Source organism: Lepisma saccharinum, chromosome 23 (assembly GCF_977018435.1).
Source record: "Lepisma saccharinum chromosome 23, izLepSacc3.1, whole genome shotgun sequence".
Lineage (NCBI taxonomy): Eukaryota > Metazoa > Arthropoda > Insecta > Zygentoma > Lepismatidae > Lepisma > Lepisma saccharinum.
This window is the reverse complement of record NC_139251.1, coordinates 42,175,044-42,280,931: the sequence shown is the minus strand read 5'-3', so window position 1 is coordinate 42,280,931 and position 105,888 is coordinate 42,175,044. Positions and strand designations below refer to the sequence as shown.

The following is a 105,888-nucleotide window of genomic DNA, read 5'->3' as shown; positions in this document are numbered from 1 at the left end:
AAATTAGTTTGTGCCTGAGGTACTACAGGCACAATGAATTGTCATTTTCTTGAACCTATATTCATAGGGTGCCTGATAGCACCGACAATTTTCACAGTCTGTACAGGACATCAAGGCAAGAAAGTTTTCTCAGTCACTATTTGCTCGTCTAATTCTTCTTTCGATGTTACAAGGAATCGAAATATGGCATTTTCTGTCCTTAATGTATGCAATCCCATTGATAGCTTCGCAGTTGCAAATGTAATTTATTTTTACTGCCATTTAATTCTGAGAGCAATATATACGATGGAATGGAAATGATATCATGGAAACAGTCAGGGTTAAGACTTAACTTTTCCTTTATAAAATGGATATCATAACACACGTCTATGTCGCTTATGTTATTTGTGTATGCGAGCGAAGCGAGCAAGAAAATTTTACGAAATGTACTTTTATTTGCATAAAATTTGAAATCGAGGGGGCAATTGCTTCTCTGTGCACCCTGCAAGTGCCCTTAGCCATCTGGAAGAAAAATGCAAGAAACACTTGAAAACTAATTCCATCTTGAGTATCCATTTGTCCTGCTATTCTTAAGAGTCTTCTAGTCAGGTTTCTTTACTTCAATGTTTGCCCCCTCTAGATTGGACATCCTTCCAAGATTGGGGGGGGGGGGGACAATGCCCCTGCCCCCCTGTGGTTGCAGCACTGTTTGTGAGTGCCTCATCATAAATTTCACGTTAACACTCATTGTCACGTTTAGCTAGATGTGGCAGAAAATCAACGCTAAGTAAAAAAATCATATATGCACTCCCTCTCTCTATCACATGAATCGCTATTACCAAAAGGTAGACTTGGGAAACAAAAAATTATGCTGTTGAAACTTCATAGCAACACATCCAAATACATTAGGAACTTTTAATACAAGACTACTCAAAATGTCACAACTGTTCTAGAAAATTGAACTTTGAAAACTGCAAAATCATTTCACGAAGTCTGAATCTGGAAGGAAATTTTTCCCCAAATCCTGATACGACATTATATGGAATTCCACACACCTTCATAAATCACAAAATCAATAAATGTCTTTGTTATGTTGCTAGACTAATACAGGATATAATTGTAAAGATTAGTGAGAATTCCAGGTCGAAATGTGTTCTGTATTTTTCACAGGGGGGGGGGGGCAAAGCAGGCTCTCAGGGGGTCAGTTGCTCCCCCTGCCCCCCTCTAGCTACGGGCCTCCCTCCCCCTCTTGGAAAATCCTGGGCAGACCACTCGAATGTCTGCTATTTCCACTTGTTAAGAGGAAAAGCTCACATTCAACGATATGAATCTCCTTTTCATTATCAAAACAACAATTGGCGGCGAACCATAAAGGTAATTCTCGTCGTGTGGGATAGAATTATGTGTCTTTTGTAGTCGTAAGGTCTGTGGTATGAGCTTTTACATTGAATTGGAAGTGACCTTGACGTTTATCGCAGAGAAATATTGTCCCCCCCCCCCCCCTCCGTTGAAAGATCGACCCTGACGTTTGGCAAATCTTGCGATAACTACGTAAAAATTTCACGCTTCGCCATTGATACAAACTTAGAACTGGATACAATTCACCAATTGGAAATTGTCTTGATTTTCCAATTGGTTCCAGTTGAGATTCACATTGAAACCAATACATTCTGATAGAATCCGATTCGTTCCAATTGAAACCGATAGAGCCCAATTCATTCCAATTGACATTTCAATTGGAATCAATAGAAAATTCGTTGTTGGTATTTTTCAGTAGAGAGATTGATTTATCTTGAATATTCGTTCCAGTTAATATTTTTAGAATAGTATGGACGTGTTGGTCTTTCCTCAAGCAAACTTATCATTTTAGTTTTGGGGATTGAACCCGACCTCTAGATTGTCGATGGTGACCAAGCATCACAATGTCAATTGCAATCTGCTACGAAGAAATAACAACGGACTCCAGTCTTGAGAGATAGATAATATAACAGCGATGAGAGTTCATTCACTGAAAATTTGTCACTCAATGAGATGCCGATTGGAAGGACAGACCCCCCTCCCCAAGAAAAAAGGTTGTTGCCGAATGGGCACGGTGTTTAATTTTGATGTTAATGGACCTCAATATTATTATTCATAATTCTAACAATGACATTTCTTTTCGATAGACCACTCATATTTCTTTGACACGTTTTCATGAAACAAGAACCATTTTGTTAATAGATCATCATCAGTGCTTGAAGAGCGTGTGTAAAGGGGGGGGGGTGTAAGGGACGCAAGGGGGTGTTATCCCCAACCTCAGAAAAAAAATCATAAAGCATCCCCCTTAGCTAGGATAATTTTTATAAGCATCATCCTCCACCTTCTGCATTGTCTTCACATTGATCCATGTAAAGATTCTGCCTTCTATCCCCTAACTCGAACAAGCAAATTCGCATCTAGGAATTTTCACTTGGAGCAATGTATACGCTCCTGGGCTCCACCTCCTGAGTTTTTGGGCCCTTTCGAAGTAAAACATAAGTGGCATGGACAATGTGAGATATTTATCTCTGATCTTATTTCAATTTCATATTGAGACTACGTTTACGATAAACTGCGTAGCTATAAAGGTATGGGATGAAATAATTTACCTATCGATGGCCATCTGTGAGTAAGTTAATTCTGTACTTCGGAGGAGACCCATTATGTCAAGTTGCCCGGGCCCCTCTGGCTGAGACAATACGCCACTGCTTATTATAGCAGACGTCATATGGTATGTTACTGGGAACCAGATTTCTGTTTCGTAAATCCATTCTCTAAATAAGTGACACTATCTGTTGAATTTCTGGAATCATATAAAATTTCAGAAGTACAGAGACCGCGCTTTCCAGAATTCACCAGCGTGCATCAGACTGGTGCACCAAAAATGACGTCAAATTCGGTGAAATACGGAAAGCTTCATGCCGCAGTAAATGAAAGCTAGATTTGCAATGCGCGCGCATATTCACGTTTATTAGGAAAACATCACGGAGAGAGAACATTGCGTAGGTTGGTAGTAGGGATGGCCAAACGGATCCGGATCCGAAAGTTCCGGATCCGAGAGTTTCGTATCTCGTATCTTAAAAGGTATTATGATCTTCGATTACAAAGAAATTTTTCATTAGTTAGTCCTACAATAATTTTTTCAAGTGTTGTTCCTAAAATACTTTGCTACGCATCGGCTAACACACTCGTGCACAAAAATAATCTTACTTGTTTAACATAAAATGTCAGAGGTGATTTTGTAAATGCCATTGAAACGAATATGTATTCATTCGAATGTATTGGAAATGGAAACACACATAAATGTGAGACATTCCATTCCATTCCAGGAGGAAACCTTTAACACATAGAACAAGATAGAAATGTTATACAAAAATAATACAATTGTTCTACAGTTACAGTTACAGTTTTACAAATTAAAATAAAACATTAGAATATATGCAGTGTTATATAATTACAAAGTGTAAGACTAACAAGGTAGGTTATCTAAGTGTCCCCCTCCGATTTCCATGAAACTTGGCAGGTGTATAGTGGTGCCCAATGGAAGAAATGTGTTTTTTTGTTTCAGCTAAAAAACGGTTTTAGGGGGCAAGGCCCCCTCAAATGTCAAGATGAGGACAAATTTAAGTGAGGATCTGACCTCTGTTTCCCCCTCCGATTTCCATGATACTTGGCAGGTGTGTGTATAAACGGGCCCAAAGGAAGAAATACGTGTTTTTTTGTTTCGGCTAAAAACTGTTTTAGGGGGCAACCCCCTTCAAATGTCAATATGAGGACAAATTTAAGGGGGCATTTGACCCCTGTGTTCCCCTCCGATTTCCATGAAACTTGGCAGGTGTGTGTATAAACGGGCCCAAAGGAAGAAATACGTTTTTTTTTGCTTCGGCTAGAAAACTGTTTTAGGGGGCAAGAGCCCCCTCAAATGTCAAGATGAGGACAAATTTAAGTGGGCATTTCACCCCGATTTCCATGAAACTTGGCAAATTTATAGAGGGGCCCAAAGGAAGAAATACGTGTTTCGGCTAAAAATCTGTTCTAGGGGGCAACCTCCCCTCAAATGTCAAGATGAGGACAAATTGAAGTGGGGATCTGACCCCTGTGTTCCCTCCCGATTTCCATGAAACGTGGCAGGTGTATAGAGGGGCCCAAAGGAAGAAATACGTGTTTTTCTGTTTCAGCTAAAAACTGTTTTAGGGGGCAAAATCCCCTCAAATGTCAAGATGAGGACAAATTGAAGTAGGATCTGACCCCTGTGTCCCCCTCCTATTTTCATGAAACTTCGCAGGTGGATAGAGAGGCCCAAAGGGAGAAATACGTGTTTTTTTGTTTCGGCTAAAAAATGTTTTAGGGGACAAAACCCGCCTCAAATGTCAATATGAGGACAAATTGACGTGGGGATCATCTGACCCCTGTGTTCCCCTCCGATTTCCATGAAATTTGGCAGGTGTATAGAGAGACCCTATGCCCCCTGTTTCTTCCTATGCCATATTTACGTGGTTTCGGGGTCGGATCCCCACTTCAATTTATCCTCATCTTGACATTTCCGGGGGGGGGGGGGGTCCCCCTAAAACCGTTTTTTAGCTGAAACACAAAAACACGTATTTCTTCCTTTGGGCCCCTCCATGCACCTGCCAAGTTTCATGGAAATCGGAGGGGGAGACTTAGACCTCCCTTGTAAGTGTATTAATTAATTACAAATCGCGCACGCGCGCCCACACACTATAATATATGTGTGTATGTATGTATTAGCAGGTAACAATATGTTATAAACACATTCTTACTTTCCAAAGAAGCGCATGTGGGATGGCAAAACGGATCCGGATCCGGATCTGAAAGTACTGGATCCGGATCCGAAAGTACCAGATCTGAAAATTCCGGATCCGAAGAATTTTAGGATCCTGATTTCGGATCCGCTGGGGTCGTTTTCACGTTCAGAAGACACAACGGCGCTTATGGAGAAACCGTACAGTGTTGCCAATACAGCGCTAGCTCATGTAATGGGAAATGATGAGCTTCCTTCACAATGTAGGTGTTACATATTTTATATATATAATGATAGTTATATGTAATTATTAATATTAATATTATACTGTGAACATTACAGTTCATTACATTTCCCATTAGATTTAATTTAATACACAGGCACATTTAATATTCATTCGCCTTTCTCTGTAATTATTTCATAGAATAACATTGAGATATGGTAATGTGTTACATATATATATATATATATATAAATTCATTATTTTCTATGAATTTATGTGTACGTTGGAAACTGAAAGGTGATCTTCATTTTAGTATTAATGTCGACAGTAATGTAAACAAAAACAACGTGTATTTGCGACAGCACAATGTTGCTCACAACAGCAGCATTGGAAATAATTGTCAATTATTAAATTAAAGTAACTGCAATTCTATTATAACAAACTGAATGAAGTTAATATTTTTACTGAATGGAAATAAAATAACAACTCGAAAACTTGGTGGTGATTAGCCGGAATGCTGCGGTGAGTCGGCTCAAGATGGCCAGACAACGTCCCCTTACTTACTTTAATTTATATAAAAATATGTAAACAAGTTACCACTTTTTTGTGCTCACCATCGTATTCTCTACAAAATTTCCTGCAAAACTGGAGGTACCGATTTTACGTAAGCTAAATTTGTAAATCGAGAAATTTCACAACAGCGCGCTCGTATTTCCCATAAGAAAAGCATTGTCCATAAGAGCCCATTGTGTCTTCTGAAGGTGAAAACGACTATAGTTGGGAGGCGCATTTTCTTTTACCAGTCAATTTGTGAATGCGGTTTCATTTCTTGCTCTCTGATTGGCTGTTGGAAAGTTACGGTGCTATGATTGTGAGAATATCTTGTTTGCGCTGTACATTAGGTTAGGTTAGGTAAGGTTAGATTAGAAAGCAGCAAATTTGCGCTAAAATTAGGAAATAAGACATTCTCACAATCACAGCACCGTAACTTTCCAACAGCCAATCAAAGAGCAAGAAATGAAACCGCATTCACAAGTTGTCTGGAAATAGAAAATTCGCTTGCGGGAGCAGCCGCTATGGCACTGTTGCCAGTCCACTACATGCCCAGCCTATGTGGAGTAAATGACCCAAGATTGTTCAAGGTTGAAATTCCTAGTTGGAGAGGGGCACTTGCAGTGGCGTGCCCAGCATTTTCGAAAGGAAGGGTTTGGTTTGAGTTGGTGTTTTAAGTCCACTTTATGCACAGTAAGGCTAATCGGGACTGGACCTACAGTTTAAAGTGGAATCCGAACCACTTGTGCCTCCACCGGGTATCGAACCCGGGACCCCTTGATTACAAGGCGAGGACGCTACCACTGCGCCATCGGGGAGGCCCTCGAAAGGAAGGGGTTTTGTATTCCTTTTCTTAGTAGTCAGCCCTCATTTTGTCATATTTTCCTACCTTTGACGTTCTTCTCTTAGGAATACTGGGCCAAAGGGGGGGATATAACCCCCACCAACCCCCCTTGGGCACGCCCTGGGCAGTTGGGTACAGTTTTGGGATCGGAGAGGAATGCTTGTGTTGAAATTATACAGTAGGTGGGGGGGATGCTTGTGCAAATTACCTTAGCTGGGTGACTGTTTTTCGAAAATTTTCAAAACTGGGGATAATCCCCTCGTCTCCCACCCCCCCCCCACTTCGACCACTGCTGCTGAAATGTGTTATATCATGTAGGGATTTCTTAAAATGTAACCAACACTGCGTGATCCATGTTTGGTGACCCAATTAAGACCAAAACTATTTATTTACGAAAACGTTTATAATAGCGTAAATTTCTAGTGTGGGCAAAAAAAATAATAAACATTATCGGGAGATTAACTTTTAGTGGACGGCGGCCAGGGCCGGTGGCAATGCTACCATATTCGATGATACTACCGTGACCAGTAATGCGATTAGGGGTGGGCGTGGGGGCATTTGCCTTAACTTTTTGCTACTTTTGCCCGTATAAAAGGATAGTGAACTGTCCGTAACCCCCCTGAGTTTTGGCATCGTGTCCCCGCAGTTTTGCGTGAATCGCACTTGACTACATCTTTGACTAGAAAATTCGATTACGTAGTAATTTTCGTGAATCACCCTGCTGGTCATCAGAGAAATTACCAGATCAGAAATCATGTTGACCAAGGATCTGGCAATAGTGTCACCGAAAGGATAGTAACATTTTATTTTATCAACAGATAACGCCACAATCTCTAAAGAAGTCGGAATTTGTGATTGTGTGTGTAAATTGTTGTGTGTAGTTAATGCCTAAAATTTGTGTGAATAGATGTAAGCGTCTACACTAGCATCAGTGGCATTTGAGATTGTTAATGGTGAACTAACTACGTTACTCATACGAAAAGGATTTAAGTGGGGTTAGTGAAGGTAAGACCTGGGAGTCTTGCAATTCATATACACAGTTTTCTAAAATACTTTAACTTTAGCTTCGGAATGTGCTAAGAAATGACAGTTCAAGATATATAACGTGTAAGGCCAGTTATCTGTGTATCAAATTACGTGTAAGGCGTGAATTGTGTTCAGTACCACTCTTGCCAACGCCTACATACATGAATATAGCCAAAGTATTGTGCCAATTCGTGGAATTGGCTAATCGAAAGTTAACATCCAATATATTTCGTTGCTACTGTAACTAAGTTAATTATATATAATCGTCTTAATGGTTACGTTGTAGTGCAATTAAATGTGCATATATTCGGAAGAATTCACTTTTTTCAACTTTAATACTAAGACACATTCCTGTTTCCCTATATAGGCCTATACTTAAATGGAATGAGGCCGAATTTTTAGCTGAGGTAGATACTGTAGTAGAGTAAATGCAGTATATTATATCATCTCAATGTAGCACTAAAAAAAACCAAACGGTAAGAAATTTTCGGTAACACTTTACTATACCTGAGACGGATTCCTTCAAATTTACAGGAGAAAGTACTTACGGAATTCATTTTCTGGAGTGTTGTTGATGTTCAGGAATGTAGTTTTGGTCCATTTTAATGCTAATCCATGTGGTTTTATACGAAAATCTCTCTCCAACGTGCTATTTCTGCTCCCGCCATTTGCTTTTTACGAGAGCGCGATATTGCTGCTGCTACAAGCCGATGTTGTCCGTATATGCTAAATTGAACGAAAGGAGTGCTAATGGAACCTAACCTAACAGGCCTAACCTAACCTAGTAGGCATACCTCGTAAGTAAAAAAGTCAATTTAAAATTCCTAAAGTGTTTTTAATGTTAAAAAAATTATTTCCGACGCGCTATTGCGATCAACGGTAAGCTACCGCCATGTTGTGTGTGGAAATAAACAAGAACAGTAAGTACTCGTAAATGTAAGAAATATACATTATTTTCGTTACGAATTCCATTATTTCACCTAAATAATTGTTCCGGAATGCAGTATAGTACGTTAGCAATGTCAAAAAGTGCGAAAGGAATCATTTCCAGGTGTCTCAGGTATAGTAAAGTAGTACCAAATTTTCAATCATTCTATTAGTTCAATGAAAGCATCATTTACATACCAGTACATACATACAGAAGGAATACATTTCAGGATTACCACATTATCCAATAAAATCGTCTGCAAAAGGCTGTATATTCAACTGATGATATGGGACACTTCTTCCAGAATTGAATTATTTGTTTTCTGCTCACTTTATGTGCAAGTGTGTTTATTGGACTGGACATACAGTTCAAAGTGAAATCTGAACCAATGAAATTTACCGCTATTGTCAAACTATAGGATAGAGAATTTTATGTCATTCTTTTAACTGAAGTTACTTGTTTAAATTGTAGGATAAGCGAATGCTATTCACACTAAAAAATATGAGTGAACCATAAATGAGAACATCATGCTGTAGCCAGTGTGCTATGAAATTTCATCATAACATGAATTCCAATTTGCAGTAGGTTAATTTTTAAGGAAGTTTAATTTTTTCTTTGGGTAACAAAACTATATTCACTATTAAATAACATTTTCATGTGTAAATGTGGTTGTCTGTGTAGATCTCACTGTGAGGTCAGACTCCATTGTAGATTAGTCTGATGAAATGTCTCACATTTTAGAGGTGCAAACACTTACTTCCTCTTCCAGATTTTCACATCCACACCCAAACATTGTTGCACAATTTGTTGCCATACTCTCTTTAGTGAAACAAAATGCAATAAATTTATAATTTTATTCTGGAAAGTACAATTGCAGTGGCTCCTGAAGCCAGAAAGGAGGGAGCCTTGAGCCCCCTCAGAAAAAAATCAGTTTTTAATGCTTCCAATGTTTGAGTGAATAATTTATTGTTCTAATTTGTCATGTCATTGAGCAGGTGCTGATTCACTGTTGTTTGCTTTCCTACATTTCATTATTGCATCAAAGCACAGTTGTATCTTAAAAGTAACAAGTAGGAAATAAGTGCAGATTTTTTCAAGTAATGGATTTTTATTTCCATTAATATTCATATACTGAAGCATATATATGTATATTTCATGGTGCATGTTTACAAGTATCTTTTTTCACATGGGGATCAAATGTGGGCCTTGACGTGCCCTCCACACATCACCCAATGGAAAATCCACTTGGCAGGCCCTGGTTTTGTGGCTTGAAGTTTAGTTTAGTTCATTACAATTTCTCTTTTTAGTTCATTTTAAAGTATAAGCGCAAGTCAAATGAAAGTTAGTCAAGCTGATGTTTTATGTGGGAAACAAGTATATTTATTCTTATACAGAAAGAGAACCATGGTCATTCCATGTCAAATGAACCAATTTTAAAATAATTGATTGCATGACCATTTTAGAAAAAAAACATTTTTAGTACATTAGTTTGTACATGTTTCTAGATATCAAAACCAATCACCAGTTAAAGATCTCACCACACCTTCATTGTGCAATGGGCTGATGTTTAACATTCACTAACTCCAATGTCATTTTTCAAATTTAAAATAGTAACGTAGATATTTCCATGTCCTGAAATTGGAGAAGAGTTACCCATTGCAATTGTACATATGCAACTTAGGTGCTGCCATCTGCATTAGCTTTGCCTGAGCAGCCTCATTCCACATTACTGTGATCAATTTGTGTTACTGTAAGAATTATTTGTGTACCAAAACAGGTACTAATTTACTATTCTTCGGACAGATTTCTTCATTTTTACAGAAGAAATTACTTACCGTAATAAGTTCCTGTAGCATTGTCTAACATCGGGAAGGTGTTTTGTGTGATGTGGGAATGTATGATAGGGGAAATTCATGTTCTTTGTTGAAAATTAATTTTCCGACTGAGAATAGCCTTTGGCACGTACACCTTTGTACATCATCACGCATCGTGATTGTGTTTTGTTCATGTTCATTGGGTATCCAGTGTTTCAAACCGTCTGTGTTTGCAATGAAAGTTAGAAACATTATATTTTTTTACTTTAAATTTCCCACCGATTCTGGGACGGATAGCCCCAAAAACCATTCATGGATAGCCCTACGAACCATTAAAATTTTCTTCGTAAAACAATGTGAAAAAGTTTTTTTTAAAAAAAAATAGATCACATCAGCTATGTTCACGGGCATTTCTTGGGTTCCGAATGTTGAAACACTGCATAACAAATGAAAATCGACAAAACACAAGCACAGCGTGCGATTATGTAGGAAGGTGTACGCGCCATATTGTGTCTGAGGCAAGCGAAAAGACTACGAGAAAGAAGTACTTGTAATGTGAAAAATTGCAATTACTTTGATCAAAAAAACGTGAATACACCTTAAGGAATGTTCCGCGAAGCAAATAGTTCAGTACAAATGTCAAAAATTGATGAAACAAAGAAGTCATAGGTGTCCGACGAATAGTAAATTTTTACCATGTATTTATGTATGTTTTTTTCTGGAATTCTATGCAAAGCTTATACATAATGTAGGAAATAAATGTATTTTGTGCACAATGTATTGTTGAAAAATATGATTTTGTTCCTTTACTTCACAGGTTACCAAAGCAGATAAAATGATTGATATAACTGTGAAAACTTTAGATTCCCAGAATCACAACTTCTCTGTGCCAGATGATGTAAGTATTTTATAGAGAGCTTGTAAAGCTGTAATTTATCTTTCTTTAGCTGTAATCGTTGCAGATGCTCTCTTTGTTTATTGAAAAGTTAATGTACAATAAAGTATAATCTGTTTTGTTTTGATTTAAGTGTTGTTGAGGCATTGCATCTACTACAATTCAGTGTTTAAACGGATGTGATTAATGATATATCTGTCCAACCTAGATTTTCATGAAATTTCACAATTTTAGTATTAAGAAATGGGTCTCAAACTTTTCAGAATCCAGGCAAGAGATTCTTAGCCCCCTACATGTATAGAGACAGTGAATGTAGAATGAGCTGAACAGCAAGTAAGAAGGAAATAGAAAACACTGAACATGCATTGCATAAACTTTAGATTTATATGGCCATGAGCTGCATTTTGAGATGTAGACAAAAATGTAGTGGAAACGGAAGTGAGTGTTCAACGTGCAAAGTTGCCAGATCAAGATGAAGTTACAGTTGCATCTCTCGCCAAACTGTTACTGTGAATTGTTGGGTGGGTGGTGTGTGTGTACGGTGGAGGGGGGTTATAATGCGAGGAGGGGAATTTACTGAATGGGCTTGTTCTGGTCAGGGGTTGTGGCTGATATGCAGGTCCTCTTCCATCGTTCCATTACAAAGTTTTTGGTGTATACCCGGAAGCAATGCTGGCCAGATGTATCAGTTTGATTTTACTTACTGGCACCGTTTCGTACTTTTCAGGCATTTAGTCTTTCCCGGGGTCTGCATAAATACCAGACACCACTTTCACAGTGTCTAATTACCCTGGAAATTATGCAACATTCAAATTTTCAATTTATTTTTCACCAGTATTATATGAAAAACTATTTTGTAATTACACAACAGATATTTTCATATTCTGATGTAATTGTTTGTTTGATTGATTGGTAAAAGGTAAAGTGCTCCCCTGTGCTATGCACCATGCCATGAAGGCATATAGGGGGTGTGGAGTTGAGGCCCCATACTGTCTTGATCACGGCCGAATGTGGGGGTGATGTGATCAGCACCATGCCCCTGGCCACCTTTACCCCCCAGAGTTTCCTCCAGGTACCCGCTGGGTGGATACCGGAGCTGCTTGAACAGGTGGAAAAAATTCCGGTTTTCCCCTGCCAGGGATCGAACCTGGGCCTCTCGCATGGTAGTCAGATGCCGTAACGACTGGACTACTGCGGCTGTTGTTTGATTGAGTGATTGATTTACTTTATTTTACTTTGCTTTTTGTCCCACTTGTATCTAATTTGCGAAGATGGGGATGAGTGATGACATGATGAAATTGACGAATGGACACTCACAAACATCCAGGCTGAGATTCAAACCCGGGACCTGGCACTGTAGGGTGATGTGCTAAGCACTCCGTCACGGGGGCCTGACTGATTTAATTCTTGAATATTTTAAAGAATATTGATGCTTAATGTTTCGAACAGTTTTCAAGGACTGGTATCTGTGATAATTAGTAAGCATATCTGCATTTTTTTAAAGTTGTTAAAGCCCAGCATATATGCACCATTTCTTTGTGCTTGATGGTTGTCATCCTAAGCAGCCATGTTTTGTTTTCATGTCAAAATACTGTTATGCTGATTCTTTTTCAGTCACAGTGTCTGAGAAAACATTTCACTACTTTTCTTCTTCATTGGAAACCACAGCCATAAATCTTAGGGTTTCTCAACAAACAAAAAAGAAGTTCCCCTTCCTAGTAGCCGAGCCTCTTTTGTTTCATAGAATAGACAGGTGAACACCTGGTATATAATTTGCTAAGTGGCAGGAGGGAAAAGGGGTCAAAATTATAGTTTTAACTAATATTGGAAAAATGGGGACAAGACCTGACAACATTTTTCAACTTTATGCCTCAAAAAATTCATTGGAAGCATGGAACACTATCTCACTTGAATGCTTGCAGACTAGAAATGAAGTAGCATAGTGTGATGTGAGAAACAGAATAGTTCTTTTGAAGAATTCTACTATGCAGTGCCAGTAGCGGAATGGCAAGTATCAATACCATTGGCTTGCTGTTGCAAAAGTTCACTTGCTTGTCTCCGTGGTGGAGTGGTTAGCACAGCACATTAGGATGCCAGGGGTTTCAGTTTCAAATCCCACTCTGGGCATGGGTGTTCTTTGTGAGTGTGTCTTCATCAATTGCATCACTCATTATCTTGTTTGTGGGTCCTCCCCGATGCCGCAATGGTTGTAATCAAGGAGTCCTGGGTTCGATATCCGGTGGAGGCATAGTGTTACAGATCCAATTCTAAACTATAGGTCCACTGTGCATGAAGTGGACTTAAACACCATTGTCATCTTCGTGATTAATCAAAAATGGCAGAAAAGCAAAGTAAATTTTACCAAATCAATCAATAAAATAAAGCTTCAGTTTCTTTTGCGTGTTCCTGTCTGGGAAATATTTCTTGTTCAAAAGAGATAGTTATTTTTTGGAAACAATTTTCATTGTTAGGACTTTTTTTTATTGATAATGATACCTTCATTATTTTCCCACAGTTTACAGTGAAGCAATTCAAGGAAAAAATAGCGGAATCAATCAACCTACCGGCGGAATCCCAGAGACTAATCTACTGTGGACGTGTGCTGCAAGATGATAAGAATTTAAGTGAATATGGTTCGTATTCAATTTTTGCTTCTTGCTTATGACCAACATTTTAGTTTGAGTAATATATTTGAATTTTTCATTTAAACATATTGAGAATAATTTAAGACACGTGTTTGTGGCAATTAAAAATTTTGATGCAGGTCTTTTAAATTTTATATATAGAATTACATTTTGGTGTCACTGGGCTGACTAATATTGCAGATTTTACTTGGGAAATGGAAATTTTCATTGTTATGTCCATGTTCATAATCTTTCACTTGTGTGCGTGTGATGCTATTATGGTGGAACCCTGGTTTTGTATTGACGGATTTTACATTTTCTCACATTATATTTGGTATGTTCAATAAATAACTGGATTAATGCCGTGAAGAAGCGAAATAAAGTGACAGAGCGATGAAACTTGCAGGATATGTTGGCCAGGCTGGGGTACGCCACATGTCTGTAAGACGAGTTCCAGATTATGTCGCTAGGTGGCAGCACTGGGAGGAAAGGGAGGTTGTGTATTTGCAATTTGCCTCCAAGGAGCCAGTCAATCATTCAGTGAGGTGAGTCATGCCTTTCACAGTGTCAGGTGCCTCAACAACACAGGGGAGTATGCCATTACGGATGAGTCCATTTCTGCCGTTGATGATCTCATATGGGAGTGTCAGTGGAATAGTCCGAACCAGATTGCAACCGAAATCTGCATTAGTCATGGTACAACATACACTATTGTTCATGAACACCTTCACTATGGTGTTGCCTTCTGCCGTCAAAAACTGATCGCTGAATCTCCTTTGCACCTGACCCTGTGAAGGCGATGACTCACCTCACTGAATGACTGACTGGCACCTTGGAGGCAAATTGCACATACACAACATCCCTTCCCTGCCAGTGCTGCCACCTAGCGATGCAGTCTGGAACTCGTCTCTTGCACATGTGGCTTACCTCAACCTGGCCTACATATCCCGTAAGTTTCATCGCTCTGTCACTTTATTTCACTTTTTCATGGCATTAATCCAGTTATTTATTGACCCTACCAAATACATTCAATCTCGATGGTCCTAACATAGCAAAACGTTATAGAATTTTCCTCAATTGTACATGTTCCCGCAGCTTGTTCCCCTGAAAAGCGTAATATCAAGGTTCAGAATGATCCCACACCAGAAAACATTGTCAAAAATAAACTGCAAATTTTGTGTTAGAGTTCATTTCAGTATGGCAGCACAACTTTTGTGTTTGTTTTTGCATTAATCTGGTGTTTTTTGGTGTAATAGTGTCCTGTCTTAATAAAAACATTTGTTTTTGTTCATTATAAACTGTGTGATGACCTACATGCCGGATAGTTTTTAAAATGTGAAATCGTATATTCCGTTTTAAAATTCTATTTTTGTGGGCAGGTTTTAATGAAATTGGTGATTTACATACTATTTTTTCCCCATGAGTAGTTTCAGCCCTGTGAATGTAAAGGCTTGGTACCTCATGTGGTCAGCAAAATGCAGTGGCACATCTGTGTAGTTTAAATATTCTGGAAACTTTGAAAAAGGCACAATTGTCATCAATTTTGCACAAGTTCATGTATTTTAGTGCAGTGGAACCTCGATTTCAAGTTGAGAGATTTTACATTTTCCTTCATTATAAGTTTTCATCTTGATCCACTGAAGAATGTAAATTCGAGTTTTTACTCTATTCTGATATCTTGTGCACCTAAGTATATTTTAAATCCAAACTCTGGTAGATATACAGGGTGTTCGAAAGTTCACTCAACCGAGATTTTGAACGTACACAATTTTTGAACAAAATGTAGGCAGGTGAGGTTTTTGTGTGATAAATTTCCAATCTTTTATTTCATCTGGTCACTGATTGAATATCATAACCAGATGTTGAGCACACCTGGTACTGCCCTCTGACCAATGTTGCCAGTACACATCATATTTTGGTAGAAAATATATTTTTATGAATATGCCATAATTTACCCCATAAATTGCCAGTAATGTGTAAAAAGAATATTGTTCTTTTTTAATTACCATAAATTCCTATACAGACCATCGATACACATAGATACCCATCGAAAAATTTTGCATGCAACTTCACTGCTGTCTTTTATCCATGTTTGTTTTTACTTTGTACAAAAACATTTTTACACCTTGGTAACTTTTCCACATACTGAACGTCCATGCAGAGCATGATATTGTTGTTTAATGTTTAAAAAATATACACATAGACAAGGTTAATACCCACTGTAAGTTTTATATGTCTATCACTGTTTGTGCAAAAGTTATGTATGTTCAAAATCTCTGTTGTGTGACTTTTTGGACACCCTGTACATATATGTATATTATGTGATATACTTGCAGTTGAGAACTTAGGTATTGAATTTACAATAGTATGTATGCAGATTTAAACTATTACCTTTTTTCATGGAAGGTTCTAGATGGTATCATCTCAGTAACAATAACTAATTGAAGTGTTTGTGATAATTGAGTCTCCATACATGGGATCCTGGCATTTTGTGCTGGTGCTGTGCTAAGTGTGAACTGAGTCAACTTACAGTTCTGTGTATTTGTCAATTTCAGGTTTACTGAAAGTTGTGTTTCTTTTCCAAGTAAATTAACTGGTGTTGTTATTCACTTCATAATTATTAAATCCAAGTTGTTGACGTTTCTGTAATTTATTGCAGATGTCAATGGGAAAGTTATCCACCTGGTTCAAAGACCACCTCCGTCGTCGGGTCGCCCAGGAGGTAACCAGACTGGAAGATCAAATTCCGCCAATAGTCAGAATCGCCGCCCTCATCAGCACCATCATCGGCAACCTCGGATGGATGGTAGTGCAATGTATCTGGGTGCCATGGCTATTCCAGCAGACTTTATTGATTCCAGAAGTAAGTACTGCATGTTTGATTACTGCTTCTCTCGTAGTACTGCAGATCCGAAGTAAATAGTATTCATGAAGAGCATTTGTAAAATTTAATTTTTTTTTTTTGTTCTTTTTCTTTCACATACCATATTTACGCATGTGTAATGCTCGTGCATATATAATGCTCACCTTGCTTTTTGATGGGGAAAAGCGACAATTATATCTCATACATAATGCGTAGTACAATTCAGGTTCAAGAAATGGCTTTCTTAGTTGTAGGTCATAAAGGTGTTACTATGCAGATCAAGAGCAAATGACATTATACCTATTCAATGAGTCACCTGTTGCCATGTGGACCATTGTGTATACAATGAGTCACCAACCATGCCACCTCTCCCCTTGCCCTTCACTGTGTGTAGCATCCCAAAGTTTTCGCTTTTATTCCATAGTAGAAGAAAGAGAGATCAATATTATGTTATGGATTTGCACCACTCTGGAAGTTTTTTATTATTTCTCGCCTGACAAATCCCTCTGATACACATCCCGTGTGACTGGAGGTGCATGTCCGAATTCCGCCAGAATGGAATTTCAGAATTGGGTTTCATTTCAATCTATTTTCATTATTGAAACAAATTAAATAGCAACAGGGTAATAGATATGTTTGTTCAGTATCACCTTTCTTGTGCCATGTTTTCAGCTGTATATTATATGGAAGTTTTGTAGCATGGATTATGTGATATTTTTAATTTTTTTCTATTTATGAAAATTGAATTTTTCCAGCTTCACGACCCACTCAGGCAACCCAGAGTGTGTCTCAGATGCGCTTGTCTGTTGCACAGAGCATGCTGACCCAAGCTGGGGAAATTTTGACAAAACTTGAAAACCCTGAGAATGAACAGCAGCAGCAGCAACAGCAACAGCAGTCACAGGGAGACAGTGAAACTGTTGCAGATGAACCATCAGAGAATGGAAGGCAAGTTGTTGTTTTTTTCAGAATTGTAGGTTCTGTAAGAGAAACCATGTGTAAACAAAAGAGAAGCATGGTGTTACAACAAATATGTACCAATATGCATTTAATTAATTGTCGAAGATGTCCTAGAAGAGTTACCAAGTATCCATTTTTAATTTTGAAGTAGTTAATGCGATTGCTTCCTTATACAGTGGAACCCCGATTTTAAGTTCTTCAGGGGACCAAGCTAAAAAAAACTTAAAATACAGGAACATGTAAAATTTCTTTACGTTTTGCTATGTTTGGACCATCAAAGTTTAATGTATAATGCAGAAAAATTTAAAATCTGTGTTCCATTGTATCTATATGCCATTGCTCAACGTATTTTATTCCATTAAAAGTAGTATCTTAATGATTCTTGCTTTTACTTTTTTAACATTGAAATGCCATTGTATATACCACTTTTGATCCCGAAATATGCCTACTTTTTATACCGAAATTTCAATCTTTTATTCTCCATAAATATGTGGCTCTAGTTATAAGTAGGAATGTGACGAAGCTGAAAATTTACCGATGCCAATGTACTCACCGATAATTTTTGGAACCGATACCGATGCCGATATTTAACCGATTCCGATACATAAGATTATTGAACAGAAATGGGATGTTATTTTCAGCATGACAAAAATAAATTTTCTATGTACATTTCTATTGCATATCATATGCATATACATATATATTCTCAAGAGATGCGAATGTACATTTGCATCTACAAAAGTTGGTTATGCGAACCTAAAGATTTAACATTAGTACACAAGCAGTTCTTTGAAATGCAAAATGAATTCCTGTTCTGTCAGATTCAACTTCAGAAATACGAGATTTGGAAGCACTTCAGGAAGTAACCTACTTCTCTTATCGCAAATCTGTTCAGCAACACTGAACACTCAATCACTGAATACTGATGCAGCAGGTATGCTCAAGTATTTTCTCAGCACTTGCTTCTGGTTTGAATACTCATTTTTGAATTTCCAATACAACAGCAGATCCTGGTTCAGCAATGTACTGTTTTATTTCTGATTTATAGTAGTTAGGTTGATCCTCTGAATGAGAGTTTGCAATAATTTTATTACAAAAACTCTACAATAATGACGAATCATAACCAAATTTTCAATAAATCTTACAAAACTAGAATATAAAACTTATTAGAATGAGAGTTTGCAATAATTTTATTACAAAAACTCTACAATAATGACGAATCATAACCAAATTTTCAATAAATCTTACAAAACTAGAATATAAATCTTATTAGAAGGTAAAACTCTAGTATAATCTGTACCGGTTTAAATATCGGATTTTTGCCGATTCCGATGCCGATATGTCAATTTCGGCCGATTTTCATACATCGGTAATCGGCTTCGGCACATCCCTAGTTATAAGTATTTTTAAATAGTGAGATATTTTCCATCCACCCTGTATATAAAACCATCTATCAATTTCTGTTACTTTCTGCCTTTATTTCTTCATGAATATAAAAGTGTTTAATTTTTTTTTCTCTTGTTTTACCACTAAAAAGTAATGATGGTTTGTTACTTCTTTTCTTCTTGGCAATGTAGTATGTGCATATTAAAATGCTTTCTAGTCTTCATATGTACTGATATCTTAATTTTTTTTTACCAGTGAGCCATCTGGCACTGCAAATGGTGCAGAGAACCGTTCTGTTGGGGCACAAGTCTTCAACTCTCACCCTCTTGCTGGAAGCATTGCACAAGCTGCCCAGGCTGCAACTGCAGCTGCCATCGCAGCAGCTGTTTCAGCTGCTCATGCTGCAGGTGTTCCAAACATAACCATTGTACGTGGTCAGCCCCAAGGAACTCAAGAAACGGTGAACATCAGAATTCAAGGTAAGGTCTTAACATACAAGGTGCGACTATTAAAAACGGGACTGATGGTATAAATTCCTTTACTGACAGACACGTACATATTAATTACATGCTATCACCTTCAATGTACACTATCCATATACCGCTGCATACGTGTCTGCCACTGTTTGAAGCAGCGTTGCTGCACTGCAACTTTTACCTTGTTCAGCAACTCTTGTCGTTTTTGCCTTCACCGCTTCCATGGACTGGAAATGGGTTCCCTTCAAGGCAGTTTTCACTTTTGGAACAAGAAAGAAGCCACAAGGGGCTAAATCTGAGACATGGCATTGTGAACTAACGCATTATTCTGATGAAGCATCCAGACGTTTTTCTTCCAGAGATATGCCAGTTTCCTCCACACACATTCTCGTAGAAGAGTTAAAACCTTCATGTAGTAGTGTTGAGTAACTGACTTACGCTTGTCACTCAATCAATCACAGGGTGGCTACTCACCGGGAATTCTGTGTGAATTTTTCACGTGACAAATGGCAACTTTTATTAATCCAAATCCCATGGAATTTATACATATTTATTAATGGCCTGAGGCAAGTTTGTCACGAGAGGAAAGTCTGTCTGGAAAATATAATACAGAATTCTCTCAGTCTGTTCACTTTGTTAGTGTCCTTTGCAGAACAATCTTTCTGACAGACGGAAGATTGTTGCAAGTTATCTTTAAGTTGATTAGGTAAATCTTAGTTTGAAATTCTTGTAGAATTAACAATTTTTTATACTTGAACATATCCCATATCATTTGTGACTTGTGTTTGTAGATTTATTTTGAGCCTGACTATGGGAAATGGCAAATGTCAACAACACATCTTAAACGAAATATTTTAAATATATATACTAAAATTTACACTCAGGAATAGGATGAGAAAAGGTGCCAGAAGGACGGATAAATACAAACCATGAAGGAGACAGTAAACACTTACCACAGGAAAAGAAATACGTTGATATTTCGTGACGTATACATGTATACATTGTCATTGGAGAAGAAAGAGGTGCACAGATTCACGAGGTTAACTGTAGCATTGGTACAATGTTGCCAGAGAAAGTTAGAAGATAGGAAACAAATGTAAGGTACTTTCACCAGTGTTTTCTGCATAGGGTGGGTGGTTTCGGGGAAGAGGGGAAAGGGTTATTGGTTGGCTAGGTTGAGTCTGAGGGCTATAGTGGCATGCATGCCTGATATATAGGCCCTTTTCCATCGCCTGCGGAAATATGTGTCTGAGTGGGGGGTAAAAGATGGATTATGGCAACACGGAAACAGTTGTTGAAGGTCATGTTATGGCTGTTGGTGTGGATGGCAACTGTGAAATCGGAGGTGGGTGGAGAAAAACCAAAACCATAAAGTTTTGGGGTACAGTACACACTGATAAATAAGAGTTAGTTCTAAATTACCAAGCGTCTTGCCACTTTCCCTCTGTTAACACATTCTCTGCCACATCGGTCATTATGAACGAAACATGTGGCTTGCACTTTGTTGTTCCTAGCATGCAGTCGGTAATGAGAATAAGAGTCATGATGCTCATAAGGCATGACGGACAAGGTGTGGGGAGTTGAGGGTGCCTAAAAACGTTTTCTGGGAAAGAACACAAAATTTGCGAAATAAAGTCAAATAACCACATTGGCACAATAGGTAGGAACTGGTAAAACCACCCTGGCAGGGGATGTGTTGGCAAGCCAGTAGTTTTTCCCTGGTTCGCTTGAGCATTTCAGAGGGTCGCGAAAAGTTCAATTCAGTCGAGACCTTTCCGGCATTGTTTTCTCATCACAAAAATGGGGACACCACTAATTTGTTTCTCATATATATATACAGGGTGACTGGTAATTAGGTGCATTCCCTGAAAGGGTTTAAAGTAGAGACAATTTGCAATATATTTGACCATATGATTCCCCGTCCGAAAATTAGTAGTTTTCGAGATAATCAAATTTCTAACAAATAAGTGGTTCGTTGAAAAAAAGTTTTTTCCCAAATAACAATCACATGTAAGTACCGGGTGGGTCTAAACTTACAAGTGATGATAAAAAAATGCACTCTTAGCTTACCTGGCAACGTATTAATAACAAAAATGGTATGACACGAAGCGTACAAATTACTGAAATTACTTCCTTGTGTCATCAGCTATCCAACAAGGTACAAATGTTGCTAACATTCATATTTGTGTACAAGAAATAATACTTCATTCATCTGCATGTGAATGGAATCAATGAACAAAACAATTAAAGAACATTACACGTCTTGCTCAAAGTGGGCACCTCCGTTACGAATGCAGGCACGCAGGTTTTTTACGGACATTTGGTCTCGTAACTCATGATGTGATGGTGTCCTTGATGTGTTGACCAGCTGTTAAGATCTTCTCCCTGAGCTCTTCTTGCAAATTTACTGGTGTCTTGTAAACTAAGCCTTTCATGTGGCTCCAAATGTAGAAGTTGCAAAGCGACAAATCGGGGGATCGAGCCGGCCAGGGAATTGGGCTGCCTCGGCCAATCCATTTCTTTGGGTAATTTTCATCCAGCCACTGTCGCACGCACAGGCAGAAGTATGGATGGGCATCATGAACAATCAGTAGATCGAGCCATTTTTACTGCCCAAAATGTCATCACTTATGAACATTTTTTGAGCAACGGGATGGCAATGTTGTTGGAGGATGTGCCTCTAGCTACAAGACGTGACATGATTTACCAACATGATGGCTGCCCAGTTTGATCCCCCGATCGATTTGACGCCTTGCGACTTTTACATTTGCAGCCACATGAAAGACAGTTTACAAGACACCGGTAAACTCGCAAGAAGAGCTCAGGGAGAGGATCTTAACAGCTGGTCAACACATCAAGGACACCATCACATCACGAGTTACGAGACCAAATGTCCGTTAAAAACCTGCATGCCTGCATTCGTAACGGAGGTGCCCACTTTGATCAAGACGTGTAATGTTCTTTAATTGTTTTGTTCATGTATTCCATTCACATGAAGATGAATGAAGTATTATTTCTTGTACACAAATGTGAATGTTAGCAACATTTGTACCTTGTTGGATAGCTGATGACACAAGGAAGTAATTTCAGTAATTTGTACCATTTTTGTTATTAATACGTTGTCAAGTAAGCTAAGAGTGCATTTTTTTATCATCACTTGTAAGTTTAGACCCACCCTGTACTTACATGTCCTTGTTGTTTGGGAAAACTTTTTTTTTTCAACGAACCACTTATTTGTTAGCTAACAGAAAATGCTGAAATAAGTTCCATACAATGAGCAGTTTTTTCTCAATTCATGTTTTTATGTGGAAAATTGTCATTTTTTAAAGAAACAAAAGAAATTTGATTATCTCAAACTACTAATTTTCAAACGGGGTCATATGGTAAAATTTATTGCAAATTGTCTCTACTTTAACCCCTTTTAGGGAATACATCTAATTATCAGTCACCCTGTATATGTATTCTCTTTCAATCGTATCTTCATCTCTCCATTTTGCACCGTGGCTGTGCATTCTAAGGCGTCATGCTTTGGGTTCCTTCTACGGGATGCATGTTTTTAGGTAGGCAAGGGCCCTCATGGGGTCTTACGCCAGTTGCAAATGAAGATGCTGCTCAATGGCTTAAGGCTTGTTTCCAATGAATGTCACCCGGCATCATTTGTTATTTGTGGCTTTTATGCCAAATTTCCCTAAATTGTTCTAGTCCAAAAGTAATAACCCATTGCTATGTTACGTTTTACACAACTTGGCATCTTTTTCATGGGAAATAAGTCTACTTTTTCCAGAAACATTTATGCTTTGTTGTTTGTACTTTTTTCCTGGTTTTGACACAGATACGACTACACATATCATTATTAAGCAACACAAAAGTTACTAATTTTTTTTTGTCAACAGGTTCTGGAAATGAATCAAATGGAGAGAGAACTTCAAATGCAACAGATGAGAACAGAATGGGCGATGCCTCTGCAGATGATTCACCACCCCAGCAAGCAACTCCACCACAAGGAGAAGCAGAACCAGCAGAATCTGAGAACTCTGCCTCCAACGGAACTACCAGAAGAGTTGTAGAGTAAGTGTTTAAAATAGACATGAAAAAATTATGTACATGAAAGAATGAAAATGGGTGATTCAGAAGTTAGGCAACTTTTTTGGTTTGGTTTCCTATCCTAGAAAAACTTTGCTTATGACCTGTCACAGGTTAATGTTTAGATATTCTTGTTTTGTGTTGTATCAGGTACAAAGTAAGTATCAAAAATCTATAAATTAATTTTAGAATTAATAGGTATTTAATTATGCAGGAAAACCTCGTTAATATGAAGTTCAAGGGACCAAAAAATGTCAACTTCGAATTAAACGACTTGCAGTTATCCAAACTTTTCAAGATGGCACCTGTTTTTCAAGTGTAAATAAAGTAGAGTATAAATTACCCCAACAATGGATGTTTTATACTTGGTGGTAGCTCAGAAAATAAGCTTTATATGTACTATATAATAATATTGTACGTTTTAAAGAAAGTGTAAAAATGTTACACAAAATGAGAACACTGAGCTTACGTGGACACAAATATTCCAAGGAGACAGTTAACACCATTTATCCTGCCTAGTTATACAACCGATTATGCACGGGAAGCATGTTGTGGCAAAAAGTCTTTTAAAAAACTGTATTTTCTTTTAATTGTGGCAGATGGGTGAGACTTCCAGGCACCACGCGTCTTGTATTTTGGAAAATTCCTGCGATCTTATCTTGCATTTCTCATCTAGCAGTGGTGAATATTTCCAAGGTGGTGCATTCAGCGGGGAAAGAGCTTGACCTGCCATGCACATTGACAAAGAATGTCAATGTCCAGCAGGCATTTCGGGCTGCTTTCCTCAAGTTATCAGCAGCTCTTAGGACAAGGAAACATGTCAAGGTCAAGTTAAAATAACGTCCAAGCTCTCTCCACATTGGATCTTCTCTTGTCGACTTACACAGGTGTCTACTTTGAATTAAGCTAAACCAGTTTTGCCGAAGGGTCTTGTAAACAACTTCGTATTAAAAATTATCCGTGTTTCGATTTATCCGTACTGAAATACATTATAAATTTTATCTTATCGGCTAGGGAATGGGAAGAACTTCGGATTAAAGGGTACTTCGTATTAACGAGGTTTTCCTGTATAAGGTTCAAGCAGATTAATCTCTACACTACAAGTATTGTCTGATGTGGATATAAAGATAAAAGTTTATCGAAAAAAGTTCTTGATAACTTTACCAATCTGATGTTACTGTAAGTTGATTATGTATGTAAAGGCATAAAAATCTTCAACCCTGATTATACAAGATAAATCATATGTACTATGTTTTTCTAAGTCAAAAACATTGCAATCACTTAGTTACATGCCTTGAGTACAATGAACAATGCAGAATTTTTATGCAAAGTTAGTATGAGGGTCATCCTGAAAATAAGGAACATTTTGGTGTAAAACAGAAACAACAAATGATGTGTGCAAATAATTTATGGTACAGAAATTACATACCTTAATTACTTTTCCACATATTCACCATACCCATTCAAGCTCATAACATGATACCAGTTTGTACCATAATTTTTTTGCACTCATCATTTGTTGTTTGTGTTTTACTCCAAAATGTTCATTTTTTTTCTGGATGACCCTCGTAGTTTATCAGATATGTAGAACATTGGGTATTGGTAGTGTGTACATTTTATATTAGCACTTTATTGATATTAGATTTTTTTTTAAATGCCTGAATGTAACATGCTTATTGGGTGATGTAAAGGTAAAGTTATTGTGCATTGCACTGTGCTATGCAGGTGATCTAGGGGAAAAACCCACACATTATTCCTTGTCCATGGTGAAGGTGGTGTGATAACATTCCATTTTTTTTGTGTTCGCAGTTCAGTAAATAATAAATTATCAGGTATCAATAAAAATCTTATGTTTTGTCCGGCATGTCCTGTTGAACAAGGAATACCTTGGTGGACATACTCACTTCCAAAGCTTCACACATGACACACTACTTAGTCAATGAGTAATTATTAGAGCCACATATTTACCGTGAATAAAATATCAAGATTTTGGTACAAAAACTAAGCACATTTCAGTATCAGAAGTGGTATATAAAGTGATTTTAAGAACTACGAGGTGTGACAAAAAAAAAAAAAAGGATTGAAGTAATAACTCAGAATACTTACATTATTGGTTCCTGTCAGTGGTGTCACCTTCAAAGTAGTCCCCCTCTGCTTCAACACACTTCTTCATTCGCCACTGCCATTGTTTGTAACATCCCTGGAAGTCATCTTCTGTAAAGGCCTTTAGTAATTTTTCAGTTGTTTTTTTAAAATTCATTAACGGAGGTAAAATGTGTTCCTTTTAGTTGAGATTTGATTTTCGGGAACAAAAAAAAGTCGCAAGGTGCCAAATCAGGTGAGTATGGTGGGTGTTCTAACACTGCAATGTTTTTTCTAGCCAAAAATTGCTGTATGGATAATGCCTTATGGGTGGGTGCATTGTCCTGGTGCAAGATCCATCCACTTTCCCACAACTGGGGTCTTTTATTTCGAACTTGTTCACGAAGTTTCCCCAACACCTGAAGGTAGTAATGTTGATTTACAGTTTGTCCGTTAGGAACCCAAACAATCATCACTATCCCACGAATGTCAAAGAACACTAGTAGCATTGCCTTAAATTTGGACTTTGACGTTCAAGCCTCTTTGGGTCGGGGGAGCCAGGGCACTTCCACTGCATGGATTGTAGCTTCGTTTCTGGGTCGCAGGTGAAAATCCATGTTCGTCGACAGTTACAATCAAATTCAAGAAATTTGGGTTGTCGTCAATCCTTTCCACGATGTCCATACACAATTCCTTTCGGCACTGTTTTTGATCATGTGACAACACTTCGGAACCACCTTCGCAAAAATTTTTCTCATTTGCAATTCTTCCGTTAAGATGCATGTGACTGACTCCCTGTCCAAGTTCACAGCCTCAGCAATTGCTCTAACACTCAATCTGCGGTCATTTCTCACAACATGACGAACATTTTTGATGTTTCTTTCAGTCACCAAAGAATGCAGGCGACCATTTTGTTCATCATCATCACAACTTTCCCTACCCTCCAAAAACCTTTTGTGCCACTCGAAAACTTGTGTCCTTGACATGCACACTTCAACATAAACTTCCCTCAACATTTGAAATGTTTCAGTAGCAGATTTTCGAAGTTTCATGAGAAACTTGATATTGACTCTTTGTTCTACTTTTACGCTTGTCATTTTCCGGCAATGCACTGACACACGTGTTCACAGAGTGAAGCTTATCTCGCAACTGGCTGACCTGGGTGAGTCCAATTCACGGTGCTGGGAGGGCAGCTATGGTAGTTTATCCCTGCAAAAGCAATACGCATCAAGTTAATTATTTTTAGTAATACAGCCACAATCCGTTTTTTTCTGTTGTTACACCTCGTATGTTCATTACACAAAATAAAGATTTTCCTTCTGATAATATGTAGTTATCAGAGTATTAAGTTTATTCCTGTAAAGAGGAGTCCATTTTTCCTCTCAAATATTTACAGCAAAATTAATGCTCAGTGATTTGGATAACTCGCAGGATAATTCAGACTTTAGAAGGTGCTGTATTAGTATATATATTCTAAATTTTGTGTTTTAAGAGTGTATTTTGCATTTTGCAGTTCATTTTGCATCATTTTGTGACCTCACATCTCTCAAAAACATAAAAAACAAATATTATAGTGTGTTATTTCACATTTAGTGTTTCCGTCAAATCCGAAATGCAGTCTTGTCTGTTTTTTCTTCCTATTAGAATGTTCTGATGCCATTTTTTCCTTTAACAGATATCCAAGAACAGTTGTAATGGCCGAGTTGTTGGATGAGTTAAACAACATAAATACACGCTTACAGCCTTTCTTGCGGCGGTACCATCAGTTGATGAGAGATGACCCTCCTTATGAAGCAGGGGTAAGTAGTATTCATGGTGCATGGGTAGAAAAGGTTACCAAACATTCCAGGTATTAGAAGTGAAGAATTTTGATGTATTTATTTGGTAATCATTTCCCACTTAAAGCAGTAAAAACAGTTATTAAAATACCTAAAATAGAGATGTTACATGTTGTTTGTATGTTAAACTGTAAGTTGTGAATTTATTGGCACAAAAATGTAAAATATTTTATTATTTTTTATCATTTTTTGTTTTTCTAAGATAGCTTGTTGCACTTTCTTCTAATCTCTTTGGTAAACTATATGTATAAAGTTATACAAATCCTGTCATTTAGGCTTGAAATCAAGAGCAGGGTGTCTGCCAGTCAAAAATATCAAGAAAGTGAAGAAATTATGCTTGTGGTCAAGAATGTTTTATACTTTTTATGGTATAGTGAATTTACATTGTTATATACCTGTACTGGGATTTGATAAAATTGAATATTTGGAAATCTAAAACTGTATTGAGTTGTGGTCAAGATTTGTTCACTCTTGTTGCTTAAGAATTACATTCTTGTGTGCTTGAAGTTTTTTTAAAAATAAAATAATGGGGCCATTCCCCATACAGGATGAAGTCTGAAGCATTAATTTTTACAACCATTAATAATTAAAGCAAGTCTAAATTGCTTGTTAAAGTAGAGCTTCAGTTTTCATCTTAACCAGCCTTGTGGTAGGGGTTTTTCATTGAATAGAAATATCTATTTTCTTTTCCAACTATACCTTAGGAGGGGGCGATTAAATAAATGTTAAGAAAGGGGGGGGGGAAGGGTCAGGGAAAAGGTCAAGAATTCTGGATTTGTTATTTTGCTAGATACCCTGAAGAGGTCCCAGGTTCAATACCTGGTGGAGGCACATAGTGGTTCAGATTCCACTTTAAACTGTAGGTCCAGTCCCGAATACTCTTTCTATGCATAAAGTGGACACCCAAACTCTACTACCATCCTGTCTCACAAGACACATACTTAAAACAGGAAAGACTATTACATATAACAAAGTTTGTTAAGGCAGATGGTATTATCTTTACATACAAATTGTATGTGAAGTAAATGAAAGGTAGTATGATATGATTGGATGTTCTATGCATTGTTGGTGCAAATTTTATCAAAATGAAAGGAAAAACTGTCAACACCATAAAATTTGGGGAAAATTTCTCCTGGAAAATCATGGAGTTCATGTGAATTATATTTTGAAACTTGAGTACCCATCTGACCCAGTGGAAAGTCACTTTCGTAAACCTTTTCCTTCAAAACTGCACAGTTTGTTTTAGTTGAGTAGCCCACCCTGTAGTACATTCCTAATTAATTTCAAAATCTGACATCTGCTTTTTGCTGTGACTCACTCACCCATGGTTCAACATAAATTTTATCAATAAGTGCTTCATTTGGCCACCATTTTTATCTTGTCAGTACATGCTCGATAAGTTTTCTGTTAAAATTATATGAAACCATGAGCAAGTTATCAAGTGGACACTTACGCTAGGACTGAACCGATATCATTTTCCTCCAATATTGAAAATTGTAACAGTTTTGCATTGGAACTATATCGCGACAATCTACCAAAGTTTTGTTTTAAAATATTGCTACGACCCTGGGGGTACGTACAAAAATGTTATTTACCACGGCTACAGATATCTTAATCTCAGGGGGATAGATTCTTTATTCGAGAATTCCAAATAAGAAAGCGTTTTATAGCCAAGAGGATATAGTTAAATGTGGATCTATATTCTGGAAACTATACACAATACAGAGAAAATATATAGCGAAGCTTGTATATACATTGATATATGCTGATTCCAAATTTACGTCGGTTATATTTTTCTTGTACATATATGAATAATTGAAAGGAAATCATCTTCTTTCTTTAGGTAATTTCTAGGAAAAGGCTTCTTCTTCCTTCCTATCTTTGATTTGGTAAAGGGCTTCTTCTTCTTTTCATCCTTCTACTTTTGGAAAAGACTTCTTCTTCATTCTATTTTTGGAGAATACTTCTTCTTTTCTTCTTTCTATTTAGGAAAAGGCTTCTTCTTCTTTTCTTCTTTCTAATTGTGGAGAAGGCTTATTCTTCTTTTCTTTCTTCTATTTTTGGAAAAGGCTTCTTCTTCTTTTCTTCTTTCTAATTTTGGAAAAGGCTTATTCTTCTTTTCTTTCTTCTATTTTTGGAAAAGGCTTCTTCTTCTTTTCTTCTTTCTAATTTTGGAAAAGGCTTATTCTTCTTTTCTTTCTTCTAATTATTTGGAGAAGGCTTATTCTTCTTTATTCTAATTTATTTTCTTTCCTTTTAAAGTGTAATCTTATTTATTACATATATGCGCTTGCTTTCCCCGCTTCTTTGGCATACGATACAAGCTATACTTATATAAAGAGTAGGGTCGACTAAACTGACAATAGCGCCACCTCCTATGTAACGACCAAAAGGGGAATAGCCCAGGATCACGAACAGCAAGGGCTGCCTATGGCCCAATGCGTCTAATAAGAAGTGCAACCGTAAGTGCTTCGGGGCGTCTAATTTGAACACAGCGCCACCGAGGGACGGACAAATACAAAAGCTGACGATGTTCTCGTCAGAGGTATCAAATCAAATTTTGATCACTAGGATCAAAAAAGAGAGATACATTTCTGAATTCATTTGCTCACTTATTAACTTTCCTAATTGTTTCATATACGAGCATATTCTTAATTATCTTAATTGGCTATTTACAACATTTTATTTACTCCTTCTATAATTTTTATACTCTTTCTTTATGTATTTTGCATTTACTATAATATATATAATCGCTCTTCTCCGCTCCAAGTTTCTACAATGAACTCTGCTCTTCTTTATATGGCGTGCTGCCATCTGTCGTTGCTCTCGGGGAAACATTTCTTCCTTGCATTCCTCATTGTGTCTTCCGAACTGGCACGTGACAATATTTATAATTTCGCATGAGATAATTGTTTAATCGCAAAACCCATTTTGCCCTAGTGTTGTTGCAAAAATAATAAAAATTATGCATTTTTCTTTCACTCCGTGAAACTGCCACATGGAATTTTTGAAACCCTTCTCCCTCCCGAGACACCCAAAATCTGGAAAAGAATCAGCTGATATCCATAATTAATTGGTATGTAAAAGGTAAAAAAGGTAAAGTGTTCCCCTGTGCATAGCACCACGCCATGAAGGCGTATAGGGGGTGTGGGGGTAACGCCCCACACTTTCTTGATCCGGTCGTGAGTGGGGGTGATGTGATCAGCATCACGCCCCTGACCGCCTTTACCCCCCAGGGTTTCCCCCAGGTACCCATGTTATTCGACGCTGGGTAGGCGCCGGGGCCGCTTCCACCGTTAGAAAAGTTCCCGGATTTGAACCGGCCGGGGACCGAACCCGGGACCTTGAGCATGGTAGTCAGACGCGTTACCGACTGAGCCACCGTGGTATGTGCTGAACCTTAACTTCTGCACATATTACTTTTAATGTAATGACACTTTTTTTTTCTACCTTTCTAATTTTCTTATTTGTTGTCATTGCAGTCTGCTGAGTTGCAGGAAGCTCAAAGAACATTTAATTCTGTATCCGAAGTTCTACATCATGTTTCCCATGCATATCACACAATAAGTGACATCATGTGTGATTTTTCAAGGCAGCCACCTCGTGACCTTCGAGGACGTCCGGTGTTGATTCAGCATTCGGCTGTTTTGCAGGCTGGTATCCCAATTCAGGTATGAGGTATAATAGATAGCATAAATGTTTGTGTGGGACATACATTGTTATTTTCAATAGCGGAGCCACAGTGGGATAGTTGGTACGGCATCCGACTGCTACATGGGAAACCCAGGTTCGATTCCCAGGGTGAGTGATGTAAGGGTGGAAATTTTATGTCCTTGTCCCTGCATAAAGTGGCTCTGGGGTTCACCCATCCTCAAGTGTTTTTGAAGCCCTGTTTTCTTGTAAATATGTGAAAACTTTTTCTGATTAGTGTATATTATCCAAAAAAAATATTTATGATAGGGGTGTGAAAGATTTGTTTGTGCTGTATTGGTTGATATAGGTATATCAGTTTATTTGAAAATTAACCAATAATTATTTTGATCTGATATAGCTACAAAAAATATTGCAAAATACTGCCATTTTGTTACTATTTTTATGAACATAAACATATAATTCATGTGCCTTGATTTGTAAAATAAGTGTCTAAATATGCTGTTTTTTCAAAGCAAAACCCATGACAGTCGATGTTAATGAACCATTTATGTTTTTAAGGAACTTTTGCAATATTGTATTTTATTGATACAATATTGGTAAATTTAATATCAGACCTTTCTTTATCAGTATCATCAAAAACTTCATATTCAAAAACTTTTCACTTTTATATCAGATCAGTAAATTCCAATATCAGTAATTTATTTCTGTCTGCAAAAATTACGTATCCACCCATCCTGTATTTGTACTAGACAACCAGAATTTTATATCATGTTTACATTTTGTATGCTTGAAATGGCATTTATTTATGTTAGGAATGGAACGATATGAAATTTGGGCCGATAACTGATAAATTACCAATATAAAATTCACCGATATTATGCTGATGTGATATAAAATTGTAAAGGTTTCATTGACCTCCCTAATAATTGTACGTTACGAGATGAACCAGGCTTTAGCAATGCAAAAGAAGCTGCATATTTAGACATTTACTTTAAGAAAAAGTACTTAATGGAGATTGCGTCGCAATATTGCACTAAATTGCAAGATATTTATGAAAGTTATCGTTACTTTACCAATAAACCCATATACCAAAATGTGTACTTCAGCTGATACCAATAAGAGTACCTGTTAATCAGTCCCATCGCTAGTTTCTGTTAATATATTGTAATCAGTTAAACATTGGTATTAGAAAAAATTCAGAAAGTTATCAGCAAGTGCGTGGGAACCTGTAAATTTCCTGCTTTGTCACATTAATAGAGGGCTACTATAAATGATTCATTCAATTTCAAAACACTGTATTTTCCAAAGTATTGCACATACATATATGAATTATACATGAAAATCACTGTAAACTCGCCAAGTTTTCCTCACAGTCTACAAATGTTCTATGTGTGCCCCTCTGGCCACACGACACACATCCAAGCAGTAGTTGAGTTCGTCCACACCAACATGCCCAATCCAGTGATGTAGAAGTTCGTCGTTTAGGTAGTGACAAACATTGATGTTCCAATTTGAGGGGGGGGGGATCTTGCCCCATCTTGTTGGTAGACTAAATTTCCGAAATCATCATTCAGATGAACATCTTGCATATTCCAACACACAAAATATCTTTTCTCAGTTTGTCGCCATTTTGTACAGGCACTGCACTCGTGCTGCCAACTGGTGTGTCACGATGCAAACTTTGCGAGTTTACAGTTATTTTCATGTATCATTCATATCTGTATGTGCAATACTTTGGAAAATACAGTGTTTTGAAATCAAATGAATCATTTATAGTAGCCCTGTAGTTCAAACTCATTTTTGATTAATACTTGTCATTGTAATTTCTATGGAGTGATTTGTGCAATGGAGGAAGGTAGGTAATGAACAATTTTCTGACTCTTACAGGCACAGATTAACGTAATGGCCAATAGATCTGCAGGTGCAAACAATGGGTCTCAGACAACACAAGCATCATCCGAGACTACAGGAATTAACAGCAATGTTCCCAGCAGTCAGCCAGCAGCCCAGACTGCAGCTGCACAACAGGCAGAGGCCCAACCTAATGTTCCTCCACAGTCTCAGCCGCAGGCAGAACCACAGACTCAAGGACAAACACCACCACAGCCGCAATCAGGCCCACACCCAACCATTAATATCACTCCAGGAAATCTGGAGTTCTTTATGGAGGTGGGCCCTGGAAGCATTACAATTGATTCGCTCCAAGCAACTGTGGTCACCAATGACAATTCCGGAAGTGGTAGTGGAAGCGGAACAACTGAAGCAAATGGTAGGTGGCATGTTTATTTACATGGATGTACTAACATGAAGTTGCTAATAATTTCAATAGGTAGGGAGGGATAAGCGAAACTTGAAAACCTGATGTTATTTTTTTATGATCTTTCAACTCCTGACATCCTCAGCACTTAAGTATGCATGAATTTCATTTGCAAAACAATATCACTCTGTTGCCATCACTCCCATCAGGCTAGCAGCAGATGACTGTCCCTCTAATCCATCTGCAAGTTGGCACCAAGTTTTCAGCATGCACACCTGTTCTATGGCAGTCCTACTATTTTAATTTGCTTTGTTAATTAGCATGTATGGAAAATTTAAAATAAAATACAGAATACCGTATTTACGCGTGTATAATGCACGTGCGTGTATAATACGCACCCTCTTTTTTGATGGGGAAAAGCAAAAAAAAAAATATATCTCGTATATAATGCGCAGTACAATTCAGGTTCCAGAAATGGCTTTCTTAGCGTCGCACTAACATTTACGTATTTCATTTAAAATTAATCAGGAGATCATAAAAACGATCTTTTCCTTGCTTTCGTAGCTGATGCATTCACCACGCGACCTTGAACTTCCAGATGTTGGGCTTTTCATAGGAGAGGAGGGAGCAAAGTTATCAACCACCCGTTCAAGGTCGCAGTGCGTGATGCTTACAATAGATGATGACATCAAGGCAGCATGAACTCGCAACAAGCGGGAGGGTGAAACGTGCGTCGCTGCCGATTGTTTGTGAATGGGTTCGTGAGACATGGAACTCCATCTCCCTTGAAATGATGATCAAAAGTTTTAAGGTAACGGGAATATCGAACAAGATGGATGGAAGTGAGGACATTTCAGACTGCTTGTATTAGTAACTGGGAGTGAATGACGAAATTAAGTGTAAACGTTATTTATTTATTTACGTGAGTCAAGCCGCAATAGCGCAGTAAATATACAGTAATTATTTCTATTTGGTAAGTGTTGACGTAATTATTTTACCTTCATATTTGTTACAGTCAACTCTCGATACAACGACCTTTCATAGTTCCCAGGAAAAAGGTAGTTATTTCGAAGGGGTTGTTATTGGAATTTGCACCAAAAATGATTATTAGGAGATAATCGGGCAGAATGAATGTTGGATTTAATACGGGTCTACTAGAGCATTGTCTGCTACAAGATGAACTGGTAAGATAAGATCTCGCGGAAGATCTCACCTTTCTAGGCACAAAAAAAAAGGGGCTGTAAATTTCGTTTTGGTGCGGCTGTGTAAAATACGTCGTAAAAATGTCATTTTCCTTCCTTCGACCAACTTCTAATTCACCCCCTCCCCCATTCCAGGGAGCAGTCCTTCCTCGACTTGCATTGTAAGCCAGCCTGAAAAAGGAAACGGGCAACTTGCGATCTATTTGCACCCAATGCGTATTCTAAGACACATTGAACAGTGTCGCACTCGATAATCATTTTGGTTTGGAATTAGATTTCACTAAAGTGAAACTGTATATTTAGTCCCGATTAGCCCAAAAGCATAAAATGAACTTAAAACAAGCTTTATGAAACCTGCGCATTTTCAGATATCAAAATGTGAGATCTTTATTTACTCTCACGTTAATCGACGATAATCGGTGTCAGCTTATACATTGAGCATTTTTTAAAAAAATCGTTCGCAGCTTACACATTGAGGTTTTGAAGATAAATGTGCAGAACATGTTGTTGTTTTAACTCTTCTTTTTCTTTCTGAAGATCGAATTTCGTTATCGTCAAATTAAAACAGCTTTGCGAGATACAAAACAATGACTTGCCTGCGCGCTGGATGAGTCATTGCTGTTAACCACAAGCGACAACTTCGCAGACGCTAGACAAAACACTGGCGCCAGTTGCAGCGTAAAAACAATGCGACCGGCTGGAAGTTCGAGCAACAGGTGGTCAGGGAAAATCCTCCGTATTTCAAAGATAACGCAACTTTCGAAGGCTGAACTTTTATCAGCTGTGTGAAGAAGAAAGAATAAACCCTTTCTTTACGTTTTACCTTGCAACAGACAATAATACGGGCAATATGTCAATACAATAGCATTAAAAAAAGAAAAAAATAGGAAATGAATTCTGCAATTATTACATTGCCGTGCAGACCAGTGGCGGAGAAAGCTGGGTAGGGGGGCATTTTTTTTTTATACTTGTCCTATGGTTTTTGTTCGTTTTCAAGAATGCATCCAGAACTGGTTGACCATTTTAGAAGTCAAAGGAAAGAAAGAACGGTCCACTTCCACCCTTGTCTGTAATCAGCGTGTGTGCACACTCTAGCAAGAAGACAAACGGCATTGCCCCCCCCCCCCCAAACGTTTGCTGAGAAGAAAAGAGGGAGAAGTCACTCTGCCAACGGAACACTTTTGGCAAATATTAGGACATCGGCACAGTCATGAAAATGTAGAAAGTGGTAAATGGGAGTTATGATGCAAGTAAGATCGAAGTGAACTTTTGCGGAAACCTGGATGAAAATGCATTAAGAGTGTTGACGATCTTTAGTTGGCCTATGTGGCTTTATCTATAACAGTTTCACTACTTTATGAAGTGTTACAGGGAACAAAGAATACGTTTTGAATGAAAGCGATTATCGAAAGTTGTACGCTACAAAGTCGATTTAAAATAACATCCAAGCATATCAATCTCTTCTCATGTATCCAAGAGCAAACGAAATCACAATGGCAAAACAAGCCTGGCATGTTGGGTAGCAGCCGTCGGCTGCGGGTAACATTGGTATGCTTGGGGGAGGGGAGGGCAGAGGTCAAGTACTATTGGATATAACCGAAGCGTGGTCTGGTGTTTATTTTTAGATCAGACCCACTTGCGAGCGGTAGAGTGCTTCTGAAGGGAATGAGTGCAAAAAACGTATTTTTCGCCCGATCTCTGTTCATGACCATGTCTAAGGCGAAAACAATTTTTGTGGAAGTTATTTCTCCCGCGAAAAATACCGCTTGATATGTCTCCCGTGTGATGCGCGTGCTTGATTGCCGCCAGAACGGGTGCTGCTTTTCTCGATGTCGCAAAACTTTCCATTACTAAGTGACAACTCATGGAAAACGGCCATTTCGCATTAAAAAGTTATTTTTTAAAATTATTATTGCTAAAGAAAGGCAATCTGTAGATATATACATGTTATACGCAGTGATATAGTGAAAAAAAATGCGTGATTTCATTTTGGCTGTCCGAATTATTCCGTGCATAATACGCACCACAGTTTTGAAGGGCAAAAATTTTGGAAAAAAGTGCGCATTATACACGCGTAAATACGGTAGTTATACGTATAAATTTTCAGCGAAAAATGCAGGCTCGACCAGGACTCGAACCCGGTTCTCTGGCATACTGTGCCATTGCTCTAACCACTGAGCTACCGAGCCAGCCTGGCCTTGCCTCATTTTTCACTATCGTGCATTTTTCGCTGAAAATTTCTATGTAGTACATCTCTTGTGTGTGCCTAATCTTCAATAATTAACATCTCTATGCTGGGAGAAACCAGGCAATGTCAAAGTCTTCTGTGTTTCAAAGGCAACAGATCCCATTGTGGTAGCACTGGCAGAGATGATTCCACGCAGGTAAAACAGCGATAGCGAAAAATGAGGGGAGGCCAGGCCGGCTCGGTAGCTCAGTGGTTAGAGCAACAATGGCACGGTATGCCAGAGACCCGGGCTCGAGTCCTGGTTGAGCCTGCATTTTTCGCTGAAAATTTCTACGTAGTACATGTCCTGTGTGTGCCTAACCTTCAAGAATAGTTATAGTTTTTACACCTGTAGAGACAGTTTTATACTAATGTTTTTCCTGAAAGTTTTTGCTCTATCCCTCTCTCTCTCTCTCTCTCTATATATATATATATCTGCCTTTTTCCAGTCTTCTTGGAACTCATTATTTAAATATATCTTTTCTGTTATTGTTGACCTCATTTTGGCCTTTGTATTTCGTTATTCGGCAACAATATCACCTTTTTGCCAGCACATCATGATCCCTACCTACCAGGCTGAGTGGTTAGCACGGCTTGCTACAGCACCAGGCGTGCTGGTACAAATCCTGGCCTGGACATGGGTATTCTTTAAGTGTCCCTTTATCAATGTCATCATGTAATCACTCATCCTTATGTTTGCAATTACCTAAAAGTGGCAGAATGGGGAAGCATAATAAACCAAATCGATTGATCTATCAATCTCCCAGTAGCGAGCCAACCCTGATTCACCTGATTTTTTTTAATTGTTCTGAATTGTCACTTGTCAATGTTACCACAACAGGTGACCTTACTGGTGTGTAGAGCTGCATGTTACCTTATGATTCACCATACACAGAAGTAAGCAAAAAATCCAGGCTTAATCGGGACTCGAACCTGGGGTTTGGCGTACCATGCCACTGCTTTACCAACTGATATTGTAATGTTGTTGTATTAGTTATCTCCCGAATAATAAAACTAATCAATGTTGATTTTTTTTTTTTTCAGATTCCCAAGGTGGTTTTCCATGGGGAGGTCCACCACCACCCGAATTTATCCAGAATTTGGTTCATGCTGTGGCTGGACAAGTGATCGGCAGGCCAAGTACAGGGAACGGGGCTAACAGTGGTGCTGTAGGGGGACAAAATAGCCAGGCACGAGGGAATACAGCAACACATCCTACAACTTCAACACAAACTAGATCCACTTCACGACCTCACGTGCAGCTAGCTCCTGCTGGCCTCCAAGGTATTAAACTTACACAAATTCCTAATCATTCTCTTATCAAGCTTGGAAGAGAACCTTTGTGTATGCACTTCTGTTGTGGATTTCAAAATTAGTAAATGGTACGGTTGGACCAGTATGCATTTGGGCACCAATCTGATAGTCAACTAGAAGTGTTCCACGATAGAACCTGAATTCATCATTTATGCTTTTAATTAATCTATGTAATCAGGAGACCATAATGAATATGCTTTGAAAAGGGAACTATGTATTTAAAAATTTACTTAACATAACCAAACATATATTTATAAAAATAACAGCAAAGTGGCAGAATTTTGCACTAAGTTACATGTATGTTATAAAAATAAATCCAAATAATTATTAGCAATGTTACCAATAAACTTATATGTACAGTTCCGGCCACTTCTGGGTTGTAATTATTCCATTGTTAATGGGAGCGCTACAACCCAGAAATGTCTATGACTGTACATAACTGTCAGTCTATCCCGTTCACAACAAGTGAAATGTAAAAATGCTCATTTTGGTGATTAGATAATACCATAAAGTACACATTGTCCTTGGAAGAAGCAGAGCTCATGAATTTTGTACAGAGAAAAATTCTTGCATTTTCTTAGGTTGTAAAGTATCGGTATGTGGGTCGATCAGAAGAAAAAAGTTTACAGTACAAGTGCAATGGTTCACCTCCTAATTGCACTAGTGTAATAAAATTTGGTGATTGGACCAATACTGTGAAATTGCTTCACAGACAAAAGCATAATGTAAACAGTGCCACCTACTCCAACCTTTTGCACGAAAAACTGAATACCAGCCTTTCTGCAGAGATGATGTGGTCTGGTGTCCAATGGTGTGCTTTTGCTCCATGACAATGCGAGACCACACACTGCCAGTGTCACATTGTCTACCATCGAGGACCTAAAGTTTGAGTCTTTACCCAACCCTCCATATTTGCCTGATCTTGCACCTTCAGATTTCCACACCTTTACCCCACTGAAAAATGGATGACTAAGTGGATCGAGGTTCCAGAATGACGACGAAGTCCAGTCAGCGGTGCAGCCCTTATCAAGTGCTGGCATAGGTGCATTGTACTGGGGGGGGGGGGGATTATGTTGAAACATAGTACTGTAGTGCTTTTGGTGCTTGTAATAAATATTTGTTACAACATATTTCCGGTTATATATTGAATGAGCCTTGTATATATACACTTACATTCTTGCAGATGCAAGATAATCTCTAAAAAATTATGATTTTGAATACTGCAGTGTGATTTTCAATGATTTCAGTGACCAGCAACGTGTGCCACTTTAGAACAAACCTTCAGAAATAATTTACCCTTTCGTACCAAAGTAATATGATGAGCTGCACATGTCACTTGCATGCCAATCAGACTTGCCTGTTTTATCAATAGCATATATCATGTTGCCTCAATCTGGTGTTTGAGCAAGCACATGAATGCTTTTTTTTAATAGTCTTTTGTACTTGATACAGAGTCTGATGAAGACTTTGTTAGAAGGTTAAAACGTTACGTTTAGTTTGTGTTTTTAATAAAATAAAGTACTGCCTTGGTCAGCATACTTAATTTTTCATAATCATGGAAACAAGGCTTAATGGTGTTATAATAGATGAGGTGTTTATGTTGATTGTCATTTTTATCTGCAAGCTGCCTTAGCATTATCCATTGAGAAAGTAAGCCACTATGATAGGGTCAACTTGTTTGGAGATATTTTGCATAAAAATGTTCTCTTATGTTTTTGTTCATTTATACTTCAAGGCACTTGGAAAAGTCAGCAAACTGGCTTGTCAACATAATTGCAAATCCTGTATTAGAATTATTGTCTAGATTTTACATTTTCCTTAATTTTTATTTGTTGAACCCCCAGATCCATGAAAAACATACAATTGAGGTAACACTGTATGTACCATAAATGTATATTTTTCTCAATCATAAAGAAAATTATTAAAATCTAATAGTTATGTAAATTTAACACTGATGATATAATATGAAGGCCTGGTTTACTGCAATCTGGTATTTACATTCGTGAGTCAATTTTTTTAATTTTTTTTTGCCTGTAGGCTTTTTTTTTTTTAAGTGTATGTTTCAAATATATTTCTGTACTGTATTATTTCTAAGCTAGATGGGAAATTTAATGATAATTATTTTATCCTTTCAGGTTTGGGATCCAATAATTTTGATCCATTCCTACCATGCAACTCACATCACATTAGATCTCCAAGGAGACGTACAAGACCTAGGCAGAGAACCGTAAGTCTAGTGTGTGTCATTTTGATTTTTTATTCCATTATAAACTTCATTCTATTTTATTTATCTGTTTGTCTTGCATGTATTCAATACAAGAACTTTGTCTATCATGCCATTTTCAAAGAATATTTTTCTTTTTAGTTTTATCAACTAGTTTCCAGCATGAGAGGTATGATATTCTTCACAAAGTTAGACAGACAAAAGGGCAATCTACGCTGCTTGGCATCCTGAATTTTAGATACTTGTAGAAGTATTGCTGTTGTAAGTCCTATAGGAACATGTCCCACACTGTGGCCATGCGGTCTTAGGTGCCATGATTGGACAAAAGCATTATAGCCTTAACTTTGCCAGGAAAGTAAGGTCATACTTATATTTTTATTATTGTATGCTACTATTCTGACAATAGCCGCGGTAGCTCAGTCATAAGGGTGTCTGACTACCATGCGAGAGACCTGGGTTGGATCCCCGGTGGGGGGGAGAACCTGGATTTTTCCCACCTATTCAAGCAGCTCCGGCACCCACCCGGCATAATATAAAGTGGGTACCTGGAGAAAACTCTGGGGGGTTAAAGGTGGCCAGGGGCTTGGTGATGATCACATTACCCTCAATTTCAGCCATGATGAAGAAAGTGTGGGGCCCTAACTTGACACCACATATACATTTTAATGGCATGGTGCTAAGCACAGGGGAGCACTTACTTTTTTACTTTTCTGACAGTTTTGGCTATTTGTGACAACGAGGAGGAATGATAGAAGGGATTGATAAAGGAACACTGGCTAGAATACCCATGTTAGCCCTTTAGACGAGAAAAATGAGTTTGTAAAGATATTAATTGTTCATATTTCATTGTGTTTGGAATTATTGTCTGTCTGTGTGTGTTGCATTCACATTATCCTCCCTTTCAGGTCAGCTTCCAAACCAGCCTCTCTGGTAACCATCAACCAGGCCAGGAGCAGGGGCAGGAACAGGCACCCCAAACTGCCCAGAGTCAGTTTGGAACTACCTTGAATTTTTTGTCAGCACTTGTCAATTCAGCAAGAGGAGGTGGAACTGCATCTCCACGTAAGTACAGTGAAATTAAATTTCTGTTTCATGTTTCCTGCAGTTGTCTCAATGTTTGACATTGTTCAATTTCATTCATAATGCTTTAAATTTGCATTTCTTCATGTTCTCAATGAAGATCATCATGTTCATGATCAAAAAATAAAATAAATAAATATGGATTTCCCTGTTTTAAACCATTTCTGTTTCAAATCACTGTATCCTGATCATATGATTGAAACTTTGATTTTTAAGTTTCTGTGTTGAACAGTTTCCCACGTTTCTTCTTTTTAAAATAACTTAACTATTTAGTTAATGTCAATGTGTTGTAAATTGATCAGTGCACAGTTCAGTTTTTTGACTGAAAGACCTAGGGTAAAAACACAGTGAAGCACATCCCCTCATCGCACATTGCCAGAAACTCGCAGGGACAAGTTTCCGGTAATTCAAAACCATGGAGTTAAATGGGGAAAAGCATAGTGGAGCTCCGCTCATCGCGAGAGGTAGAGTTGTCGTTTGCAAGCTTGTGCGATGGCGGTCAATGTGCCTGTCCGACAGCCGGTTCATTCATTATATCCTGACATTTTTATGGCTTGACCGGACTCCGTGCAATGAGCAAGGGTCCCTGTGCCTCACTGTGTTTTTACCACTAGTGTATGGTACAGTGCTCATTATATAAGAACAGACCCGAATATTCATGGTCCAAATAAAGAAACATGTTAGAAACGGTTCATGGTTCCTCCCCCCTCCCTCCCTCTCTATCTGTCTGTCTTTTGTTTTTTGTTCATGTGCAGATTAGTAAATGAATATTCTGGGCACATTTCTTAAAAGAACAGCAGGTTACCATTCATACCAACAGGTAAAGCTAAAGTTCCCTGCGTATACAGCACCATACCATGAAGGCACATTTAGGGGATGTGGGGGTAGGGCCTCACATATTCTCGATTTCGGCCATTTTGGATGTGAGTGATCAGCACCATGCTCCAGCTGCAGTATAAATAGAAGCCTGAAGGGTACATTACTATAAGATGGTGTGTGGATGCAGGTTCACGTTCTCTTGAAGTCACACTTGCTTCTTTTTTTATTTACAGGTCCACCACCAACCCCAACCCCATCTCCAGCTGCCACTAGAAGCACCTCGACTGCAGGAGGAGGAGAGGAACACTTTTTCCAGCAACACCAGGGCCTTCCACTGGAGGCTTCACTAGCACATCTCATCAGCCAACTACGGCAAGGACATGGGGAAGCAAGCAATGTGAGTTGAGACAAGACATGTAAATTCTAAGACCTTACTTGTACAGTCAGACAATTCTGCATTGTAATGGTCCTATTGGAAGTCAATTACAATTGACAAGTATCCATGACTGTACGGTTCTCGTTTCATTACCAGGTTTTTCACTTGCTCTCGGCCCCTCAATTTCTCTTATAAATTTCAAACTAATGGACGCAGTTCAGTGAAATTTGGTACGGACATGCATTGGTGTGCGAGAAGCATGGTTACGGAAGGATACAAGTGTGGTGGTGCTACTTGTGTGGCACCTGCCCCTGCGCAAATTGATGGTTGATTTTGAATACCTTTCGTAACAGGGAGAGGCATGTCCAGGCATGTCTTGATGCTGACGGCAACCACTTCAACACTTTCTACAAGGTCATTGTGCTTCTTGAACAGCAAGGCATGTCCATATCAAATTTCACTGAATTATGTTCATTCATTTGAAAGTTGTGAGAGAACATCAGGGGCTGAGAGCAAGTGAAACACTGTACTATTTTTTCTATTTAGTTTACTTATGAATTAGATGATGGCTTCAGAAACACTAAATTAGAGATTATACATCATAATGTTAATTTAATGTAAAAGCTGTCATGCTCCCCTTTAAAGAAAGAAAACTGGAACACTGGACTTTTTGTTGTCCTGTATGTGATTATTCCTTGTGCTTGGGGAAGCCATATTGGCTAGTACTTTATGTGACTCAGGTTAAGGTGTGTGTTTCCTTATCGATAGTGTATACTTTATACTAATGATGTAAAAAGTATAAGATTTGACATTAAATTTCCTATTTAAACCATGACAGGTGATTTGGATGCTAACATTGACAGACATATTGAAAAACAAGGGTAAACTTGCCCGAGCACATTGCACCGTGTCGCCATATTTGTCAGCCATGTCAAATTAGGTGTGTTGGGCATCCATTTTGGCAACTTATTGTGGCCTTGAGCATATTTTATTTGATTTCCAAAATGCTTACCTTTTTCTACTTGATACATTATTTTTGGCCATGTTAATTTATATAATTTAGGGTTAAATTTTAAATGCCCAACATTTACTGGTCCCATTGAATTTATTGTCGTTGAAAATGGGAACTACACTTTACGTATCCATGAGAGCTGTTCTAAAAATACAAGGTCTGTTGAACAAGTATCCAATCTTATTTTTTGCCATGAAAACACCTGAAATACAGAAGGTGTCCTGTAATGTGGATTTGAGCTTGCAAGTGAGTAAGTGTAATGAATGCTGGTCCAATTTTAGTTTGCTGCAAAATGATGGAACAACTTCATAAGTGGTATTGCATCCAGTTTTGCTAAAAAATTGCTGATTCCCAGAGTGAAAACCATTTCGAAGTTCAGCAGGAATAGGATACCATGGACATCACAGAAAATTTAGGAATGGTACAAATGCTTCAAAGATTTCCACATCGGGTGGAAAGCGAACCACATTCTGTTAGATGACAAGGTGATTGACCAAATGCAGAACTTGGTCATGCATGACTGGCATGTCATAACACCATTAAGCCTTGTTTTCATGATATGAAAAAATTCAATATGCTGACCAAAGCAGAAATTTATTTCATTATAAAAACATAAACTAAACGTAACGTTTCAACCTTCTAGCAAGGTCTTCTTCAGACTCTGCACCAAGTACAAATTAAACAAAATACAAAACAGGAAGATATATTATACACAAAAGTCACTTCCCTCCAGACACAAGATTATTAGAAAGTTGTTTTTTTTGGAACATTCCAGGAGGTGGCCTTCCCTAAAATAATGTTAATAAGTGAAGGACTGAATATAGGCTCTAGCGTAAGCCCAACATTGGCTGAATTGGTTATGAATGAATGGGAAAAGAAAGTGGTCGAAAAAGGAGGTGACAAAATAATTTTGTTTTGACATATGGAAGGGAACTGTGGCAGTGCTTATCAAAGGCTGCAATTTTCACTCTGCAAGGATGACAATATAATTAATTTTGTGTTAAAATGTGACTGACAAAATTGATGCTTTTTGCTAGCTAGAACAAGATGCTGTTGGGCATATGTAAGTCAAACAGAACATATGGCATATGCATGAGTGGAAAGAGTGTTGTATAACTTTCTTGTTGGCAAGCCTGATTGTAAAAGAAATACACAAAGGTCAAGGTGAATATGGAATGACAAAGTTGAAATGGACCTGAAAGAAATTAGCAAAGTTGGTTAATCTTGAATTGATCTTGTCTGGGAGAGGTACAGATGGAAAGTTTTTGTTATTACAGTTGTATACCTTTAGGGTTTAGGAAAGGCAGATACTTATTTTAGTTAGGCTCATATTTATACCATTTCTGGAGTATTCAAAGTAATACCATTAGGTATTCAAAAAGCCCGACTTTTCTCATTCTGCAGCAAAATGCATGATGAAAGTTGGCTTACTTTAAGATAACCACATAAGTAAAAAAGTAAAGTAACTGTCCATGAATTACTTTTAAATTCACAGAAACAATAAGAAAATGACAATGATGCCCCAATTACACCTGTTTCACAGAATTGTTGGATGTTTTTTGATGTACAGTCATGGGCACAGGCAATAATAGTGTTTCTACAGAGCATTCAAAAAGTCCCTGCAATCAAAGTTTGAGAATTATATGCTTATAGTGTATTGAATTTGTCAACGTAATGAATACATACATTTGTTAAGTACAGTATATCTTGAAATACACAAAAATAATTTGTAAACTAAATGTGAGTAATACTGCAATCCATTGCTCTTTAATTTTGCCTTAGAATATGCTGTTAGGAAGGTAAAAGAAACTAACGAAGGACTAAAATTAAATGGTATGACTCAGTTGTTAGCATATGCAGATGATGTAGACTTGTTAGGGGATGATATAAATACAATTAAGAATAATGTTTAAATATTTTTCAAAACTGCTAAAGAGATAGGTTTGGAAGTTAACAAAGAGAAAAATAAATACAGTCAACTCTCGATACAACGACCTTTCACAATTCCTGGGAAAAGGGTCGTTGTTTCGAAGGGGTCGTTATTGGAATTTGCACCAATTTTCAGCTTAAACGGAGCTCAAACGGACATAAAGATGCCTAGGAGATGGTAACACCATGTATCCTGGTAGTTATACAACCTGTTATGCACATGACGCGTGTTGTGAAAAGGAAAATAGAACATGAAAACGTTTTCATAAAAAAGGATTTAAAATAATGTTACTTTCTTTCAATTGCGTACAGTCGTTGCTCTTCCAGGAAATTCTTACCATTTTAGTTCATGAGAAACCCGTTTGCAGTGAGACCTATGGAAAGGAAAACAATCTCTCGCTTATTGCAAGCGAAACTCAAAGAATCTTGACACCAGTCAGACTGGTGCCAGCAAAAGTCGGAAGATATCTGGCAAAATGAAGGTTGGATTTTATACGGGTCTACTGGAGTATTGTCTGTTACAAGATTAACTGGTAAGATTAGATCTCTCGGGAGAAACAACACAACCTTTCTAGGCGGAAAAAAAAAAGGCGAGGCTGAAAATTGCGTTCTGGTTCTGCAGTGTAAAATACACCGTAAAAAAAGGTCACGTTTTCTTTGCTTCAACCAACTTCATTCACCCCCCCCCCCCCCCCATTCAAGGGATCAGTCCAAACTCCTTCCTTGACTTGCATTGCAATCCAGCGTGAAAAAGAAAACGCGCAACTTGCGATCTGTTTTCACTCAGTGCGTATTCTAGGACACGTCATTAAACAGCGTCGCAGTCGATAATCATTCGGGTTTGGAATTGGATTTCACTTTAAACTGTATATTTAAGCCCGATTAGCCCATCAGCATAAAATGAACATAAAACAAGCTTTATGAAACTGTGCATTTTCACGTATCAAAATGGTAGATCGTTATTTACTCTCACGTTAATCGACGATTTAATGTTGGATTTAGGAGTATTCTCGATGTCAAACACCCAGTCCTTCAAAAGTTTTCCCCTTGAATAATGTCTTTTTAATCGGTCTCAGCGAACATTCCTACATTTAACATTTTTTTTTTCCTGAATGGTTCTGAAGAAAAGGCTGATGCGAATTAAATTTACAGTTTCCTTATCAGAACAGAAGGTGCAGAACATTAAGTTGTTTTAACACTTGTTTTCCTTTCTGGAGATCGAATTTCGTTATCGTCAAATCAAAACAGCTTTGCGAGATTCAAAACAATAACCTTTTCCTCCGCGCTGCATGAGTCATTGCTGTTATCAGCAAGAAAGAGCTTTGCAGACGCTAGACAAAACACTGGCGCCAGGTGCAGCGTAAAAACAAGGAGACTGGCTGGACGTTCGAGCAACAGGTGGCGGAAGAGAAAAATAAGACGGAACTTTTAACAGCAGTGTAAAGAAAAAAGAAATGACCCTTGCTTTACGTTTTACCATGCAACAGACAATAATACCGGCAATATTTCCTATGCAGACAACAGCATTAAAAAAATAGGACCTGAATTCTGCAATTATCAACATTGCGTGCACACCAGTGGCGGAGAATGAGCTGGGGAAATGGAGGCACTTTTTTTTTTTACTTGTTCTATGGTTTTTGTCCGTTTTCAAGAATATATCCAGAACTGGTTGCCCCATTTCAGATGTCAAAGGAAAGGAATAGGGGTGGGTCGTCTTTCACCCTCGCCTGTAATCCACCCGTGTGCTCACACCTTCCTATGTGGTTTTGATTATCTCTAACAGTTTCGCTTTTTTATGACGTGTTACAGGGAAAAAAGAACACGTTTTGAATGAAAGCAGTTACCGGAAGTTGTCGGAACCTTCTGAACTCTAGGTCAGAGCTGGACAGACTTCCAGGTGCCACGCGTCTTTATTTTGGAACCTTCCTGCGACCTTATCTCTCAAGCTGGTGTATTTATCGATGAGATCTGCCATACACATGGCAAAGACTGCAAATCCAGCGGTCATTTCGGTCTGCTCACCCCTCCCCCCCCCCCCCCCCCCCCAAGTTTTCAGCAGCTCTTAGGACAAGGAAACAAGTCAAGGTCGATTTAAAATAACATCGAAACACATTCGATCTTCTCTTCTCGCGTATCCAAGAGCAAGAGTGGCAAAACAAGCCTGGCTTGGGTAGCGGCCGTTGGGTGCAGAGTAAAATTGGTGCACTTGAGGGAGGGAAGGGTAGAAGTCAAGTGCTATTGGATATCACTCAAAATGGTGTAGTGGTGTCTATTTTTAGTTCAGACCCAATTGTGAGCGGTAGAGTGCTCGTGAAGGGAATGAGTGAAAAAACAACGCATCTTTCGGCCGATTTCCTTCAATTTTTTTAAACTTTTTTCCCAAATTTTTCAACTTTTTTTTCTAAATTTTTCACGGTTCCCGGGAAAAGGGTCGTTACTTCGAGAGGGTCGTTATACCCGGGGTCGTAGAATCGAGAGTTGACTGTATATGCTTACAGGCCGAAACCAAGTGTTAGGTAATAATCAAAATCTAATTATTGATAAGAACCCGTTTGAACCAGTTTCCAAATTCAAATACTTAGGAGTAATATTAGCAAATAAAAATTATATTAAAGAGGAAATAAAAAGTAGGCTTAATTCAGGAAATGCATGTTACTTCTCTCTTCATAAACTTTTGTCTTCTTGTTTAATATCTAAGAAACTAAAAGTTAAAATATACAAAACAGTAATTTTGCCTGTAGTATTATATGGGAGTGAAACTTGGTCCCTTACATTGAAAGAGGAACACAAATTGAGAGTATTTGAAAATAAGATCGTTAGGAAAATCTTTGGACCTAAAAGGGATGAGGAGACAGGTGAGTGGAGAAGGTTACATAATTTAGAAGTACATAATTTGTATTCATGTCCAGATATTATTAGAATAATTAAATCAAGAAGACTTAGGTGGGCAGGCCATGTGGCACGAATGGGAAAGGAAAGAGGAGTTCACAGGATTCTTGTTGGGAAACCTGATGGTAAGAGACCTATAGGAAGGCCAAGACGAAGGTGGAGGGACAACATTGAGATGGAACTAAAGGAAATGTGTAGAGATGGAAAAGAGTATATAGATCTTGCTCAAGATAGGGAGAGATGGAAGGCCTGTGTTGCTGCAGCCATGAACCTTCGGGTTTAAGAAGGCTAGAGAGTTAGTTAGTTAATACTGCAATCTCTGAGGTTAATAACACACTGACAGGATGGCAAACCACTTTCCACACTTTCACGCACGGAGCCCATATCACGGAATTGATGTATAAAATCATACGAGTACTTTGTACTTCATACTTTGCTTTTACCTGGTGCAGGATCATTGGGAATTAGACTTCTCCATATCTCCACACATCTTTCATGTGATAAACTCAAAATATGCTTCCAACAAGACTGTGTACACATATTTTTGACAAGCTGTGATTGTACATCTCACCCTGAGGAATGTAATGGCTGGCTTGCCAACTCACGCAGATAAAGGCATTTATAGCTTGCTTGCTTTTTTTCTTTTTTTTTTTTTTTTTTTTATTTTTCTTTTTTATTTTTTTTTTAGGGCATGCGATACAGTTGCCACAGGACTCATCCCAAGCTCTTCCGTTCATGGCAGTGTGCCAACTTAGCTCTCTTGGAGTCTGATCTGGCTCTTTCGTGCACTCGTTCGGCTGTGAATCGGGATGCCCACCCCCGTGCCCCACTATGATGCCGTCACTGGTTTCGGCCCACATAGACCAACTTTTGTCATAATTATACATTTTGCACGTGACGTGATATTGTTATACTGGTTGCGGCGCCCCACTCCCTCTTATCTCCCCAGCTACTTCCTTATAGTGCCGTGTTTGACATGAAATTGACATAATATTGTTATCAGGGAATTCTTTATTTTCGATTTCATACGATCATCGGTGGATTATTGAGATGTGCGATGCCGCTGGATCTAGATGTTGAAAACTAAGAATAAATTGTCATCAATTTAGAGTTAACGATAATCTAGCTCCTTGAAGTCAGTCTTAACTCCATTTAAGGTGAAATTTAGTTCTTTTATGTGCATCAGGTTTGGCAATACTGAAAGGAGGCAAGGAGAAAAGCATTGATCGTATGGGAGTACCATTTGATTTGTTCTCTTGGGGATATTAAACTTCCGATGGAATAGAAAAATATATCAACGGGAAGAGGGCTGTTTGAAGATGCATTTCACCAGCGGAAAAGTCAAAACTTCCATTTGATTAGCTGTAACTTGATGTTGAAGTTGATTCCCCATAAGGAATACATGGGATTCCGAACATTCTTATTCATCATATTTTTCAAACATCGTGTCTAGCGTAATAATCAACATAGATTGTATCTCCTCCCCTTCAAGTATGAGTGTGGGAACTTTCCGAACACACTGTACAACCCAGAAGTGTAACAATATGCCTATATATGCGGATCTGATATAGTACCAATGAATATGTCTCATTCATACTATATATTCTTTCAGACAATAGCCATGTGGCAGAATTTTTGCAATAATTGCGAGTTTTTCACAGAACTTTGTAGCAATTTACTGGTATACGAATACAGCTTTATTGGGCAATAACGATCGGTACCAACATGTCTGTCACAACTGTGGTATATATGAGACATATTGATATGATATTTATGAAATGTAAGATCAGTATAGTTCAAACTCCTTTACATTATGTATGTAGCATGAGAAATTAGTATAATTAGTGGTTTTACATTTCTTCTGTTGCAGGCTGCTGAGAATACAAACAATCCTTTGAACCTGCAGATGTTTGCTCAGTTGATAGAGGTAAGATATGTTGTGCTTTGTGGTATGAAGTTTACATGTTCATCTTTTGTGCCAGTGCTTGTAATTGTAGCAGCATGGTGAATTAGAAGGATTTATTAGCCTGTTAACCAGTTTATTTTTTGCTGGCAAGTTGAACTTTCCATTTATATTTGCATGGAATTTCTACAATGCTGGAGCAAATTGGCTCTTGTGATAGTATTCTATTGCAGTAAGTATTAAAAAATTTTAATGCACAAAATTCTTGTTTGTTAATTTCAATTGCTACAATAACAAAAAATAATTGTTGAATTAGATACATAAAGTTTCCACATTGCGAATTGGATGTTTTTTTTTATTATTATTAATGTTGAAGGCCCTTTGCCTTCATTAACTGGGAATGAGTCATCTGGGATGGAAATGGTAGTGCATCCTACCACCATCTGGGCCTTCAACATTAATCGAAAATAAACATCGAATTCGCAATGTGGAAACACTAAATTTATGCATGCAATACTAAAACCACCTTTACTGCATCTGTCATTAATTGTTTGTGTTTGCATGTACGTACCCTCACAACCCAGTCCCACCATATCTGCTGCGAGCAGGTTCCTGCAATATGACATCTCAGTGTACTATAATAAAACAACAGGTTCTAGGCTCATTGTGGCTTCTGTGAAAATTCCTTAGTGTTGCGTTTTGTAGTGTAGACAGGTTTGAGTCTAAGAACTTTTCTCCTGAGATTTCGACCAGTGTATGGGATGGGTGGCCACGTGCCATCATGACGAAATGGAGGAGCTACAAATGTGTAGCGTAACCTGCTCATGGAAGGCTACAACAATGACTGGGAGTTAAAGGTATTTTCTACTGTTACTGCGGGTGCCCTACATGCTGGCAAGGGAAGTGAGGATTGGGGAGTAGTTGTATTGATGATATAACCAGGACAACAAATGATGAGCTCCTCAGATTGAATTTGTCCACACTTAAAACAATGGCAAATCGGGCATATGCCCCAATCGGCCAAGTGTGGAACCCTGTCTAATCCAAGATTTTTTGTAAAAATGCCCTGACACTATAGTGTACAAATGATGAGCTTCTCAGATTGATTTGCCCATACTTACAAAAGTTGCATCAGCGAGATTTTTGTCCATAAACTTGTCAAAAATTGATATTTTTTTGGCTACACCTGAAATTAAGTAAAAACCCATACATACACACACATATTTACTTCCAGTTTAAGTTTAATTGGAAACCAGGTTCAATTGTTTATCTAATATTAAAACAATGCAATATGCAGAGACCCTCTAGAATTGCTCCGTGACTCTCTCATTTCTTACATCATAAACATATGATTTTTCTCCTATGAGAATAACACTACATATGGTGTCATCAGGTAAAGCCTCATGGAATTCACAGATAATTTTAATATTTGTTCTGTCATTCACCACAACTTGTTTCCTTTTTGAAGTGTTGATTACAAACATGGGTCTCTGTGCTTTGAATTCATCTGGTGTGTAATACATGTCAGTATTGCCAGTAGTGACCCTCTTGAAAGCCGAAAAGGCCTCATATAATTTGAGGAAATCATTCTTGGACATGTCTAAATTGTAATTTTCTCTAGGAAAGACCTCATTTCTGCCATTTTTAAGATAAATGTTTTTGATGTTGCAGTTATCAAATTTACTTGAATTTTTTTCCTGATTATTGTTTCTTCCAGTCTGAAACAGTACCACTACAAAATCAGGCATGTCATATTGAATACTGGAGAATGAATTTGTAGCATCAAACTCATAATAAGAACCAGTTGCGGGCTTCTGTACACATTGATATGTATAAAATTGCAGAGGAATCTGTGGATTTTTTATTATATCAGCTTTGTATTTAAGAGCATAACTGGCCTCATACTCAACAACAGGGATTCTTAACTCCATAGTCTGAATAATGCATTTGCCTGCATCTGGTAGGGTATTAGGCAGAGCTTCCCCTGTAGAGTTTATTGCACTGTACCTCATCAAAGCATTATTATCATTTGCAGCTCTTCTAAATGTGATTCTTAAACCACCCTTCCACATAATATCTTTGTAATCTGAGAAGAATCCTGGCAATAGGCGCATGGGGAACAGTACAGTGTGGTTCTTAGATAATATCTTATCACCAGCCTCAAATCCACCTATTTTGTAGTATGAAGCCTCGGTTTTGGATAATTTTAATGTGGCCAAAGCTGTGGAGGTAATGCCGGGATAATCCACTCTGTTTATAACAACGCCATGCTTTCTGATCTCAATTTCAGAGAATAGATGCGGCACAAAATTATCTACCAATCTTATATTTGAATTTGCCGGATAATCTGTACCATCGAGCTTTACAACATCAAATTTGATGTATAGATCTGCTCTGTGGGGGTGCATAAAGCCATCCCCTACATCAAGATCAACCTCAATCTCTGTGTTGGGTTGATTTAAATTTGCAAATGTCCTCCTGTTTGGGGGGAATGATTGTAGCTCATAACTCTCAATATTTTCCATTTTTTTCTTGTATGTATTTTTATTTAAATATTAATCTCTATGATTGCAGTTGTTGTGGCTCCAGCAAAATCAACTAATTCTTCTTTTTCATTAGTGACCATCAATTCAATATAATCTATTCTATTATGACACACAGGAAAATATAATGTTGGGGATGGATTGTAGATGATTGGCTCCATAAATTCAGAATTAGGCTTGAATGTTGCAATGATGCCTGTTTGTGAGTGCCTATGCCATTTGATTTGGTGATCATACCCTCAGCCACATTACAGTGAATATTCAGAGTCTCTATGGCCAAGAATTTAGGTATATTCATAGCAGTGTGTTTGATGCCTGGTTCAAGTTTTGTGTTGTTCTCAAATCCTAACAGCTCTCCTATAGTACCCAGATCCACTGTTTCTGTAGCAGATACAATCTCTACTCTGTGAGTGACAGAATTTTGACTTAACACTACACCTCTGGGTAATTGAGCATTTAGAGTGGACAGATTATATTGCCCTGGAGTGATGACAATTTTTTGATCCCCTACTGCAATTGTGTTGTTGTGGTGTGTAATATTAGGGATCAGGTACATGCCGTAAAATGCTCTGAGAGCTATTGTTTTGGGATACACTATGTCATCATGCAATTTGAGTTTCAATATTGAATTTTGGCTGGTGAGATGAAATACCCCCATGATGTTTCAGATACCACAAGGCTTTTTGAAAATCTTCAATTGATGGTTTATTTATTTGAGACATATATCTAAGAACAGATAAACACAAATGTCCGCAATTAACATCTTTGAAATTTTGAACACGGGCATTATTATAATAAAGATTAGATGAATTTAGATATTTTATTAAATTTTCAGGTGGAACACCCCCAAATGAATCAAACACAAATGCCTCATCTTTTAAATATTTAAGATAACAGATCCAGTGAGTGCCCTGATTTTTGTACTTATCCAAATTAACAATGCCACACTCTTTGTTGAGTGGTTGTTCCGGTAAAGAATCAGACATGTACACACCTCTAAAATGTTTGATGCCCAGTGGCTTGATTAAAGCTTCAATATCTTGGTTTGTAAGCGGCTCTTGTTTTTTTTAAACTTATTCATGGCTCTCTTAACACCTTTGCCCTGTTTCTCAATGGCCAGGTTATGGCGCTTCTGCTCATCTAATTCTGCCCTATTTTTCTTGGCATCTATTACTGTTTTTGCTATTGCAGCTGAACCCCCAGCCAAGCTCCCCACAGCCCCGAGAGCAGCTAAGATGGCAGGGATGGTAAATATGAATCCCCCTACATGTGATTTTTTTCTTGATTGCTGTAATTTTTTTAATTGGGGGGTACTAAGCAACAATTTCATACCATGGCCCTTTGCAATACAAGAATTTTTTTTCTTGCGCTGCTTTTTGGTCAAAAGACTGTCAATAGTTTTAAGAGATTTGAGACCTGCATAAGGTATTTGATACATAACACCCTTGGCCTTCATTGTAGGTTTATTATATACATATTCACAACCCCCACCCCAATTTTTGTTTGGTATTCATAGCTATGGTGGTTCCCAATGCTGCAATTTTTTCACTCAAAGAAGCATCTTTGCTTACAAATCTACCAAATGCAGCCTCTTCTAATTTCTTGTCTGCAACATGTCTCTTATCAAGATCAGAATGTGTGTTGTATGCAATATCATGGTCTCTACAAGCAGCATCTAAAGGATTAACACCAGGATCCCCTCTGTTTAATCTATGATCCAATTTTGTACCGGGACCACAATACTGATAAACTGGAATATGTAATTCAAATGGCAGCTTGTTTATAATGTCATTAACAAGGCCCCGACCCTCAGAAATATTCCAAAATTTGGGGGGTAAAGTATTAATAATTTTTATGAGATATCCAATCCCCTTAGTGTCATTCACTATAAAATTAGACAATTTGGTGCTTATCATGTCCATAATTCCAACCTTTTCATTGTAAAAATTGTGGTTCCCAGCATTTTCCTCCCCAGCTATCACCAATAACCTATCTACAAGTTTCCTGACATCATCAACCCACACAAATTCTTTAGGCAGGGTGTTGTATTGTTTTATTCCACTGCCAGTCTTGATTTGTGACCATATGGGCTTGATTAAATTATTGTATTTTGCCCCACTGCTCGACTTGACTCTTTTTTGTGTGGGATCATTGTTCTGGTATAGAGCATCTGATTTTATTAATATTTCTTTGTAATCCTCATAATCTTGATCTGTATAGCTGCCAGGCCTTTTCCTAGTCATCAGTTCCCATAATCCAGGTGTTCCGGCATATTTAACAAAAGCACCTTTTTCTCCAAGTCGAGATTCTGAATATACAATTATATCATCTCCCATAAATGTTACTCTGAAATTGCCAATTCTATGAATGATGCTGCCATCAAGCTCTGTGTCAGCATATAAGCCAAAAACCTCATCTTTATTGTCTTTAGGTGTGGTTAAATATTTTTGAGCAAGAAGACCCAATTCAATAGGATCCTGACTAGCCTCAATTCTTCTAGGAGCAATAGGACTAGGTGTATGAATACTGGAAAGTGGGGTGAATGGATAATCTAATATGTTCCTTGCAGCTACAGGTACAAGCTCTGTGAGCAAATTTTGATTTTGCTCTGTAACAGTTTTGATATTTTTACCTAAATTATTAATAGCATCAATTACAGGCTGTTCTGTTTGTTTGTGTTTTTCATAAATTCCACGGTTCTCTGATTTCCATCCCTTAAATCTTTTTACAAGATAATCTCTTAACTTAAGATCATCAATAATTGGCCTTTTCATGTTTATTTATATATGTTTCAATGTCTAAAAAATTGTTGATTTTATTTCTGTATTTGCCACTATTGGGTGTTCTTGTCATATCAATTGTGACAAACCCATAACTGTCCTGGTTCCAGCACTTGCTGCAAATCTTGGAAAAATTATTGTAGCTCAGGTCCCCACCTACATATTCATCATGTATGTGTTTGAGGTTGGTATGGTCTTGATGAAACACACATATAAAATTGCTGTTGTCCCGGATCAGTTGCTTGGGTATTTTTGAAAAAGTCTGTGCCAGGTAGAAGCAATCAATGTTTTTGTGCCGGCCCTGTGTAAAGAAATTTCTAACCTTGTTTTGATTATCCAATATAATGTCATCAAACACAACAACAGAATTATCGAGACATTCATGAAGTGGCTTAACATCTGGTTCAAAAGTGGCAATATCCAATCCATCATATAGCTTCATCAGCTGCTGATATTTTAATTGTTCCAAGCTCTTAGAGAAGATATACAAGTGCCTGTTTTTCCAGTCTAACCAGTTGGGTGCCAATAAAAAATTATCAACCATTAGTGTAGTTTTACCACAAGCAGATGGCCCAACAATAAGACACCTAATATTTTCAGGCAGCAATTTGCCATTTCTCTTATTTTGTTGTTCAGGTTCTGGCAGCCTTTTTATAACATCCCAGGTGCTCATATTATTATTTTGTTTGCATCGATCCAGCTGTGTTCTGGGAGTCCTAGCCATTTGACAAGTAACTTGTTGCCTTTTCTGCGGATAATTTTTTCTATGAGATATGTGTCAGGCTGTTTAGTTTTGCTGAGCTCTTGTTCATAGAACCTGCCTTTGAGAATTTCTCCTCGGTGATCCTTTATTATATATGTGTTAAGGGTCCCAGGTTTAACCTGAACCACTGTAAATAATTCTGTGCTCCAGTTTCTTGTAAAGCCTCTCTTGAATAAGTGCTTATATTTACTGATTCTTACTTGATCCCCCACCTTGTATTTGGCCCTTCTTTTTGTTGGCTGGTATCTAGGATAATAAACAGTACTGATTAATTTTTGCTCATCAGATGAAGTTACTTCAGAGGGTTTCATGTTGATTGTGGAATGGACCGAGTTGTTATATTTTTGTAGAAGTTCTGGAAGAATATTAATCCATTTATAATTACCTTGAAGTGTAAATTGTTTATACATAAGATTTTTTAAAGTTCTGTTGAATCTCTCTACAATTGAGGCCTTGAGGTCACTGTAACTCGAATAATGTTGTATTGCCTGGCTTTTAATAAATTGTTGAAACACTGAATTATAAAATTCCTTGCCATTATCTGTTTGCAAATATTGTGGGGATCTTCCACTCTGATTGATGATTGTCCTGATGGCTTCTGTAACACATGTTCCAGTCTTGGATTTGAGTGGCACAGCCCAGGCAAATTTTGAAAATGTGTCTATTACAGTGAGTAGATACTTGTAGCCCTTGTTGATTTTGTCTAAGTTTTTCAACTGTCCACTTGCCATTTCAATCAAGTCGCTCTGCCATAAATCATCTATGCTTTTTGTGACTACTGGGAGTCTCTTAAAATTATGTCGGGCTTGTCTGTGTAATTCATCAACAATAATTTGTCTAGACATAATATGTAAACAAGAATATTGCAACTATGGGGTGTTCAGCAGCTGAGACTGCAGGATTTTCTAAATATAATTTGTCTCCAATTTGTATTTTAAATTCCAGAGAGCCATCATCTTCAGTATAGGCTGTTTCTAATGTATTGGGATCTGTAAAATCCTCCAATTCCACACTGGTGATTTTCACTTTGTTATCAGCATTTGTTATTGATAAGGTGGGGTAGTGGTGTGGTTTCTGAATGCCTGCAATATATCAGCTAAGAGGGTCACATCAAGTTTCAAATATGCCATGTGATAATCACCAAATGTCTGGCATTTTAAATTGTTCCACATCAATTGGGCATGGTGATAATCTTCATCAGTGATTCCAGATCCTCTGATTTTGCTGTAAAACTCTTCTTGTGGTGGCAAAGAACATTCATCAAATTTAGAAAAATCTGTAACATAATCATATGGATATACACCCTTCCGCCTAATTAATTTCAGGTCCTGATTTGGAAACAATGCACATGTAATTTTGAATTGATCATCAGATAATTGAGTGGCCAGTGTAGCCAGGCTAGCAGATAAAATTCTGTAAGAATCAAGAAATCTTATGTGAATAGGAACACCATTAACTTTAATTATTTTGCTAATAGATATATATTTCTCATCATTTTCAGCTAAAATATTTAAATTCTGCTTGTCAAACCCCTCATATCTGATCAAATGATGGAAATCATAATTGGATGCTCCATGGCAAAATATGGGGACAAATCTTGGTCTCTTGATCTTAATATTACAGCTATTACACAGGGTCATTAAGAATTTACCATCTGTATGGGAATGGTGTTTCACCTTGATATTTGTATCTGAAAATTCACAATCACATACCGGGCATTTTTCTGCATTGTTGAAATCTTCAATCTGTTTCTCTGTTAAAGGCAACATGGGTTTTGATTTTAATAAAATGTTAGATGCTATGTCACGGCACTCATTTTCTATTCTATGTGCAAATATTTTGATGGCATCTGGTCCCATGTATGAATATTCTTTACTAACAACACCATCCTGTACAACCACATAACAAAAGCTGGAAGGTTCATGTAGCTGGTATGGTGTAATTGAAGATTCTTCAGGATCTGGATTGCAGGATGCAAGAGATTTGAGAATTGATTCAAAATCACAGACAATATATACTGGGTGTTCCAACAAGGCTTCAAACTTTTTGAATTTGCAATTTTCACTTGGATTGGGCATCACCATATGAACAGGTTTATAGTTGCCACAGTATTTCAGATGCTCAATTAACTTGTTTTTGGCAATTTCTGCATTTTCTTCCCGAACCCTATTTACCATTTTTTGACCATCAAATACACATAAACATCTTCTGCACAACTTAAATATTCTATTAGATTTGTCTAGTTGTGTTCTCACTAAAGCTTCAAGATTATGTATCAGAGTATAATGATATTTGCCATCCCCTTCAATTAAGAGCAAATCAATCGGAATAGCAGATTCATCATCAATTGTACTGATTCTGAGAGGTTCTATCGAGCAATTGCCAGTGGAACAAATAAATACATTAATAGATAATTGTTTGCCATTGATATGCCTGGCTCTTTTCTCAAATTTATCAATATTCTGAACAGACATTGGATATTCCAAATGATATAAAAAATGTTCATGTTGTTTGTAATAACTTATTCTCTGAGGATTCCTTGAAACTGGAAACAAAGCAGCTAATATACACCACAAAAAGCATTTCTGGTCGGTATTTTCAATATTAACCACGGCTGTTTTGTTTTTAATATTGGCAGGTAATGGCAGATATGTAGATCCTTGTAATGGGCTGAATTCAGAAATATTAACATATAACTTGTGTGGAGATCCGCATAGGCTCCATCCAGACTCTTTTGCTGCAAATTCAGAGTGTTTAATATTCAATTGATCCATCAAACTGCTTATTATTGTGTCTGAATTTGCATTTGAATATACCGGTACAGTTTCTGTTTTGTGGGGCTGTGTAAATTTTGTGCCATTTGGTTTCTTATATTGAGTATACAATTTGAGGGACAGCTTATAAGAGCCATTTTGTGCATTTAGAATTGCCTGCAGATCAGAATTTATACTGCTCAAAAAATTCTCAATACCACATCTTGGCTCTGATACAAACCGATAATCCCTAAGTTGGGCATTAAAACTGCTATGGATAGGTGCAAAACATAGCTGCTTTGCCGGTCCAGCATTAACAGGTGCTTCATGCTTCCTTTTCAGACCAGATGTAGATGCTTGTGGGGGCAATATTGATGACTGTGCAGAACAAGTGCCCACATGTCTATTGAAATATGCCTTGCTAAATATTTTATTGCATTTGGGGCATATTTTAATGGGAGTTCTGCATTTGTCTGGGTTACAATTCCTTTGGTGTCTGGCCCAATTGGGGCTGGATATATTCTTATTGCATTGATTACAATATTTTTGATTCGGCATTTTTGTTGTTGTTTATTATATACAATTTCCTGGGCTTCAATTCAAAACTCTATGCTGGATAAAAATATCAGTTGGGTTCAGCACTGTGCTTTGTGTGTGTGTGTATGTGTGTATGTGTGTGTGTGTGTTAATATTTTTGGCTTTGGTATTTATATAAAATTTCCTGGGTTTTAAATCTAATCTCTATGCTTATCTTATGACAGGTTGTAAGGCCAATAGCCCACAAGTGGAAAAAGGAATAAATATTCATTCACACTGACCTTCCGCAAATACCTGCACGAACATGCATATCTTGAATGGCAATGACCCAGCACTGAGTATTATGTATTGATTTTTGTATAACAAGCTGGGACAAATATAATCCTGACTCTAAATAAGAGTGGATTACAACAAATATCAGATTTTATATTGTTCAATATGAATAATTATATATATTTAAACCAAACAGGCCTGTAAGTATGAGAAGCACTGTAAAAACACATCTGTTCTCCTCTGCCACTCTCACAATACTGGATGATGCAATACTCGGGAATTTCTGTAAGTACTGGCGCTGAGGAGAAACATGCAAGGCAAAAATCAATACTACCATCTCGGGAATTGTACACACTGACACAGAGGAGAAACATGCAAACATATAATATAAAAAATAAGAGAGTCACGGAGCAATTCTAGAAGAATTGCATTGTTTTAATATTAGATAAACAATTTGAACCTGGTATCCAATTGAACTTAAACCTGAAGTAAATATGTATGGGTAGGTATGGGTTTAGCATAATTTCAGGTGTGGCCAAAAAATTAACAATTTTTTGACAAGTTTATGGACAAAAATCTGGCTGATGCAACTTTTGTAAGTATGGGCACATCAATCTGAGAAGCTCATCATTTGTACACTATAGTGTCAGGGCATTTTTACAAAAAATCTTGGATTAGACAGGGTTCCACACTTGGCCGATTGGGGCATATGCCCGATTTGCCTTTGTTTTAAGTGTGTGCAAATCAATCTGAGGGGCCTCATCATTTGTTGTGCTGGTTATATCATCAATACAACTACTTTGGGGAATACGCAGCAGACCAACCAGACAACAGCGGTGGCGCCGAGAGTTACATCGTCGAGTTCAGGGAGTTCTGCCCACAGGCTGCTGTTTCTTATCACTTTGGATTGGTTGCTTCCCCGCTCCCCACTTCCCTTGCCAGCATGAGGATCGGCCGCTGTAATACTGGAAAGAGCTATACTTGCGCTGACCACGTGTCACCCCGAAACTGGTTGGATGATCTTCCACCTCTGCTGAGGCATTGGGAGTGAGGCTGGCAGTTGGTAGGTAGGCACTGGCCGTAAAGGGCTGTTGCCTCACATTTTATATTTATTACATTTGGAGACAAATGTCCTCTTTTTTTGCCTGTAGTGATCTGCTGATGACCGCTTTCTAATCTCACTGTACTGCTTGCAGATGGAGAAAAGTCGGGATCAACTTTCTGATTTGGATTTTTATCTTTCAGGCTTTTATCGTACTATGCAATTCAACAAAGTTTGTAAAAGAAAGTCTAGTGTTAATGATTTCATGCTTTTATTAGTTCGACATGCATCAAACAATTTAAAAAAAAAAATGCCTTCCTAAAGTCCACACAGAATACTCCCAGCTACCTTTTCTCTCTCTTTTGTACAATGTAATTGTCAATTTAGCTTTTTCTAAACATGGCCAAAAAGATATAATCATGATTGAGTTCTTGCAAAATTAATTTTTTATACAACATTTTACTACAACTCAACTTATGATGATCTGTCAGAATAGAAGTAATATGAGATGCTTGCAAAAAAATAGACTAGAGGAATGAACCATGTCATTATCTATTAGTTTGTAATGTGCAGTTTTCACCGCTTTAAGCTTTTGCAGGGTGCCAGAGGACCTGTTACAGCAGCAGTAGTTGGACAGCAAACACCACCTTCAACAGTGGCTGATTTCCTGCAGTCGCTTCCAGATTACTCATATGTGGAAGGGGAATCTTTCTTTTCTGATCTTTTCATGGTGTTGGTAAGTGTTTAATAATTTTAAAATTTGTATTGTGAGAACCACCTTGACGTCTTGTCCAATATATACAGGGTGTACACAAATGAATACTGGAGTTGTAAGTGTTTTGTATGGTTATGTAAGTAACCCCAGCCGGTTGTCTCCTACATGTGATGAATGAGCAACTGTGAATGTTTCGATTCTACCTAGTTGTGCCATAAGTTGTGATACACATGCCAGGGAGTAGAAATAAAACACAGTACACGTAGGTTGACAACTGAAAGGTCAAGGACCTTTATTGTGCCTCTCAGATACACCATTCACTTGAAATGGCCACATTTTGCCTGCATGCAAGCCCGAAGTCGGTCTGGCCATGCATCTATTGCGGCACGGATCACCTCCATCGGAATTTCAGCGGCTGCTTTCGTCAAGGTCCGTTTCAGACTTTCCAAATTAGGGTGACACTTTGACAGACCTTGCCTTCCAACACAGACCAGAGTTTGTAGTCCAGTGGGTTCAAATCAGGACTGCTTGAGGGCCAACCGTCAGCTGCTATGAAGTGGGCACATTGTTCCTGAGCCTCCGCCAAGTGGTCTTCGTTTTGTGTGCCGGGGCCGAGTCTTGTTGAAACGTCCAATCCTCTCCATGGAACAAGGTTTCGTTGAGGGGCTTCACCACAGGCTCTAAGATGGTATCTTGATACACTTCTGCAGTGGTTTTAACCCCTTTCTCACGAAAGTGCAGCTGTGTGACGCCTTCAAAGCTAACGCGTCACCACACAATGATGGATACAGGATAATTGGAACGCTGCACACATTTCTTCTTCTGCTTAGCTTTTTGAGCACTCCGAGCATACACATGATCATTCTAGCAGTTATAGGATTCCTCTACGTCAAAAATTTTCTCGTCCGGAAAAATAATTCTTCTGTGGCAAGAGTGCCTTTGCTTTCAGCTGTCGCTTAAGCTTTAGGTCTGCTGTGAGGAAATACCCAGTTGTTCGTCGTTAACCTTTGAGTCTAAGGTCTTCGTTAATGATGCGGTACAATGTTCTTCATGCGGCACATTGTTCTTGTCGACACATTCATCTGCTTTGCAAGGAGAGACTTCTTGGGACAGGGATTCCATCGAATTCGCTCCCTGACCATTTTGCGGAGAGCTGGTGTTCGAACTGACCGTGGACGACCACTTCTAACATGGCCAGCAATTCCATTGGTCTCAGCAAACCTTTTGATCATGCGATAAACAAATAATCTGTTAATGCCCAGATATTTTAGGTCCTTGAAAATCTCAGCGGGCATCTTCTTTGCCTTAAGGCAACCATTGCTGGACGCTTCTGTTTGATGTACATTTTACACACTTTTGTAGCTCTTACTGACTACACCAAGATTGAATAGGCAACACCTATGTTTCCACATGTGTTTTACCATCTTGCCACAAGATCGTGCTGGGTTTGCAGTGCCAGCAGGCAGGCGATCACTTTGTATCAAAACTTATGGCACAAGTAGGTACATGCCCAAATTGTTTCCTAACTCTGCCACATGAGAGCGCCAGTTGTAAAGATGACAGTGATTCCAAAACGTAAGCCTTTTTGTGACTTTGAATTCGCAAGGTGTTTCCAGTAATTACAGTCCAACGGGCCTATGGGTGAAGATTTGGATGTGACACCCCATCTGACAACAACATTCATAGGTGTTATAACCAATTCCACACAATGCCTGTGTAAGGGGAAGAGCACCAGGCAAGCATGTGGGTCAGATGAGAACGTGGACCGCTCAGAGCAGCTTTTATGAGAGTCCTAGGAAATCTGCACTGCAAGGGAGTTGAGTGCCGACCATGATAGTGTGGAAAGTGTTAACAAAATGACTCTGGCTGACACCTTACCACCTGCAGCTGTTACAGGCCCTAAACCTGCAGATCATGTGGCCCATACCAACTTTTGCGAACAAATGCTCGATCAGGAAGATGATTACTTTTTTAGTCATGAGATATTAATGGATTACGTAAACTCAAATTTACTCTTCAATCTCATCTATGATTCATTATTGTAGAGAAAATACACATGCTTAAAACTTTGATATTCATTTGTGTACACCCTGGACTATTTTAAACACCAGCTTCCGTGTGGTTCATGAGTGGACATAAACTCCGAAACTTACTTACCGGTTGAATGTAGCTTCCCTGTAAAAACTGGAAAATTTTACACAACAAAGAGATTGCATTCCTGTTGCCGTGTCCTCCGTCACCTCTGGTGAAATCCTGACCAGAGAGACTATCAGTTTGATATTGTGCATGCACTTAAAGCAGCACACGTAAAAGTCTACTGATTCTTCTAAAATAAACTTTTTCATTTGCACAATTTTGACTCCATGGTCCAGTTACGTAGCAGTAGCACATTGAAATTATGGAGTTCCAATGTGGATACCCTGCAAATAACATTCTAATGTTAAAGCATCTACAGCATTGACCAACGTGAGGTGTGGCATGCTTTCCATTCTCTATTGTATTTTCATGTATTTTATCTACTGAAGAGGGCACGCCAAAGAAAAGTATAATTTTGCCAGCATGTAATACTCTTCAGGCCTCCCTGATGGCACAGCGGTAGCGCCGTCACCTTGTAATCAAAAGGTCCCAGGTTACCCGGTGGAGGCACCTAGTGGTTCGGATCATACTTTAAACTGTAGGTCCAGTCCCGATTAGCCTTACTGTGCATAAAGTGGACTGAAAACACAAACTCAATCAATCGTGTAATATTCTTCAAGAGACTGTTTCAGTTGACATCAGTTATGTAAGGCTTTGTGTGTGTTAAATTAAGATATTTAAAAACTCTTATATAGATTTTTTGCAGTGTAAAGAGTGTATTACTGAAAACTAAGGCATACAATACATATTTATTTCAGGTGAGAAATTTTACATTCAGGGATATGCTTGACTTGAGTATTGGGCAGCCAAGTCCACTAAACCGTGTCCATCCACAACTGAGAGAATTTGTTGCCCAAAAAGTATTGAAAGGTGATCCTCCCACAGAAGAGAATATGTCTCAGGCAGTAGACAGAATTCTGGAAGAAGTTCATTCCTATGTTTCAATATTGGTAAGTATTTGTAATTTGTTTTAGTTCAGTAGTTTAGTCAGCCAAGTATGTTCTAGTACAGTAGTACCATTTTTTTTTTTTTTTTTTTTTTTTTTTTTACTCTGCCCACTTTAGTTTAAGACTACATAAGGGTGTAGTGGAAAAAATGGAAAATTTTAAAAGCAATAGCATTGAAAAGTTGCCTCTGTCATTGCTTGCTTACAGCTCCCATAATTTCTGAAAATTCCTTCTGCCTCACAAACAACATTCAAATATACATTAAATCTGAAACTTGAAATTAGTATAGGCACATATTTTTTGGTAAATAAAAAAGCAAAATTTCGGTACAAAAACATTCAATTTCGGGTTCAAAAGCTGTAAATGAAATAAAATTTTGGTGTTATAGCGGTGGAAAAATGGATCAAAAGCAGTATATAAAATAATATTTTGTTTTAGAAATTGTGAACATAATCTAAAATTTTATTTAAAAACTGCACTTATTACAAAATAAACAAAACCCTTCTAATAACACATTTATGTAGTTGACAATATTAAGTTTATTCTTGTATAAAGGGGTCCTTTCTTGCTTCTCAAAATATTTACAGCAGAATTAATCATTTTTCCGTGAATTGTATAACACTCAGGATAATTCACACTTCAGAAAGTGTCGCGTTGGTAAATAAAACTCTAAATTTCATGTTTGAGAGTCTATTTTGCATTTTGCAGCTCATTTCACATTATTTCGTGACAAAACAGTGTGGGAAAATGCACCTCACACCTTTCAGAAACATTAAAAATTAACATTACAATTTGTTACTTCACATTTTGCGTTTTCGCGAAAAACGAAATATGCATGCCCCTAGGAATTAGACATACAATTTATTTTGAAGAATATAAATTGTGCTTAGATTTCCTACTGTGTAAAAGCAAAGTGATACATTACTTATGATCTCTGTAAAATACTTTGACTACAACTAAGTTGTTCTGTTTTCCCATGGCTATTGAATTTGCTGAAAAATTCAACCTTTTTACAAGAAATTCTTGCATTTAAACACAAGTGTCGTAATGCTATTACTTGTATTCACTGCACATATAGCCGTGAGTTAAGTGATTAAAATGTACACTACAAGATGACACTAAAATGATGTGGATCGTATCCAGGTGGCTGGCATAAGAGAGAGGTTTATTCTGTATCAAGTGCTATTTCCATTTGGACGTTAAATACTATATATGTTGTGTTATTGTCTGTTATTGCAAAATAGTGATACAATTGGCTGAGACAACTTATCTTCGTTATAATTTTTTATTTGGTGTATTATCATGTGTTAATTTTTTTTTATTTTTTATTTATTTATGTATTTATTTACTGCCCTCAACAGAGATAAACCTCCAATTACAAACGGCAGGATGGTTAAAAAATAAATTAATAAATAAAAGATGATCCCGCTACATATCAATTTCCTCTTTTTTTGAGGGGCTTCAAAGTATGTACACATTTGAAATAATGATATTAAAATAGTTTTTAATCACAAAATTTACCATTAGCACAGGTAATTGGTGTAGAATTAAATAATAATTCTGAAAATAATTGAACACCAGAAAAGTATTGACAGCATGTATATTTTGTTTTTGACTAAACACATTGTAATGTAAAATTTTTCATGTTTTTGAGAGTCGTGAGGTCCATTTCGCTACCATGTTTTGTAACAAAATAATGCAAAATGAATTGCAAAATGTGAAATAAACTCTTAAACACGAAATTTAGCATTTATTTATCTACACGACACCTTCTGAGGTGTGGATTATCCGTGAGTTATGCAAATCATGGAAAATTGATTAATTCTGCTACAAAAAATTGAGAAGCAAAAATGGACTCCTTTGCACAGGAATGAACTTAATACTCTGATAATTATATAATTGTGCTATTAGAAGTGAAATATTAATTTTGTGTAATAACTATAATTTTTACATCAAATTTAGATTTTTATTATGCCATTTTATATACTGCTTTTGAAAAACTAAATATGCTGACCAAGGCAGTAATTTATTTTATTAAAAACATAAACTAACGTAACGTTTCAACCTTCTAGCAAGGTCTTCTTCAGACTCTGTATCAAGTACAAAAGTAACCAGATACAACAAAAAGGGTAATATATATACACAAACATTACTCCATCCAGACTATTTAGAAAGTTGTTTGGAACTTTCTAGCAGATGACTTTCACTTTCCAACTTTACTTTCACCTAAAAGGCTAAACACAATTACTTCCATATAGAATGTGGTTGGACTTTTTAATCTCACACTCTTTTCCCTTCATTTTTCTTCCTTCTCCTCTCCTCTTTTTCTCTTGTCCTTTCCACTCTTTCCAACATCTTCTTCCATTCTTTGTTTAACTTCAGTCCCCCATTCCAGTTCATTGTGTCTTCTTCGCCTTTCTTCTCTATTTCCTTGGCTTCCTTCCATTTTCTCACTAGCATTCTCTTCTCCCTTCCTATCTGCTTAGCCTCATCCCACTCTATGTCATGTCCTGTTTCTCTCGTGTGTTTAAATATTGCATTTCTCTCTCTTTTAAGTCGTACATCATCCCTATGTTGTTTCAATCTGTCTTTCAGCCTTTTTTTCGTTTCTCCTATGTACACACTCTGACATTCTTTACATTTTACTTCGTAGATAATCCCTTCTTCTTCCTCTTCTCTGTTTTCCTTTTTCTTGTTAGCATTCCTCGCTATTCCTAAGATGCTTCTCCCTCCCTTCCTGTAAGTTTTAATTCCTGCTTTCCTAAGCACTTTGCATATCTTTTCTGTGCTTAGGAAAGCAGGAATTAAAACTTACAGGAAGGGAGGGAGAAGCATCTTAGGAATAGCGAGGAATGCTAACAAGAAAAAGGAAAACAGAGAAGAGGAAGAAGAAGGGATTATCTACGAAGTAAAATGTAAAGAATGTCAGAGTGTGTACATAGGAGAAACGAAAAAAAGGCTGAAAGACAGATTGAAACAACATAGGGATGATGTACGACTTAAAAGAGAGAGAAATGCAATATTTAAACACACGAGAGAAACAGGACATGACATAGAGTGGGATGAGGCTAAGCAGATAGGAAGGGAGAAGAGAATGCTAGTGAGAAAATGGAAGGAAGCCAAGGAAATAGAGAAGAAAGGCGAAGAAGACACAATGAACTGGAATGGGGGACTGAAGTTAAACAAAGAATGGAAGAAGATGTTGGAAAGAGTGGAAAGGACAAGAGAAAAAGAGGAGAGGAGAAGGAAGAAAAATGAAGGGAAAAGAGTGTGAGATTAAAAAGTCCAACCACATTCTATATGGAAGTAATTGTGTTTAGCCTTTTAGGTGAAAGTAAAGTTGGAAAGTGAAAGTCATCTGCTAGAAAGTTCCAAACAACTTTCTAAATAGTCTGGATGGAGTAATGTTTGTGTATATATATTACCCTTTTTGTTGTATCTGGTTACTTTTGTACTTGATACAGAGTCTGAAGAAGACCTTGCTAGAAGGTTGAAACGTTACGTTAGTTTATGTTTTTAATAAAATAAATTACTGCCTTGGTCAGCATATTTAGTTTTTCATAATCATGGAAACAAGGCTTAATGGAGTTATAACTGCTTTTGATACCAAAATATGGCCAGTTTTTGTACCGAAATCTTGATATTTTATTCGCCATAAATATGTGGCTCTTAGGTATTAGTAATTAAGTTTAAATTGATACTTTATGATACCAATACCACAGATATTTGCCAATATTGATAAATCTGTATCAATAGTAAACCCACTCTACCTGCAAATTTATGTTTTGCAGCAATTTTGGTAGTTTTATAACCGCAAGGAAATCATTCCCTACTAATAAATAGTTCTTTCTACAGGAAGAAGCTCAACTTCGAGAAGATATAGACATTGTGGCATCCGTCATCCTGTACAACCAAGCCCAGTTGCCAGAGATGATCAAGCTTATAATGTCGGAAGGTGAATATTACTATAACTGTCATATTTATATATTTTAATAACTACATTTTTCTTAAAATTATTACCTTTTTATATTTAAATAGGAGGGCTGGGGCATAAGTCACGGTAACTATTATTTTCTCTTAAAGTTAAATGGTGGTACCGCAATATGATTGTACGTCCCGGAGAACATGCCACCTAGTATGAGAACACATCACTAGATGGGAGTATGATGAACGGTTATCGTACAGAGGGAAGTGGTAATTCATTTTTGAGTCTACCACTGTCGCACGCCATGAACAGTGTTTGTGTATCAAAGCAGCCATTCTTTTGGGGGAGAAATGTCAAAAGGCCACAGGGATCTGGTGGGAACTGTATAGTACAGCATGTGCCTCTTTTCTTCCTTTAAAGCTTGTATGCTCTCTAACTTGTAAACACATGTGGTACGATGATACTTTTAAAGATGTTTGCTTGATTTATTCTACACCTGTTTCGCATGTATGCATTGTTCATACATTTCACAGTACCATACATTGCCCCCTTCCAGTTCTGTATTTCTAATTTTCGTTCTGGTCCTGCATTCTCGTGACGAAAAAAAATAGTTGACTTATGCCAAACTAATGTGCTACATAGAATGTACCATTAAAACTGTACACTGGGATGATGGCCTCAATGAGAATGGATCCCCCCCCAACATGCTTTATCTTTCAAGATAAACGTTTTGGAAATAAGCTTTACATTATTGCAATACAGTACCCTACTTACTATCAGTTGAATAAAATTTGGTACCCTGACAACATGCTTTGATGTTGATCGACTGACTGACTATATACATTATCTAATCCTTGGAAGTCATATTTTTGATTCTGTAAATTTTTTACCATTCCCTGTATGTGTAAATGAAATCGCAAAATTCATGAAGAAACTTACTTTCCGATCCAATTTTCAGAAACTTCATTGGAATAGGGTTTCAACTTGGAAACTGTAATGCATTTTTATTAATATGTAGAGTTTGGCTGGGGCAACTGGTATCCCAGTGCCTCTATTTCCTTGAAGACAGCTGGGATAGCAGTTGCTCAGTGACAGGTGACATCATTTAACATACGTTATTTCTCCAAAACTAACCATCATTTTTCCATTTATTGTGATTGAGCTGTATAATATGCTGTATAATACAGTTTTTTTATTAGTATACATACGAAGGTATGACATACTTGAATATCAAAAACATATAAAGTATTCTGTAGGCAGTTTTATAAAATGGGCTGAGTAACTTTGTTCCTGAAAATCAGTTGTTGCATCGGTCCTATGGATTTTAATCGCTTGAAATACGAAGACACTAATCGCATGAAATTTACAGAGAATCACACCGAAAGACCCACCTTTGACATCATGTTCAGTCTGTCCCACGAGTCTGTGGGTGAATTACATGCATAATGGTAGAGAAGGAAAGAAAGTGAATGGGCACAGCAAAGCAGTGTGCACTGCTGCAAACATCTGGCGGATGCAGTTGCATTTTCCCCTCCATATAATCCCTTTTACTCTCACACGTTCATTGTCAAGCCCCTCTCGAGTCTCTACTTATGCAGAGGATTTGTTTTCCTTTGCTTGCTACACAGTCTCCTGGGACAGAGTATAGCACTCATCCAAATATTTTGAGAAAATTCTGAAAAAATCATTTTTTTTTTTTAAATATCAAATTTTCTGGAAATTTTGGAATTTGCAGCTGTTCTGGCAGGCCCCTAATTGGCACACATATTGGGCTGGGTTTCACATATTGCAACTTACATTACATGCTAGCATAGAACTATTTTCACCAACATTCAGGCAAGTAATAGAAAAGTCTGTGCTTGCAATAGCATGTATGTAAATTGGGCAGGTTAGGAGAAATCTTTTTACAATGTTAATAGAGGTTTATTTTGCTACATTGTTGTTCCCAAAGTCATCAATGGATGTGTTGAAATCCCTTAACATCTATCATATATCCCTTTTGCATCCATGCTGTTTGTATCTATGCATATAGTTGTATTGGCCGTAAGTTATAGTTTATTTGCTTGTTAGTGGATTTGATCATGGTGCTTTGTTGTGATAATATGTATCTATCAGTAATGCTTAATAAGGGATTCTCTGTTTCCAGATAACAATAATACTTTTGGTCCTGACCTGATGAGAATGTATCGTTCATATTTTAAACTGCTTAGTGCCATTGTTATTCACTGCTGTCTAGATCGTGTACAAGGAGTAGAAGCCATATTCCAAAGCTGCATAGTAAGTAAAAGCCAATACTTTTAACTATTTCAAGTAAGATATTACATTATATTCAATATAGAATTGTAGTTCTTTCCATATGATGTTTATATTGTACTGCTTTTTTTTTCTGCCGGTACGCAACCGTAAGCCGTACCGGCACCTTTTTATAGGTGCTTATTTATGAACATACAACAATCTTTGAGTAGTTCTTGTGCTGAAAACAAGAACAAACCAAATTGAAGAGTTCCCAGAAAATAAGCACTGGTTGTCAGTAAGTTTAATAACCAACACTGCTACTGTTCCTCTGAAAAATAGAGAATGAGTGGATCCTTAACTTGCAGTCAGTTTAGAAATTGGAGTATACAAAGTGCATTCTCTACTTCTCAAATGCCAATTCATAGATGGCTTCCATTAAAATTTATGAATTAAGCAAGAAATATAAGTATAAATATAATAGTTGATTCTTATGAATTAATTGAACATTTTGTTAGGTTTTAAATGCAGCACATTATAATCAACTTGCAGTTTTTTTGTTCACAATCAATTTCTCCACCTCTTTGGCTTCTTCAGTTTGTTGCGCCAGCTGACGTGGGTCCTGTTCCTTTAGTGTGGGGGGTGTGGTAGTTCTTTCTTTGGTCACACAATGGGATTTTGTCACTGTGGTTTCCCGATCTCGTTGTCTACATCCGCGGGGAAGTGTTTCCTTTCATTGGTGTGCGCAGGCGGTCATCAAATACATGTCTGATGAAGTTACTAGACAGATGGCAAAATCTATCGTGAACAAAAAGACTGCCTTGAAAAATGAACTGCAAGTTGATTACAATGAACTTAAGTAGAATAGTATTTTTCAATAATTTTGCAATTTGAGAGACTATGAAAGTATTGTGCAGTCTAGTCTTAGGCTGGGTGAGCCCCAGAACCACTTTATGAAGGGTCACTGTTAGAAAGATTCCCACATGAGATCCACCCACCCCAGGGAAATAAACCTGAGTCTCCAGTGTGGCAGTTTGACACCCTACCGACTGGCTATAATTATGTTAATATACCAATGAGAGAGAATGCATTTGGGAAGCATGTTGTATTTAGTTTTGTTACTTCTATTGGAAAGGGTAAAGGCAGGCGTCATGATGAGTAGTCTTTAAAATACGTTACAGAAAAAGAAAAACATTTTAGGGATGAAACAGAGTAATCGGTACTGTATTGGTATCGACCGTTATAAGCATATCAGTAAAGTTACAGATTTTTTTACCAATCCGATATATCTATAAATATGTTCAAATTTAGTGCAAAATTATGCCATTTTGTTATATTTTTTATGGATAATCTTCATGCTCTACTTTGTTGTTGCCTTGTAATGAAGAGGTCCCAGGTTCAATGCCCGGTGGAGGCACACAGTGGTTTGGATTCTACTTTAAACTGTAGGTCAGTCTCGATTAGCCTTACTGTGCATAAAGTGGACTTAAAACACCAAATCAATCAATCAATCAATCAAATGCTCTACTTTTGTAGATGTAGAGTGAATGTCTAAATATGCAACTCTTTTTGCACTGGAGTCAACTAGAAACAAACATTTAGTAAGGAGGTCAATGATCCATTCATGTTTTTCAAGGCCTATTTGGAATTTTATATCGGATCGGTAGAATATCGGTTATTGTTATCGATATTGGAAAAGGTTTTTTCGGTATTGGCTAAAATTTCATATCACCCCATTCCTAATAAATTTGCTTTCTGAATACACCATAAATACTGTGTTACTCATTATGGTATGCTAGAACTGATCTGATCTAGTTTTGAACCTGAGCTCTTTACTATCTGCCATTATTAAATTTGAACCAAGACTCACTGAGATAATGCCTGGTATCAAAATATAGTTCTCAGCTGAGCCTTTAATATTAAGCTCAGTTGTATGTGACAATTAATCGGTTCTCATTGTTTGTTTTCAGCGGCAGTTGACAAGCGATGTCCATCCAGCAGTCCAGCAATGGGCGATCACAACTTCACTCGGCCACCTGAGGTCTTACATTTCCAACCTGAACGTGGACAACGCAGAGATCCTTCCGTATCTAGTCTATCGTATTCCCAGCAGTGAACAGGTGGCAGAACAAGCAGCCGCACCACAGCAGACAGAGAATGCTATTTCTCCAGAGGTATGTTCAATTTTTGCCGATTCCGATAAGTGGACTGAACGAACACCAATTCTGATACTCTTACTGATACTGTCCTTGAAAATTGTAGCAGTTCAAGGTAGTTACAAATATTTGCAAATTTTAATCCATAAATTTTCCATTCAAAGTATGTCATTTCAATCATTTCAATTTACTTTCTTTTTTTTTAATGTTTAAAATTTAATGTAACAGAAAACATCAAGAACCTCTGTGAAATTAATGATGATTTTAAATGATGATATTTGGGATTCATAATTTAAAAAAAAAAATTAAAAAATGTGATCAAAGATTTTTTTATCTGAAATAAAAATAAAACAGTTAAGTTGCTATATTACAACAATATAACATTGACAACATCTATTGTATAACTGATTCTTTTTTGTTAAAAAGATTTAACCATTGTTATAACTGTATCTTTAATCAAACTAAATATAAATGCCTGATGAAGGGAGTGTGTGTTCTCCTGAAATGTCACAATGAAAAATGTGCTTGTAATGACCGTAGACTACAAGATAAATAAGTCATTTCAATCTACCAGAGTTTTCATATTTTGTAAAATGAGAGAAGCAGTAGTAAATATTTACAGAGATAGTACTCACATTTTTCGCAAAGCTCTTTTTTTGTTTTGTTAATTTCTGTGCCCACTTCCACCATTCTTGTTGGGACTTCTTGCACTATTATTTGGCACATGTCTGTTGTTTTTTTGTTCCTTGATTGCAAGTAGGTGCACTGCTGTCGCCTGTCAGCAGACAACACTAGCACAGACGGACAGATGACAGCAGCACACCTAGCAGCAATCAAGAAACAAAAAACAACAGAAATGTGCCAAACAATAGTGCAACAGGCCTTATTGCCTTTACATCTGGTGGTTCCCATTCAAACGCACATCTGAAATGTCTTTGGACTGAAATTGGCGATTTTTTTTCCCGCATGCCACACCACTGTGCTCTCTTGTGCTGTCATCAATGTTGGTAGTTACTCAGCATCTAAGTAAATAAATACAATTTTTTTAAAAAAATGTATTGCTTTACATGATGCCGCAAACCGCAAGGCTCTATGTTGAATAGTTTCCTCACAATTGTAATTTGAAACTGGGGAGATTTCATATGGACACCCTGTGTGTATATACCTAGTCTTACCATAAATACTGTCCCAAAGTTGTAAGTAAATAGACACAAAATGGTGAGAGATATTGTAATATCAGAATAACATGAGGTGCATGGATGCATTATGAACCAAAATCACAAATAATTATTTGAAATGGCCACCTTTAGCACTGACACACTTCTGAAGTCTTCGTGGCCGCGCATCAATTGAATTACGCAACACATCGACTGGAAAATGAGCAACTGCCTTCAGAAGAGATCGACCTCTTTAAACTTTCAATATTGGGATGTCTCTTCTTCCAAGCCATCTCCTGAAGCTTGGACCACAATTTGTAGTCCAAAGGGTATAGGTCCGGACTTGCAGAAGGCCAATCTGAAGTGGAAATGAAGTCTGGAACATTTGCTATGAGGGAACGCTCCATTTCTGTGAAAAAGGGGTAAAAACATCAGCCAAAGTGTACCAGCAGGCAGTGCTTGAGAAACGATGCAAGAATCTTACCGACACCATCTTCCATGGAGAGAACTGGAGCTTCCAGCAGGACTCAGCCCCAGCACACAAAGCACGCACCACCCAGCAGTGGTTGGAGGCAAATGTTCCTGACTTCATATCCACGTCAGATTGGCCCTCTGCCAGTCCAGACTTAAACCCTTTGGACTACAAATTGTGGTCCAAGCTTCAGGAGATGGCTTGCAAGAAGAGACATCCCAATATTGACAGTTTAAAGCGGTCTCTTCAGAAGGCAGCTGCAGAGTTTCCACTTGATGTGTTGCGTAATTCCATTGATGCGCGGCCATGAAGACTTCAGAAGTTTGTCAGTGCGAAAGGTGGCCATTTCGAATAATTATTTGTGATTTTGGTTCATAATGCATCCATGCACCTCATGTTATTCTGATATTACAATATCTCTCACCATTTTGTGTCTATTTACTTACAACTTTGGGACAGTATTTATGGTAAGACTAGGTATGTATTCCATTATTTTGTAAACTAAATGTCTAAATATGCAGTTCTTTTGCAAAGGCAATCACCTGACCACAAACATTAATTAAGGAAGTTAAAGAACCATGCTCTTCAATTTTTTTGATTGGTCCATTTCTAATTTTTAATTTATCTTCTGTTCATTGTCAATGACAGGTTGACAACTTGTTAGTTCATGCATTGTAGACAGTGTAGTTTTCCTCCTCTTTGTAGCCGATGGAAACTGATAGCAGTTCACCAGAGCTTCCTTTAGCAGTGGAGAACCATGTTGATGCTTGCTTCCCTGAAACAAAGAAGAATAATGATTCACAAGAAGCTGCCTCTGGTTTAGCAGCCATGGAGACTGACAACTTGCCTGATGTTCTTCTAGGCTCAGAGGGCTGGCACAGTGCATTGCCTGCTGTAAGTACTGTCTCTGAATGTGTTATTTGCAACATGGTAGAAAGTTATGAGAGATTGTTTCTTAAGCAGGGTCTGAAACTAAGTCTATTTACTTCTGTGCCAATTCTCGACGAAGCTACCATCTGAACCTGTGATGTCCTCATAAATTTCTACATTTTAGATCTCTGTCCAAGTTGATAATGTTTCTTTCACAGAGATCTAAGTTGTGGAAATTATTGGGAGGCCATAGGTTGGCTGGGTTACTGAGTGGTATAGCATTGACACAGAGTGCGGAAGATCCAGATTCGAACCCTGGTTGAACCTTACTTTTCCCGTAAGTTTACATATATCCTCCTTGTGGCATAAGCTATTTATTTCATGTTTGTTTTGGTACAGAGAATTCTTTGTTTTCATTATGGAATTCAGTGTAGATTACATTGACACTAAGATATTGTAAAGAGCAGTGAAAGAGAAAGTATATCATGGAACTCCGCAGTGACAACATTGTTGCCTTGCAATGAAAGAGTCTTTGGTTCGATAGTCTGTGGAGGCCCATAGTGGTTTGGATTTCACTTTAAACCGCAGGTTCAGTCCCTATCTGTACATAAAGTGGACTTAAAACACAACTCAACTCAACCAGAAAGTATATCATGCGCTTTTAGTCCAATTAGAAAGGAATATCATCATTGCACTACAGTCCATTGCTGAATATTGGCCAATAATGTGATCTGTCACCATCAGGGGTGCCCATAGGGGGAAGGGTGGGGGTTTCATGACGTGTCTGTGTCATGCGAATTTTTGGGGGGACAAAATTTTATGCCAATTGTATATATATATCTTCACACAAATATGGGGGGGATCGTATAGTTTGATTGGCGTGTTATTGACTTTTAGTTTTGATTATTATGTACAGTTTTTCTACTTAACTGCAGCGATAGGGTTGAAATGAAACACCACCTCTTATGTCTTTAGAATTGGTTTGTATTGGGGGGTGATGGTATTCGCATTAATACAAGGTTAGTAGAGCAGATAAACTGTACGGAATAAGGTTGACTAACAATCGCAGTGAGCCTAAAGTATGTGAAGTAAACATATATTGCTTAATTATGTCTGTATTATACAGTGACGCAACCACAGGTGGTCATTCCCCCCCCCCCCCCACAACCTTCGGCAGAAGTCAATTCTAGGGTAGCAAGGAGGGACAAATATTGACAGCCAAGGTTACCTGCAGGGGCCACAGAGGATCAATTACCCCTTCGATTTCAAATTTTATACAAATAGAAATCCATTGTGTAAAATTTTCTTGCTTCCTTCGCTCCCATTATCTGCTTTTCTAGTTTTCATCAAGTTCAGAGCTGTAGCTAGGGGCGGCGGAAGTCGACCATGGGCACCGAATGATCTAAAAAAAAAGTTGTAAAAGAGAGAATGCCATTGCATCCAGTAAAATTATTTGCGCCCAATTAAATCAATATTGTTTTCAATTGCAAAAATTGGATCTAAAAATTTTCTTGCTCGCTCCACTCGCATTCTACTTCTTTTCTCTAATGTAATGTATTTAAACAATATGTGTTGTATATTTGTATTGAATAAGCTTTGAATACGTACACAATTTAGTGTTAGCTTGTTGCATATATATTTTCTATTTTATGTCGCTCTATGTGACATATGTGTAAAACATATGTTGTACATGAAAGTTACACACGTATCTTTGGAATACATTTATCATTCATTTTCTTCCATTCAAAAATACAGTTTGTGTGCTTGATTTCCATTATTAGCTAATGTGAAATTGAAGGTATTGAAAAAATATTTCAAAATCGTTTGTTCCTAACAAATGCTTTAGCACAGACTTCTACCCCCTTTTTGCATAATTTAAGAGGATAATAACGTAGTAGTAGTAGTAGTAGTAGTAATAATAATCAAGCCATTATTAATGTTGTTATGATTATTATTGGTATGTTTATCCTGGAACTTCCCCCCCCCCCCCGGACAATTTTTTTTTTGTTGCACCTCTGGTATTATATTTCTTCACAAATTTTGTGACAAAAATAATTTGAGTAATTAATTCGGCTTAAATGGGGGGATGCTCAACCTTTTTGAGGGGGAGTGCATCATGGGCTTTGGGGGGGGGGGGGGAAGGGCACCCCTGGTCACCATCAGTCTCAATTCTGGGCTGCCATTCTCAAACTTCCACATGAAGTGTGCGCATCCTCCTCATTGCCATCTGTGGATCTTAAGCGTAATCGTCTTTTTTTCCTCTCTTTCCACTTGGATTATCTGGTACATCCCACCTGACCACCAGGCAATAATAAAAAAAAGATAAAGATTCTGGCTCATAGTATGAACATGTAACAAAGTTTCTACAGAAGTTTCGCGCACATCTCTCTAATAATAAAGAGCAGGCAGAGGAAAAAAGCAATTCCAATCAGAAGAAATTAGCTTGTCTCATAAAGAGAGATAAGTCTCTTGAAATTTGGTTGTAACATTGGTCCTATGGGTACAAATAGTTTGTCTTGGATGGTGATTACGTGCAAATTGAAGCTCATTTGTGTCCATAGGGCCATCCTACAACAGAATTTTAGGGTCACAGTTTTTATCAGTGCGAGTCAGCTTATTTATTCCAAATAAAATCAAATCTTTATTTCACTGCCATCATTTAACCTTCTGGCCTGCAGTGTCTAAATTATAAGTTTAAGAGAATCATCTAATAATGAGCATGTTATGCACTTGATTTAAATATCAAGCTAATGTCGCATTAATAAACACTATTGTAGAAAAAATGTACACATTGTGCTTATACCTTATTATTTGTTCAACCTTCGGACATGTCTCTTTGTCAGAAATAAAGGCAGTGTCCAAAAGGTGCAAGACCATACTTGAAGCGAGCATCCTCCGAATATAGTCTTGGAGTGCGGTCTTCAAGTCGTGGACTGGAAGTGAAAGTCTTTTCGAATTTCACTTCGACTGCAGCACCAAATACGATCAGTAGATAGAACTGAGTACTCATTGTTTCCTGACGTTTTAAACACTTATTTTCCAACATAGAAATCACATAGCATTTTCAAATGTTTGTACACATACATTTCCACACATTAGAAGAACTACAACCAACAACTTGCTGGCCCATAACGTATATCTACCTGTGTCGCTGGCTTTCTGCCTCCATGATTTTAAACAAATTAACGAGTGCAGAAACCACGTGACCTAGTCACAAACCATTGTTCTTGTCGCTTTCAAATTGTACTAGGTGATGCCACTTCCACCAAGACCGTACTTCAAATCTGTACTTTGTACATTTCAGACAGAGTCAAAGATGATGAGATTTCTTTAATCTATTGTTTCAATCCTGATTGTTTTCCATTTTTTATATGGTGTAGAAAAGTACTACCACAAAAAGGCTTTTTTTTACAGTCTGTAAATATGCAAGAAGTGTTGAATTGGATTGTGGGCAGTGATGATGCATTTTTTTTCCTTCCAGGATTGGGTGCCAATTATTGCAAGAGACTCCCAGCGACAAAGAAGACAAGGAGTCCAACCACCATTTAGTGATGCTTACCTCTCAGGAATGCCACCAAAGAGACGCAAAGTGGTGACATCTTCAAAGCCACAGGGAACAGTCAGCCAAGTTATATCAGGTAGGTGGAATTGATAATTTTGACTTCCTTTGACACATGGTGAGTCACCAAAATCCACAAAAATCTATATTAAGTACAGGGTGGCGAATATTGTATCTTCCAGCTTCAAATGACAACGGAAATGTGGTGAGTGCTTGTAAGTTTATATGGTTATGAAATCAAGATATACACATAGGCATTTAATACTGTGTATAATATGGACAATACGGATATCTGTGTACCTTGAAAATAGCATCCTCTAAATGTCCTTCTGCTTGGATGCACAGTTCGAGGTGATACTGGAAGGCTTTCATGTCAACATGTCCTGTGGAATAGCATACTTTTCACGATGCCTGGTTCACAACATTACCTGTGGCTCACCACTGTCTACCCCACCTCAGAATGCTGTGTGTGTGTGTGCGCAACAGGTTCATGGCTATTTTCATTGTTTTGCTGCAGTGCCTGGTGCATCTTTGGATGAAGGCTTCCACCGCCGCAACCTGTCTCTGTACTGGCCAAAGCTCCATGGTACAGTAATTTACCTGACTTCCAACTCTCCGTGGATGTACGTATGCCACACGTAGACATGTGCATCCTGGCAGGGTTGCCAACTCAAATTGGTAGATACAATATGCACCACCCTGCATTACTTGGGCACAGTCAACTTATCACTGACGGAAACAGTTCCACACACTTAAAACAGAGGAAGCAAGAGATCAAGGCAATTCGAGAGCTGGTTTTGGGTAGTAGAACAATGCCCTATTTCATCAAATGCCTGTTCCCTTCTGACAAAGATTGTACTGGGTAGTAATCATTGCATTATGTGCTGCAGCTCTCTCATGGAATGCCAGCCCCAACACCTCTCACTGGATGGTTCGGTTACTGGCATCACTTCTCGATGCCACTCTAGCACGGCAGACAGAATGTCAGCAACCAGTGTTACCAACAACTTTAATATGATTAGTGCTAAAACTCCACTAATATCTGCTAAATGAAATGTGGATATAAAAATTTAAAAATTTACAAGAAATTAAACTCTATCTTGAAGAAATTCATATACAATTACTAGGGCTCGGAAGTTGAAGACCTATATATTACCAAAAAAAGACCTAAAAATTTCAAAGAACTTAAAAACTGAAAAAGGATGTATAAATGTGATCCAAATTAATTAATAACTTCAGTTTTAATTAAATATTTAATGAATATGCGTGGCACCTACTTATCTGACTTGAGATCTTTCCAGGCGTGTGCTGTCTGGTGGTATGCACCATGCTGAAAGCTTCAAAACAAGAGAAAGTTGCCACTTACAGCACGACCTTCCAGACAATTTACGGTTAAAGGACCTTGTACCATACCTACTTCAGTCGTCCAAAAATGTTTTTCTCTAGTTTCAGGGATGGTTCAAATATATTTATTTCTTTACTACAGAAAGGATGTTTAAGAGGTGATGAACTGATGATTATTCGAATTGAGAATGGCAGTAAAAACGTAGTCAAAAGAAGGTGAAGTTGCAAAAAAAATAATCCGTTAAGACCTAAAAAAGGGTAAAAAAAGGACAAAAAAAGGCCAAATAAAACCCACCTTTTTCTTACCTACAATGACCTAAAATGAACATATATTATGTTGGACCTCGTCTTCGCACACAGAGACCTGCACAAGACCTGGAGCAGACCCGTTCGCGAAACATCGTTCCTAAAATGCCATGCAACCTGCGCAACACCCTCGCTTGAGCAGCTTGTATGCCCACCTGCCCAGATCGTTCCTGGCAGGCATTGTAGACCCTCCGGGTACCCGCAGTCTTACGATACCTAGTAGGTCTCAGTTTGTTCTTTCCATCAACTGCAGGTCCTTCCCTCTGCATGACGTAGTTGCTTCGAGTAGGAACTCCACCGGTCGCACATCTGTCTGCAAGTGTTGCCAACTGCAATAGATTTCCACTACTTAGAAAGGGAACTCAAAGCCACATCGCTAATGAAATGAGATTTAAGAATGTTGCTACTTTTGCCCCCACACACATTGAAATAGGTTTTCCGTGGTATAGGCTCCATAAGAATATGTTGTAAACAACCAATAATCCAGGGCACTACTGGAACATGTCAAGTTCGACGCCGAGGTCGCGAGTAGAGCAACACACTGTTCACTGCGAACACCAGAGCCGTAGTCAGGCAGGGTCCAGGGGCATTGCCATTATTCTCCCCCCCCCCCCTTCTGAAGTTTGGTAAACTACCTTGTAAAATTTGTTTGCAGTGACGAGTGAAAATGTAGACCAGATATTATTTTACTCAAAACTTGATAAAGGTTAAATTCACAGAATACAAAGAACAGATAGGCGTAAAATGATTTTCATTTGATTTACGAGCCGAAGTCAAAGTAGCAGGTAGTAATTAGAATATTTTCTCTCGGCTTCAGCTATGAATGGGAAGATATTGTAAATATATTGTAAGTATTTGAACAATATTCCTAGATTTTCTGTGTCCTATATTAACTTAATGATTAGGCCACACACACAACACACACATATAATTTACTTTCATATAATACTATTAAACCTTTGAAAATGGACTTGGTTTATGAAGCCCTCCCTGATAAACCTTGAGCCACCCCCCACCCCCTAAGTCAATTCTGGCTACGGGCCTGCAGAGGCACAACCACGAATTTTCTTTTGGAGGGGCAAGTACCTGGATAAACATGCCAACAACAACAACAACAACAATAATAGTAATAAAGTAACATCAAAGGCATTATTATTCTCATAAATCATGCAAAACGGGGGTGGGTAGAAATCGGTTCTAACGCATTTCTGTTGAAACAAAGAATTTGAATTTTTTTCTTCAACACCTTAATTTCACATTAGCTAATAATGGAAAACAAGCACACAAACTGTTTTTGAAAGAAAGAAAGTGCATTCCGAATGTTCATATGGCATGTAAAATTTTCATGTAAAATATTTTCTTTTCACATATGAAACATGAATTTGAATTTAAAATTTTGGGTGCGTCAGCACTAAGGGTATTTGGCACCCGTCACATTACACGGGGTCCAGTCCTTTATCGTTACACATAACAACTCTAACGTTGCAGAACTAAAATCATAAAATATTAAAATCTTCTGACTTTCGTTAAAAGCTGAGGCTGTAAAGGAGCACTCAGCACAAATAAGGACAAAACACAGGACAACACAAACAAAAGTATACTGGTCATGGGGCCAGTCGCCAGTGCCTCGTTAGTCTGCAGTCCAGGGTGTACTATGTGGAAGACATAATGAAAAATGGAGCGACGCAAAATAAGAAAATACATATGCAACATATTAACACTAAATCGTGTACGTATTCAAAGTTTCTTTAATGCATATTTAAATACATTACATAATCAATTAATCAATCTCATAACAAACCAACATTGATAGCAATGTTGGCATTGGGCTGCTATGGCATTCTCTGTTTTAAAACGTTTTTCATTTAGATCGTTCGGCTCCCAGGACCGACCTCAGCTACCCCCTAGCTATGGCATTGAACTTGATGAGACTGTATAATATACTTTAATATATTTCTACTTTCATAAAATTTGAAATCAAGGGGTTGCAATTGCCCCTCCGTTCCCCTCTGCAGGCACCCTTTGCCGTCTGGAAGGAATAATACAAGAAAAATATGAAAACTAATTCCATCTTGAGTATCCTTTAGCCTAGTTTTTCTTGTACTTTAATGTTTGCCCCCGTTTGCCCAACCCCGCTAGACTTAATTTTCGTCGAAAGTTAATGAGCAATGCCCCCTGCACCCTGTGGTTGCGTGCCTGGTTAAGACACCATGTAATGAAAAACAATTAGTTTTCGATGAGCTTTTTGTTTGCCCGATCATTCATTTAAATAAATGAAGCTATAATATTGCGTGCATTTTCTGGCAATAAGATAAAAACTGCTTACAATGAACTGAAATCGCTAAGTATATAAATTCTCCTTGGAGCAGAGAGCTCCTCCTAGGACTTCGTAGGATTTTGGAGCTACGTAAGTAGGCAACACTGGCTGCAGTTGTCCACGTGGTGAAGAAACGCCTGGAGCGACACGCTGCCGGAGGGCTGTTTCCTTCCAGCAGGTTTTGCAGGTGCCCGGGTGTTGTTGAATGCCCAGGTACCTTGTAAGCGCAGAGCACCTTGAAGACGAGGAACCCGGGTAAAGATGCAAGTCGACTCGTTGCCATGGGCAGGCGAGCAGGTAAACCTGTTCTCGCGGGGCAAGAAGCACGGGTAGGCAAAAGCTAGACTTTGCAGTACTCTGTTCACACACTAGGAAAAAAAGGGATTTTTCCTCAACTTCCGAGCCCTAGTAATTACAGATTTGCAAGCAAGCTCTCGAAGTAAGGTGCTCATATGCCATCATGCTATGCTTGCATCGATACATATATGTGTGGTGCATCGCAGCAAAGAGGGTTTTGGCATTGGGCCAAACTAAAATTGAGTGGGCGGGTATCCTATGACTACCATAGCTACTGCCTACCACCCCATTTCTTGCTGCTGCTGTGACTGCAAACTTAACCTTGGCCAGTTACTTTAGATTCGTTCATTTTCTACAATATAATGATCATGACTTGAAATAATATAGTCAGTAAGCATAGAACAACATGTGCCTCGCATCGACAGAATTCCATTCTTTAAAACAACACAGGTTATGGAATACAAAAGAATGAAAATAGCGACAGACAATTTGCCTACAATTATCTTTGCTCTTGACTGTACTTTCTGTGATAGGTACAGCCAGTCCATCCAAAATAAAACAAACTTCAAATTATGAATAGTTCTCATTCTAAGATTTATGAAAAGACCATTACCATGCATTTGAAAAGCCCCTGCTTTAAAATTCATATAAACTATGAATTGTTTATGAATTCACTACTCATGGTTGGAGGTTAAGGTATATTATGTTGAAAGAAAATTTGGAATGATTGTATGCTTGATTTCCAGAAACCATGCGACGTGCTGTAGATGCAGCCGGAGTTCCTGTAGTCCCTGCAGTTGACCAGATGAGCCAGGCTGCAGGCAATGATCCTGAAATTCAGGATGCATATCGTGAGCAGGTGAGGGCTTCGGTGCAGGACCATCTGAAAAACAACCCAGATTATATTCCAGAGAGATTTCCAAACACTGAAATGTATTTCAAGAAGTAAAACCTTCTTGGATTCCTTTTGTCTTATTATATGAGTATCATTTCATGTACAGAAAATAAAAGCAAACATATTCTCCACTTAGCAAGAAAAAAATGCTTATTGTGTTAAATTTTTTTTGTGTTCATAGATTCACTGTTTTTAAGCTTCGTATTTACAGGATATTTCAAACTTCAAGCAAATATTTTGTTTGTTATTTTTGCATGTACCTGTGTTAAGAACATATAATAAATGTCATTACTGCTGTTATGCATGCAGGCAGTTAGAATGTACATAGCTTTGAACATTATCGATGAAAATTTATGTAAAATTGAAACTCAACTGAAGAAAGTATACAATATTTAAAAGTTGTGGTTTAAGAATCACAAGTGCTGAAAAATACCTTGAGACTGTTTCCTGTGTAAAAGAAGCTGTGAAATTTTGATAGGTTTCATGTAGTGCTGTTACATGTAAGCAGATAGACAGTGCTTAAATTTTTTGTTAGGATGAAAAGAATGGAACTGAGGAATGTGTTGAGAAATTTAAGAATTTTTACATTAAATTTGCATACTTGACACAAAAGCATGAACTTGAATGGTGTAGCACTTGCCTGTTTGTCAATTTACATTGTTCCCATTGAAATACAGTCGATTTTTTTTAATTCTAGAAAGTTGCAAAGTTTTTTATTATAATTATTCCATTAGTTCCTTTACTCTCCTTTATAAGTTCGAGCACATTGGAAACAGAAAAAGTTTCTCACAATTTGAGTTTGAAAGTTGGTGTCACGAGCTTTATTCCAATAGAGTTTTACTACCACCTTGCTAACTGCATTCTGTTTGGTGCAAAACAGGTTGTGTTGGAAAAGTATTTTGTTTTAAATAGTTTTACACACTTCTGTTCATATGATCGTAAAAATGATTAGTATATTACTGGTAATGTATGGTGTATATGAATATGTACACAAGTGCGAGAGAGTGAGAGTATGTGTGTTTTGTGCATTTGTTTATTCAAGCCTAAGTACTGTATAATGCAGTCTGGCTTTTTGAGAGTGCTACATCTATGGTAATAGATACTTGATGTAGCTGGGTGTTTATGGGTTATATTATAATTTATTCAAGCGATGTTCCTTTCCATATTGATGAAACTGTTTGACACAAAATAACTTGTTACATGCCTAACATTTTGTATCGGAATGAGTGGGAAATTTGAAGGAATGACTGTGTATAAACATTAGTTAATAAGTATGTACACACCAAAATAGGTATTTCATGTTAACAGGAAATATTTTGTGAGGAATCTGGAAGTTGTAGAAGTGTAAATTTTTGTTCATTCATGACAAGTCTTTTAATAAGAATAAATTCCAATACGAGAAAATGTGTGTCATTTTGTAATGTTATTAGACTGTAGGGATGAACTAATATGAATTATGAAGTAAGTCTTGAAGATTTCCTGCTAGTCCCGAAGAACATTCAATCAATAAGGGACATAGACCGGATTTCAGCAACACAGAAATCATAGCCAAAATTTAAAGTACTGGGACCACATCATCAAGGAAGCAACAGCCATTCATGAACAAAAAGAGAATCTTAATCGCGATATGGGACTCAGAACTGGACTCAGCCTGGCTAGCGATAGTTAACCAGAAGCGCAAACGCAGCAGACGTGGCACCCAATTAGTCCGACATCTTCACCAGGATCCCCCTTCACGAATGTATATACATTGGGTTGACGCTCAAGACTGCACTTCTACCCTGAAGATGAGAATAACATTAGCTCTCGAAAGCTTGGAATCTTTCCACAACTCACCTGCTCGATAGCCCGAGAGAATCTTTTTATATCGAATTATTTTCCAATATCAATAATAACCAGTATCAATAATCCAACGAGTTACAGGGTGACATGTGGTCAACAGTATGAACCCCTAGTATTCGTCGTAGGTTTCCGTGACCAGGTTACACTACTCATTCGTAGCTCCCCAATTTCCTCACCGGTCCCATACACAGGCTGAAATCTCGGGAGAAAAGTTGTTATGCTATCCCATATATGGTCGTGCTTTCAGTAATTTACATGCACAGCCTTTACTTGTGTTCTGTGAGCAGAACACTGTCTGATGAAGCGTATTGCTTTCAAATACAGCTGACGGTATCTGTATTGGCCAATACCAGCAGCATCGGTGAGTATTGATTGATTTTCTTTTACCGGTACCAAATATTTTCAGTGGCTAAAAAAGCAGGCAAGGGGAACAGCTCGTCTCAACATTTGTCCTTTTTAAAAGTTCTTGCACCCTTCCTTGTGACAGTTTGGGAACCCAGCACCGGAAGTTCCATAAATTTTCCTAGAAACACTGGATAAAAGGAAACCTCCATCCTCCTGGGAAGCAGATGGCAAGATGAAAGGTATGGGTAAATGAAAACTAAACCTAAATGTGACCACAAAGGCATAATGTGACCACAAAGGCAGTAACTGAGTTAACACTGTGGAAATAAAATAAACCATTCATTGCCAATTCTTGCTTGAACCTCGTGGTGGTAAGATAGGTATGTTTTTAAACCACCTGCCACGCTAATTCCAGGTCGGGTGGTTGCGGAGTTCTTGGAAAAGAGGGATGAAGGTCACTGAAATTAGCTTTGTTTTATCCACGTTCAAGCAGGAAGGGGATTTAGCAATTTCTTCTGTCAGTCTTTTATGTGACTGCTGGTATCGGCCAATGAGGGTTATTTATTTCTGCCGATAACACCCTGAAACACGATTTTTGTTCCTGTATAGTGAGTTTTATTTCCTAAAGGCTTCTGACTGGAAACCATAAAAAATGCCTATTATTCCCCTCGAACTTTGTTTTTGTGACCAGGACAGTGTTATTTTTGAATTTTACCTGTTTTCAATGAGAAAATATACGAATTCGTGTTTTTCATTTACATAAAGAAAAAAACAAACACATATACATCAAAAGTGACATATATTTGCACTCTAGTTGTGAACAAAATTATTGCAAAATATTTAAAAATGAGTAGTTTTCCGGGATTTACGATTATACTGTACATTACTTTCACGAATCAGCCCCCAAATATAGTCTCCCATCATGTTCTCGTTATACTGGCCTTGGTAACTAAGTTCGAAGTCCAATATATCTTGATGGAAACGCTCGCCTTGCTCCTCCGAGTACGCTCCCATGTTATCCTTAAATATATGAAGGTGAGCATCGAGGACATGAACTTTCAGGGACATCCTGCAGCCCATTTTGCCGTAGTTCTTCACCAGAGTCTCAACCAGTTCCACATAGCTCTCGGACTTACGATTGCCCAAAAAGCCCTTAACCACTAAGACAAAGCTGTTCCAAGCTGCTTTTTCATTCTCACTGACCTTCTTGGGAAATTCTTCGCACGCCAAAAGCTTCTTTATCTGTGGGCCGACGAAGACACCGGCTTTGATCTTTGCATCAGACAGCTTAGAAAAGAAGTCTTGAAGGCTGCTGACTCCTTATCTAAAGCTTTGACAAATTGTTTGATCAGGCCCAATTTAATATGGAGTGGAGGCATTAGCACCTTGTGGGGGTCTACCAGTGGCTCCCACTTGACGTTGTTTTTTCCCCACAGAGAACTCGGTCCTCTGTGGCCAATACCTCGTGTTGTAGTGCGCTTTGGTGTGTCTGCTGTCCCATAGGCAAAGATGATAAGGAAACTTGGTAAAACTGCCTTGGAGACCCATTAGAAATCCTATGATTTTGAAGTCTCCGATGACTTCCCATCCATACTCCTCATATTTCAAGGTATCTAGCAATCGCTTTATGCTGTTGTAATCCTCTTTGAAGTGGACTGAGTGAGCTAGTGGAAGAGACGGGTATGTATTTCCATTATGAAGAAGCATGGCTTTAAGACTTCTGGACGAACTGTCAATAAAGAGGCGCCACTCATTTGGACTGAAGTCAATTCCAATTGCTTCAAACAGACAGGTGACATTGTGGCAGAAGCTGAGTCCATCTTGACTTATGACTTATGAAAAAGCTGGGAAAACTTCAATGACGCATCCTCTGATCTGTTATTTGCACACTTTCATCTAATAAATTCCACTGCTTAAGCCTGCACGTCAAGAGTTCTGCATTGGACTTAGTGAGACCAAGATCTCTTATTAAGTCGTTAAGATCTTTTTGATTGGGGTAGTACGGGTTTCTCTCTTCGGTTCGCAAATTGTAAGTATCAAGATCAATGTCTTCCTCGCTCTCTGACTTACTACTCTTGTCTGAAGAGTGCAGCTTTTTCTCCGGAGGAGTGGGCACAGGAAACTCAGGGCAATGTGGCATGGGCGATGAACGAAGGTATATCCGGATATATCATAGCCTGCGCATTCTTTCCAGCCCGACGTTTGGAAGGATCCACCATGCAAAAGTAGCAATTACTTGAGTGGTCAGTGGGTTCCCGCCAAATTCCTGGGATAGCGAACTTCATGGCTCTCTTTTCTCCTCTGTACCATCCTGCAAAAGACAAGACAAAAATAAACTAATGTGTATTTTCACAACATATTTCACATATGAGATATGTAGATATATATTTAATATGAACAAAATTATATACTTTTATGAACTTTGTCAATCAGGTGCACAACTGCACCCAAACCTTGTGACTTAGGTGCACTACTATTGATTAGGTGCACAAGCAATTTACAAAACAGGATGTACAATTCAACATTAATGTGGGTAAAAATAAAGTATATAGCAGTTTATTAAATGTTAAACATGTAAGGTGTTAGTAAAAGTAATTTTTCAAAATACATTTGAAATAAACAAAAAATTCTAGGCCTCTTCAAGAAAACCCTAAATATTTAATATATAATTGAAATTATTAAAATTTTACATTTTAATTTTCCGTCTTACCTTCTAGAGTTTTTTTGCAGTTCTCACAGGTGAAATGAGGTGCCCAGGTTTTGTCTTGTTCCCCTACAGACATGCCGAAATATGCTCTGTATGCTTCACACATTTTAGCAGATGCTTTCACAGAGTACTTATTTCCTCTTTTCTTGATGAAATGGCCACAGACATAACAAAATTCGTCTGCCATATACTTGCCATTGTAAACGCGTATCTATACTAATGTCCAAAATTAAAGCAACAAACGGACATTCTTTCCCGTGTGTCCATTTGACCACATAATACGATCAGGTGATAGTAATATTTATGATGTCGTAGACAACTGGTTTAAGATAGAAAATAAACTAACCTTAATGTCCCAGGATTCAGGGGTGCCCATCCCCCCCCCAAGGCCAATGGTGCTTCCCCCAAATCATATCATTCACGCCCTTAAACCATATCGTAATCCATAATTAATTATGACAGCGTGTCTACTGAAAGTAACTTTTTTCTTAGCTTCACTGAACATTATAATGGATCTGCCTATCCTTCTTAAACAGGGGTGCCATCACTCAAGACCAGCCCTAAAATATTTTATCATGATCGAGAATATCGCGAGGATCCCACTTTAAACTGTAGGTTCAGTCCCGATTAGCCTTAGAGTGCATAAAGTGGACTTAAAAAAATAAATCAATCAATCGAGAATATTGCTTGTCTTGTAATGCAGCTGTAGTATAAAAACTTCATATTCATCTCATTAAAGCGCCAAACACAGATAGCAGCAACAAATCATTGCGAGCGAAGCGAGCAAGAAACTTTTTACATCCATTTCTTTGCAGGCTTTGAAGAATATTAATTTAATGGGGTGTCAAAACTTTCTTAAGATCCAGAGATATTTATTCTTTTCCTTTGACACATTCGGGGTCGAATGTGGGTGGCTTATCGCTAAAAGGAGTCTCCAAAATGTAATGTTCGAACTCTCTCTCTCCACTACAGAAATCCCTTGACAATCTAAGATTTAACACTTTATCAAGAGCTTTCTATCTCCCCCTTTAAATTTCATACTCAATCCTACCACCAAATTTTCCATGCCAATTTTAGACTTACTGTTAATATTGAAGAGTGGCTATTGCCTCCTCCAAAAAATAAATTCTCAGTCTCCACACCAGAATTTCCGCAACAGTCTAAGACAATAGTAATACACAAGAATTCGATACCCCCTCAATTTAATGCTCAATCCCCCTCTAACTAAAGAACTCGCCATAATCTAAGATCTAGAGTTGGACACTGCCCCCCCCCCCCCCCAAAGTTTAATTCAGATTCCCCCTCAGAACCCATGTGTCAATTAAGGCCCAATATATAGGAGTTCGATACCCCCCTCCCCCTTGGATAATGCCCTAAACACTTTCATTTCTTCATCTAATGGATTAAATATGGTGCATTTAAGGTGTAAAATTTTTACATATATTTTGGAAAATATATAAATGTTGAATTTTATATTGTTTGAAGGGAAAAATCTCCCCAAAAAATCTCGATGGCGCAACGTGTGCCATAAAACCCCCCTGTGGGCACCCTTGCCAGGATTTATCAACAAAAAATCACGGTAGCAACAGGTTAAAATTGGCAAATTTATCAACAAAAAATCACAGGAGGAAAGGATTTGTTTGTTGCTTTAATTTTGGACACTAGTGTAATTAGGCAGCTAGGACGACAATGAACCGCTTCAAACTGCACCATTTGCACTATTGTTGCTGACAGAATGCCAAGACCTGTCCATTTCAGTTATAGGGGAGACCAGTATATTGCTACAGCGCACAATATGACACGTTATTTATCTTCTTTATTCGTAATGCAGAGGCGTGGCGTGCATGTAGCCGCTGTTACCGCAGGTAACACGAAAATATAAAGAATTGAAGAACCTGTCTTAAAATATTATTACGTACATAAACTGGTAATATTGTCGTAAAGTAAACATTGCAGACTGGCATTTTTTCTGACACCGGCAAAAGCGAAGAGGAGGACTGATCCGGTACCCTCCACAGGCAACATGAGGAAAGGGCCCTGAGCACGCCCTGAGCCCACCCAAGGAAGACTTTCCGTCGCAGCAAAGCCTGTTTCGGCGGGAGGAGGAGGCGGGTTAATGGCATGACTCTTTAGCCGCCGCAGTTGCCGGTGATACTTACCGGAAACATACCAGTGTTGCCATATTCAATTGACAGAAAAGAGCTAAGTCGCCTAATCGGGTCTATCTTACTCTGAAGGTGTCCAGTCACACTGGGGAACGATGGCGCAGTGGTAGCGTCGCCGCCTTATAATCAAGGGATTCCGGGTTCGATACCCGGTGAAGGCACAAGTGGTTCGGATCCAACTTTAAACTGTCCCGATTAGCATTACTGTTCATGAAGTGGACTTAAATCGCCAAATCAAAATTTAAAAAAATCAAATCACACTGGGGCAAAAGCAAACTACCAAGTGATATTTTGTATTTACACTAAATATCAGCGATTATGAAAGTCCTCTTTGTCCTTCTTCGACATCATGGGCGAGAAGGAGAAGAGAGGGATGGGCATGATCAAGTGGTCTGCTGTCCTTCTAAAATGTCAGCCTAAAATTCTCTATTTCACACATATAATATTATTTCGGTTACAGGAATTTGTAATAATTGTTGAAAGGGCCGCTTGAAATTGACATACGTTGTCGCAGTAATGCGATAATTTGGGATTGAAGCAATGTTTTTTAAATGGTAGAACTGTTTTTGGATGAAAACATTACTTACAAGCATAATTTCCCGGTTGTTACCTTAGCACGCTCTGAAGTGTCAGGTGTCGCAGGTTCGAATCCTCAGCAAGAAATGATTATTTCAATGTTCGTTGTTATTATATTACTTACATAATTATAAAAATTAATAATTACATACACAAAGAAATAATAATTTTATTTCAATAATTCACCATGCATCCTCATCGTCACTATTATCCTATAAAGCGAAAGCCTTAAAGGTAGCAAAGGACGTAAAATATACGAAATAGTAGTGGTGTCAGAAATGAGATTTCAGTGGATTTAGCGAAACATGGGAGTGGGAGTAGTTAGGAAACAGATGAAGACTACATCTACTCTACATACGTCTTATTTGAAACGAAAAGTTTCGCGATTTGGGCAAATATGGTTTCAAAAGAACTAAGATGGCAACATTAGTACAACTGGATTTCTTGCAGGTTCCGAAGGAAATATTGGGGAAGGGCCGATGCTGAGAGGGGAGGGGGCAAGGAGGGTGCTTCACGTGTTACAAAAGTAAACAACGGTTTGTGGGAGGGACTGTGCAGTGCGAGTTTTGTGAGTGGTGTCTTTCGTCTTTATGTTGTTTTCGGGCATTGTCACTTAATTAACAAGCGGAATGGAGCTTGCTCCGAGTTCCGAGGTGGCGGGTTCATCCTATCTGAACAGTGTGTGTAATTGTGCGATAGAAGATATTTTGAAGCAATCTTTTGGTTCGTTCTTTTGCGGAAAAAAGCGAAATTGTGGCGAAAGGGAGGCCAAAGCCTATTTTGAACGATTTAAAAACCAAGTCGTCTGCTGGATATGACCGACATTTCAATGTTTCGTGGTATAACGACTATCCGTGGTTATGTGGATGTGTGCAGTTGTCGAAACTCTTTTGTTGGCCATGTACTCTATTTTCGGGTGAAAAAAAAAAAACGTGTCGAATTCAGATGTGGATAACATGGACCATGACCATGACGCACCCAAAAATTCAAATTCAAATGAAAAACTTCTCTTTATGACAGCATCATAGAAGTTTTTTGATTTGATTTGATTGATTTTGCTTCGCTTGTGCCACTTTTGGCTAATTTGCGAAGATGGGGATGAGTGATGATATGATTAAATTGATGAATAGACATCACAAACGCCCATGCCCAAGCTAGGTTTCGAACCCGGGATCCCAGCATCATATAACTATTTTCAAAGTCTGATTGATCTGCTCTATAAGTAGCCTTCGATGTTTCTGTAAGTATCAAATTACGTATTATTGTGTCAACAACCAATGTTTGCGATTTCACTTTAGTCCTTATGTCAACATTTTTTTTCCTGATTAATAACTTTACCAAAATCTAGTATTGAATTGCGTACGTACCAGATTAATATTATATGAACTACTTGGAAGACATTGGGGGGGGGGGGAGCATGAGGTTGGGAGGCGCCCAAGTCTCCCTTAAATGTCCTACTGATAACCGGTAACACTTTTAAAAATCCACGCCACGCCACTGTCGTAATGAGAAAAAACGTGTACTGGAAAAGGGTAAATCTCAAAACATCATTGTCCTGGCTACAAAAACAAAGTTTATGAGGAATAATAGCCATTTTCTATACTTTTGGAACACAAGGAATTAGGAAATAACAATTATTACCCAGGAACAGAAAAAAAAATAATTCTTTGTTACATTGTGTAATAGATTGGGAACATACGGCTTTGAATGATCACTACTAAGGAAGATTAAGTTTTTGTTTCAAGTCCATTTTATGCACAGATAGGTTAATCGGGACTGGACCTACATTTTAAAGTGGAACCCAAACCACTATGTGCCTCCACTGAGTATCAAACCCGGGATCTTGATTACAAGGCCCCTCTAAAGATTTATGTACACCACTACTTACAATAATGTACACAAAATATTTATCAGGAACTTTACTTTTCATCAAATGGACATACCGTCGTTTTTGCTATTCAATAAATATTCAATTTTTTTACTTTTTTTACATTAATTTCTTTTCCATCACAGTTATTTTCGCAAATTTTATCGGTCTTAACTACGCATAAGCTAAATGATGAATATTTGCTGTTTTATCTCTGATTTTATTGCATCTTTTTACTATTTATATTTTTTAGTCGAGAAACAGAACAAAATAAGTATTAACGTTGTCTTTCCTCTGTTTCTTAGTCTGTGGTTGCATACAACAATACTCCATATGCAGTGGAGAAATAAGTAGGTTACTAACTAATTAATTTACATATTACAAATCAACCTATAATTATATTAATGTATTAAATAAACACTTTTATTATTATATTTCTGAGACACTGGGATTGAAGTGACACCCAAATTATATTTCTAGACACGTGCCTAGTGATTGATGAGTTGGTAGTTCGTACTGGAATTATACAAGTATCGGTATCAGCAAATTGTGGTATCAGCTCAGTTCTACTTTCAAATGAATGTAATTAGCGAGAAGCGACATCGAAATTTTTGAGTTGGACAGGCAAGTACGAAATCTTATGGAGAAATTACCCGAATAGCTTGATTTCCTCACTGCAGCTTGTGTCCATGTCGGTTAAAAGTCTGCTTCCTAAGCTGAAATCCTAAGTTCAGTTCTCCTTGTGGTAAACGTTACTTTTTCTTTTTCTGTCAAATGGGTGGCATTAAAAATATTTCAGTCAAATTTACCTCCCTTTCGAGGAGATTGGATATCCATATCTCCATCTTAAAAAGCCTAATTTTAATATATTTGGTTCCAGCACAATCATCGGGAAATGGCTGAACTACACATTACTTACCTCCCTTGGAAAAATATTGCTTAAATCAATGTTAAAAGCGTAATATTATAACATATTTGATTCCAGCGCCATCATCGGTAAATGGCTGAACTACATATTATTTACGTCCCATAGAATAAGATTGGATATCTCCTTGTTAAAAACGTAATTTTAATATATTTGATTCCAGCGCCATCATCGGGAAATGGCTGAACTACAGATTATTTGAGTTCCACAGAATAAGTTTGGTTAACTAGATGTTTAAAGATTAATTTTAATATGGGGGCTATTCACCGGATGTTTACATTTCTGTGCTTTCTTGGCATGGGCGGGAACTTTACTTCCGGTTTGAATGGAATAACATGGAGTTCAAAGGTGTAAGGGCGGCTCTTAAGAAGAGGCGACAATCATTGTGTGGCATTTTGTTACAAAACGAGATTGGGAACAACTATTATTTTCTCGGGTATCTATGCATAGTTTTCAGACAGATCCGATACGGAGAAATCAGTGAATTCAGGCAGTAAAGCGAAAAGACTGGACACAAACACGAGGGAATAGGCTCTATAGTCGACATTACATCACTGTAGTAATTCAAATGAAAATATTTTATGTTGATTGGTTTGGTGTTTTAAGTCCACTTTATGCACAGTAAGGCTAATTGGGACTGGACTTAGAGTTTAAAGTGGGATCCTAACCAATGTGCCTCCACCGGGTATCAAACCTGGGACCCCTTCAACTTCATTACAAGGCGATGACGCTACCACTGCGCCATGGGGGAGGCCTGAAAATATTTTAAGTGTCGCACATGTGTTGACTATATATAAAAAAATTGAAACTGTTTATAATCATCCAGAATTCCAAAAATTATAATTTTATAATTTAATGTAATCTATGTAAACTTTATTAGTAATTTTTTTACTAACTTCTAAGTCTTCACTTGATCGACACTTGCAAAAGTTAATAATAAAATACGTTGTGTTGGATATGCACTCGAATAACATTAATAAATAAATAATAATAATAAATTTAGAATAAAATCTGTTTATTTCATTAGTTTAGTAATTATTTATTGTATAACATTTATAACAGTTGCAATTATTATTATTTCTACTATTCTACTTTTATTACTGGCCTTTACCCCCTACAAAAATTTCTGACGACGCTCTCTCTAAGCCATATGATAAAATTTGACTACACAATGTCGAAAATTATACATTTTACTGTTGTAAAATTGAAGTATTTCAATGTTTATAATTTATGCAAGCTTTATTTCAACCTGCGCAAGTCTTAACACGGAACTGTTGGTAAAAGATCAACATTGTCTTGGAAAATAGTACTATTTTTCCGTAAATATTCATCCAAAGGATCCGGGAAATTGCCAATATTTTCTAGGTACCTTTGTTTCTCTATATCACTCAAAAATTCCAAGTGATTCATTTTGTAACCGATCTTTTATAAGAAAATAACCTCGGTGACGATCTGTATTCCACTTGTTTACATTGGAAAATAAAAATTGCCCAAAACGGAAGTTCTTTCCCCGCCATCTATAATCGAATTGTCTGATTGATTAATTTTTGTTCACTCAGGAATAACCCCCATAGTTGATTCCAGCGCCATCATCGGGAAATGGCTAAACTACAGATTATTTACGTTCCATAGAATAAGTTTGGATAACTACATGTTTAAAGGGTAATAGTTGATTTCAGCGCCGTTATCGGGAAGAAGCAGAACTATAAATCATGTACCTCCCATTGGGGTATGTTTCCTTTCTCAAAGAGAGATAAACGTGTAGTTCAACAATTTCCCGATGATGGCGCTGGAATCAACTATATTAAAAATACCCTTTAAACATGTAGATTTAGAATCTTATTCTTTGGGACGTAAATAATCTGTATTTCAGTCTTTTCCCGATGATGGCATTGGAGTCAAATATATATTAAAATTAGGCTGTCTGCTGCCATGCGCGTGTCAAAAATTTGCCGGAAAACACGAAGTAGATGTGAACTTACTTCATGAAACTTTGAGTACATGACACATTTATGCAATTTCAGTTCGATAAATGTGCACAAATTGCATCATTTTTTTTTCAATTTCCCATAAGGAAATACGTAAATAAGCACAGAATCGTTATACGGTTTGGGGGGTAGCACCAACAAAAATGGCCATTATGATGCATACTAACGTAATGCTCAATCCTTTTATGACTAAGCTAGGGAGGGCTTTTCTCTCAAAAGTCACTTGCACAGCCCAAAATGATTGTTTAAAAATGTCATGTATTATTGACGGCGAAAGATACGGCCGCTTCAGCCGAATTTCATCCATCATAGTTCGCCACTTGGCCATTAGATGTCTCTGTTCGAAAATTGCCTCAGGCTGACGGGGAGGGCTAGTTCGCGCGGGTGTTTGAATCCTCTGCACAGCTGGGTTCCGTCCCCACGTCAGAAAGTCCCGTAGCTGTCACAGCTTGAATTATTGCCTCTTTCAAATTCAAGAAACCAAGGAAGACCATGAGTTTGTGTATGTTTGAGTGTAGAGAAGCAGAGCATATTTACCGTGAATTGGAACCAGTGACACAGTAACTTTATCTCGACCCCTACCGCCAAGGACGTATTTAGGGAGGGTCCAGGAGTCCCAACCTCCCCCCGAAAGACTTACCAAGTACAAAAATTAAATAATGAGATCATAAAATAACTTCAATTAAGTAATGAAAATGTGGTTGTTGTTTAATCGCAAATTGTTTATTTCCGAAAACTTATTGGAAAGCAATACGACTTTGAATGACAGTACCAACGAAAATTTATTCAAGAATTATTACTACTTATAACAACATGCAAAATATTACCAGGAATTTTACTTTCGTCAACTGGAACTAACATCATTTTTTGATACTCAATAAATATTATATTCTTTATCTATTTGACATTAATTTCCTTGCCAGGGCAGTTTCTATTTTTTTTACAAATTTTGCTGACCTTAACTACACGTAAGCTAGATAATGAATACGTGATGTTATATCAATGTTGTTATACCGCCTTCTTACCTATTCATGTAATAAGAATATATTAATTATTTTAATATAATTATACTAATTTTAATTTAACATTATTAATATTGTTATTTTGAGACATTACGTTAGGGCGCCTCTCCGAAATATACAGGGAGGTTATTTCAGTCGTTTACCGCGAGAGCGTCGGCCGCTCGGCGGCCCCTTCATGCAACAGGTTCCGGCAAATTGGGTTACAGGAAGTCCGTAACAGAAACTGCTTGTTTTGTAATGTTTCCACTTTTCACAATTACAGTTACAGTTACAATTACAATTGAAATAAGCATGTATCTTGTCGGAAGGATGCTGGAAAAGGTGTCCTCCCAAATACAAATATTTCTGGCACCTTATTTCTGACATCCAATCTTAGATTAGACATCGCTACTTTATCCTCAGTTGTCGCGAGAGCGCCGGCAGCTTATCGGATGAGTTGTCAGCCGCGAGAGGGCGCTTCATACTGCACGAATGCAACACCTGTCGGCAGTGATGCCAACCGTAGGGACATGTCCCTACGCATAGGGACTTTTCTATATATTTTGCCCGCGTAGGGACGTAGGGACAGATTTTGCCAAATAAGGGAAAACGTAGGGACTTTTTTTCAATCTTGGAAAACAACATTTTATTGTGTAAAGCTTGCCAATACCTGTACAAGACCTGGAGCAGACCCGTTCGCGAGACATCGCTCCTGAAATGCCATGCAACCTGCGCAACACCCTCGCTTGAGCACATTGCCTGACCATCTGCCCAGATCGTTCTTGGCAGGTATTGAAAACCCGCCGGGTACCCGCAGTCGTAAGTGGCGACCTGGCGACCGGGATTTTTCGAGCCCTGTATATAGGGATATAGGGTAGGACTGAAAGATGTCACGTTCGACGCTGAGGTCGCGAGTTGAACAACACATTGATCTACTGCGAACACCAGGGCCGTAGCCAGCCAGGAAAATTGCCTCGTTGGGGGTGGGGGGGACAAGTACCTGGATAAACGTGCCAACAACAACAATAACAATAATAGTAATAAAGTAGCATGAAAGGCATTATTATCCTCATAAATCATGCAAAAAGGGGGTAGAAGTCGGTTCTCACGCATTTGTGTTGAAACAGAGGATTAGAAATATTTTTTTCAACACGTCAATTTCACATTAGCTAATAATGGAAAACAAGCACAGAAACTGTTTTTGAAAGAAAGAAAGTGCATGATAAATGCATTCCGAATGTACATACATATGTCATGTACAATTTCCATCTACAATATTTTCTCTCCACATGGAGCATCGTAAAATAAGAAATACATATGCTAACACTAAATTGTGTACATATTCAAAGTTTCATTAAAGCATATATATTATTTAAATACATTATATAATCAATTCATACAACTCGTAACAAACCAACATTAATAGCAAATAATATCAGGGGCCGCTATGGCATTCTCTGCTTTAAAACTTTTCTCACTTAGATCGTTCGGCGCTCAGGGCCGACTCCCGTTACCCCCTAGCTACGGCTTTGAACTTGATGAGACTGTATAATATATTATAATATATTTCTACTTTCATAAAATTTGAAATCAAGGGGGTTGCAATTACTCCTCCATTCCCCCTCTGCAGATGCCCTTGGCCGTCTGGAAGGAAAATGCAAGAAAAATATGAAAATTAATTCCATCTTGAGAATCCTTTAGCCCTGCTACTCTTAAATTCTGCCAGCCTGTTTTTTCTTGTACTTTAATGTTTGACCCCCACCTTGGCCCCTCCGCTAGACTTAATTTCAGTCCAAGGTTTGTGAGCAATGCCCCCTGCCTCCCTCTGGTTGCGCCACTGCGTGCCTGGTTAAGGCACCATGCAATGAAAAACAATTAGTTTTCAGTGAGGAGATTTTTGTTTACTCGATCATTCATTTAGATAAATGAAGCTGTAATATTGCGTGCATTTCCTGGCAATAAGATAAAAACTGCTTACGCTGAACTGAAATCGCCAAGTATATAAATTCTCCTTGGAGCAGAGAGCTCCTCCTAGGACTTCGTAGGATTTAGGAGCTACGTAAGTAGGCAACACTGGCTGCAGCTGTCCACGTGATGAAGAAACGCCTGGAGCGACACGCTGCCGGAGGTCTGTTTCCTTCCAGCAGGTTTTGCAGGTGCCTGGTTCTTGTTGAATGCATATATAAAGCGCAGAGCGCCTTGAAGACGAGGAACCCGGGTAAAGACGCAAGTCGACTCGTTGCCGTGGGCCGGAGAGCAGGTATGCCTGTTCTCGCGGTCAAGCGGGCAGTGGGTAGGCAAGAGCCAGACTATGCAGGTCTCTGAAGCTTACTTGCCAGTCAGTTGCACTTTCTTCGTGCTCGGTTTGGAATGAATGGATTAGTTTATCTGGATACTTTAGCGAGGAGGAGAAAAAAGAACTAACCAACAAATCTCCATCAGAATTTTGAAACATGTTATCGGTTACCAAGAACTTTCAAGGCAAGTTCTTTTTTGAAAACATTTCCACTCTCGCGGAAATAGTGCTAACATTGTCACATTCTAACGTGGAAACGGAAATAATATTTTCAATGTTAAGTGATACAACAACAAAAAAGAGAAATAAAATGGGACCAGAATTGTTAAAGACTGCAGGAAATACAGCATCACCAACCAACATCTATCTCTTCACAGCAGCAGCATGTATGACTTCAAATAACATAATCAACAGTAAACGACTCAACGTTATTCATTAGGGGTGTTCTGGATCCCGAAAAGTCAGGACCGGGATCGGGAAAAAAATTTCCCGTCCCGATCCCGACTTCGGGAAATGACTTCTCGACTTTTCGGGATCCCGAGTAGTCGGGAAATACCGAATGGTCACTTTAAAAAGTCGTTCATTCTCGACGTTTTCTGCATTGTAAGTTTCTGGAACTTATCCGGAAATTGTAAGTTTTTTATTCTAGAAATGCAAAAACAATCACTTAAACTGAAAATGACGTCTAGAATTCGAGATTTCCAGAGCTTCGGGAAATTTCGAACATTTCCCGTCCCGAAAATTTCCCAACTTAGTCGGGAAATTGCAAATTTTTCCGTCCCGACTGTCGGGATTTAAAAAAAATTCCTGTCCCGATCCCGTCCCGATCCAAAAAAATGTTGTCCCGCACACCCCTATGATTCATTAAGACAAGAATTTATACCGGACCCTTCTGTAATTTCTATGCTACGTCTTATACTCACGAAATAATTAGTCGTGATGATTTATCTCAAGTTAACATGTTGGGGTGAGGTGAAAAATATGTTCATTAACGTGTAGAAGTTGTAGAAGAAGCTTTTCAATTCTCACAATGATTCTCCGTATACAGGCTCTGTCCGAAAGGTACAAAGTACAGACTTGAAGTATGGTCTTGGCGGAAGTGACGCCACCTAGTACAGTTCGAAAGCGCCAAGAACAGAAGTACGCAAGTGCACAGCTTGCAGTACAGATGGTTGGTGACTAGATCACGTGGTTTCCGCACTCGTTGTTCATTTGTTTAAAATCGCGGAGGTAGAAAGCCAGCGACACAGGTAGATAGATATACGTTATGGCCAGCATGTTGTTGGTTATAGTTCTTCTAATGTGTAAAAATGTATGTGTACGAACATTTGAAAATGCTATGTGATTTCTATGGTGAAACATAAGTGTTTAAAACGCGAGGAAAACAACGAGTACTCAGTTTTATCTACTGATCGTATTTGGCGCTGCAGTCGAAGTGCAATTCGAAAGACAACACTTCCAGTCCACGACTTAAAGACCGCACTCCAAGACCATACTCGGAGGATGCTCCCTTCAAGTACGGTCTTGCACCTTTCGGACACGGCCACAAGTATGGTAGCCATATTTGTTGATATGAAAAATTGACGTTCGCAATTAGTTACGTTGTCTACAGCGTTGTCACACTGTTGATTTCATAATTGGAGAGCATGGATCGTGTAAGAATGGCGGAAGAGAACAGTAAAAAAGTTGTTAATGTTGTACAGATTGTTAGTTGGAATGTGCAGAAGGATGGATGTGGGCTAATTAATAAACTTATGGATTTCAGTATATTTCCCAAAGAAGGTGCTTACATGTGCCAGTGACAATCACAATGTAGAATAACATGTGGAATGTGGACTGATTTGATTACAGGCAAGTTTTTCAACAGTGCATCTATCGTAAAATTGCAGGATACGAAAATGGCGTCTTCGATGATGAACGTTTGCCATTAAAGTGCTACGAAAATAAGATTTTTTATCGGTTTCTTAATCACAATTAGCGCAAAACCATTCACGGATAACCCCACTGACCGACCATTCTCGGTAAGGTTAGGTTAAGTTAGGTTAGGCAAGGCAAACATAGTTAAAATTTGGGGTCGAAAAACCATGGACGGCTAGCCCCACAAACCATTGACGGATAGCCCCACGAACCATTCAGGTAAGGTTAGGTTAGGTTAGGATAGACAAACATAGTTAAAATTTGGGGTCGTAGTAATATCAGGAATGTATATTTCGTTTTTCAAGTATTGGAAACACAAAATCTTCCGGTAAATAATGAGCAATCGTGCCGATCGCGGACCACTCAATTTCACTTATTTTGCAATTTCTACAAGTGACCTCCAATTTTTAACTTCAAATTCGTGATTAGGAGGCCTCAATTAGTGAGTATGCGAAATATTACAAAAATCGGGGAGGGGTCCTGTATTGTAAATTCGCTCCTTCATTAATTGTGGAAGCACCGAGCAGAAAGATTTGGTAAGTAAATGTGTATATTTTATCTTCTGTTTTGCATGCTCATGAGGTGGTGTTTTTCTTAATCACTTTACTTGCCGTAGGGACATTTGGTCAGTTGTAGGGATATTTTGACTACGTCTGTAGGGACCAGGGTTGGCAAAATTTGTGTTTTTTTTAAAAAAAAACAACTGTTTTTTTTGTTTTGTTTTAAACATAGTTTTAAACATGAGTTAAAACATGTTTTAAACAGGTTTTAAACAAAGTAAAGTTAACCTTTTCCCAGTAAATTATAGTTATAGTCGTTAAAGAAAAAAATACTCATTTATATGAGTACAGTGGCGACAAGGACAGTTTATTTCCCTTTGGACATAAGGTTTACCATACTGCAGGGTAGGGGTGTGCGGGACAGAATTTCTTGGGTCGGGTCGGGAAATTCTTCAAATACCGACATTGGGGACGTTAAGTGCTTGTTTTTGCACTTCTGGTACAAAAACTAACAATTTCCGATACGTTACAGACATTTACAATGCAGAGAACGTGGAGAATTGACGACGTTTTAAAATGACCATCCGGTGTTCCCCGCCTGCTTGGGATCCCGAAAAGTCGGGAAGTCATTCGCGGAAGTCGGGATCGGGACGGAAATTTTCTTTCCCGATCCCGGTCCCGACTTTTCGGGATCCCGCACACCTCTACTGCAGGGACAAAAGTTGGGGGTAATAGCCCCCTTTTTCCGTCACTACTGAAGTAGGTTAGGATTCATATTCATCTAAATTTCAAGGAACTAAATATTATAGAATTACTATCCTCGTCCTGGAAAAATCAGGTTGAAATTTATCCTGCTGCCTGAACAGTTTATATAGCAGAAAACAACCTGCAGTGTCATAATAGATTCTCCAGATCAATTTATCTTTCCAAGTACAAAATTATGTTACCAAAAGTAAGCATCTGCGCTTCATTCAGTTATACAAACCAATGAATCGTATCGCAAAAGAAAAAAAAAATACGTCATGATCAAAATCACGCATTGTGCATTCAGATATTAGTTTCCACTTCCAGCTTCCACCAGTCTCAAACTTACAGGACGGTACGAAACAAGGAACTGAGAAGTTTCCATTTCTACAGTAAAGCACGGGTCTTTCTTGTCGCACAACAATTTTGCTACCTTGTGCATAGGCTACATAGCTAGCCTGCCTAACCTAACAATGTAGGCATTTAGCCTAAAATTAAAAAACTTTTTCCCGTGACGTCAGAACATACGGTTGCTCAAGTGTTGTGCGATAAGTAAAACCCGTAAAGCACGGATTAATTGACACAGATCCAATGAAAGAATAGGTTTGCCAAACAAAACAATTATCACAGACTATAAAATATCAACCACCAAAATATGTTTTAAACTCTTGTAAAAAACATGTTTAAAACACATTGTTTTAAACGTTTAAAACATTTGTAAAAAACAAAGCCGTGTGTTTTAAACACTTTTGTTTTAAACATGCCAACCCTGGTAGGGACATTGCCGAAAATTGGTTAGCAACACTGTCGGCTACCAGACGTGAGTGTATGCTCATGTTCACTTCTTTTTGCGTTTATCAGTGTGCGTGTTGTTTATACTGTATTATTGAGTTCGTGTGCTATTCAGTGCTAGTGCTTTATTGTGTGTTAATTGTTATTCATTCATTAGGTATTCCGCTAAAGAAATATAGTCTTGAACAAAGAGTTTTTATGTACTATAATTACGTGAAAACCAATTCTTGCAGAAAAGTGGTCAGGCAATTACGAGAGACAGGATATTTTGAACCTAAGAAACGTGGTGTATTGCTGTTGAAGGAGGTCATTTTCAACATCTCTTATAACACACGAGGTTAGTGATAATCATTGTTATTACTTTTAAATATTATTTTACGCTTTCGGTTTGCTTTATGCGCCGGGATGCTGTCTTCCCTTTCTGTCAACTGTGGATAAAGTAGCGATGTCTAATCTAAGATTAGATGTCGGAAATAAGGTGCCAGAAATATTTGTATTTGGGAGGACAATTTTTCCAGCATCCTTGCGACAAGGTACGTGCTTATTTCAATTGTAATTGTAACTGTAATTGTGAAAAGTGGAAACATTACAAAACAAGTTGTTTCTGTTACGGACTTCTTGTAACGCAATTTGCCGGGACCTGTTGCATGAAGGGGCCGCGTAGCGGCCAACGCTCTGACGGTAAACGACTGAAATAACCTCCCTGTATATCTAGATACGTGCCTCGTGTTCAATTTGAATAAAATGTAGAAAAGGCGGGGAGGGTGGTAGCGCTTCCTCTTTTTACATTTCGATAGTTTTACCTCACATGTAGTACTTTGTGAGTCAACGGCGCGAATAGGAGATACGTGTACACACATGCATACATAATTGATGATTCGCAAAGGAACTTCGTTAAATTCCCATGTTTGTTCCGCTCGCAAATCACATTTTTTCCAAATTACAATACTATTGTTGTTGCTTACATATATATATATATATATATATATATATATATGTGTGTGTGTGTGTGTGTGTGTGTGTGTGTGTGGTTCCTAGAACTTCACTACTTCCAAGCATAAACGTGATGTCACTCTTACAAAACATTTGTTTTTGCAGTGGAAGGATTATGAAAAGGTCTACTGTTTCTTTGCAAATGTTGAATTAATGTAAAATTTAGTATAAAAACATAATTTTGGCTAACTTGCTAACTTGAGATATAAAGACAAATTATTAATTCGAATTCTTCATTAACAATAACAAAAGTGGGAAAAGATTCTTGGCTTGGTTGAGAATTACATTAGAGATATACAGGTTAGGAAAGGGGAGGGAGAATTCTCTGTCTTCTTCCTCTTCAGCGCGAACTCTGCATCCTTCATTCTACATATCCATTCAAAATGTCTTCTTACTTTCAGATATGTTTTGCCTCCCATATAACGTAATGTTAAAGGCGATCCTCGTAATGACAAAAGATCCCGAGTTTGGTACCTGGTGGACGCCCAATAGTTCAATCCCACTATAAATGTAAGTCCAGTCCCGATTAGCCTATCTATACATAAAGTAGACTTACAGAAACTCAAACTCAAGATACTCAAACGACCGGCATAGGGTTGACGGCACTCGGTGCAGTGAGAGAGCCCCCTTTGCCAAATCAAAATTAGGAAACAAAAACTCATCTTCAGATGTTCCCCACTTTTTCGCCCTTAGATGCTGTTCTGCATCGTGACCTTACGGTCTAAGGCGTCATGCTTTGGACTCCAGCTACGGGACGCGCGCAGATTCGAGTCTCCTGGGAGAAGCATAACAACTTTTCTCCTGATATTTCGGCCAGTCAAACTCGCGGCCCGTGGGCCGCATGTGGCCCCCAAAACCCATTAATGCGGCCCGCCTTGGCCCCACTTAACACTTTCATGCTTGAAATTATCTATACATTTGTAGTTATCCCGTTTTCTCGTGATACAAGACCAGACTCATCCAAACTTCACC

At 38.0% G+C, this 105,888-nt stretch overlaps 1 protein-coding gene across 5 annotated transcripts; it reads left to right on the top strand.

Moving 5' to 3' along the window:
* Nucleotides 1-7,171: 7,171 nt before the first annotated feature.
* LOC146005211 (large proline-rich protein BAG6) lies at nt 7,172-85,655 on the top strand. 5 transcript variants are annotated; one of them, XM_083144274.1, is made up of 23 exons: nt 7,172-7,373; nt 10,964-11,044; nt 13,557-13,674; nt 16,325-16,528; nt 17,284-17,476; nt 19,130-19,353; nt 23,244-23,418; nt 27,191-27,314; nt 30,836-31,024; nt 32,895-33,276; nt 37,738-37,977; nt 40,143-40,243; nt 41,137-41,293; nt 42,364-42,527; nt 50,207-50,263; nt 61,520-61,666; nt 64,540-64,731; nt 68,584-68,683; nt 70,800-70,930; nt 72,856-73,059; nt 75,376-75,564; nt 79,022-79,178; nt 84,110-85,655. In XM_083144274.1, the coding sequence occupies exons 2-23, from the start codon at nt 10,982-10,984 to the stop codon at nt 84,310-84,312; spliced, it is 3,714 nt and encodes a 1,237-aa protein (XP_083000400.1). In that variant the 5' UTR covers nt 7,172-7,373; nt 10,964-10,981; the 3' UTR covers nt 84,313-85,655. The 5 variants fall into 5 exon arrangements, with proteins under 5 accessions (XP_083000400.1, XP_083000403.1, XP_083000402.1 ...); XM_083144277.1 differs by having other exon boundaries at nt 7,172-7,383; nt 30,836-31,006; XM_083144276.1 differs by having other exon boundaries at nt 7,172-7,383; nt 61,529-61,666.
* Nucleotides 85,656-105,888: the final 20,233 nt, after the last annotated feature.

Excerpts from the sequence above, each read along its gene's own strand:
- LOC146005211 (XM_083144274.1), top strand. The coding sequence starts at position 10,982 with ATGATTGATATAACTGTGAAAACTTTAGATTCCCAGAATCACAACTTC. Across the intron at positions 40,244-41,136 it reads GGCAGAGAACCGTAAGTCTA|GTCAGCTTCCAAACCAGCCT; the intron begins GTGTGTGTCATT and ends CCTCCCTTTCAG. Across the intron at positions 68,684-70,799 it reads CAAGCTTATAATGTCGGAAG|ATAACAATAATACTTTTGGT; the intron begins GTGAATATTACT and ends CTCTGTTTCCAG.